This window comes from Mus musculus, chromosome 15 (genome assembly GCF_000001635.26).
Source record: "Mus musculus strain C57BL/6J chromosome 15, GRCm38.p6 C57BL/6J".
Lineage (NCBI taxonomy): Eukaryota > Metazoa > Chordata > Mammalia > Rodentia > Muridae > Mus > Mus musculus.
The window spans coordinates 40,028,432-40,152,450 of record NC_000081.6 but is presented as its reverse complement, the minus strand read 5'-3'; the positions used below and the strand labels follow the sequence as shown (position 1 = coordinate 40,152,450).

Below are 124,019 nucleotides of genomic sequence, written 5' to 3'. Positions count from 1 at the left end.
GCAAATAACCATGGGTACATGGCAGAGGACTGGAACCCCTACCAGGAAGATTTCCTGGAGGTGAAAATATCTTCCCTAAACCAGGAAAGCAGAGTCATGGAGGAATATTATCTGTCCAGAGAAATCAATAAACAGGGTGAGCAAAGGAAAGCAAAAGTGTGGTATATCTGCAGAGTGTGGTATCTGCAGAGTGTGGTATATCTGCAAAGTGTGGTATATCTGCAAAGTATGGTATATCTGCAAAGTGTGGTATATCTGCAAAGAATGGTATAACTGCAAAATGTGGTATATCTGCAAAGTGTGGTACATCTGCAAAGTGTAGTATATCTGCAAAGTGTGGTACATCTGCAAAATGTGGTATATCTGCAAAGTGTGGTATATCTGCAAAATGTGGTATATCTGCAAAAATGTGTATATCTGCAAAGTGTGGTATATCTGCAAAATGTGTATATCTGCAAAGTGTGGTATATCTGCAAAGTGTGGTACATCTGCAAAGTGTGGTACATCTGCAAAGTGTGGTATATCTGCAAAGTGTGGTATAACTGCAAAATGTGGTATATCTGCAAAAATGTGTATATCTGCAAAGTGTAGTATATCTGCAAAGTGTGGTACATCTGCAAAGTGTGGTACATCTGCAAAGTGTGGTATATCTGCAAAGTGTGGTATAACTGCAAAATGTGGTATATCTGCAAAAATGTGTATATCTGCAAAGTGTAGTATATCTGCAAAGTGTGGTACATCTGCAAAGTGTGGTATGTCTGCAAAGTGTAGTATATCTGCAAAATGTGTATATCTGCAAAGTGTGGTATATCTGCAAAGTGTGGTATATCTGCAAGAGCCCTAGAATATTAGTTTGACCATAATACGGTCACTTCCCCCTGCCCAAGGAACTGTTCTGTACACAGCCATTCCCTGGGCATGGGAATCTGGCCATCTGTGCACAGAAGCAGCTGGAAGTTTAGCAGAAGTGAGCATTCAACTCTAGGATCTATCTTCTAGATGGCAAAAGTAAAATCCATAGAGACAGTCTTCAATCCCACTTTTAACATGTTCTCAGAAGGATACCACATGGATGCTCACATGATCTCCAGGAACTTGCACTTAATTGTGTGTCACAATCACTAGCTCATTCCAAACCCTGTATCTACCTTCCTTGCGGTTATGCCTCACTATCCTGGTCTCCTCGAACTATCCCATAAGAACACCACTCTAGTGACCATCCAACCTCATCTAGGCTTCAGCCTGTGCTTTCTGGGTGTGAGATGAAAGGAAATGAGGTGGGGAGATGGAAAAGGAAAAGTTACAAAGGGACCTTCATTTGCTGCTTTGTACCCTTGAGAATAAACACCAGGAGACCAAACTTCATGATCTCTTATATTCATTTACTCAAAAGAATGGGGTTGTTTTCTATGTGCAAAGTTAGAACAGATATCAATTTAGTCGTATAGTGCCCATATGGTGGTAGAATCAACACAACACAAAACTGTGTGCACAAACAAGTAATCCTTGAGCTACATTTGAAAGGGAAAGGGAACAACTATATGTGACACTGTAGGGAGGAAAACACTTCACCTACGACCTTAAATGCAGCAAGTGGATCTCCCCCTACCACCTTAAATGCAGCAAGTGGATCTCCCCCTACCACCTTAAACATAGCAAGTACATATTCCCCTACCACCTTAAATGCAGCAAGTAGATTTCCCCCTACCACCTTAAATGCAGCAAGTGGATCTCCCCCTACCACCTTAAATGCAGCAAGTAGATTTCCCCCTACCACCTTAAATGCAGCAAGTGGATCTCCCCTACCACCTTAAATGCAGCAAGTGGATCTCTCTTACCTCCTTAAATGCAGCAAGTGGAGGCCTGTGAGTTAGCCTAATAATGAGAAAGATCCGCAAGAGGAAAAAATCAAAAGGGACTTAATTATAAATGTATGCCCAGAGCTTCAAAATGTGATTCAACTAAGCAGCTAGAATTGGGGTAGAGGTCATAGCATGCATGGTATCACATACCTGTAACCCCTTCATTATCTGATTATAGGTTCAAAATCTGCCTGGGCTATATAGTAATACTTTGTCTGAGGAAAAGAAAAAAAAGTAAAAGTAAAAGAAAAAGAAAGAGAAAGAAAAAGAAAAAGAAAAAAGAAAAAAGAGAAAGAAAAAGAAAAAGAAAGAGGAAGAGAAAAAGAAAAAGAAAGGTGCTTCTGAAAATGATATCTCAGAAGTGGGAAGAAAGCAAGGTCAGAGTGCAAAGTGAGCCAGACTCAAGACTCATGTTCTCTCCTATGTGTTTCCCATATGGTAGATATGTATGTAAAACCATTCGTACATATGACAGGAAAACAGAGGGGAGCCTGGAAGAAGGAAAGAAACTAGCAGGAAAGGGAAGAAAAGGGAGGGGCAAATATACCAAAGAACATGATACACTGAAAGAAGCTGTTGTTACAGAACTTATCTTTATGTACAATAAATTTACAATGTGGTGGGTTGAATAAAATGGCCTCCATGGAAGTGCCACTATTAGGAGGTGTGGCCTTGCTGGAGTAGGTGCTAGGGCTTTGGTGTCTCAGATACTCAAGCCATGCCCAGTGTAGAACTCTCTTTTCCTGCTTCCTACAGATCCAAATGTAGAACTCTCAGCTATCCAGCACCATGTCTCCCTGCATACCATCTTGCTTCCTGTCATGATGATAACGGACTAAACCTTTGAACTGCAATCCAGCCCCAATTAAATGTTTTCTTCTATAAGAGCTGCTGAGGTCATGGTGTCTCTTCACGGCAATTGAAACCTCTCTAAGACATACACCAATTAAAAGAAAATAATCTAGCAAAAATAAAAGAAATGGAAGGAAATGTTGGAGTTGGTAGAATACAGAAAGAGGAAGGATACATTCTTAGATTGATGGACAATTGTAAAACACATTTGTAACATATGGCTCTCTGCCTAGTGCACTGTCTTAGAACTGTTACTTGGGAAACTGTCCTGAAATATCCTACTCTGAAAAAAGAAAACAACACTCTGGTACCTCTAGTTCAAAGGACTGACAAGGCATACGTGTGAGTTAGGTGCACACAGACAGAGCTTTGATCATTTACAGGACACATTTCTGCACTTGTGAGAATTCGATGTTCTTTCCCAGAGTTCATTCTCTCTTCCCTCCCCTCCTGAAGTTCCTCTCCTCATCTCCTCACTCCTCTCTCTCTATTTTTCCCTCCCCAACCCCATATTCTGGGGTTCCCAAAAGTATGTACTTGTTAACTGGGAGCATGGCTAAATCTTCCCTTTAAAGGACAAGACCACTTGTCTATTCTGCCTTCCGCCCCCTACAAAGAGTTACCAAAAGTGTGGCAACACTTAGTATAACATTTAGAAGAACATCCATTCGCATCCATGTAGACGTATAACTGAAGAATGTAGTTAGGCACTTGCAAAGTCACCGCAGGTCCATTCTTAACCAATGTCTGAACTTCTTTTATTTCCTTTTGGAAGAGGAAGAGTGAGTTGTACTCTCAATTACAGAGGTTTCATTCCATAGTTCTATTGATTCTGGACCCATGGTCAGGCAGAGCATCTTGCTGGTGGAGTGTATAGCAGAGTCCACTCACTTTACAGCAGACAAGACACAAAGTGGGAATTCAGGAAGAGCCCTGGGCACATGCAGCCCCCAAGTGTACACTCCATCGGCTTACTTCTTCTTACTGTGATGCGTGTCCTACTTCTCACCATCTCCCAACAAGGCCATTGGCTGATTAACTCATTGGTTACATCAGACTTCTTAGGATCCAATCACTTCTGAAAAACCCCTGAAGCTGCCAGCTAAAGCACCAATACCTGAGTCTGTGGGAACATGCCCTGGTCAACCATAATATCCCATAACATCCCAAAGACTCCTCGTGAAGCAAATGCATTGAGTCCATCTCCAGGAGTCTCCATCGTCTTAACAGTTCTAGAACAGCAAAAAAAATAAGTAAATAAATAAATAACATCCAAGCTTGCAAGTGGCATGACATAAACAAGTCTACTCCAACTGGGAGGAATCAGGGTTACTAGCAAACCAGGCTTCCCTTTGGTAGAAACTTTGTCCAATTCATAAAATAACTTTAAAAAACAGTTTCAGGAGCAAGCAGGAGGACCATTTTACTCAAATTTGCTAAAGAAGTCCTGGGACAGGCAATGTATAAATCTAGGCAGCTCCAGAAGGAAGAAGAAGAGGAAAATCATGCTTTCTGAATTAGCATCTAAGAAAGTTGGTCTGTTCAGTAGAGAGGCAAAAAGCTGCATAGATTGGAGGTGGTCTTCAGAGACAGTGAGAATGGCCAGGGTCAGGGCAGTGCTTTGGGCCAATATCCAAAGAGGAGACAGAAAAAGAGAAAGGGGAAATGGTTCATGTTTAAGATAGAACTCAAAAACCTAGGCAAGGTTAGCAGTGAAGATGTTTCTTATTCCTGGCATCTCTAAACCTTCTAGGAGTCCACACTAAATATTCAAACTCACTCTCACACTGGACATACTACTCGTTCCAGAACTTCCTGAGTTTGGAGGGTGGGATTTCTGGGCCTTGTTATACATGACCTGGTTTCCTAGGCTTTTGAAGCCTGTGTGGCAGGGCCTCTATAACCCCATAGCCCCTACATTCTACATGCCTGAAAAATCTCTATCACAGGGACATTGCCAAGGCCTGGTGCCCATGTGAGGGGAACTCATCCCCTTTGGATCGCAGCTACACTAGTCCCTGAATGTTTGGCTGATAGGAATGGAACAAATCCTTGGGGAAGCAACTGTTGTAGAAGCATTAAAGCCCCGTTAAGGGAAAATGTCCCTCCAGTCAAAAGAATAGAATCTCTGGCCTGGGTAGAGTCAAAACATTCTATTTAGGCAGGTCTATTTCCTGGCTAAGGGACTATCCCTCAGGAAATCAAGATCCACTTTAAATTGTACTGAAGAGATAAGAGGCATAAAATTATCCTATTAGTGAGATAATATATTTTTCTTTCCCAGGAATCTCTAGATGTGCCGATCTCTCTGAGTCTTGACTCAGAAAAGTGGAATTTTCCATTTTCTTCTTTCTTGTCTTGTTCTTTCAGGTGCTAGCCAGAGCCTAAGAGTGCTCGCTCTGGTACTCTGTGCCTTTTCACTCTTCTTTTCAATCCCCCTCCCTGGAATATGGCTGATCTCTAGCTGGCTTCATCTAAGTAACATGGCTCCTTCTCTTCTGTTCTCCGTCTTCCTTCTCCAGACAGCTGCCCAGATTTACAGCTTTCCTGTCCTGGGACTTTTCTTTTAGCTAGTAAAATAGTCCTTAAACTTCTTTTTTGAATTTGTTCTTAAATTCTTTCACTAATACGACTAAGAATTTCCTGGTTCCCTGGTAGCACAACTTCTAATTAACCCCATGTAGGCAGGGTTAATTTATAGGCATCTTCTTCTCAAGGGAGACTCTTGTAAGTGATTTGCCTCTTTATCCTCCTCAGGCTGACATGGGTATAGTGTTTCTGGTTCTGAGCTGCCACAGCCACCTTTCCTACTGTCCTGGTGCAGAGAATATGGCTTCTTTTACAGTGGCTCTAATCTCTTTAAATGCCATGACATTCTTCAAACAGGTTCCTTGCTACTCCTAAATGAATGTTGGTTAGATCCTTCTGCTCTGTGTTGTGAGTTTCCACATCTCATTATAAACCAGGAAAAAAATAGGAAAGCAGCCAGAAGTACCCGGAATGCTGAACTGCCTAGAAACCTCTCTGCCAGATAAAATGTTCCAAAATGTTTAAATTCAGCTCTATAAAAATCTCAGAAAAAAAAAAGAGAGAAAGAAAAGAAAATGTTTATAAGATCTTTGGAAGAATAGAACATGTAATTTGACATGTAATATGCATTCCCTGTTAAGTGTGTGCTTCCAATGGAAACCTCATAGGCACAGCGTTTCGTGGTCACATTTCTATTGGCATTCTAAGATCCAAATGTAATTGTTCATTAAGGCAAATTTACAGCACCTTTCTCTTCTTCTAGCTTGCTTCTCCCAACTTTTTCAATTTGCTCCCACAAACCAGTTCTGGTGAGTTAAGAAATGCATAGTCAGGTTTTGTGACAGAAGAAAAAAACAAACCAACTCAAGTTTCTATGTCAGTCAGACCTTTCGGTCTACGACAAAATACCTAAGAAGCAGCCTTGGGAGCGGTGTGTTAGCTCGTTTTTTCCAGACCATAATCCTGTGCTGGTTCCAAGGGTTGAGGCAGAACAGAATGGCAGTGGGGACATGTGACAGACACTGCTTGCCTTATGAGAATCAGAAAGGAAAGAAAATGATCCCTGCTTTAATAGGAAGAAAGTGTCTTCTGATTCCCACACTTCGCTTCCACCTGACTAAGTTCTAAACCAGGGACTCCACTTTCCTTGTGTTTCGGCCTTTCCAGAAACCTAACACAGCCCCATACCATTGTGTTAGCAGACATTTGTGAAGGAATGGGTGGGGAGAAATGGCTTTTAACAAAATTTCAATCATTCGATTTTTACCAACCAAGATGCTGGGGTGAAGCCTGCTAGCTCAAAGAGGCAGAGAAAGCACCCAGCTGACCTTCCTCCTCATTGGATGAGCCAGAAGAAATGCACCACTCTCCCACCATCTCCAAGAAAACTCCTTCAAATTGAATATCCCTCCCTTGTACTTCCTGTGTGTCTCTCCATCCAGACTCCTGATTCCCTCTTACTCGCTGTGTTTTTTTTCCTATGTTCACTTCCTGTCAACTGGTTGCTTGTTCTGCCTCTTGACGTATGGTTGACTTTATTTGATCCTGTTTACAACATTCAAGCAAAAATCTCTTAGATTAAAGATGTGTGCGAAGACAGAGCAACACCACAACTAAAAACATGTTTTCCAGAAAATTACACAATCTTGGGGTTCAGAGTAAGATAAAATATCCTGAAACAGGGAAATACCAATTTATCATTCACACATTATATTTATTCAAAAATAATATTATATACAGATATATAGGAGGATTTGTTTTCTCCATCCTTGAATATGCTGTGAGACTTTCAAATCTAAGTATTATATTATCAAGCTATGCTCTTATAGCACCCAACCACACATGATAGACAGTAGAGGCATAACTCAGGTGGGACTAAGATATAACGTTTAGTTGTCTACTTTCTACCAGTGAATTTGACTTTAGTTTGCATAAATGCAACTTGTAAACCAGCATTTGTGAGTTTCCTCGATCTAGCTGGCCCTGGTAGAAAATGGCTATAGCTCACAGTGTAAGGACCACAAAACAATAGTGCACACTCAGGAACAAGTCTACATCACAAACCCAGTGGTCAGTGTTGCAGACCATGTTGAAATGTAGGCTTGCAAACAAGGGTCTGTGAAGACCCAAGGACAGAAACTATTCACATATTCTGATTCTTCTACTGACCTCTACAACATGAGTCACCATGTTTTAAATTCTTTGACTCTCAGATTATATGTGTGTATCTCTACTCACCATATGAGAGGATCCTGTCTGTGTTGCTTGGTCTCATATCCTTGGGCAGAACATCATGGTGACAGGAATAATGTATAATGGAGAGGGGTTTCTTTACTTCATGGTAAGCACACAGGGTAGACATTCTAGCAGTCAGGAGGCAGTGAAGACACTATTGGGGGGGGGGACAAAGGCAAGATATTGCTCCAAAGAAGAAACCCCTCTGATCTATTTCCTCAAACTAGTGTTCAGCCTCTACTTACCCAGTCCTAATAGTCTAGATCCGTCTTTAATTCATCAGTAGACTAAAGCACCCATTACATTAAAGCCTTCACTATGTAATCATCTCTCAAAATGACCTCACAGACACAACCAGCAGTGTGCATCACTAATCCCCTAGACACATCGTAATCTGATCGAGTTGACAATGAACACTAAACCACCACACTGTGCATTCAATGTAGTACATCCGGAAGAATGACAGCGTTGCAAACGCAAACATCCTCGTAGCCTCTGCTCACCAGAGACCTGAGGCAGGAAGAGCACCATGAGGACACATGAGAAGAATCTCCCTCTGAGCCCTCACCCATAGCACCCTGCCACATTCATGCTGTTCTGAATATCTCCAGAGACCTTTGTCTTTTTACCTGCAGTTTGCAGTGTGTACCACCAGATGGCACAATTCGAATCCCTACACCAAGCAATTAACATCTCTTATTTAGACTATCCCCCAAAAAAGACAGTGGCTGAACATCTATCCTTTGAAAATTAAATATTCTTTTTGCCACACAACATTAATATAAGCTGAAATAACAAGACAAATTTCTCAATATGTAATAAATATATAAATAACAGTGAGAACTCAGCTATTGTAGCCCATGTTCTTTGAGTGAACTTTTACTCTCCTGGTCCTCTGTGTTTTTCCCAACTGGCACAAGTCTTTCAGCTTTATGCTTACTGATATATGACCCTAGACAGGAGTCACACACTGCTTTCCTGTCCCTGTTACTGACCTCTGACCTCTTAAGCTGCTTCATGCTTTTAACCTCTGTCTGTCAATCATACCTACTCAATTTCTAGTGTGTGTGTATGTGTGTGTGTGTGTGTGTGTGTGTGTGTGTGTGTGTGAGAGAGAGAGAGAGAGAGAGAGAGAGAGAGTTGGCATGTGTATGTGTGAGAGTTTATGTGTGTATGTATGTGTATATGAGAGTTTGTATGTGTGAGAAAGAGATTTTGTGTGTGTATGTGAGAGAGTTTGTGTGTGTAAGAGAGGGAATTTGTTTGTGTGTGTGTGTGTGTGTGTGTGTGTGTGTCTTTATTGAAAACATAAAACATGAAAACGTCAGCTCTAAAATCAACCGGAGACAGTCATGGCTTCCAGGAAGCACTTGGCAATGCTCAGTTGTCACAACTTAGAGAACGGGCAGGTGCTACTGACAGAAGAAATAGTACAGGCACAGAATGGATTTAGCCATATCTGCAGGGTACAAGACAGACCACCTTGACAAGATCACAACAGAATGAGAAAGCCCCACTTAGAAGTGACTCCAGGGGGATCCGCAGTCATATTATGGGACACTTACGGAAGCAGGCCCAGGTGTGTAAGAAAATGCACCTTTCTCCCCTCTATGATAGAGGCTGTACAGGTGAGCACCATCATCAGGGTTTGCCTGGTAATATCACTGTTAAAATTAGTCTTGTTCCTTTCAAACGTGAAAGTGAAGTCCCGGCCTCCCATCTGTGTGTGAATCAGAACCTCAGATTTTCATATTTGACACCAGCTGTGTCAAAAGAGAATTTTAACAGCAGAGGTGGGAAGGGGGCATGCACAGTTCTTCTTTATAGCTTCTGTGTGACATGGTGGCACTTTATCAGACCCAGAGTTCTTGGAAAGCAGCTATAGTTAAGTGAAGCCCTTCCTAACCCTTTTGTGTCCCAAGAAAGGGCAGACTTCAAAGGACCACCCTGCATATTCCTCATAACTAACAAAACTGTGCTCACCGCCAACCCTACTCCTATAATAAACTCCAGGGTGTCTCTCCTTTTAGTTTGAGATGTCCTTATTAACAAATGTTTGCCATTGTAGTGGGCTGAACAAACCCAGCTGCTCAGTGGCCTTTCACTACCCCCCATCTACCTCTCTTCTTCCTTCACTATATTTTATACGACTGCACTGCTGCTTAAGGGAAGTCTCTCACTTCCATGTCTCTCCAGGCTTTCCAAACCCTGATGAGAAGAAAGGGGATGCATTTCACATTTCCCAGGCCATTCTTGATGTTCTGACAATGACTTATTGTTGAACTGTTCCCAAGGGAGAGAAATACAAAGTTCAGGCATCCAGAGTTGTTCTTCCACATCACCACTCTACTGCTAGGTTAAGAACCTCCCACCTTCCCACTTCTGAAGGGGCTAAGATGCATGGTGCTTAGGAAGGGATCCCACAGGACAGCCCATGGGCGAGAGAACTGATTGGAGGAACAACCAACCTCCACCAAATGGGAGTTATACAGTTGGCAGGATGTATGGCAGGGGAGGGGTTCTGACTCAGTGGCTTCATGCCACCCGCTGTCTGACGACCATCCTCAGAACAGTCTTCCAGTTGACTGTTGGACCGCCTGCCTTGCTCACCTTCCTAGATCAACTGTCCATAAAGCCAGGTGACCTTGATCCAGAATTCTGTTTCTGAAGGTGCTTTTCACAGGTTAGGAAACCTTACCTGTCTGGCTTTCTCTGTAAATTCTGGAGAGTATAATTTGGGAGGTCCAAACAACCGGAAAGTAACTCCCCCATTTCTCTGATACATTTATCTTTATAGTTTACTGCAGCTGTTGCACTTTCCTGGAAGCCTCGTTTCCCATCAGGTGATGTAGATTCAGTTAGACAAACGAGAGCCTGGGCTGGAAAGTACTGGCAGACAGAAGACACAGGGTACAGAGGAAGAAGGAAGCTAATTAGAAAAGCTTGACTCAAAGTGACTGGAAGGAGGGCCTGGGAAAGAAAAAGAGCCAGGCTCACGCTTGGGTTAGTTGGGGCAGACATGATCGGAAGACAGCCCCATGAATGTTAATATTCAATACAGTTGCTCTATTTCACTTTTACCACAACACCAGATTCTGCAAACTACTCAACACGCAATTTTCACAGTAAATTTAGTCAATATAGTCTAGAAATAGGAATAGTGAAAATTTTATTCCAAATTCTAAGAACTTCAAGTCTCCTAGGTTTAGAATAACAGAGGAAAAGCTTAAGATAGTGTGCAGCCCCTTGACACATGGAGTATGTATAGTTACATCCATGGGAACATGTGTCTATTTCTGAACAGGCTTCGTGATGCTGCCATTGGGTACATAGCTTAGCTATGGTATACTATCTACAGTGTGAGGTAGCATTCCTGGGAACCCCTAAACATTCAGCAAGGCTTCTTGTAGCAAGGGTTACCCTCAGGTTCTGATGTGTGCCTTCCACCTTTCTCTTATGAACATGTGATGTATGACTTCATAGTGAGCGTGCCCAGAAATGTTTCCTCCTCTTCACATGCATTCCTACATGAGTATGTTATATACAGGTTCTATGGACAAACACCTATCCCTCCTTCCTTCTGGCAGGACATAGCCTTGAACACGCCAATGTTTGCCTCACAGCTACAGTAATAGCTCTCTCCACTCTCATCTCCTAAGGTCATGTTATAGGGCTTTGTACTCACCAAGATGTAAGCCCCTTGTATTCATGTGTTTTTGTTTTGGTTTGTTTTGGTTTGTTTTGGTTTGTTTTGGTTTGGTTTGGTTTTTATTAACAGAGAGTGTATTAGTTGATTTTCTCTTGGTATGATCTAACACTATGACCAAAGCTGCTTCTAGAAGTACAGAGACCTGCACCTGCTGACTCCCAGAGCCTGGCTAGGGGAGGTGAGGGAATGAAGAAGAGACAAACACACAGACAGGGACCACACAGAGACAGCTGGGATCAGATTGAGTTCTCTAAAGCTACCAGCGCAATCCATATCATCCTCAAGTTTATTAAGTATTGTTGGCATCAGGAACTGGCTTTACAATTGAAGGTCACCTCCGAATCCAGCGATAACAGTGATGTCATCCATAGGGAACAGGGATCAGCTCACCTGTTGCCATGACAATCGCTATACATTCCCAGCATCCACCTGACCCACCTGCCCACCTGTCCACCTTTACCTGTGCGTGGTTATGTCACAGCCCAAACAAAAGGCAGACCCTTCCTGACCTTCGCTTTCTTTTCCTCTTCATCTTCCTCACCCCCTTTTGTCCTTCCCCTCCCCCAATAAACCTCTCGTGGAACTGTGCTGGTCTGGTGTGATCTGTCTGGACAAGCCACCATTCTAACACAACATTAGTGCTGAGACCAAGGGATCGCTAGACCCAGGAGTGCTGTGGAGACTGGGTGACAACCTCCAGCTGCAAACATGGTAACCGTGACTGACCGACCACCAACTGACTGCTGCCATCGCTGCCTGCCACCACCACTGCACCTCGCTGATTTCAACCACAGACACAGTCGCCCCACCCCCACCCCCACAGCCGTGTGCCACCACAGCCAGTGACACCGCCATGTGGACTTCTGCCACCACAGCTACAGACTACTGCCACCCGAAGCTGTGGACACAGATTTCTACCACATGAGTTGCTGCCACCTCCGCAGTCTACCATGTGGGCTAGCTTCAGCCCCATGGGCTGAACCTCATTCTGATGAGCCGACCAACCACACAGTTCCATTTTTCCTGCAACCAGACTGCTGAAATTCTCGCACAAGCATCGGCATATTGATAAGGTTTTGCCTCCAGTCAGCAGGAAGGGCCCTGATTTCCCAGAAAAGGCCTGGCCAACCTCTATGGGCTAAGGGGTTAGCATTTCATGCCCACGGTCTCTATGACCAACCTCCTAGATGATGTACAAAATAGAACATCAACCCTTGGGTGATTTCCTTCTTGAGATTGAGTTTCTGACCCCTGCCACCCCCTCCCACACATATTCTTGCAGCCATTCAGAAAACCCTAAGCTTGGGTAGAAGTGTTTTCTGATGAGTCAGGGACTCACGGTAGCTTCTAGATGGTCCACGTGAAGACCTGGACATCTAGCCTGGCTTATATGCGTTGTTGGACTTTCTCTGGATGCTGATACAAATAATTCACCCAATAGGATCCTCATCATCTTCAACCGTGCCTCCAGGATCCCCACTGGGATGTCTCCTGGAAAATCTCAAATCTCTAAAGTTAATGTCCAACATGAGGATATCAAAACTAGTACACCTCTGCAGGAAGGTCTGGATTCAGTACCCATTAGACAACGGCTCTAAATGGGCACTTAATGGCACAGTAGATCCAATTATTACGGCATCTTCATACGTACTACCAATGGTCTGGTAAATGGAAACAGGTCCCCTATGCCCAAGTGTTTACCTATCTTTGCTCCAACCCCTCTCTGTGTTCTTCTTGTTCCCCAACCCAACTTCTCCTAGCCATGAAATCTCCACCAGATACTGCTACAACCCTCAATCCAGCTAACGAACCTCCCCCTTTCCACCACAGACCTATTTCTCTGCCTTCATAAACCCAAACACTGCCTCACTTTCTTTTTCTCATCAGGCTACCCCAGCGCCTCTTTGCTTGACCTCTCCAGAGCCCTGCACCCCCCCACCCCCGTGGCCAGCTGAGGTCACTCCAATTGCCCTGCATTGGCACCGCCCTTCACCCCTCCCACCACAGTCAAACACACAAGTCCTTCTCCCCCTGGGACACCAAAGGCATCCGTCCTTCCTTTAATGGAAGTTGCTAGGGTAATGGCCTTGTTAGAGTACACGTTCCTTTCTCACTAAGTGAACTTTCTCAAATAAAGAGCAGTCTGGGTTCCTATACCTCTAACTCCTCCACCTTTATTAAAGAGTTTCAGTACATTACTCAATCTTATAGCTTGACTTTTCATGATGTATATACAACCCTCACTAATAATTTACTTCCCGACGAACGCAGGTGAGTTTGGGAGCAGGCGAGAATACATGCAGGCGAGACTCATCAAACATATCCAGTCGGATCTGAGGCACTACCTGACCAAGATCCTCGATGGAATTATAATTCTCCAGGTGGTATTTTAGCCAGAGATAGATTCATAACCTGCCTCCTGACCAGTCTCTATAGGGCTGCCTTAAAACCAGTAAATTTTGAAAAACTCCAAGAGGTCATCCAGGACAAACAAGAAAACCCATCTCAGTTTTTAGAACACCTTATTACAATATAGTAATCTAGACCCTGAAAACCCAGAAGGTAAGCAACTTCTGATGACCTACTTTTTTTCCCAGAGCTACCCCGACATAAAATCTAAACTTAGGCGGTTGAAGAAGGGGCTCCTAACTCCATAGGCAGAAGTTTTGGTGCTGGCCTTCAAAGTGTACCATGAGAGAGATGAAAAGGTTCACAGACAAAAATACCATATGCCGGCAATGGCTGTGTGACCAGCCCCAGCCACTGCCCCAGACTCCTGGTCTTCTAAAACTCAGAGACCACAAGAATCCTGCTACAAGTGTAGTCAACAAGGTCATTGGGCAAAAGCCTACCCTAACTTCCAAAAGCCAAAGGGGCCATGTCCTAGGTGCCATCAGGAGGGACATTGGGCTGTCAATTGCCCTCATGCTATGCAGAACAGAGGGACATTACTCCCAGGTAACCCTCCAGGCTTGTCTATGGATGACTGAAGAGGCCTGAGCTCCCATGACCTGACCACTGCCATCACTAGCAGGGAGCCCCAGGCATGTGGGTGGCCCATCTCCTTCTTCTTGGACACTGGGGCCATTTTACTTGGTCCTGACAGAGTTTTGGGGACCCACTTTCCCTTCTCATTTTCTATTGTCGGAGTAGAAGGACAACCTTACCTTCCTCACCAGACCCCACCACTTAGTTGCATTTTAGGGGTGTACCTCTCACCCATCCCTTTTTGGTAGTGCTGACATGTCCTGCACCCTTATTGGGAAGGGATCTTCTAGCTAAGTTGGGAGCCTCTGTTTCCTGGCCACCAGCCCCTCTGCTCCCTCTTTTAGCCAGTCAACCTACTAACATGTTGTTTCCTTTACCAGCTTCTCAGGTAGATCCCCAAGTCTTGGATGTCCAGAACCCTTCCGTTGCTAAGCATCATTCTCCTGCTGTCATCCAATTACTGGACTCTACCAGGTACATCACCCAAGCTCAATACTTTCTCTCTCTCTCTCTCTCTCTCTCTCTCTCTCTCTCTCTCTCACTCCTCCGAGGTCCTTCCCTCCTTGACATCCCCCCTCATAAATGGCACTAACTTGTCACTTTGCCTTTTGCTTCAGACCTTGACCTCCACCTACCAACTCCTGAATGTCACCCGGCCTGGACACTTTAAAGATTGCTGGCTATACGTACCCCCTGGAACTAATTCACCATTCTCTCTCTCTCTCTCTCTCTCTCTCTCTCTCTCTCTCTCTCTCTCTCTCTCTCCTCTCTCTCTCTTCTCACTCCCTCTTTCTCTCTCTTCTCTCTCTCTCCAGAGCCTCAGGGGACATAAACCTATCATTTCTGACCTCTTAAGGAAAACACTTCTTCATCCTATCTCTTCTCCCTTTAATACCTCTATACTAGCAGTTAAGAAACCTAATGGAACCTATTGCTTGGTTCAAGACCCCAGGCACATTAAATCTGCAGTAGTACCTCTCCATCCTGTTGTGGCTAACCCTTACACACTTCTTCCCGCTATCCCCTCAGGGACTCCCCATTTCTCAGTCCTAGATCTTGTAACCCCTACAGCTACTAAACTAAAGGAACTCTCTTATTGGTTCTACCTGTCTCACTTCAAACCTTTCATCCCTCCATCTAAAAATTTTTCCTACATGCCAACCATAACAGGACTGTGCTCTGTTATGCTCCAGAAGACACTGAGACCACCCACCTTGTCCCCAATCCCAGAAAATGAGACTCCATTCCAGCAGCTGCACTCGACCCCACAGGATTAGACAAGGGTTTCTCATCCTTCCCCTGCTGTTCGTTTCCACCAGGGCAGCCCTTACATCTGGAAATTTGACATTTAGAAACCCCCACAGATAACAAACAGTCTTTCCAAATAGGGTTAAGAAACTGCTCCATATGCCAGGAACCAATCTAAATTGCTGTCATCCCTGTATCGCTTATCTCATCTAATTATTATGATCTCTATACTTGCTTTCTCTTTGACCAGACAAAAAATTATTGCAGAAAATGGCCAGACGAATATGGGGGTTGCCCACGTTGGTCTTGTCGGATACATATGCAAGGATCACAGACCAATCATTTCTTCTATCAATACCACAAGACACTTTTTTTCTACATATAAGACCCATGGAATCCCAGGTGGGAGACAGGAGTTGTTGGTAAGCTCTACCATAAAAACCAAGCTGTGTCCCCAGTAAGTACTATCTGCAGGCAGAGGAAATATGTCTCAATTGCCGAACCTCTAGATATTGGAAAAGTATATGAAGTAATCAAACACTCCTCCGAGGTCCTTCCCTCCTTGACATCCCCCCTCATAAATGCCACTAATTTGTCACTTTGCCTTTTGCTTCAGACCTTGACCTCCACCTACCAACTCCTTAATGTCACCCGGCCTGGACACTTTAAAGATTGCTGGCTATACGTACCCCCTGGAACTAATTCACCATTGTCACTTACAGCATCTCCAGTGATACTGCCAAGTAACCTCACCTCATCCTTTGTCAGCTGCCCTGACTCCAGTGTTGCCATGACTCCATACCTTACCTCTATCTCTCTTTTTTGACATGGCAAACTGTTTTAAGACTTCCAGGACTCATTCTGTAGGAACACTAAGTTTCCTAGACTGCAATAGAACCCTAACCCTCAATATATCATCTCTGCCACAATGCCCTGCTGTCTAAAACACAGTCAATTCTCTGTGGCACTCAGGTATATCACTGCCTACCCACCAGCTGGTCAGGACTCTGCACGTTGGTACTCCTTTTCCCTGAACTGGGAGTAATCCAGGGAACTGAGCCCCTGCCAATTCCAGTTGTGGATATGATAGCTGCCCAACATAAGACGGCAGTTCAGGTCGTGCCACTCTTGGTTGCTACGGGAATAGCCATAGGTGCTGGAACTGGAGTTGCAGGGATAACGACTTCTATGACCCAATATGATAAGTTTACTTCCAAGCTTAGCACAAGTTTTCAAAAACTGTCTGAAACCATGATTACCAGGCAGAAACAGATCAACACTTTTGCAGCAGTGGGGCTAGATGTTTTGACAGCCAAAGAAGGTGGTCTTTGCCTATTTCTTCAAGAAGAATGCTGTTTCTACGTTAACCAACTGGGATAGTGAGAAATAAAATTCAGGAGCTGCAATCAGACATACGTGAGACCTCTAGTTCTGGGATTTTTGAAAACCCTATATGGAAGTAGATAGTCCCTTTCATAACGCCTTTCCTAGTCAACCTCCTGGTGTTATTATTTGCTCCCTGCCTCATTAATCTTGTTTCTACATTCCTTCAATGACAAAAACAAAAAATGTCTAACCAAAGTATTAATCAGTTCCTGTTACAGGATTACCAGCTCCTGTCCACAGAGGAGCCTGATGCTAACATCTACCAAGTGGACCCCAATGATGAAAGTCAACTATAACCCAAAATTGTCGACACCCCTAGACAGCGGGAAGGAATTTAAGAGATCTGTTGCCCCTATTCCCCTTTTACCATAGGCTTCTCCCTCCTCTCTTTTTTTCTTCTCTTTATGATAAGCGAAGGGAGGTATTTTGGCATCAGAAACTGGATTTACAGTAGAAGGTCACCTCTGAATCCAGCAACATAGGCGACAGGGACCAGTACATCTGTTGCCATGGCAATCACCATACATGCCCAGCATCCACCTGGCCCACCTGCCCACATTTACCTGTGCGTGGTTACATCACAGCCCAAATAAAAGGCAGGCCCCTCCTAACCTTCACTCTCTTTCCTTCTTCATCATCGTTGTCCCCCTTTGCCACCATCCTCCACCCCCCACCCCCGCACACACACACACAATAAACCTCTAGAGTCCTGTGGAACTGTGCTGGCCTAGTGTGATCTGTCTGGACAAACTGCCATTCTAACATAACAAGTACAGTGGGGCTGGGTGTTCTGTAGCTAGTCTCTGTAGGGAGACCAGTCCTAGGCTGTAAACACTTTCGAGAAGGAAGTCAGAGGTGCTAGTCTTTGCACAAGTTAATCAAGCCTCCAGAAAGACTCAGACTCCCAAGCAAAGCTTTGCATTTCTCTTAAGCCCCAACCACATGGCGGTTTTGCCAATTGTTTTGTGGGTCTAAGGCCTTGGCCGTTCTAGACACAGTCGTGCCCATGTCATAATACACATACACTCAGGGCTTCCTCCTTGACCTACAAAAAGAGTCTGTTTACACTCACAGTTCAGTTTCCTCAAGGGTAAGAGTCCATTGTGGCAGAGAACACAGCAGCAAATGACAGGTTGGCAGTGCTGTGTTCTCAGGAAGCTGAGAGCTCAGGTGCAGAGCTGGGAGCACAAAGTCCTGACTGAAAACCGAAGAAGGTCTTTTACTCCCAAAGCCATTTATCTCCCCATGACTTACTTCCTCCAGCAAGGCAAGGCTTCACCACATGAAGAGCCACCGACAGCGCCACCAACTGTCCAAATACCTGAGACTCTGGGAGATAGTTTTTTTTTTTTTTTTCATTTAACCCCAGGAAGCAATAAAGTACTGTATGGCACGGAAGGTGAATGTGTTAATGCTCGAGATGAAGCCCAGGATGCTGACCTATGAATCGCTGCTCACTATATACGGTAATTCAGCTCCAGATCAGTGGCAGTTGTTTTGAACTCTTACCTACAGCCACCTGGGTTTCCCTGGGAAGCTGAAGCAGCTTTGTGCCTCACTCTCTTCCTGCCTGGTGGGTATACTATTTCAAAGACTCTCTGTTCTGCCCCACCCTGGCACCCAGGATTGCTATCAAGCTCTAGCTAAAGGCTCCACATCTCATACCTTACTGTTAATGTCTTGCCAGTAATTGTGAATTTTGACCAGTCCTTTTGTGTGTGTATTTTCACGTCTGTCTCATTCTCTCTCGACTGTTTTAGGACACGAGATGCATGTGCCTAGCCCTCGTGAGACCCCTCAGCAATGACTACGCGTGAGCCCTTCATGCACTAGAGGCTTCATCAAACAGAGCCACGCAAAGACTGCAGAGGGTTTAACAAGTTGCATTTTAAAGTACTTAGGAAAACGGGTTATTTAGTCTGAAATCACAAGCCGCAGGGCCAGAACTGAAAGCAATCTTCTGGAGATGTTTCTGTTCAACAATTGTTCTACCTGGGTTTCTGTTGCTGGGATAGACATAATGACACAAAGCAATTAGGTGAGAAAAGGGATTTATTCAGCTTGCACTTCTGGGTCTCGGCGCACCATTAAGGGAAATCAGTGCAGTCAAGCAGGAACTGAAGTAGAAGCCACAGTGTAAGGCTGTGTCTTGGCTTGCTCTCTGGTTTGCTCCTACACATGTTTTTTTAAGGATAAAACTTTTTTCTCTGCCATTTTTTGAGGTTATAATTATATTATTTCTCCCTTTCTTCCCTCCAACACTTCCCATATACCTTTCCTAGCTCTCTTTCAAACTCATGGCTTCTCTTTTTCCATTAATTGTTGTTACCTACATATAAGCATATGTGTGTGCTATATATATATTTTATATGCATATACACATATACACATACACACACATATGGCCTATCTAGTCTGCATGCTTTTACATTTACATATGTATACACATACACATATATACATACATATATATCCATATATACATATGTGTGTGTGTATATATATATGTATATATATATACATATATATATATATATCAGCTTTTTTCATGCAGCAGAGAACCACAAGCTCAAAGAATAGTCCTACCCACAGTAGGCTGAGCCCTTCCACATCAGTCAACTATCAAGAGATTCTCCATAGATAGAGATAGTTCTTCAGTTGAGGTTTTCTCCTCTCAGGTGACTCTAGGTGTGTGTCAAGGTGACTGTCTGTCTGTCAGAACTAACCAGCACAGATTTTTTTTTTTGAAAATATTTATAGAGTACCTACTATGTGCTAGTCACTGTCTGATGTCAGGTGCATGTTGTACATATAAAGTCAAGCACACCAGTAGGCTAGCTGTCAGGCCATAAGCACAGGGAGGAGGGAGGAGAAACTCAGGTGTAGTGTTAGCAACGTGTTTGAGGCAAATGAAAACGGAGAAACCAAAGGACAATGGAAACATCCAGAGAAGAGTTTCGGGGTCACGCTCCACTATTTTCTCTTATAGTTTGGATTTTAACTGCCCCCTAAAGGCCATGTTCTAAACATTTGGACCTTTGCTGGTGCCTGGGAGTTGACAGAAACTTAATGAGGTGTAATGTTTTGTAAAATGCAGTCTGGTGACTCAGTGGGTCCATGCTGAGGCATCCCCCTGCCCCCACCCCTGAGGTACCAGTTACAAGACAGGCCTAATATAGAATGAAGTTTATTTGGGGGGCATGAGAAGGGGTGGTTGAGAAGAGAGTAGAGGCAGAGAAAGAGAGGGGTCAGAGAAAGAGGCCATCCTGGAACTCGTGGCGAGAGAGGAGGAGAGGGTGGAGAAAAAGGGAGCAAGGGATCAGAGAGGAAAGAGAGGCCAGTCCCTTTTATAGCAAGCCCGACCTTCCTGGCTGTTGCTAGGTAGCTGCTGGGCGGAGCCTAGAAGGACCATCCTAACTGGATAGGGAGGGTCATTGGATAAAGGTCCCTGAAAGGGACATTAGAAACACATCCTCTCCTTTTACTTCCTGGTCACCATGAGAAGAGTAAATCTTTTCTGCCCATGGCTGCCACCACAATGTGTCACCTCATCACTGACCCAAAGTACTGAGGCCAAAGGACCACGGCCTGAAACCATGAACCCATGATCTTTTACCTTCGTGGATTGAAGATCTCCAGCACTTTTGTCACTGTAACTGACATAAAACTCCTTTTCTTCAGATACTTCTCTTTTGTTTTGATCAGCTCATTTTACATGCGAAGAAGAAAATGTGCCTCGAAGACCACTTAAGCCCGGGTATCGGAGGAGCCAAATAATGGGACGAGTATTTGGTTGAAAATCTATTTAACACGTCTCAGTAGGCGAGAACAAGGCCTGATGTAGCCTTATTAAGATAAGAATATGTTTCTTCTTTATTATCTTGTTAGCCATAGACTTGAATTTTGATAGGGCAATTTTCAGGGCTTAAACACTTGATTGCTACTAATAGTGGAAATAACAGCAAGACAGTGTTTAGGTTTAATTTATAGTCATTTAACACAACTTTAAGTATGGATTTCTCCAAATGCCCTGTTATTTCGTTGGAGCTTGTCTATGCAGACCTGAAGTCCTGCTGCAGTAATTGTGAGCCATGCAAAAGGTCCCATATACTTATCTCACAGACCCCTCCAACAGCATGATGACCAGCGATTGCTATTAACGGGTTTTACTGTTTTGTTTTGTTTTTTACCCTAGAAACCCTGTTTTAGTAAACCTGCGTCAGTAGTTGCAAGCTAAATGTCTTAAAACTTATTTTGGTTTGTAAAAGGGAACCTTCTTTCCACTATTTGCCCCCTCAAGGTCGGCTTGGCGTTCCTCCTTGAGCCAGAACAGTTCACTTTTGTGCCACCAGGGGCCGCTGTTCTCCAAGCAGTGAGATCTCCAAAGGCGATCCACCTTCCAATTCCATATAGGCCAGCAGCAACAAATACTTCTTTTGAATTTATGTTTTGAGACCTTGAAAACACTATGCTGAGTGAAAGAAGCCAGACGCAAAGGCCACATGCTACAAGGTTCTCTTTACATAAAATCTGTGCGGAGATCATAAATGTCTTAGATAAGAAACCACAACCGTTGGTCTGTGATTCCTGCGTCTACAGAATGCAGGCTGCCTGTTTGCCCCTTGCAACCACATGCTTGCAGTGCGCCCAACTCGTTCACTGCGACCTATTTATTGTTAGCACCGCGTTCCTTGATGGCTTCTTTATTATCTTGTTAGCTGTAGACTGGAATTCTGAGTACGAGAGGGAGTAACACTTTGGAGGAGGGGCGAGGTAAGGACTGATAGACAGGGCCGCCTTTCGCTGTTCTCACCCGGAAAGTCCTGACGCACATCCCTCATATTCTTCAAAAGATGACAGGGAAGCTGAACCTCAACATCAGAGGCTACGTCAAGATCACCCTTATAAGGATCCATTTTCCCATCCTTTCACAATTCTGCCCCACTCTATGATTCCAGGGTAATTTCCCCTAATAAACACAGAGTACTGCCCAGTGTCTGCTTTGCAAAAACAATCATATGCTTGTCAGGGAAGTTACTGTTGACGATAAAGAAACCAAATAGAAGGGGGACCATGCCGGAGTCACTGTGCTCCATTCCTGTATCAGAACCTGCATGCACACGCACACACACACACACACACACACACACACACGCACACACGCGCACGCACGCGCACGCACGCGCACGCACAGGTACACACCATCTCTAGACTGCTGTGGTCACATATGTGAGAGGAAATCATGGATTCAAGACTGAAAGCTGCCCTCCTGCTCCTACCTGTTCTAAGAGGCTCTAGACTGCAGGCGATTCACAGCTTCCCATGCACATTAGGCTATTATATTTCAAGCCAGATATGAACAGAATGGACAGTGTCCATTAACTTCCTTCTCTGCTGCCTGCACTGACATTAGTATCGGTTTACAGAACACAAGTTTTGACAGCAAATGGGTCTGATTTTGAGCCCAGTGTCCCCATTATTGGCAATAAAGCCTCAGGCAAATTCTTTATAATTTTCTTTCGGTTCCCTTGCATATGTGTTTGTGTGTGTGTGTGTGTGTGTGTGTGTGTGTGTGTGTGTAAGCACTCCTAGACTTGTTTTGCGTGGGGTTTAAGCTACATACCCGCCCACCACCTATATATACTCAAGAGAGATCCATTTCCTTTTTTAGCAGACTACACTAATCCACAGCTGATTCTAGTTTTCTCTAAAGGTTCATGGTCAGAGCTGCCTTCTGTACAAAGTCATGTTTTTCAACTTCTCAATATTGAGAAATACTACAGAAGTAATATTTAGCTTCCAGTCTGCCTTAAACAGCTCCACGGTGTCCCTGATGCCTGCCTCACTCCTTCACCATACATGACTGATTTTAAGTGCCTTGAGATAAGAGCACTGTTTCATCCAACTGTGTGGCACGGGCTGTTTGTCTTGCCTCTCTGCACAGCCCCAGGGCAGTGTTTTACTGAACGTCACTGGAGCTGTACCCCTGGAGCTTGTGCTGTGTGCCGTCCTTCCTGAGGAGTGTCCGCACCAATTCCCATTATGTGTCTGTCAGAGGATGCCTGTGCCCCTCACCTTACTGGCCTGTGGATCAGGGATTTCCAGACACAGTTAAGGGGTAAAAGGCTAGACTTATCTCAATGAGGAATGCGTTTCTTTGAGCTTTCTTTTCAAGGCATCTTTTTGACAATAGTTTTGGCTTATTCTTTGACAGCTTCATGCATGTAGACAATGTGTATTGATCATATCCACCCTCCTCCACTTCCCCACCCCCTCAGACCTCCTGGGCTCTTTTAAATCTATTTTCCTCACTTGCTTGCTTGCTTACTTTCTCTTACTAACTTACTGAGTCTGATTAGTGCTGCCCATATGGCCACGGGTGTGGGGTCATCCACTGGGACATGGACAATCTACCAGGGACTCTTCTCTCCCACCCCAAAGCCATCAGTTGCCAATAGCTCCTCAGGTACAGGTAAGGATTCAGAAGGCCCACTGCCTTCCATGTTGGAATTTTTAATTGGCCCGATCTTGTGCAGGCTGTTGTGGGTTCATGTGTGTGAAAGTCGTGTTATGTCCAGAGGACAGCATTGCACACCGTTCCATCCCATCTTAGACAGGGTTTCTATTGCTGTGATAAAACACCATGACCAAAGCAACTTGGAAAGGAAAGGGTTTATTTGGCTTGCACTTGCATATCACCATTCAACATCAAAGAAAGACAGGACAGAAACACTAACTGGAGAGGAACATGGAGGCAGGAGCTGAAGCAGAGGTCATGGAAGGTGCTGCCAACTGGCTTGCTCTCCAATGGCTTCCTCAGTCTACTTTCTTAGAGCACCCAAGACCACCAGTCCAGAGATGGCACCACCCACAATGGGCTGGGCCCTCCCCCATCAATCACTATTTAAGAAAATGACCTTCAGCCAGGTATTATGGAGGCATTTTCTCAGTTGAGGTTCCCTCCTTTCCAGTGACTGTATCTTGTGTCACATTGGCATAAAACTCACCATCACACTCTCTATCCTCTGACTCTTACGTTCTTTCTGCCCCTCTTCCCAGATGTTCCCTGAGCCCTGGAAGGGTGAGAGTGGTAGAGATGTCCCATCCAGGATGAACTCTCACTTCTTTTCAGCACTTTGAGAAGCAGTGAGCCTCTACGGGAACCACCCACAGCAATAAGAAGTATCAGGGGAGATGGGATTTAAACCTAGATCTCGGACCCACATGTCCAGGGTTCTGTTGCCCTAGCTTCCCTGGTGACATAACTCCAGAGCTCCAGACCTGTCCCACTTTCAGAGTCTCAGTGCCTCCTGTCAGTGCAAATATACTCAGGCTTGATTCAGCATCAATATTTGGTTCAGGAAAAGTGGTTAGCCTTGATTACACATCAGATCACGCTGACCACATGGAGTCCTCGGGTGATGTTCCGTAACAAAGACGATAAGTAGGCATAGGGCTGTGGATATAAACATAAATATTTAGAATGCAATTGTTAACTGCAGACCATTTAGAAAAACAGCATCAGTAGAGTCTCCCCTAGCTCTAAAGACTTTCCCTAGCCATGAAGTCTGGCCGTGCTTATATAGGACCAGATGAATTCCCTCCTGTGGAGCAAGACTAAATTCAGTCAGGAGGATAGCGGGTTAGCCCAGAAGCTGTTCCGTTATTGCACCACTGGGCATGTCTCGCCTGACAGGTCAGTATTTTAGGTCCAGTGCTGGGAAAGGCCACTGATGTCTTTTCTCCCCAAGTAGTCTGCAAAGCACCTTGCAGCTTTACAAAGGCTAGCCAATGGGGAAGGCTTCCTGGAAAATTCAAGACTGGCTTCTCCGCATCCTGCAAGCAAGCAGACAGTGTCTTTAGCAAGAGGCTCTTGCCATTTAGGAAACCAAGAATGACAACATCTTGTGTTGGTTTGGGTGCCTCTGGAGCTCCCTGGTCAATAACCTGGAGAGAGGTAACCTCCCCCATGCCTGACACTAAGGTTTTTCATGTAATAACCCATGACCTTAGTTACCATACAACTTAACACTAAAACTATTTAAGAGTCCATCTCTGACCCAGTCAGAATGGCCATAATCAGGAATACAAATAGCAGTAACTGCAGCCAAGGGTGGCGGGGGAGGGAATCTTTAGACACAGTTGGTAGGAGTGTAAACTGGAGCAGACACTTTGGAAATCTTTCTGGAGGTCTCCCATAAGCTAGAAATCAGGGACTAAAGAGCTGGCTCATGGACTGAGAGCACTTGCTGTCCTTGTAGAGGGCTAGCACTCCCATGGCGATTTACAGCTGCCTGTAAACTACAGTTCCAGGGGATACAGTGTCCTCTACTGGCCTCCACGGGCATCATGCAGGTGTATGGTGCAATGCATATGATGCAAAAGCACTCATGCCCATGCAATAAATGAATAAGTGTCATTTTTAAAATTCAAGGAAAAATAGATGTTCCATATGACCCAACAGTACCACTCCTGGACATATCCCAAAGGCCTTTATATTTACTGCAGAGACACTTGCACATCTTCTCGGGCCCTCGCATCAAATCTTTTGTTTGTGTTTTAGCCTGGAGCACAATGCAAAAGCTGAAATAGAAGTGGAACATTGGCAAGTGGTTGCATTAAGGAGGAGGGATGGGAGGATATAGGTGAGATGAAAGTAAAGAAGAATATTGGAGGCAAAGGCTGCTCATGGATTTAAGTGGGGATGGGGGAAAGGGACCAGGGAAAGCTTAGCCAAATAACATGCGCATGTGTGAAGAAGCCACGTGGGAATCTGTGACCTTGCAACCTGAGTAAGAAGTATACTTTGACAAATGTTGTATATTCTGTCTTGGGCCCTAGGTTACATCTTTTATTTGTGTGTTTAACGTGGAATACTTACAGAAGCTAGGGTAGTAGACATGAGGCATTGGCAGATGGCTGCATTTCAGGATAGGGGAGAGCAGACTATAGGTACAATGAAGGTAGGGAGGTAGAATACTGATGATTGTGGTGTGAACAGGGCAGGGAGGAATTCTTGGAGTTAAAGGGTTAAGTGGGTGTGGGTGCAGTTCTATGGGGAACATGAGGGGCGGGAGTTAACATAAGCTATGGATGTGTAAGCCCATTAGGCTTTGAAAGGTGCTTAAAATATATTTTTAAAATGGAATTTGAAGTGGGGCACCCCATAGCATTCTATTCCCCTCGTTACATACAGCTTTGGGTTCTTATCTCTGTCACTTTCTGCCACCATTTTGACATCATAACTGTGTTCAATGTAAAAGTAAGGAGAGCTGGTGTTCCTTTGGTATCCCCTTTTTGCTAAAAGAGCTGAGATATCTGTGAAGCCCCTGGATGCTCATTCCTCTCTCCTGCCTTCTGCATAACCCAAGCACATTTTTTCTAATATTCCCAAAAAGCCACATCATCGACAAATCCCACAGGAACTGTGATAACCAATCTCTCTGTGTGTCTCGTGGGCCCCTCTTCCTTTCCTTCAATCAATATTTATAGCATGTCTGGCACATAAAATAGTCCAGCAGCGCTGCCCAGTAAGAACCTAAAGCAATTTACATTTCTCAAGACTTTCTGTCCGATAGGTAAGTCATGAGTGAATTATAGTACCTTCCCAGTGCTTTCTACCTGAAATGGCTCTCCTCCTGACAATGACACATTCTGTTGGAAGTGAAGGCTGGTTGGGGGATTTATTTTACTGAAAATAAAACCTGAAAAAAAATTAAATTTCTGTTTATCAAAACTGAGTGGAAATATCCCTAATCAGGACTATGGATTTCTATATAATAATTGTACTTATACAAATAACTTTTGGACTGTATTCTTTTGGGGGATGGGGAAGGGGCAGAAAATGTAACCAATCTCCCTATGTGTTTGTTTGCTTGTTTTGTGTGTTTGACAGGATCTCTCAACTCTGGCTAGGCAGGGTTTCTCATGTTTCTGCCACTCCCCCATCCCCCAGCTATGGAATGACAACACATAGCTCCCCAGCTAGGGAACAACACACAGCTCAATTCTGTTACAGGTGTGCTGGAGATCCCAATTCCAGTCTTACAGAGCCAGCGCTCTGCCGTGTGAGCTACTTTTCTAAGGACACTCTCACCCCAAGGATCAGCCGATTAGCATGGCTTCTCCTTGACATAGATGCTATAAGTGGACAAAGCAGCCCCTGGGATCTTGGAGTGCCCGAACACTGACTACTGTTGGGTACATTTCAACATAGAAAGCTGAACCTTATTTTATACACACACCTGAAAGGGTCAATGTCATTGTTTAATTAATGCCCTGCGTTACATTATTGTCTGAGCTGCAACCTGGTGGCTCAGGCCTGTAATCCCAGCTACTCAGAAAGCTAAAGCAGGAGAGCAGTCAGGTTTGCCTCAGCTGCACAGGAGGTTCAAGGACAACCTGGGTAACTGAGACCATCACAAAAAAAAATAAAAAGGAAAGAGAGAGATAGCGGTGTAACTTCGTGTTAGCGGGCTAGCCTAGCCTAACATATCCAAAGCCCTAGCTTCGGTCCTTAATAACTTCACCGCCACCTCCCAAAATGGTGGCTAGCTGCATTAGCAATGACAAAGCATTTGCTTTATTATAATAATTATTTAAATTATTCACTTCCGTATATTTTGATTATATTCTTTGCAGCCCCCCCCCAACTCTTCAAGGTCCTTCCCCTCTCTAACAACCCAATTTCATAATATTTTTCGCTTTTAAAAACAGTAACAATAAAACATTAAGCCTTTGCCAATCAATCAGGGTATCTCTAATCTATTTTCCAAATGAAGGTGCTGAGGCTCAAGAATACCTTGGCACTGGGCAGACAGTCATCAGTGGAGATGGAATTTGAACCTAGATCTCATACGCACATGTCCAGGGTTCTGTTGTCCTAGCTTCCCTGGTGACATAACACCAGAGCTCCAGACCTGTCCCACTTTCAGAGTCTCAGTGCCTCCTGCCAGTGCAAATATACTCAGGCTTGATTCAGCATCAATATTTGGTTCAGGAAAAATGGTTAGCCTTGATTACACATCAGATCACGCTGACCACAAAGAGTCCTCGGGTGATGTTCCGTAACAAAGAGGATAAATGGCAGCCAGCTGCCAGACACAGGCCACCATCCCTCATCAACTGTGTAGAGGAAAAGAAGAGGCAGAAGGATTCCATGGGCCATCTGCTCTGCTGGCTGACCCAGGCTGTTTGTGGTCCCCTGAGAACCCTTTAAATGTTCTGCCTGGTGAACCCGGGTTACACTTCCAAAGGGAAAGACAGCCTCTCCATTCTGCCTCTTCCTTCCTCCCTCCAGCTTTATTCCAGCTGTGTTTTCTTCGATGCCAGATTTCTCAACACCACTACAGTGATTCCTCATGGAGGGGCTGCCCTGCAGACTATAGAATAGTTAGTGCTGACCTTCTACTCACCGGATTCCGGAAGGACCCTTACAGTTGTTGACAACCAAAAGTGTCTCCGGACATTACCAATGTCCTCTTGGAAGGCAAAAATGTCCTCTGGTCCATATGACTAGACTAGAAGTTATGGAAACACAAATAATGCCATCTTAGGGAAGGAAATTGTTCCTCCCATTCCCCAGAATGAATAAGATAATGAAAGAGCAGAGACTCTCTTCTGGCACTGAAAGTATTTCTTGTTTTTAACGCCCTTCCTGCCAAGACCATGTATTCAGTCCTGTGTTTAAAACTGAGAGGAGGGGCTGGGGAGATGGCTTCTTTGGTGTACTGTTCGGCATATAAGCATGAAGACTTCCTGCACCCATTTGGAAATTCAGGTGTGCCTTATGAACTTGTAATCCCTGTGCTTGCCAACCAGCCTAGACTGATTGATAACTCCTAGGTGAGACACAGGTGAGAGACTCTGTCTCTAAAACAAAAAAATGTGGAGATCCCTCCAGCCTCCTCAGCAGGTGCAGGAGCTTGCCGCCAAGCCTGACAGACAACCAGAGTTCAATCCCCAAAACCTGCAAAAAGAAAGGAAAGAACTCTCACTTCCAAGACTCGTCCTGTGGCCCTCAGGTAGATAAAGCACACGTGTGCATAAACAAACAGACCAAGTCCAGCCTTTGGACTATACACACACATGCTCTGCATGTGCACACACACACACACACACACACACACACACACACTCACACACACATACTGGAGGGGCAACAGAACACATATACACCAAAAAGTGACGGGTCAAAAGAAAAGAATGTGAATGAAACTTAAATATCCCACTCCAAAGTCACTGGAAATTGGTCTGAGTTCTCTGTTCTAAATCCCTGTACTGTGTGGCTCCATTCAGCTGATTGGCTTATTCTCAACAACTAAATAAGCAAGGACCTCAAACTCACTACTAGTCTTCTAAAAATGGACTTATGCTCAGATGTGGCTAAGGTCAGCACACTATGCAGATAGTGACCCTTTTGACGGATCCAACCCAGAGAAAGTTGATGTCACTCTGGGGTGTGAGCTTTCCAAGTACACTGTAGAAGATGGTAAGAGAAACAACTGGGCTATAGAAACGGCCTAAAGACATGAGAAAGTAAAAGTGCTCACGGCCAACATTGCACCATTCACTCAAGAGAGGACCAGAACGCTAATGGTTCACTAAGGGAAGGATGATCTGTAGAGGGGAGAGCCTTCTGGAGAATGTGGAGAGAAGGACTCCAACATACAGAATGTGGTCAGAAACCAGAATGGGGTACCTCAGGGGGTTGGCAGACAACAGATGCTTGAATCTTGGTTCTCACGATATGAGTTAATAGCATAGATGAACATGGGAGAGCCATTGTCTTCAGGAACATGTTTTGAAAAGTTTAGGAATAGCCCAGACCCTGGATCAGACAGACCTAAATCAAATCCCATCTCTGGCACTTGCCACGTGATTAAACTTGGACCATACCCTCTCTGTCTTGGTTCTCTCACATATGAGGAAGAATAATAGTCTGCATTGCATTAAAAAGTGGCTGAGCTGATTGAACAAGGCAGTGTCATCTGGGCTTGTTGCAATGGTCACATATAGGAAGAGTTAAAAATTCTAAGTTCTTAATAATAGAATTTAGCCAATATGCCTCTCTTAAGTGACTCAGGATTGTCTGTGGAGGTTAGCAAGCTTCTCAAAAGCCCTTTACTCTGTCCACCAAGTGCTCAAACATAGCTACTTAGTTTCCCACTCCTCTCTATTGATTAAGCTAGTCTTTGTCGTTAGCTTCGCAAGGTACATCAAGACCCTGTGAAATAGTTTCTCCTCTATACAAATCAGGCATACAGACCTTTAGCAATCATGTAGAGGTCACTGCTTTGCAAGATACCTCTTTTCTACAAGACTAGATGCAATCTAAGCACTGCCTAGGCTCTGACAGCTACTGAGTTCCTTCTTGGCTCCCCTAAATCTCTACCCTGGTCTTTGCCCACAGACTTCACCAGCAGGCGTGGAAACAGTGAAATGTGCCTCCTAGCTGAATTTACAAAACTGTGTAAGTTCATGGCATCACCACTGACCCCATTCATTTAAGCATGTACTGACCACCTACTATGTGCTAGGAACTGTTCTCAATATGGAGATAACTCCATAAATGCAGCCTAGATTCTGGCTAGATTCCTCGAGTTCCTTCCAATCCAATTGGTCTCCCATCCTGCACATTGTTTTAAAATATTTTTGTCAGAAAATATATTCTAAATTCTGCACCTCCTCTCTATAACAACACCCCCGTTCTTATGACCCCCTTTTCTTTTGATATACAGTTCCAATATGTAGCCTAGGCTACATATAAAGGATAGCCTCGAGCCTCACTACAGGGATGCTGGGGTTGCAGACCTCTGTCACTGTGTCTAGCATTCTGTCATCTCTAAGAGCATCTTTCTTTCTGAAGACCTTTATCCTCCACTTTATTCTCCCAGGGATGCCAATGTTCCACTGAACAAAAAGAAAGTTGTTTATTTTCATTGCCTTGCTTTCAAAATCCCTGCTGGTACACCATCCCTGGGTGGTAACATTTAAACTCCCTAATTAGGCACACACAGTTCTACACAATCTGGTCAGCGTCTGACTCTTTACGTGTTTCTCCTCCCATTACCATCCCTCCACGTGCCACACCCCAGCTCCACCAAGCCTCTCTCACTTCTTGACATGGGAGAGTATTTCCTTCTCTTTGCCTTCACATATGCTGAGCTCTTGATTATAAATGCCTTTGCCTGATTCCTCTCCTCCCTTCTGATCGGTCTCATGACCTCCCACTAGCGCTTGTGACTCCATAAAACGTCTCCACACTGAAGCCACCCCCAGCTTTCAGAGTAGGTGCTATTTATTCCATCCTTCCATTCCAGAAAGCACTTTAATGACAACATATGGCTCTGTGATCATTTTAATAGATATCCACATTCAAATGTGTTTCCTCCATAAAACATTAAGCTCCACAAAGACAGGGACTATGCCCTGGTCCCTCCTGATGTTCCTAGAATCTAGTCCAATGTCAGTGTTTATGAGAATCTACTGAGAAGGACCTGTGGTTGTTTATTGGGTTTTGTTTCAGTTGTGCTTTTAGATAGGAACTAACATTGTGAATTTATGCATAGAGTGATTTATAGCAGATATTGGATGTTTTGCAAGATTGGTGGATATACTGAAAGAACAAGCTTTCAACTAAGCTTCCAGAATGAGCATTGGCCTCCAAAATTGCACAATCTTTGTCACAGTACAATACAATACAGCAGTAGATGCGGCTACAGAAAGCCACTTTCTCGGGCAGCTGATGACAGCACTCACATTGTGTCCACTGTAGCTGTGTCTGCAAATGGTCTCTTTGCTCAGTGCCAATAGCTCTCCCCTCTTAACACTGGTCCACAGTCATTTCACTTGAGCACATCCACTTGATGGAACCTACATAATATCCAGAAGCTACACTGCAAGAGAGTTTGATAAATGCTCCTTTTTAGCTTTCTAACCTCTGCAGTCAGGAGGTTAGACACACAGAGCTTGGAAGAGATGTTAAATAGACTAATCTAGAGTATCCACGAGTGTCTCCCAAGTAGCAGGCATTTTGACAGCTGAGTAGGATAAGTAGTCTTACTGTCCCCACTTCATTAATGAGTAGACAAGCTTACACAGAGAGAAAACCTTGTCCTGGCTTATATAAATGGCTTGAATGGACTCTAACAAAAAAATCAAGTCTGCCTGATTCTGAGATTGCGTTCTTTTGACCCATTTGCTAGGTGTGAGCGCTTTAGTTGAAGTATCTCACACAGATCTAAATGGGGAAAAAATCAGAAGTTTAACAAAGTCTATTCTCCTCATTACCATCTCTGTTACTGTTGCTCTAAATTGTGGAATGTATGTGTTTGTGATAAAAGTCTTCGTCTCTTTAATACGTCCAAATATATTGATTACCAGTTCGATAAATGTAAAATCGTAGAGATCGTGGTCTGGAATACAAAAATGTAGATGAAGTGATGAGGGTTCCTGATCATAGCCTCCCTCATCTCTCGGTTCCTTGGGAATGTTCTAAATAACAGGAAAACCCTTATCTGACCCAAGTGATGCAAAATGAACTCATATCAGCTTCAACATCAGACATGTACCAAGTCTCCGACTTTGACACTGAATGTCCCCACTCTAGTGTTCTGAGTCAATTAACAATCCTGCCTAAGATCAGGAAAGTCACCATCAGCTGCCTCCAAACAGCAGCATCAAGATAAAATTCTCAGAAAGACATTGGATAAATCCAGGAAGATGCAAACTAACAGAAAAGATATAAAGACAATCATCTTACTCATGCTGGATCATCCCCACTCGGCCTGAGCTACTTGAAGCCATGCCTCAAAAACATAAACAATAAAAGAAAAAAACATAAGGGGCTGGAGAGACGGCTCAGCAGTTAAGAGCACTGGCTTCTCGTCCAGAGGTACTGAGTTCAATTCTCAGCAACAACATGGAGGCTCACAACCATCTATAAAGGGGTCTGATGCTGTCTTCTGATTTGTAGGTATACATGTAGTCAGAGCACTCCTACATTAAAAAAAAAAAGAAAGAAAGAAGAAAGAGAGAGGAAGGGAGGGAGGGAGGGAGGGAGGGAGGGAGGGAGGGAGGGAGAATAAGGAAAATAAAAAAGAAATGATCAGAGATTTTTTTTTTTCCCAAGGCTCCCAGATTGGGTAACTCCTATAGGCACAATAATTTCTCAGCGGAAGGGAAGTGGCTTATTCTTCTTAGCAATAGTTGAAATTGAGTTTGTCCCCAGACAATGTCTGAGCCAACCAGGTGTCATATGATTTAATAAGTGTGCTTGTTGCACATGAGTGCTATGTAGAGAGTCACATGGCCGTGTCTGTGCAGAGCCCCACATCCAACATCTGACTGTGTATGCAAAGCTCCATAGCCCATATCTGACTCTTCGCAAATGTCTAGTACATGCTAGATTCATCTTAGGGCATTTCTTCCTCTAGTTCGACAGTGGTCAGTGTTGTCAACTTTCTCCTTCCTCTCTTTTCCTCTGTCTGGAAACCTGGCTCATGAGATGGTGCCAGTCACCGTCAGAGGGAATTTTCCCTCGGTTAAATCTCTCTCTGCAAGATGTGTGCCTTCTAGGTAACTTTAAATCCAGGCAAGTTGACAATGAAGATTAGCCATCACAAGGCCAAGGAATTGGCCTCTTGTTCCCAAAGAAAGAAAGGCATTCAAGCCCCATTGTTAACTCTCCTTTTTAACAGTCCTGCAGTGGTCCACTTTTCCCCAAAGACTGCTATAAATCCTACATTAGTCTGTCTCCCTGGAGCTCACACATCCGGTTCCTATTCCTCTAAAGTCTTCTCATTCTCCACGTAACAGCCTGCCATTTTTAACCCTACACAAATACTTCCAAGTACTTAGCCTATACAACACAAAATACACTGTTCCCAGTTCATCTACACTGTTCCCAGTTCATCAAGGCTGCTTTGGTTCACTCATGTTCCTTGTTCACATATCCATGCATTCATTTAACAGGTGTTTGAACATCTAAGTCTACTATATTCCATGTTTCATAAATGCCAAGAATTTTTGACAACTGTGTTCACTACTGTGCTGCTAGTGCTTATGAATTACCTACTGTTTTAATAGGTAACAGGATTTGTTGAACGTGAATGAATGAATGAAAAATGAAAGTTGGCTTTACAGAATGAGACAAAGAAACATTATTCGTGCTGTTTTCTTCTTGAGATAAGATTACATTTTTTCTTCCCTAGGTCTCATAAATAATACCACAGTCCATCTGGACGCCTGCTTGCCCTGCTCCTAGTCCAGAGTCACTATCTCCTACCCATGCAGCCTTACCTTACACTTTGATGGAAATCGATTTTTTTTCTGATTAAGAACTAAATGTTCTTTCTGGAGAGGTGTAAAGCCAATCTTAATTTATGTTGCACGTGTAAATCTAACTCAGAGAAGCACATTTCAGAGTTAAGTGTCTGTAAAAACTGGAGGTCACTTCCTAGTCTCCTCAGACACAGAATGGAGGGGAAGAGAAGAAAAGCAGCTCTGAAGACAAAGAAAATTTAGGATTGCTTCCCCTCTCTCAGAATGGACTCAACCCCTGCTGGCAGAATGAGAGCTTCCCTGTGTGGTTCCAGATAGGTAGGCAAGAAAGATCCCCTGATAGCCACAGCCATGAGGTCTAGCCAGAGGAGAAAATTCACTTCCATTAGCAGATCCCAGCAGTCCAATAGCAACCTGGTTGAGCATTCTATTCATACTAACTTGGTTAAGAAAGAATCCCAAAACAATGCCAGCTTACAGATGTAGAAACCAAGGCACAGAGAACCTCAGTAACATCTCCAGTGTTAACAAAGGGTGAAATTGGGCCCAACGAGAACCAAAGTGAGCCTTTTAACCATCAAACCAGAGGATGCTAAGATGTACAAACTGGTACTTAAGTGGGATATAATGTCCCCAGGCTTGGCTCTGTCTTAGGCATGTTCCATAAAGACAGTCATCAGGAAAGACATTTAACTGGCACATTTATCCCAAATCATCTGCAGACTGTATTATTATTTTGTCTGACATGTCAGTTTCTCCTCCTATATCTCTCAGGCCTATTAATGGTATCCCTACTGCTTCAGTTACACTGTCTGGAAATGTTCATATCTGGGTTCACCCCCCACTTCTCCTCTGAGGCCCAAATTAGTTTCCACGTGCTCTATGGCCCTCAGCACTGACTTCTGCTCTGCAGTTACAGTATGTCTCCTCTTCAGTTACTACAGCTTCCTTTTGTTTTTGTTTTTTTGTTTGTTTGTTGGGTTTTGTTTTGTTTTTAAGATTTATTTATTTCATGTATGTGACTATAGTGGTGCTGTCTTCAGACACACCAGAAGAGGGCATCGGATCCCATTACAGATGGTTGTGAGCCACCATGTGGTTGCTAGGAATTGAACTCAGGGCCTCTAGAAGAGCAGTCAGTGCCCTTAACCACTGAGCCATCTCTCCAGCTCCTCATGGACTCTTCTATTTGGGCGTCTTCCTTGAGTTTTCTTTTTCATGATGACAAAATCATTGATGGGGGTTGGGGGGGTGAACGGTTTGCTTTTCACCATTCCTTTCAGAGGTGTTTGGACAATCAGCACCAGCACCACGTTTGGAAAGTCCAGTGGCTCCCCCTAGGAAATACTGCTGTTTCCACTCTTGGCTGGTGCCTCAGCTGGTTCACACTCTCCCTTACTTCCTACCTTCTGCCAGGCTTCTCTGCAATCGCTATGACCTTTCCTCGTATCTGAAATGACCTAGGTCTCAACCCTCTTATGCCACATATGACTTTGCCCTTTAATATTGTAACAAACATATAACCCATTTTAAATTGTAATTTTTCTTTTCCCACTTGACTATCCGTCCCACCACCACAACCAGCAATGTCACCAGCACTGTCACCTCTCTATTGTTTCTGTTTCTTGGGGCAGAAGATTAAGTCATGCTTCACATTAACCAGTTTGGAACCCTATTCTCATCTATCTCAATGCTGTGTCTCTCCACTACAGACTCCCTGACAGACTCAAACCCCACCCTCTTCTAAAAGGTAGTCCAGAGCAGCGCAGCAGGGGGTGGGAAAGCCTGTCTGCTGAATGCTTCCTTCCCCTGCACAGCAAACAGCTCTGTAGGTAAGCCAGAGAGGCTGTACCAGCTCCTGATCTTGCTGAAGTTACAAAACTTAAGAGCACCATCAGACCCTTGGAGTCAGGAGGAAGTAGTCTCCTGACCCTCTCCACTCATTGAGCTCCTAGCGGCCATACTCTCTTGTAAGCCAGGAGATAGATGGGCTGTTGTCAACTGCACTTGTGACTTCAAATAATGATGTCATCTCAGGTGTCACACTAACCTCCTCAAAATGATTGTCCTCTTGCATGCTCCATCTATATACAGCTGTCTTCACTCACAGACATGTTAGCCTGCTCTACCTGCTGTAGAGAGATTGAGCCTTCCAGGCTCGCATCCCTTCCATCCCTCTGAGCTCTCTTCTGCTCACTGTCTAAAGCTTGCCATCACCAAAATGGAACCTAACTTTTTTTTCTTCATTTTTTCTTTACAAAATACAGTAACTAGTATCATCCCAAGTAAATCAGAGGCCCTATATACTCAGGAACTAGATGCTATCAGTAACTGATTAAGGACAGACTTTCTCAGTTTAAAGTTGCCTTGAGTAACATTCATTATACATGTAGTCCTTCAATGACTTCTCAGACAATTGATCCCAAATGAATCAATGACTATAAATCAGTTTCCCTTCCCTTTGTCATATCTTTCTACATACTAGCCCTCTGAAATTTCTTTTATATTTCAGTATTATATATTATGGTATTTACAGATATAAAAGTATATTGTCATCTCACATTGAACTTGGCGGTATTGGCTGTATGTGACATAAAAAGACAATTTGAAATCCAGGTAACAGAATTTATGCTTACTTTTTTTAAATGATAGGGAACTTAGGCACTTGAATCCAAAGTAATGAAACACCAATTCCGAGCTTTATCAAGACTACAAGTTCAGCATATTATAGACTAAGCCGCTTTGGAGCAAGGGATGGCTTTGTTAATTTTCTTTTTCCTTTACCTTGCTGCTGCTAAGCCTTTTATGGCTTCAAGGGAGGAACATAAACTCCATATGAAATCAGTTCCAGGCTGGAGAATTTTCAAATGCTCCTAATTTTTCACAAGTCACATTTCAAAATGAGAGAACATTTGCATATTCAACGTGAAATCCCATGGAAAGCCGCCTCCTTGCCCAGTTTTAGAGAGTAATTATTTCTACACTTCTGAACTGGCAACACCTTCAGAATGTCAGCTCGGATGCACAATAGACATAGGTATTAATTAGCCACTCTAATTGCGGGACTTGTTTAGACTGATCGAGTGATGCAACAAACAGCTTCAATCTGTTGGTTGGATTTTTCACGAACAACTTAAGAGTCAAACAGGAACTTGTTATGACTAGTATACTGCACAAACACAACTTGCAATTGAGAAAGCCCTTCTGTGTTCCCTGAATAGAGGCCCTCGCTCACAAAGCTGGCTCTACAGCCAAGTCTGCCTCCAAAGGTACTTAGAAGAAAGGCCTTTCTGTATCACGGTGGAAAATCAATACCGCATGCTGGAGGGGGAAGGTGGAGAGTTAAATCGTCCTCTTCACACCACACAGGCGAGTAAACACCACCGTGGGCTTGGGTGCTTAGGACGCGCAGCACAGACCACCACGAACAGAGGCGTCCCCAGCTCAGAACAGAGTCGACCTGAACAGCTAGGCAAAGGGGTGCCCTCAGCCCTGACGCTGGCACTGCCTAGCCCCGTGCCTCATCTAATTTGATTTCAGTGCAACTGCGGGTCTGTGTGCGCCTGCAAAATTGCATAATTTGCCATTTCCCCAGCTGTTATCCAGCAAAGCTATTCTTTGCACACCGATTTGCCTGGCTGCTAATAAGCCCACAGGCAGAGGCGGAGGGAAGTTTGCGTATCACTAGGTGTCCTCAGCTTTTCCTATCCTCGAGATACCCACCCCGCCCACGTGTAGAGACAAGCAAGGCCCTTCTTCATCTAGCCATCTACACTTTCTGAGAAAGACATCGTTTTTTATGGCCCTTTTGCCTAAGCTGACTATGCCTCTTGCTGCCCCCACCCACCCACCCCGCTCCGAATCACAGGCTTCCCCTCTCCCCCCCCCCCCCCCGCCTCTCCCGGGCTGTTCTGTTATTTTCCTGAGACACCCTGGTATTTCTGGCTTCGCCCCACGTTGAGTCAGATCTCAGTAGGGTTGAGGAGAGGTTCTAGAGTCATTATCAAAGCCAAAGGTAGACAGGCTCTGACAGCTTTTCACGGCCCACTTCCTCGGGTTAGTATTTTTCCGTTACACTGAGGATAAAAGATAAGGAGTCTCTCAGATGTCCCTTTTCGGAGAACAGTCTGAAAATGGGACCTTGGGAATATAACGAACTGCTCATTCTCGGGGGAAGGAGACATTCATAGCTTCCTTTGTTCTACCACAAAGCTCCCCGTACCCTTGAGGTAGATGGAAGGCCATGCTACCCAAGGCACACTCCAGATGCCTGAAAAGCACAGCAGGCGGGCACACACTGGGGACCCAGCGGTGGCCTGGGCTGAAGTCAGGAGCAGGCCCCCTCCTGCGGTTTCCATCAAACTCTGTGAGCTCAGCGGGAGCCAAAGCCTCTCCACTGATCTGTTCAGCTATTAATCAGTCAGTGTAAAATAAGATGTAATATGCCTTGATATTAAACTATGCATAAGTGCTGTTGGGTTGTAGCATAGGAAAAAAAGGGGAAATCTGTTCTCAGGTTTATGCCACGAACATACTTTTATTACTTTTTAGTTTTTTTCAACACAAACTAATTGTATCCCCCACTACACCCCCACCAGAACACACACACACACACACACACACACACACACACACACACATCCTCTATTACCTAGCTACATCCCCAGCCTGAATTCCACTGTAAAAACCAAATCACTCTAATAGCTTCATGATTGCAAGACACTTATGATGTTTATGCAACACACCGCATTTCTACCTACTACTATGCATTTTTTCAAGACTGTTTTTTCTCACTTTAAAATGGGTATGCATTCACATATTTCTGCAGAGAGAATATTCTGAAAATGATTCTCAACCAGTCTATTTCATTGCTTCTTAAGCCCAGATTTTGAATATTTGTACCAAAAACTCTGGGATACCCCAGTGTATAACTATTGAATCCCTTACAAGACCTTTCACCTTTCGATTAGTCATGAAAATTGGTCTGCTTTACTTTACATGAGCGCAATGGCCAGCCTTTGCATATCTGTCCTTGTGAGATCATTTCCCCTTGCTTGAAGCTATACCACTTCTTAAGGCAAGAAATTCTGTGGGGGAGGATACCCAGTTCATCTTGATTCCTGGGGAAGCCATCCCTCTCCCCATAGGTAGACAGAGACATTTTAATATGTTTAGTACATTTTAGTACTGAGTCGTCAGCGGTTGTTGATTTTTATAAATGAAGTGAGCTTATTTTTAATATGACATTTCCCCCTTGAAAAAATATTCACATATAGCTCAAGTGATTCCTTGGCTTGGCTGAAGAAGCTGCTGAGAGATTAAGTTTGTATTCACCAACATATACAATGACCATTTCAGTTTGTGTGTATAAATGTGCTTTTTGTATTCTAGCAAAATGTCTCCTAGCATCCATTAAGACTGACCCCGTCTCCTTACTCCACCCTTGCCTCCGGTTCTGTTTCCGTGGGTTTGCCTATTAGGGATATTGCAGGGCTGTCTCTCCTACATCTGATTTCTCTCGTGTGACATCTGTATACCTCCAGGCAGCTTCAAAGACTGGCTTTCATTTCTCTCCTCTGTCTTCCCTGGCCTGCCATGTGTTGTCTACACTGTATCCAGTGTGAAATTGCTGTACAGGGGCTGCCTCCTCACAGAGCCTCCACAGGCCTGACTGACAGCCTCAGTCACTATGTTTCAAGCTCAGGGACAGAGCAGCAAAAGGACCCTCAAACTTTTCCAAGGTCCTCAGATTCTAAAATAAAATGTGAGGGACAAATTTAGGTGATCATCGACAAGTAGCAGAAATGTCCCCTAAGGTTAGTCAGTGGGTTTATCTTAGTGGGGTTATCTGTCAGGTTCATTCCAAGATGAATGTTTGCCTTGGACCAAAGGAGATGGCCATGCTCAATCATCCAAGTGTTCAGACATCTGCCATCCACACTGCATTTCCTTCTCGTTAGCAGAAGCAGCAGAATAAGAACACTCTGTGGCGCGCTGCGGTGTACAAGAAATAGCACTGGACGCCCAATGAGAAAATACTGCTGCTGTTTATTTGCTAGTGAACATAACCACGGGCAAGGAATGAAATAATCTAAGCCTGAGATTCAAAAGACGGTTTGTTCGAAATGTCAGCTCGCATTACCAAGTTGTTGCCAAGATTGAAGCCAAGGCGAAATTCAATAGAGAGGAAATTCAATATCTGACATTCTGTGCAAGCTGGACCACAGTCCCCAAATATGAACTAACATGTGAACATGGTGTGGTGGATCTAATTGTGTCTCCTTAAATGTGTGTGCTGAAGCATCTGTGTGATTTAGAGGCAGGATCTACAGGGTCTATAAAGTTTAAGTTGAATGTCTAAGTGTGGGCCTTCCTGTGATCCGGTATGCACATAAGAGATGGTAAAGTACCAGGCACCTCTATCTCCGCACATTGCTATGCCAGAAAGAGCGGTCCAACAAGAAATGGATTCTGTCAGGAACTTGAACTTGTATTTCTAATTCAGTGAGGAAATAGAATTCCACTGTGGAATCTTGCTTGGCAGCCTCAGCAGACTAATAAACAAGTTGAATTAAGAACTTTGTTATAACCTGTCCTTATAGCCCTCATACAAACTCAGGACCTAGCAGGCACTTGTAAGATCTTGATGAACTAATCTATGAAAAATGATATTTTTTTTCTTTTAAATGCTATTAGATTTAGAGAAATAAAAAAGAAAATTGGTCTGCTGATGTGAAAAGGAAGAAAGAAAATGGAACTTCAATATGCATTTCAAATGTTATTATCATTTAAATGTTACTGTAAGCCTAGAAATTGTGTACAGAATCCCACATCTCTCAGGCTTCATCTTGTGTGATCTCTATGTACCCAGGTGAAAATACGTTTTATCTCGTGACTCCATCCCTCAGGGGCAATCACTATAAGCATTGTGCTGTCTAGAAGCTCCTCCTCCACTGACTCCTCCTCTCTTTCCATCTTCCTTCATCCTTACCTTCCCTAGTAATCGAAAGTGCTTGTTCTTACCTCAGCTCTGTAAAGTATACACGCAGAACTTTAACAGAAGCCCCTGACTGACACTGGATTACGCATTTAAAATTTTAAGTTATTTTTTTTTCTTACTTTCTCACACAATCTCAATGACATTATTAAACCTTACAAAATGTGTTCTCTTTTTGTCTAGCACTTGGCTCATTCAAATTTCTCTAAAAGATATGGAAAGGTCTTTTTTTATTAGATATTTTCTTTATTTACATTTCAAATGTTATCCCCTTTTCTAGTTTCTCCTCTGAAGACCCCCTGGCTTATCCCCCTCCCACCTCCCCCTCTTCCACAACCCACCCACTCCCATTCCTGGTCCTGGCATTCCCTATACTGGGGCATAGAACCTCAACAGGACCTAGGGCCTCTACTCCCATTGATGACCAATTAGGCCATCCTCTGCTACATATACAGCTAGAACCACAAGTTCCACCATGTGCTTTCTTTGATTGGTGGTTTAGTTCCAAGGAGCTCTGAGGGTACTGGTTAGTCATATTGTTGTTCCTCCTAAAGGGCTGCAAACCCCTTCAGCTCCTTGGGTACTTTCTCTAGCTCCTTCATTGGGGACCCTGTGCTCCTTCCAATGGATGATTATGAGCATCCACTTCGGTATTTGCCAGACACTGGCAGAGCCCCTCAGGAGACAGCTATATCAGACTCCTGTCAGCAGGCTCTTGTTGGCATCTGCAATAGTGTCTGGATTTGATGGTTGTTTATGGGATGGATCCCCAGGTGGGGCAGTCTCTGGGTGGTCATTACTTGAGTCTTTGCTCCACACTTTGTCTCTGTAACTCCTTCCATGGGTATTTTGTTCCCCCTTCTAAGAAGGATACTGAGTTTCTGAGCTAATATCTACTTATCAGTAAGTGCATATCATGTGTGTTCTTTTGTGACTGCGTTAACACACTTAGGATGATATCCTCCAGATCCATCCATTTGTCTAAGAATTTCATAAATTCGTTGTTTTAAATAGCTGCGTAGTACTCGATTGTGTAAATGTACCACATTTTCTGTATCCATTCCTCTGTTGAGGGATATATGGGTTCTTTTCAGCTTCTGGCTATTATAAATAAGGTTGCTATGAACAATAGTGGAGCATGTGTCCTTATGACACGTTAGAGCATCTTCAGGGTATATGTCCAGTAGTGGTATTGCTGGATCTTCTGGTAGAACCATGTCCAATTTTCTGAGGAACCACCAGACTGATTTCCAGAGTGGTTGTACTAGCTTGCAGTCCCACCAGTAATGGAGGAGTGTTCCTCTGGAAAGATCTTTTTATGGTTAACTTATGTAGGCAAAGTCAATTGGCAGGTGCTGCTATGTTAGGGCAGGAATTCCAGCTTGGTTAATCCACAGCCTTAATGTAAGTGATACATGGGACTCAGTGGGTACTTAGAGAACGTTCTTCACACTCTTCACATTTCTCAAGCCGATAGAACTATGACAATCACTGTCATAGTTCTTAGCAATAAAAATATAAACAAGATACACCTTCACCTTCAAAAGCCAAATCTTCAAAGTTTGGATGAATTACAGTGAAATCTTAAGGTCCTGGGATAATGCTACCAATCTCAATCATATAATCATCATATCTATTGACCTTTCCTAGACATGCAATGGCTATCCTTGGTTGTCAGCCTGACTACATCTGGAATCAGCTAAAATCCAAGCAACTGAGAAGACTTGTGAGGGATCTCTCTTGATGAGAAATCCCACCCTAAATCTCAATCATTTAAGGTCATAAAATAACACCTAAATCTGGGCCACACCTTTCTGGTGGCAGTGTACTTAAAAGGTCATGGAAGAAGGAAGCTTTTGTTTTTTGCCTGCTTGCCCTCCTTCTCATTGGCAAGTTCATCTATCTTGTTGATGAAGTGTTCCATTGTTGGTATTAGAACCTACTTATTCATGGCTTCAAAGTAAAATAAAGACCAGCACAGACATCAGCCTCATGGGTGAATTGAGCAACTATCAAATTCTTGGCCTTTTCATCAAAAGACAGCCATGGTTGGACTACAAGAACCACAGACCCATAAACCCCTCTAATAAGTGCTGGGGGCCATTCTATCAGTTCTGTTTCTTTAGAGAACTATAACTAATACAAGAAGCATCGAGTATTTTTTAGGTAGACAAAAGTGCAGATATAAATTCTATTATTTTAGTGCTATTTTAGGAAAATTGCTGAACACATAGCAATATATTTTTATATTGTTATTATAGATGCATTAGAATCGCAGGTCGCATCTCAACAGCATACTAGGTCAAGACAGTTCCATGTGGAAGAGGTATTATTGGTAGGGAGAGACAAGGTGGTGGCAGAAAAGAGAAGAGGGGGAGAAGAGAGGGAGAGGGAGGGGCATTCTCCTTATTTATATGGAAAATGGAGTAACTCAGGTAAAGGTGGGAGGTGAGCCAAGCGGATTCTGGGAATATGCTGCAGGTCACGCTGTTGCCTGTGTGATGTCATAGGTTTGGGAGATCCTGATGCCAACAATTATTATTATTGCTATTTCAGGATGGCTATTGGTATTATATTTAGAGAAGGAAACTGGATTTCTAAGTTACTCTGTTCAATGAACAATCCATTACTTGATAGCAGCCTTCTGTTATCTCAAATGTTCAGGGTCTCCTTGCTAGACAGCCTACATGGTCCTCTCAGTCTTATTTCAGACTCTTTTCACCAGCTCACAATTTAGGCTCTATCTAAGCTGAACATTTAGAACTCCTGATGTCTCCCTATATCCATAATGGACTTCTCTCCTTACCTTCCCACCAGCCTCTCCTCAAGCCCTTACAAGGTAAGAGATGTTCCACCCGCTCCTTTCATACATCCCTTCTTTGCTCATCAGCTACCGGTACACCAGTAAACATCCAGAGCTACAGCTAAATTTGGTGGAACAGGCTATAATCCCAGGATTCAGGAGGCTGAGTCAGGTAGATCAGGAATTCAAGGCCAGACCATTACTACATAATGAGACTGTACAAGGGAGGAACAAAGGAAGGAAGGAAGGAAGGAAGGAAGGAAGGAAGGAAGGAAGGAAGGAAGGAAGGAAGGAAGGAAGGAAAGAAGGAAAGAAGGAAAGAAGGAAAGAAGGAAAGAAGGAAAGAAGGAAAGAAGGAAAGAAGGAAAGAAGGAAAGAAGGAAAGAAGGAAGGAAGTAGGGGAGGGAAACACAGTACCAAGTTCAGGCTTTATCCTCCAGGAAGACCTCCATGATACCTGTGGACTTTGTTGGTGGCCCTCTTGGGGTTGCTAGGACATCAGGACTCAATACATAGTACAATATGCTTTAATAATCTTTTAATAGACCAGTATTTTCTTTCATAACTTCTCTTAAGCCAGACATGAGCCTCTCTAACCTCTGGGGTAGAGATTGTTTGACTCATGATGCAGTTTTCCTGAGGAGACAAGGTTTAGCAATAGGAGACTTGAAGAATTCCTTGACAGAATTCCTAGCTTAAATGGGATTTAAGTTCATTGAGAGCTTTGAAATTTTAAGGAGAAAAGATCACGATGTTTCGATCGACTTTAGACAGATTCTGTCAGATGCTCTTCATGTAATGAAGTCAGAGCTGGAATAAAATGTTGAAGATGTCTAATGCAGCCATTTCATTTTGTGGCAGGAGAAATCAAAGCCTAGAGCATAAGGCACTCACAAACAATCCAATGATGGTTGGCAGCTTGCTTGGTGTGATCATGCTGAGAGGGCTTCTTTGTTTGTTTGTTTGTTTGTTTGTTTGTTTGTATAACAAAAGGATATCTAGAAAAATAGAGTGTAGTCTATAGGAGCAGGGATGGTTTTGTGAGACCAGAAACAGCTGATGGCTGTTCCGGGTCTAGGACAGTAAACCTAAACCATTTTTTTTCCTAGAACTTAACAGTTTTAAAACTCCAAGTCCCAAGTCCTAAGAAGTTCTACACTCCCTCAGCATCTGAAAGTCAAGAGAACAGATGATCCCTCTCCTTAGAGCCAGGAAGGAAGACAATGGTTCTTAAAACTGAAAAGAAAGGCGTTCCCCTTGAAAGGAAGCAGCAATTTGAAGGCAAGGCCACATTTCATGCAAAGTAACCAAACAGGGAGAATAATTAGGGGCTTGAAAGCCCTGACCTCACTTTTCTCCTTTTAACCCTAGCTGTGGCTCAGCCAAAGCTACATTCAATCATGCTCCCCAGAGGACCAAGAGCCAAAACCAAGATCTCTGACTCTTTGTCCAATCTAGATTTCACAAGCCCTCTTCCAAGAAAGAAGATAGCATTTCTCACATTCTCAAGCCAGCTTCCTCATCCTTTTCAAATATCATCACCAAAGATAGACAGGGACAAGAGAGTATGTTCCTGTTTCTCTGCTACCAGACTTGCTACCACTGCTTCAGCCTGCTTATCCCCTGGTTATCTGTGGATAACATCTCTAATCTGCCATACTCCGGTCCAAACGTATATACTGTTGCTTCCTTAATTGCTACCGAAGGATTCCACTCAGACACACACACAAAAAGCATATATTGTGTGTGCATTTCAGATTCCATGAGACATTTGAACAGAGAGGCTGTAGAAAGCTTGCATAGCCCCAAAGCTCAAATTGAGCAAGAAAGTTGTCTTTATGCTTAAACACTATAATGGTTTGAATGTGTCCTCTATAGGCTCACAGTTTGAATGTATAGCCCATAGCTGGTGGCACTACTTTGGAAGCTTTTAGAAACTAAAAGTGAGCCTAGCCAATAGGTCACTAAAAGCAGGTCTTTGAAGTTTACACTAATCCCCTGAGTCCTGCCTTACTCTCTACTTCCTAGTCTGCATGATGTTGAACAGTCTCTGACACATGTGCCACCACCATGACATAAGTCAGTTCAGTCCACCTCTCCCTCTCCACTGTGACAGGCTGGGCTCTCTGAAACTATGAGAACAAATAAATTCTTTCTCTTCTATGTTGATTCTTTCTGGCGTGGTGGCCAGTTACACAACTCTAATTAGTACAGATGCTGTCAGCCCCTTTTCCACAAAGTATCTCATGGGCTCTACATGCCCTGTAGTTCCATGCCTCATGCCAGGTTGTCAGAGCCCAGTTTTCTTTCTCTCCTTCCCTCACAGCAGAGAAGTATCTCTTGACATGAGCTAAGCAGTTTTCCCTTTATCTCCAAGCCTCTGCGGTGCTAGTAAGCACCCAACCTTGGTGTTGCTCCTTTCCCCCTAAAGAACTCAATCCCTTGGAGTAGTTCCTCCCTGTGATGGGGTCTGCTGCCTGGTTGGGAAGGTTCCACCTCTTGGTGAGAAAGCAGTTGATGTAGGTGAAATCATTTAATAAGTTTATTAATAGACTTGCATAAGAGCCAGCATCCCTGGTTCTCCTGTCTCATGGAATTCAGTTCTTCCTCTGAGCATGTCACAGTGCATTACCCTGCCAGAGTTAGCACATTTGAACATCTTGTCACCGCGCGAATGTCACAACCGTGGCATAACTGAGCTCATCTTTTTCATTCAGAGGTTGATTCTGGCAGCTATGATCCTGACTTTAAAATTACATTGCAATAAATCTTACTTCATACATACTGTCTGTCTAAAAGTAATTTGATTCATGAGTCCTATAAGATGTTCTATCTTTAAGAGTTATGTTCAGACTAGCTAATGCACATCTAAGCCTTTTTCCAATTTTATATTTGCCTTTAATTTATGCACAATTGTGAACAAATGGCCAAGTCCCTGTAAGCATGCTCAGAGTGCCTGGATATTTTAAGCCCTTCTCATTCCAGTGTAGACAGGCAAAAGTAAAAGGAGGGACTTAGCCCAGAGAGCTAGGAACTAGATCCTTGTTTGTACAATTTCCTTTTTAGACAGGAGAAGACTGGCTTCTACAACACCCACAATCAGTGACACAGAACATAAGAAACTACAAAATCAAAGGATTTGGGAACTTTGGCATTGTGTTGAGTCATTTATGTCACATATTATGGGATTTTAGAGTTTCTACTTGATTTTGCCTTAATCTAAACTTTAATGTCATACAGCTGAGCATGTTACTCATAATCCTGATTTTACTATTTTTTCTCAATTTAATCTATTTTCAAGATTGTTGTGAATCAGCCAACTGTGGTACTCAGGACTCAAGAGCATCAGGACAACCACAAGCTCTAGATTCTAAGATGATGTACATAATAAGTTCTAGGTCTGGCAGAGCTACACAGCAAGACCATTTCTCAAAACAAAACAAAGCAAAAGATTGTTATAATTAAACATCATTTGAAACTATTTCTCTTTGATCCTGTTATCCAGTCTTCTTTTATTTGTTTGCTGGAAAACTTTGCATTTCTTTAATTATATAGATCACACATACAGAGTTAAAAAGGCCTAAAGAAAGAGGCCTGCTACAAGTCAAAAGAAAAGAATGTGACTTTAAGCATTAAGTGTGTGTGTGTGTGTATATGTTTTATGTATGTGTGTGTATGTGTATATATGTGAGTGTGTGTGTGTATGTGTGTGTATGTGTATATGTGTGTGTGTGTGTGTGTGTACATACCAAGAAGGAAACAGTAAATATCCTGTGGATAAATCACATCTTCAGCTGGAATGTTCTACTCTGATGGATCTTGAATCTCTGTCATTCTTTTGAGCAAAGAGATCTTTCCCTCACTGTCACAAGACAACTGCCATAGCTACAGCCATTCTGCACAGCCATAGTCAAAGGCAGGAAACAGGTGGGTAGTGAGAACAGTTAGTGAGAACTCAGTCCTTTTTATCTCTGAACACCTTTCCTAGAGCCCCCTGCCCCAATGTCTGCCTGTGTATTCCCTCTATTGTGTCACTGCCTTGACCAAGGTAACCTTTAAATATGTAGTTTTCAGAAAAGCTGGAAAGTAGGCAGCTTTGCCTGTCCCTGGAGTGTGGACAAATAGGAAAGAAGGTTTTTAGGCATGGGTAGAGTGGTGGCTGTTTCTGAAAGCTTCATCAAAGAAGCCATCTCACAAGAAAATCCTTCAGGACTGCTCTACTCAAACCTGCTCCTGAACCTGGCAGCTCTCTAAAATACATGTGTGTTTGTGATTGTGTGTGTGTGTGTGTGTGTGTGTGTGTGTGTGCGCGCGCGCGTGCACGCGCGCGTGTGTGTGAAGGCCAAGCTGGGTCCTGCCTGATTTAGATATGGCTGAAGAAAACTTTTCTATAAGAAAATAATGTAAAAGAAGAAGAAGAAGAAGAAGAAGAAGAAGAAGAAGAAGAAGAAGAAGAAGAAGAAGAAGAAGAAGAAGAAGAAGAAGAAGAAAAAGAAAGAGAGAGAGAGAGGGAGGGAGGGAGGGAGGGAGGGAGGAAGGAAGGAAGGAAGGAAGGAAGGAAGGAAGGAAGGAAGGAAGGAAGGAAGGAAGGAAGAGGAGAAGAAAAGAAAGAAAAAATTAAAAAAAATAAATCCAGGAAACTAAAAGTAGGAGGAGATTAAGGAGAGCTAAACTCTTAAATCAATGATATCCTAGGCCTTCCATCTCCCACAAGATCTTACTAATAAATCAAAACTGGAAGGGTGAGCAGAAAGCTTTCCACTAACTCATTGCATGCCCAGAATTAAGAATAGAGTGTCTTGATGAATTTAAATCAGAAAACAAATGGATGGAAGTCTTTTGTATCTCTCGTCCTAGATATCTCCTTGCCCTTCCAGGACCTACGGTGAGCTCCATTCCATGAGCATAACCTGCAGATGTTTCCATGAGCATAGCCTGTAAGTTTTGTAGCCTAAAACAGAATTAGTCAGTGAAGAAATTAAACCACAGCTTAACAATAAGCATTCAGTGATTCACAGAGACATGTGCCATGGGAGAAATGTCACAGACTTGGCAGATATAAATGTCTGCAAGAAAACATTCCAGTAGAATGTACTGAAACACAGAATCAAAGCAACAAGCCAAGCTTTGCAAAGCAACTGCAGCACAATCAGGGGCTGCCGAGAATATATATGATAGTGAAAATAAAATTCCAAAGATGTGTCTTTTCACCTATGTGTATAAACAATGCATGTGTTGTTAAAGCTATTATGTAAAGCAAATTCAAGGGAGATAGGTATTAACTGATTTCTGATTAATTGGAGTTGGAAAGGTTTTCTCAAAGAAAGAATATCAATCAGCTTATCTACTTGCTTATCCTATTTGGAGATGAAGCCGGTAAGATCTAATGTGTTATAATTCCTTTGCAGTTTCCACAGTGCATCTGCTTGCTGTCCATTATGCAAATGCATGTGGAACCAGAGACTCATGGTCAATGTGTCCTTTGCTTTCCTCTCTGAGTGAAAGAAATTTGATAGAATGTGGGAAGAAAAATGGTAAACTGAGGCAAAGAAATCAAGAGTAGGCGAAGGAGAAGCTCTGAGCAAGAGTTGAGGGGACTTATGGAACTAGAAGTGCCACAGTGTGGTAGGTAACCCAGGGACCCCAGGAGCCTCTATATGGAGTGAATGCTACCCAGGACCCTCAGATACCCTGAACTCTGTCCCACTGTGAATCTGGTAAGGGTCCATCCCCAGCTTCAAGTAGAATGCTCTGAGTCAGGAATATTCTCCTCCCTCAACAGACATTTGTCAATTGCTAGGGTCAATTTTTTATTGCTACCCTGAGGAGTGCAGAGTGGCTAGTGTCTCTCATAAGTGGAATGAAAATAACAGTAAGCACTGTGCTAATCATCTATCCCCAGTGTGCCAACAGCCCCAGGGTTGCGCAGACATGCCCCACACCACAAAAGAGAGACTCGTGCCATCATCATCGTTATACTTAACATAGTAATTAAAACCCCCTGGTTTAGGGGACACCAGGAAATCAGGAAGTCGGGCAAGTCCAGAGCTGCAACCCTTTGGAAACCATTGAGTCCATTTTGGGGAATCAACTCCTTCTGAAGTCAAGATAAATCCAGAAGTTTCTTGCATGATAAGGCCTGAGTCCATTTGTTCTTGTAGAATAATGCCTTGGAGAATCTGGTCTGAATCTTGTAAGTTGGAAGCCAAGGATGGTCATTGAAGAGATTGTTTTTCTCTACCTTAGTATCAAGGTTTGCTCCTAATTTTGGAGTGGAATGAAAAACTGCTATTAGGAAATGAAAACACTGAGAACAGATGGTTATAAACATGAGAAATGTTAGTACTCCTTGAAACATAGTATGTAGCAATGGGGGAACTGTATTTTCTACTCAGTGGTTAATACTGAGAATGGACACACCGTCTGATGGGTGAGCCAGACCACCTTGTACCTGGAATACATCATGCACACAGAGGGTCTGAGACACAGAGATGTTATCCTCAAGCCAGAGTTGAACTAAAGAGAATGAGGGAAGAAAAGGCAGAAACTCTAGTCCCTCAGAGCTGGTTTTTAGGAGTTGAGAGCAAAGAGTCTTAAGGATGGTTTATCTTCACTCTCAAAGAAGCAGGTGGACATGGTTCCTTGTCTCCACCTAGTTCCTGCCTTATACTCACATCATTGGCAGCATGGGAGAGCAGGAGTCATTCACGTTGTTGGTAGCATAGGAGAACAAGGGTCACTCATGGGGTTAGTAGTATGGGAGGATTCTCGTTAGGTTGAGTTGGGGAAACCTGCATCTATACAGCTTGTTGGTCTTCCTGGGAACACCTGATCTCCCCCATTGCTACCCAAATTCCCCAGTATGGCTACAGGTGAGTCATAGAGGCATCCCCCTGCATCTTCTCCTATGGCCCAATATAGAGTTACCACAGTAAGATATGTCCATTAGAGGCAACCCCAAAAGTCAAGATTGGAAAGAGAAAACAAGTTCCCAGCTGGTTCCTTCTTCACTCTACCAGACACTCCATGCTGCCATTGTCCCTGAGCACATCTATAAGAAGAAGAATTTTTTATGGTCATTAATCTACTTTACAGCTTCGTTTCTTTTTTCTTTTTTTTTCCATTTTTTATTAGGTATTTAGCTCATTTACATTTCCAATGCTATACCAAAAGTCCCCCATACACACCCACCCCCAATCCCCTACCCACCCACTCCCCCTTTTTGGCCCTGGCGTTCCCCTGTACAGGGGCATATAAAGTTTGCGTGTCCAATGGGCCTCTCTTTCCAGTGATGGCCGACTAGACCATCTTTTGATACATATGTAGCTAGAGTCAAGAGCTCCAGGGTACTGGTTAGTTCATAATGTTGTTCCGCCTATAGGGTTGCAGATCCCTTTAGCTCTTTGGCCACTTTCTCTAGCTCCTCCATTGGGAGCCCTGTGATCCATCCATTAGCTGACTGTGAGCATCCACTTCTGTGTTTGCTAGGCACCGGCATAGTCTCACAAGAGACAGCTACATCTGGGTCCTTTCAATAAAATCTTGCTAGTGTATGCAATGGTGTCAGCGTTTGGATGCTGATTATGGGGTGGATCCCTGGATATAGAAGTCTCTACATGGACCATCCTTTCATCTCAGCTCCAAACTTTGTCTCTGTAACTCCTTCCAAGGGTGTTTTGTTCCCACTTCTAAGGAGGGGCATAGTGTCCACACTTCAGTCTTCATTTTTCTTGAGTTTCATGTGTTTAGGAAATTGTATCTTATATCTTGGGTATCCTAGGTTTTGGGCTAATATCCACTTATCAGTGAGTACATATTGTGTGAGTTCCTTTGTGAATGTGTTACCTCACTCAGGATGATGCCCTCCAGGTCCATCCATTTGGCTAGGAATTTCATAAATTCATTCTTTTTAATAGCTGAGTAGTACTCCATTGTGTAGATGTACCACATTTTCTGTATCCATTCCTCTGGTGAGGGGCATCTGGGTTCTTTCCAGCTTCTGGCTATTATAAATAAGGCTGCTATGAAGATAGTGGAGCATGTGTCCTTCTTACCAGTTGGGGCATCTTCTGGATATATGCCCAGGAGAGGTATTGCTGGATCCTCCGGTAGTACTATGTCCAATTTCCTGAGGAACCGCCAGACTGATTTCCAGAGTGGTTGTACAAGCCTGCAATCCCACCAACAATGGAGGAGTGTTCCTCTTTCTCCACATCCACACCAGCATCTGCTATCACCTGAATTTTTTATCTTAGCCATTCTGACTGGTGTGAGGTGGAATCTCAGGGTTGTTTTGATTTGCATTTCCCTGATGATTAAGGATGTTGAACATTTTTTCAGGTGCTTCTCTGCCATTCGGTATTCCTCAGGTGAGAATTCTTTGTTCAGTTCTGAGCCCCATTTTTTAATGGGGTTATTTGATTTTCTGAAGTCCACCTTCTTGAGTTCTTTATATATGTTGGATATTAGTCCCCTATCTGATTTAGGATAGGTAAAGATCCTTTCCCAATCTGTTGGTGGTCTTTTTGTCTTATTGACGGTGTCTTTTGCCTTTGGAGTTTCATTAGGTCCCATTTGTCAATTCTCGATCTTACAGCACAAGCCATTGCTGTTCTGTTCAGGAATTTTTCCCCTGTGCCCATATCTTCAAGGCTTTTCCCCACTTTCTCCTCTATAAGTTTCAGTGTCTCTGGTTTTATGTGAAGTTCCTCGATCCACTTAGATTTGACCTTAGTACAAGGAGATAAGTATGGATCGATTCGCATTCTTCTACATGATAACAACCAGTTGTGCCAGCACCAATTGTTGAAAATGCTGTCTTTCTTCCACTGGATGGTTTTAGCTCCCTTGTCGAAGATCAAGTGACCATAGGTGTGTGGGTTCATTTCTGGGTCTTCAATTCTATTCCATTGGTCTCCTGGTCTGTCTCTATACCAGTACCATGCAGTTTTTATCACAATTGCTCTGTAGTAAAGCTTTAGGTCAGGCATGGTGATTCCACCAGAGGTTCTTTTATCCTTGAGAAGACTTTTTGCTATCCTAGGTTTTTTGTTATTCCAGATGAATTTGCAAATTTCTCCTTCTAATTCGTTGAAGAATTGAGTTGGAATTTTGATGGGGATTGCATTGAATCTGTAGATTGCTTTTGGCAAGATAGCCATTTTTACAATGTTGATCCTGCCAATCCATGAGCATGGGAGATCTTTCCATCTTCTGAGATCTTCTTTAATTTCTTTCTTCAGAGATTTGAAGTTTTTATCATATAGATCTTTCACTTCCTTAGTTAGAGTCACGCCAAGATATTTTATATTATTTGTGACTATTGAGAAGGGTGTTGTTTCCCTAATTTCTTTCTCAGCCTGTTTATTCTTTGTATAGAGAAAGGCCATTGACTTGTTTGAGTTTATTTTATATCCAGCTACTTCACCGAAGCTGTTTATCAGGTTTAGGAGTTCTCTGGTAGAATTTTTAGGGTCACTTATATATACTATCATATCATCTGCAAAAAGTGATATTTTGACTTCCTCTTTTCCAATTTGTATCCCCTTGATCTCCTTTTGTTGTCGAATTGCTCTGGCTAATACTTCAAGTACTATGTTGAAAAGGTAGGGAGAAAGTGGGCAGCCTTGTCTAGTCCCTGATTTTAGTGGGATTGCTTCCAGCTTCTCTCCATTTACTTTGATGTTGGCTACTGGTTTGCTGTAGATTGCTTTTATCATGTTTAGGTATGGGCCTTGAATTCCTGATCTTTCCAACACTTTTATCATGAATGGGTGTTGGATCTTGTCAAATGATTTTTCTGCATCTAACGAGATGATCATGTGGTTTTTGTTTTTGAGTTTGTTTATATAGTGGAGTACATTGATGGATTTTCGTATATTAAACCATCCCTGCATCCCTGGAATAAAACCTACTTGGTCAGGATGGATGATTGCTTTAATGTGTTCTTGGATTCGGTTAGCGAGAATTTTATTGAGGATTTTTGCATCGATATTCATAAGAGAAATTGGTCTGAAGTTCTCTATCTTTGTTGGGTCTTTCTGTGGTTTAGGTATCAGAGTAATAGTGGCTTCATAAAATGAGTTGGGTAGAGTACCTTCTACTTCTATTTTGTGAAATAGTTTGTGCAGAACTGGAATTAGATCTTCTTTGAAGGTCTGATAGAACTCTGCACTAAACCCGTCTGGTCCTGGGCTTTTTTTTGGCTGGGAGACTATTGATAACTGCTTCTATTTCTTTAGGTGATATGGGACTGTTTAGATGGTCAACTTGATCCTGATTCAACTTTGGTACCTGGTATCTGTCCAGAAATTTGTCCATTTCGTCCAGGTTTTCCAGTTTTGTTGAGTATAGCCTTTTGTAGAAGGATCTGATGGTGTTTTGGATTTCTTCAGGATCTGTTGTTATGTCTCCCTTTTCAGTTCTGATTTTGTTAATTAGGATTTTGTCTCTGTGCCCTTTAGTGAGTCTAGCTAAGGGTTTATCTATCTTGTTGATTTTCTCAAAGAACCAACTCCTCGTTTGGTTAATTCTTTGAATAGTTCTTCTTGTTTCCACTTGGTTGATTTCACCCCTGAGTTTGATTATTTCCTGCCGTCTACTCCTCTTGGGTGAATTTGCTTCCTTTTTTTCTAGAGCTTTTAGATGTGTTGTCAAGCTGCTAGTATGTGCTCTCTCCCGTTTCTTCTTGGAGGCACTCAGAGCTATGAGTTTCCCTCTTAGAAATGCTTTCATTGTGTCCCATAGGTTTGGGTATGTTGTGGCTTCATTTTCATTAAACTCTAAAAAGTCTTTAATTTCTTTCTTTATTCCTTCCTTGACCAAGGTATCATTGAGAAGAGTGTTGTTAAGTTTCCACGTGAATGTTGGCTTTCCATTATTTATGTTGTTATTGAAGATCAGTCTTAGGCCATGGTGGTCTGATAGGATACATGGGACAATTTCAATATTTTTGTATCTGTTGAGGCCTGTTTTGTGACCAATTATATGGTCAATTTTGGAGAAGGTCCCGCGAGGTGCTGAGAAGAAGGTATATCCTTTTGTTTTAGGATAAAATGTTCTGTAGATATCTGTCAGGTCCATTTGTTTCATAACTTCTGTTAGTTTCACTGTGTCCCGGTTTACTTTCTGTTTCTACGATCTGTCCATTGATGAAAGTGGTGTGTTGAAGTCTCCCACTATTATTGTGTGAGGTGCAACGTGTGCTTTGAGCTTTACAAAAATGTCTTTAATGAATGTGGCTGCCCTTGCATTTGGAGCGTAGATATTCAGAATTGAGAGTTCCTCTTGGAGGATTTTACCTTTGATGAGTATGAAGTGTCCCTCCTTGTCTTTTTTAACAACTTTGGGTTGGAAGTCGATTTTATCCGATATTAAAATGGCTACTCCAGCTTGTTTCTTCAGACCATTTGCTTGGAAAATTGTTTTCCAGCCTTTCACTCTGAGGTAGTGTCTGTCTTTTTCCCTGAGATGGGTTTCCTGTAAGCAGCAGAATGTTGGGTCCTGTTTGTGTAGCCAGTCTGTTAGTCTATGTCTTTTTATTGGGGAGTTGAGACCATTGATATTAAGAGATATTAAGGAAAAGTAATTGTTGCTTCCTGTTATTTTTGTTGTTAAAGTTGGCATTCTGTTCTTGTGGCTGTCTTCTTTTAGTTTTGTTGAGGGATTATCTTCTTGTTTTTTCTAGGGCGTGGTTCCCGCCCTTGTATTGGTTTTTTTCTGTTATTATCCTTTGAAGGACTGGATTCGTGGAGAGATAATGGGTGAATTTAGTTTTGTCGTGGAATACTTTGGTTTCTCCATCTATGGTAATTGAGAGTTTGGCTGGGTATAGTAGCCTGGGCTGGAATTTGTGTTCTCTTAGTGTCTGTATAACATCTGTCTAGGCTCTTCTGTCTTTCATAGTCTCTGGTGAAAAATCTGGTGTAATTCTGATAGGCTTGCCTTTATATGTTACTTGACCTTTTTCCCTTACTGCTTTTAGTATTCTATCTTTATTTAGTGCATTTGTTGTTCTGATTATTATGTGTCGGGAGGAATTTCTTTTCTGGTCCAGTCTATTTGGAGTTCTGTAGGCTTCTTGTATGTTCATGGGTATCTCTTTCTTTAGATTTGGGAAGTTTTCTTCAATAATCTTGTTGAAGATGTTTGCTGGTCCTTTGAGTTGAAAATCTTCATTCTCATCCACTCCTATTATCCGTAGGTTCGGTCTTCTCATTGTGTCCTGGATTTCCTGGATGTTTTGAGTTAGGATCTTTTTGCATTTTCCATTTTCTTTGATTGTTGTGCCGATGTTCTCTATGGAATCTTCTGCACCTGAGATTCTCTCTTCCATTTCTTGTATTCTGTTGCTGATGCTCGCATCTATGGTTCCAGATTTCTTTCCTCGTGTTTCTATCTCCACTGTTGCCTCACTTTGGGTTTTCTTTATTGTGTCTACTTCCCTTTTTAGGTCTTGGATGGTTTTATTCAATTCCATCACCTGTTTGGTTGTGTTTTCCTGCAATTCTTTAAGGGATTTTTGTGTTTCCTCTTTAATGTCTTCTACCTGTTTGGTTATGTTTTCCTGTAATTCTTTAAGGGATTTTTGTGTTTCCTCTTTAATGTCTTCTACTTGTTTAGCAGTGTTCCTCTGTATTTCTTTAAGTGAGTTATTTAAGTCCTTCTTGATGTCCTCTACCATCATCATGAGATATGCTTTTAAATCCAGGTCTAGCTTTTCAGGTGTGTTGGGGTGCCCTGGACTGGGCAAAGTGGGAGTGCTGGGTTCTGATGATGGTGAGTAGTCCTGGTTTCTGTTAGTAAGATTCTTACGTTTACCTTTTGCCATCTGGTAATCTCTGGAGTTAGTTGTTATAGTTGTTTCTGTTGAGAGATTGTTCCTCTGGTGATTTTGTTACTCTATATCAGCAGACCAGGGAGACTAGCTCTCTTCCCTGACTTTCAGTTGTCAGAGCAGTCTCTGCAGGTAAGCTCTCCTCTTTCAGGGAGGTGCACAGTTATCTGGTGTTTGGACCTCCTCCTGGCCGAAGATGAAGGCCCAAAACAGGATTTTTCCCAGAAGCTGTGTTGCTTTGGCCTGCAGACTGCCCGCTGCGGAGTCCCAGAATCAAGGTGGCCCCCGCGGAACGTGAGGCAGAAGCCTCACGGGCTGTGGGGACACCTGTGCTCTGACGAGGAAGGTGGCCGGTTGTCTGGAGCCGAAAATGGCGCCGCCTCAGAGGCTCTGTGGCTCTCGCCCGGTTCAGAAGCTGCTGGCCTCTGTGTTCCACACTCTCACCCGCAGACTGCCCGCCACGGAGTCCCGGAACCAAGGTGGCCCCCACGGAACGTGAGGCAGAAGCCTCTCGGGCTGGGTGGACCCCTGTGCTCTCACCAGGAAGGTGGCCGGTTGTCTGGAGCCGGAAATGGCGCCGCCTCAGAGGCTCTGTGGCTCTCGCCCGGTCCAGAAGCTGCTGGCCTCTGTGTTCCACACTCTCACCCACAGACCGCCGGCCGTGGGGTCTCGGAACCAAGGTGACCCCCGCGGAACATGAGGCAGAAGCCTCCCGGGCTGTGCGGACACCTGTGCTCTGACCAGGAAGGTGGCAGGTTGTCTGTAGCCGAAAATGGCGCCGCCTCAGAGGCTCTGTGGCTCACGCCCATTCCAGAAGCTCACAGCTTCTTTTCAATGTCTTCTCTCCTTTACAGCCCCATCACGCCTTTCTGATGTGTTGTCTACAATACTTATACCATGCCGTTCACTCAGGGTGTTCCTTCTGGGAATGTAAGACTGAGGCCAGGGATACAGTTACTACCTTACCATGAACACGAGCTCTCTCTCTCTCTCTCTCTCTCTCTCTCTATATATATATATATATATATATATATATATATATATATATATATATCTGTGTGTGTGTGTGTGTGTTTATGAAAGAGTTTAATGGGAGAATTAAATACAAGTAGAAAAAAATAACAATGAAACAAACATACTAAATTACTAAATCTAAACCCAATAGTAGGTGGGCCCAATGATGTAGACCTGTAACTCAGGCCATTAGGAGGCTAAGACATTGAGGAACTGAATTTCAAGGCCTGCTTGAAGAACAGACCAAGTTCAACGACAGCATGAGCAACTTAGTGATACCCTGTCTCAACACAAAAATTAAATCGTGCTCGGGAGGCATGTGGGCTGAGAATGTAATACCTACCTGGCAAACCCAAGGCTCTGGGTTCAATCCCCAGTAGTACAAAATAAAATAAATAAAACCTAATGCAAGGGCTGGAGAGATGGCTCAGCCATTAAGACTGTTCTTCCAGAAGCCCTGAGTTCAATTCTCAGCAACCACATGAGTGCTTACAACCATCAGTAATGGGATGAGATGGCCTCTTCTGATGTGTTTGAAGACAGCAACAGTGTATTCATATAAATAAAATAAATAAATAAATCTAAAAAAAAAAAACTAATGCAAAATAGCCCATGCAAATATCTTGCCGCATGGTGGTACAATATCTCTTAATCTTCCCTTAGACTCTCCTCACACTTTTCATCTCTTCACTTTCTCCAGGAAAGAATCACTATAGACTACGCGTATGTGCTTCTCCATAGTCTGAATGTTAAACCCCTGATCCCAAGTGGGACACAGTGTGGAGGTGAGGAATTTGGGAAGTAATAAAGGTTTAAGTATCCCGGCCATGTTGGCACCCTGATCTTATTCCAGCCTCTAAACCTAAGACCAGTCAGTATTTGTTGGTTAAGCCATCTAGTCTGTGACAGTGACAGAGCAGCTCAATATGCCATCTAGTCTTCTATGACAGTGTTAGAGGAGCTTAAAGCCAACGGAGACAGATAAGACCTTTCAATCTGCGATCTGCTCACTAGGAGTCTGTTTCAGTTTGGAAAACCTTACAGCTGCTAGATTTCATTATACTCTGTCTTCTCCCACTGAAGAAGCTTCTCACAGTTCAAGTTACTCAGACTAAGGAAACTTGGAGCAGAGACTCTGTAGAAGACAGGCTGGGTGGCAGGGACTCTTTAATGTTGAGGCAGGTTGTCTTCGAAAGCTGGTCTTTTCCAGATTTCTTGTCATTTGTCCCATGCCATTATCGCTTGAACATACTCCAAGGAGCCTTTCACTTCACATTTCACCAGAGCTCCTGATATCACAGACTCTGAGTGTCTCCTCTATAGCAGGCCCAAGGGCCAAGTTCTAGTCTTGACTAATTTCATCTGTCAGCAGTATCTGACCTGACTCATCACTGTCTCCGCATTTCTTCTCTGCGTTTCAGATATTGCCACTACCACTTTTGCACCAGTCAATGATGTCTCCATGCCAATTCTTGGTTCTTCCTTGTCAATCTGGCCTCTCAACTGTAAAGTTCCTGGGGCCTGAAGCTGACACCAACCCCACAGCTTACCTCCATTTCTACACATATGAAACAGTCTCAAGATTTGAATACCAGGGTCGCCATCTTGGTTCCGGGACTCAGCAGAACGTAGGAAATTAGTCTGAACAGGTTAGAGGGTGCACCAGAGAACCGGACAGCTTCTGGGACGGGCAGAAGCACAGAGCCGCTGAGGCAGCAGCCTGGGCGGGCCGCAGACAACCGGCCACCATCCGGACCAGAGGACAGGTGTCCGCCTGGCTTGGGAGGCGGCCTCAGCCTCAGCAGCAGCGGTCGCCATCTGGGTTCCGGGACTCTGCGGGACCTAGGAAATTAGTCTGAACAGGTTAGAGGGTGCGCCAGAGAACCGGACAGATTCTGGGACGGGCGGAAGCACAGAGCCGCTGAGGCAGCAGCCTGGGCGGGCCGCAGACAACCAGCCACCATCCGGACCAGAGGACAGGTGTCCGCCCGGCTCGGGAGACAGCCTCAGCCTCAGGAGCAGCGGTCACCATCTTGGTTCCAGGACTCCCTGGAACTTAGGATTTTAGTCTGCACAGGTGAGAGTTTGCACCACAGAAGCTGACAGCTTCTGGGAACTGCCAAAGCAACACAGCTTCTGAGAGAGGCCCTGTTTTGGGCCTTCTTCTTCGACCAGGAGGAGGTCCAAAAACAAGATATCTGCGCACCTTCCCTGTAAGAGAGCTTGCCAGCAGAGAGTGCTCTGAGCACTGAAACTCAGAGGAGAGAATCTGTCTCCCAGGTCTGCTGAGAGACGGTAACAGAATCACCAGAAGAACAATTTCTAAACAGAGTCAACTATAACTACTAACTCCAGAGATTACCAGATGGCGAAAGGTAAACGTAGGAATCCTACTAACAGGAACCAAGACCACTCACCATCATCAGAACCCAGCACTCCCACTTCGCCCAGTCCAGGGCACCCCAACACACCCGAAAACCTAGACCTAGATTTAAAAGCATATCTCATGATGATGGTAGAGGACATCAAGAAGGACTTTAATAAATCACTTAAAGAAATACAGGAGAACACTGCTAAAGAGTTACAAGTCCTTAAAGAAAAACAGGAAAACACAATCAAACAGGTAGAAGTCCTTACAGAAAAAGAGGAAAAAACATACAAACAGGTGATGGAAATGAACAAAACCATACTAGACCTAAAAAGGGAAGTAGAAACAATAAAGAAAACTCAAAGTGAGGCAACACTGGAGATAGAAACCCTAGGAAAGAAATCTGGAACCATAGATTTGAGCATCAGCAACAGAATACAAGAAATGGAAGAGAGAATCTCAGGTGCAGAAGATTCCATAGAGAACATCGGCACAACAATCAAAGAAAATGGAAAATGCAAAAAGAACCTAACTCAAAATATCCAGGAAATCCAGGACACAATGAGAAGACCAAACCTACGGATAATAGGAGTGGATGAGAATGAAGATTTTCAACTCAAAGGACCAGCAAACATCTTCAACAAAATTATTGAAGAAAACTTCCCAAATATAAAGAAAGAGATACCTATGAACATACAAGAAGCCTACAGAACTCCAAATAGACTGGACCAGAAAAGAAATTCCTCCCGACACATAATAATCAGAACAACAAATGCACTAAATAAAGATAGAATACTAAAAGCGGTAAGGGAAAAAGGTCAAGTAACATACAAAGGCAAGCCTATCAGAATTACACCAGATTTTTCACCAGAGACTATGAAAGACAGAAGAGCCTGGACAGATGTTATACAGACACTAAGAGAACACAAATTCCAGCCCAGGCTACTATACCCAGCCAAACTCTCAATTACCATAGATGGAGAAACCAAAGTATTCCACGACAAAACCAAATTCACACATTATCTCTCCACGAATCCAGCCCTTCAAAGGTTAATAACAGAAAAAAACCAATACAAGAACGGGAACAATGCCCTAGAAAAAACAAGAAGGTAATCCCTCAACAAACCTAAAAGAAGACAGCCACAAGAACAGAATGCCAACTTTAACAACAAAAATAACAGGAAGCAACAATTACTTTTCCTTAATATCTCTTAACATCAATGGTCTCAATTCCCCAATAAAAAGACATAGACTAACAAACTGGCTACACAAACAAGACCCAACATTTTGCTGTTTACAGGAGACACATCTCAGAGAAAAAGATAGACACTACCTCAGAATAAAAGGCTGGAAAACAATTTTCCAAGCAAATGGTATGAAGAAACAAGCTGGAGTAGCCATCCTAATATCTGATAAGATTGACTTCCAACCCAAAGTCATCAAAAAAGACAAGGAGGGGCACTTTGTTCTCATCAAAGGTAAAATCCTCCAAGAGGAACTCTCAATTCTGAATATCTATGCGCCAAATACAAGGGCAGCCACATTCATTAAAGAAACTTTAGTAAAGCTCAAAGCACACATTGCACCTCACACAATAATAGTGGGAGACTTCAACAAACCACTTTCACCAATGGACAGATCATGGAAACAGAAACTAAACAGGGACACACTGAAACTAACAGAAATGATGAAACAAATGGATCTGACAGATATCTACAGAACATTTTATCCTAAAACAAAAGGATATACCTTCTTCTCAGCACCTCATGGTACCTTCTCCAAAATTGACCACATAATAGGTCACAAAACAGGCTTCAACAGATTCAAAAATATTGAAATTGTCCCATGTATCCTATCAGATCACCATGCACTAAGGCTGATCTTCAATAACAAAAAAAATAACAGAAAGCCAACACTCACGTGGAAACTGAACAACACTCTTCTCAATGATACCTTGGTCAAGGAAGGAATAAAGAAAGAAATTAAAGACTTTTTAGAGTTTAATGAAAATGAAGCCACAACGTACCCAAACCTTTGGGACACAATGAAAGCATTTCTAAGAGGGAAACTCATAGCTCTGAGTGCCTCCATGAAGAAACGGGAGAGAGCACATACTAGCAGCTTGACAACACATCTAAAAGTTCTAGAAAAAAAGGAAGCAAATTCACCCAAGAGGAGTAGACGGCAGGAAATAATCAAACTCAGGGGTGAAATCAACCAAGTGGAAACAAGAAGAACTATTCAAAGAATTAACCAAACGAGGAGTTGGTTTTTTTAGAAAATCAACAAGATAGATAAACCCTTAGCTAGACTCACTAAAGGGCACAGAGACAAAATCCTAATTAACAAAATCAGAACTGAAAAGGGAGACATAACAACAGATCCTGAAGAAATCCAAAACACCATCAGATCCTTCTACAAAAGGCTATACTCAACAAAACTGGAAAACCTGGACGAAATGGACAAATTTCTGGACAGATACCAGGTACCAAAGTTGAATCAGGATCAAGTTGACCTTCTAAACAGTCCCATATCCCCTAAAGAAATAGAAGCAGTTATAAATAGTCTCCCAGCCAAAAAAAGCCCAAGACCAGACGGGTTTAGTGCAGAGTTCTATCAGACCTTCAAAGAAGATCTAATTCCAGTTCTGCACAAACTTTTTCACAAGATAGAAGTAGAAAGTACTCTACCCAACTCATTTTATGAAGCCACTATTACTCTGATACCTAAACCACAGAAAGATCCAACAAAGATAGAGAACTTCAGACCAATTTCTCTTATGAATATCAATGCAAAAATCCTCAATAAAATTCTCGCTAACCGAATCCAAGAACACATTAAAGCAATCATCCATCCTGACCAAGTAGGTTTTATTCCAGGAATGCAGGGATGGTTTAATATACGAAAATCCATCAATGTAATCCACTATATAAACAAACTCAAAGACAAAAACCACATGATCATCTCGTTAGATGCAGAAAAATCATTTGACAAGATCCAACACCCATTCATGATAAAAGTGTTGGAAAGATCAGGAATTCAAGGCCCATACCTAAACATGATAAAAGCAATCTACAGCAAACCAGTAGCCAACATCAAAGTAAATGGAGAGAAGCTGGAAGCAATCCCACTAAAATCAGGGACTAGACAAGGCTGCCCACTTTCTCCCTACCTTTTCAACATAGTACTTGAAGTATTAGCCAGAGCAATTCGACAACAAAAGGAGATCAAGGGGATACAAATTGGAAAGGAGGAAGTCAAAATATCACTTTTTGCAGATGATATGATAGTATATATAAGTGACCCTAAAAATTCCACCAGAGAACTCCTAAACCTGATAAACAGCTTCGGTGAAGTAGCTGGATATAAAATTAACTCAAACAAGTCAATGGCCTTTCTCTACACAAAGAATAAACAGGCTGAGAAAGAAATTAGGGAAACAACACCCTTCTCAATAGTCACAAATAATATAAAATATCTCGGCGTGACTCTAACTAAGGAAGTGAAAGATCTGTATGATAAAAACTTCAAGTCTCTGAAGAAAGAAATTAAAGAAGATCTCAGAAGATGGAAAGATCTCCCATGCTCATGGATTGGCAGGATCAATATTGTAAAAATGGCTATCTTGCCAAAAGCAATCTACAGATTCAATGCAATCCCCATCAAAATTCCAACTCAATTCTTCAACGAATTAGAAGGAGCAATTTGCAAATTCATCTGGAATAACAAAAAACCTAGGATAGCAAAAACTCTTCTCAAGGATAAAAGAACCTCTGGTGGAATCACCATGCCTGACCTAAAGCTTTACTACAGAGCAATTGTGGTAAAAACTGCATGGTACTGGTATAGAGACAGACAAGTAAACCAATGGAATAGAATTGAAGACCCAGAAATGAACCCACACACCTATGGTCACTTGATCTTCGACAAGGGAGCTAAAACCATCCAGTGGAAGAAAGACAGCATTTTCAACAAATGGTGCTGGCACAACTGGTTGTTATCATGTAGAAGAATGCGAATCGATCCATACTTATCTCCTTGTACTAAGGTCAAATCTAAATGGATCAAAGAACTTCACATAAAACCAGAGACACTGAAACTTATAGAGGAGAAAGTGGGGAAAAGCCTTGAAGATATGGGCACAGGGGAAAAATTCCTGAACAGAACAGCAATGGCTTGTGCTGTAAGATCGAGAATTGACAAATGGGACCTAATGAAACTCCAAAGTTTCTGCAAGGCAAAAGACACCGTCAATAAGACAAAGAGACCACCAACAGATTGGGAAAGGATCTTTACCTATCCTAAATCAGATAGGGGACTAATATCCAACATATATAAAGAACTCAAGAAGGTGGACTTCAGAAAATCAAACAACCCCATTAAAAAATGGGGCTCAGAACTGAACAAAGAATTCTCACCTGAGGAATACCGAATGGCAGAGAAGCACCTGAAAAAATGTTCAACATCCTTAATCATCAGGGAAATGCAAATCAAAACAACCCTGAGATTCCACCTCACACCAGTCAGAATATCTAAGATCAAAAATTCAGGTGACAGCAGATGCTGGCGAGGATGTGGAGAAAGAGGAACACTCCTCCATTGTTGGTGGGATTGCAGGCTTGTACAACCACTCTGGAAATCCGTCTGGCGGTTTCTCAGAAAATTGGACATAGTACTACCGGAGGATCCAGCAATACCTCTCCTGGGCATATATCCAGAAGATGCCCCAACTGGTAAGAAGGACACATGCTCCACTATGTTCATAGCAGCCTTATTTATAGTAGCCAGAAGCTGGAAAGAACCCAGATGCCCCTCAACAGAGGAATGGATACAGAAAATGTGGTACATCTACACAATGGAGTACTACACAGCTATTAAAAAGAATGAATTTATGAAGTTCCTAGCCAAATGGATGGACCTTGAGGGCATCATCCTGAGTGAGGTAACACATTCACAAAGGAACTCACACAATATGTACTCACTGATAAGTGGATATTAGCCCAAAACCTAGGATACCCAAGATATAAGATACAATTTCCTAAACACATGAAACTCAAGAAAAATGAAGACTGAAGTGTGGACACTATGCCCCTCCTTAGAAGTGGGAACAAAACACCCTTGGAAGGAGTTACAGAGACAAAGTTTGGAGCTGAGATGAAAGGATGGACCATGTAGAGATTGCCTTATCCAGGGATCCACCCCATAATCAGCATCCAAACGCTGACACCATTGCATACACTAGCAAGATTTTATCGAAAGGACCCAGATGTAGCTGTCTCTTGTGAGACTATGCCGGGGCCCAGCAAACACAGAAGTGGATGCCCACAGTCAGCTAATGGATGGATCACAGGGCTCCCAATGGAGGAGCTAGAGAAAGTACCCAAGGAGCTAAAGGGATCTGCAACCCTATAGGCGGAACAACATTATGAACTAACCAGTAACCCGGAGCTCTTGACTCTAGCTGCATATGTATCAAAAGATGGTCTAGTCGGCCATCACTGGAAAGAGAGGCCCATTGGACACACAAACTTTATATGTCCCAGAACAGGGGAACGCCAGGGCCAAAAAGGGGGAGTGGGCGGGTAGGGGAGTGGGGGTGGGTGGGTATGGGGGACTTTTGGTATAGCATTGGAAATGTAAATGAGCTAAATACCTAATAAAAAATGGAAAGAAAAAAAATTTGAATACCAGCCAGTCATGGTGGTTCATACTTGTACTGTCAGTATAAGCGAGTCTAAGGCAAGAGTACTGCTGTGAGTTCAGCCAATCTGGGCTACCCCAACCTGTGTGATAGAGAGTCTGTATCAGCATTCCTCCTAGGCTCCGCCCCACAGTTACCTGGTGGCAATAGCCAGGCATTCCTGACTCACTAAAAAAGAGGCTGTTTGCCCCCTCCTTACTCTCCTACTCTTCTACATTTCTACTCTCCTACTCTCTTACTCTTTTACTATTACTCTCTTACTCTCCTACTCTCTTAATCTCTTACTCTCCGACTTTTCTACTTCTCTATTCTCTTACTCTTTTACTCTCTTACTTTCCTACTCTCCTACCCTATTACCCTCCTAATCTCTTGCTCTCCTACTTGCTCATCCTCCATCCCTTCTGCCCCCATTTCCCCCACCTCCCAGTGTTTCTGGCCAACCTCTCCTCTCCTCTCCTCTCCTCTCCTCTCCTCTCCTCTCCTCTCCTCTCCTCTCCTCTCCTCTCCTCTCCTCTCCTCTCCTCTCCTCTTCTCTCTCTCTCTCTCTCTCTCTCTCTCTCTCTCTCTCTCTCTCTCTCTCTCTCTCTCTCTCTCTTTTCTTCCCTCCCTCCCTCCTCCCTCCTGCCCCCCACTCTCTCTTTCTTTCTCTGTCTCTACTACCTTCTCAACTCCTCTCCCCATGCCTTAAATAAACTCTATTCCATACTGTGTGGCTGGTACCTCAGGAGGAAGGGATATCTCAGAATGGACACACAGAGGCATCCCCTTCTACCTCATCATACCAGGCCTCTACCAAACATTTCTTTTTTATAAACCACAACAGTGTGAATACAGACAGACATATAGACAGACAGACAGACAAATGTAAATGTACTTGAATACCACTGTGCACCTCCTCAAATTTTATCTCTAGTCCTTGTTTCTTCCCTGAATTGCAGACTTATACTTTGCTATTTAAGTATAACTGATATTTCATAATTAAGTTTACATTTCAACTCCTGGGCAAAAAAATAAGATTGGCTCCATAGCTCAAGTCACTTAGCCCCAAGCCTGATCATTTGAGTTTAATCCCTGAGCCCACAAGGTACAGGAAATGACTCTTGTCCACAGATCTCCACATACATACAAATATGCATGTGCCAACCAACCAATCTATGTAATTTTAAAAATTAAAAGTAAAATAAAACTAAACTCCAGATTACTGATAAATATTAATTCCAAAATACTCCAACTTTTCAAACCAAAAATGTAGCAGTCATTGTTACTTCTGTCTTTTTCTCACATTCCACACTTAATAGCTCAGAAACACACCCAGAGCAAATCACTTCTTGATCATTCTATCAAATATATCCTGATCCTTTTTTTTTTATTACTTTGATTTTCCCTTTAGGAAATGGCTTTATCAGTGGCTCTTCACTGACCTCCATATAGCTGATTTCCAATGAATCCACCAGAGTAGTTCCATGACAGTAGAAGTCAGATTGTTCCATGCCTCTGCTGGCACTCCCACAATGTTCCTGTCCCACTTAGTGTAAAACTCCAGTCCTTATTTTCCGAAGTTGCCTTCCTGCATTTTCTATTTGGTCTCATATCTTCTTTCTCATCCCAGCTTGACTCTTCTACAGTCCCTCTGGCCTTTTTGCCTTTCTAGGAAACCCTCAAACGTGCCTCCCTCCTTTATCCAAAAGGCTCTGGTTCCAAGTGCCCCCACCTCGCTGTTTGAAATTGCAACCATCCCTCCACCCAACAACAAAGTTGCCTTCAGTGCTTTGCTTGTCTCCAAAGGAATGCACTGAAGCAGATGCTCTACTAATGCTTAACTCTTGCTCTAAGTCTTCCCTTCCTTCGGTATAATAAGAAGCAAACAAAGCCCCTCCATGATGCTGGATATTTCTTCTTTTCATCTTGATTCTCACTGATACTACATATGCTACATAATATGCTCAAAACGTATACAACAAATGGAAGGCCTATGAGGATACATGAACATCTTTTAGTGGTGAATGATGGACATTGAAGAAGAAACAGTTTGTCTTTATGTTAAAGAAGGAAAACTGTTCACCAATGTAACCACACTTTTCCCATCTGAGAAAGGAAGTGCTATATAATGCTGTTTCACAGAACAAATAGAACAATTTCAGTTTACCTTTCTAGTGCATGCATTTTCAAAAAACTAAAAACCAACCAAACAAACAAAACAAAACAAACAAACAAAAAAAACCCCAGCAATAACAGTAACAGCCCATTTAAATTATTCTGTTTCTTTGGACAGATCATATTCATGAACATGGTGTTTTCTTCAATGTTCTCCAACCAGTCTGTAAGCCAAAGAGTTATAGAATAAGAATTTATCTTAGGCAATGTGTTTGACACAGTGGGATGGAAGGAGAGTTTTCTGTGCAGTGGAATAAGGGGTGCTAAGAGTTAAGCAGCCTCACAAGATCAGCATTTTGATTCCAGCAGGTAATCCATGTGTCCTAGCAAGCTGGAGGGCAGATTCTTTAATCTCTTTAAACAGTTTGTTCATCTGTAAAAGCTAAACAGTAGTACTCTTGTGATCTCTGCCAGGCTTAGATGTGACTCCATCTCTAGGCTGAGTCAGAATTTTATTTCCTTGAACTGATAGAGAAGAACTTTGTCGAACTCTAGAAATAAGAGACCACTCCAGTTTTCTCTCCTATCCCCCATCCAACTTTGTTACACAAAACTCAGAGAGTCCTCTTCTTGCCCCCAGCTCTCTGCTAACATTTTCACAGAGCTTTTCTGCTGAGCTTTTGAAATGGAATGGTTCACTTGGTCAGAAAGTAGGGCCCTGGGGAGTCTGTCTGCAACTCTCAGGCAGCACAGAAACTAACTAGCAGCTCTAAGATGGGTAAGAGTCTTGCCCTTTAGTAGGAATCCCACTAGGAACAGTGGGCCAATGGAGACAACCCAGCCTGACATCCCATCCATCCTTCTTCATCTGGAGTATGTGTTCCATCATTTCATAGAAAAAAAATTTTTAGAAAAGTTTGTGGATCAAACTAGTATAGCTTTAGACTGAGAGATGTTCCCAGGACATTTGCAAACATAGAATGTTCTTTCCCCCATTTTAAATATGCATGATCTATTTCTGAAATAAGGAAACACAGACCTTCATAATATCTTTTCCAAGAAAAGAAGCAAAACAACAACCAAACCAGAAAAATAAGCCTGTTAACTCTGCTTTCTACAAAAAGAAAACAAGTTACATGGTGAGCAGGAGAAGTGGCTTGGAGGCAGGAGGTGTGCGTTTGACTCCCAGGAGGACGCTACAGTGGAGGGAAACAATAGCTACTTATTTTTTTAGGAGTACTACACAGCTTCGGCAAAATCAACCTTGAAATGTGTACATGATGTTTTTACAACTTCTAAACATTGTTCACTTAAAAAACTACTGGTTCCCTTCTGTCTCTTGCATTCATATCAAAGTGAAGGCTAGTGAAATGATTGTTTAAACAACTTCTGAGAGCCCATTGCTGCCCCCGACAGGAAGCAGACATCATAAGGCACCCTACAAAACTAGAGTGAGTGGGCAGGATTTGTTCTCTCAGTACACAACCTCCAGCATAAGGTCGTGTGGGCACTCCAGAAGAGTAACTGGTGTACATCCAGCCTTGAAGATATTTGTGAGCCATGGAAATGACTAACCTGTGTTTAATCAGCAAGAAAGCAAGTAACTAAACTGCAATGGATTCATGCCCTGAAATCACCGAGAATGAGTTATATCTCTCTGTAGACAGAGAGATATATCCTATGCAGTGAAGAGTGGGCTTTGTAAGCAAACTGCAAGGAGGTTGTACACATCTTGATCTGTGTGAGGTGCTGTGTTAGTTACTTTCACACCACTGGCACTTTAAAGGAAGAAGGGTTCATTTAGATCATGGCTACAGAGAGCTTTTTTCATTGTGTTGAGGATGGGAGTGCCAAGTAGTTCATGCTGGTGGACCAGGAAGCCAGAGAATCCCATCATTCAGCCAGATTTCACCCTTTACCCTTTTATTCATTCTGAGCCCCAAACCCACAAAATGATGTCACACATAGAAAGAGTAGGTTTCTCCTCCTTATTTAACTCCCTGAAAAATCTCACAGAAGCATATGCAGTTGTAGTCCAGTTCTTGTAAATGTGTTGAAATTCTATGTCCACGGTAGCAAATGACCAAGATGACGTACCAAAGCCTGTTGGTCACTCTTTAGCATCCTGTCTTCCTCCACAGTTACAAAGTAGGACCATCACACATCTGCCAAACAAAGACTATACTGTCTACCCTCCACAGCTTGAATGGGATGTGACCAAGAGGTGGACAATGACAAGAATTAGAAGTCTGTTTGAAGAAAGAGGAACAACAAGGAAATGTGCTTTTACCTGGTTCCAAGCCAAATCCATCGCTGGCATTTTTCTCTTCATGTTAACCTAGGGGAAGGCATTATTTTCTGTTTTATAACCTAAGAAACTAACCTTGGCTGTGAAGAGAATGACAGCCTGTTCCCTTTAGTCTCTGTGGCTGTGTCTCAGGATATTGCTGTCATCTCTCCCCACTCAACGTGTCCTTAGAGCATTTTCCTATTTTCTAGACATGTCTACAACTGTCAAAGTTGTTCACTTAGTGGGAAGCCACAAAATCTTAGCTCCTCAAAGCAAAAGAGTTGGGACTGAGTACTTGTTTGCCCACAGAGGTTTTTCTGTTACTGAATCAGGGTTATTCCTAGGGGAGGAAGAGGATGAAAGTAATTGACGGGGTGCTTGGGAAGGGGGTGAAATGCTCTACAGCCAGATACTGGGAGCAAGTAAAATTATGCCAGGTCTTTTTCATCTCAACTGTCAGGCATCTTCCACAAACCCCCAAGCTAGCATCCCAGTGCCACAGGAGGGGCATACCCTGTGGAAAGTAACATACGAGAATCATACTTTTCTGTTCCAAATGAGTGAATTTATTAAGCATGTACCAAGCAAAAGTAAAATAAAACAAAAAACATAAGGCACTTAAAATGTCAATCAGAAAAGACTGGAAAGCCCTACTGAGTTCTGGATGGAGTTCTTGGCTAAGAGATTCCTAGACAAAATGTTTTCTCCGTGGATGGGCTTCTGGGCTCTCACTGTGATTGCAGGTGTTTTATACAATGGGATAAACAAATGTAAACTTATTGGGAAATAGTTTATCTTTATCTGCTCTCAAGGACATGAAGTTGGCTACTCAACTAAAATTTTGGAAGATGTTCCCTATCTTTTCCATATCATAGAGACCCCACAAAAGACAAGTAATATGACAGGTGTCTTAGTTAGGGTTTTACTGCTGTGAACAGATACCATGACCAAGGCAACTCATATAAGGAAAACATTTAATTGGGGCTGGCTTACAGGTTCAGAGGTTCAGTTCATTATCATCAAGGCAGGAGCATGGCAGCATCCAGGCACACATGGTGCAGGAGGAGTTGAGAGTTCTACATCATCATCTGAAGGCCACTAGGAGAAGACTGGCTTACAGGTAGCCAGAATAAGGGTTTTAAAAGCGCATGCCCACAATGACACACTTCCTCCAACAAGGCCACACCTCCTAATAATGCCACTTCCTGAGCCAAGCATATTCAAACTACCACATTAGGCAAGTAATAAAATTATACATGCTGCCTCTACTCAAAATAGCCCATTACTCTCTTGTTCTTAAATGCACAGCTTGGAAATGATTCATTTTATCCCTGCTCCAATCATTTTTTTTTTGTCATAGGAAAGATGTTTTTTAATTTGCTACAATTTTAACCTACTGAAAGGTCTCTTGAGCATTTCTTCAAGGAAAGGAATAACTTTCTTTCCCATTTCCTAGGTGTTAATTGCACAGAGCAGCAGCCTCTGAAGTGAAAATACAAAATGAGGCAGACAGCAGTCCCTTTCCACAGTCTTCCAACGGGTTCCCCAAGCTTAGGAGTGACTGCCCTGTAGTAATTACCTCTCGATCTGCTCAAGGGTGCTACTGCACTGCCGCCTCTGCTCACCTTCATCTTCACCATAGCTCCTCAAGATTCAGAGATAACAAGACTAGTGGGACACTGTATGTAGGATCTGTCAGCCTGCCTCCCCAGCGGGGTCTGAGTGATCTTACAGGCTTACCACTAGCTTCGGGTGTCTACCTTTCTTGGTGAAACTGAAAATGGAATAAAGGGAGAAAATGAGTATAATTAAATAATGAACATCTTTAAGAAGTAAGGATGAAAAGAAATTCAAGAGGTTGCCTCTATCTTTGGAATAAGACTCTAAGAAACCAAACTCAGAGATATCTTTAGTGAGGAAAAAAAAAACTTAGAATGCAAAAAGACATTGATAGGAAAGAAAACTTAGGAGAGAAAAAATGAGAACAAGTAAAACAGGGCCTTTGGGGAGAAAACATTGATGTTGATTTCAACTTTCTGAGTGAGGCGCAGTCATCAAATTCCATGCCATTTTGCAGGGGAGGGGATTGACCATCTGTATTCGTTTTAAAAGCTAGGTAAGGTTCAAGTGAGTCTAACAGCATGGTAAAGTTGGCGAGTGGCTGTAAATCGTGTTTAATAGTTGCCGTTTGTCAAATAATGGGTCCTGCGGGAAGATGCTGAGGACTTTCACCACAGCTGGGTAGTCCCCATAATTTCCCTCAATTTTCCTCTGAAAACCCCACATCAGCAATGTAATTGTCTGCCTGGCTGTTTCCTTTTCCACCCCAGCTGGAAGACAGAGAGCACAGAAGAGAATAACAAAGTGGAATTCAATAAGTGCTCTCAGTATAGCCCTGAGCTGGGAAGTAGGGTTCAGAGATAAAGGACCACAGCACCACTTCCAAACACCGCCAGCCTCTTGCCTGGCCACAGCGAGGAGCAGAAGGGTCCAGAATACTCCACTTTTCCGCCATCTTTCTCTCAGGGCATTGGGATCCTGTTGACTTCATGTTGGCTTCCATTCTGGTTTCATTTGAATGAGTTTACAAAGGGAGGGGACGGAACACTTTCTTTCAAAGATACTCTTATGGGGTCCGCTTTAACAACTGCCACTAGTACTTTTTTTTTCTTTTAAGGATTAGAGTTTTTCAGGCACAAAAAGGGAGAAAAAAATTTAAATGGTGCAATTTAAAACAAACAAACAAACAAACAAACAAACAAACAAATGGCCCATAGGTCCTAAGGGAAGACAAGGAAAGTAACTGATGTGAGATTTCTGGATCTGACATCCTCAGGTCTTCTAGACTTAGAGCTCAGTGACCTATCAGTGAGGACCAAAGGTGGCTCTGTGTAACAGATGCTCTAGACTAGCAGTGGCCGTCACACAGAGACTTTCCAAGTCACTTGCACCTTTCAGTTCACTGGGACACTAATCCTAGGATCTAGCCTTGATATTCCTCATTACACATGCCCTGGCACTTCAGGATCGAGTCTGGCTTTTCAGATACCAAAGAAGAAAAGTATGAGCTCACACTAAGATTTTTCCCAACCAAGAGACTACCAATTATAAGCCAAGCATTACCCGTAAACCATTAGCAAGGCAGGAAAAATGCTGGTGTTCAAACATATTCATTTTACATATTTATCAAAAAGTATACAATTGATAAATTTCCTCAGCTTTCATTTAAGCATATCCATGCAAATAGCACCCTGGTCACAAATTAGACCCAGGGACTCTTAAGCCTGATCTCAGGTGCTATAGCCCTTCGAAGGTAACAATTAGTGTGCTTTCAAGAAAATTCTAACTATTACTATTTTGGGATTATATACAAATGTAATTATATATTATATATCCTTTTTTAAGTCTGGGTAAGTCTAGCATTGTGCTAATAGTTACCCAGGTCATTACATACATGACCATTAGCTTGCAATAGTGTTACATTCATATAAGCCCACCCTGAGTTGAAAATGTCATAAGCAAAAATATATTGAATGCTCCTAAAATATTGACCATCATCATAGCATAGCAACACAGTGCATAGGAGAGTATAGAGTTTTTTCTCCTTATGCTCATATGACTATCATGGAGCTATGGCTTGCTGGTATATCATTAAGGACTATCAGAATCTGCTATACTCATAGATCAGTGCCTTATTCAGCCATCGTCAAAGAACCTGCCTTCTGCAGCAGGTGAGTAAAAATAGTCAGACATTATGCAGAGAGGCAGGAGGGAGACCTTGATACACACAGCTCTAAATGGGATGTCTCTATCAAATCCATCCCCTCAGTGCTCAGGGAAAGAGGCGATGTAAGAGCCAGAGGAAATGGAGGAACCAGGAGAATGAGGCCCTCTAAAGCAATTAAGCAAAGGTCCTATGAACTCCCAGAGAGGGGAGCAACAAGCACGGGTCATCACAGTTCTGCACCAGGTCTGCTATGTGTGCATCGCAGCTCTCAGTTTTGTCTTTTCATGGCACGCCTGTGTGTGTGAATGAGTGAGACTCTGGTTCTTGCGCCTTCTCTTAGGGTTCTTTCCCTTTCGTCGATTTGCTTTGTCCAACTTTGATATGACAGTTTCTGCTTTGTGTCATTATGCTTTATTTTGTTATGTTTTGCTGTTACCTCTTAGAAGTCTCTTCTTTTCTAATGCGAGATAAAGAACAGATCCAGAAGGGAGAGCAAGTGGAGTGGAAATTCAGAGGAGTGGAGGAGGGGAAAACAGTAATCAGGATATATAGTATGAGTCAAGAATCTATGTTTAATGAAAGAAGGCAAAAAGAAAAAAAGAAGGAAAGTATATCAGGCAAATATCATTAGTCTGAAAAATAATAGAATTTAAAAATTTGAAATGTGGTTTTTATCAAAGATATATTGTTTTTATATGATCTTAAAATGAAAAGGAACTTGTCCACCATCACATCTTAAGTAAAATCTGTCCTTGAGGTGTATTTGCCATGATTGCTAATAAGACAGCGAGTCCTCCAAACGCCACGTTCTGCATCTGCAGACTTAAGCATGTGTACATACTGAACAGGTAGTTTCCTTCATATAGTTCTTCCCTTGTCAAAGCAGAATAAAAACTGTTTACATGGCATTTACATCAGATAAGTAATCTAGAGATGAGTTAAAGCCTTAGAATGAAGTGCAAATAAGTCACTTTAAGTAAGGGACAGGAGAACCTGCAGATTCTCATATCCTGGGTTCCTGAGACCCATCTCCGGCAGGTACCCAGGGTGCCTCATTTCATTGTATTAATATGCACAGTGCAGTGATCCATTGCATTACTTATGGCACTTTGCTATTCATAGTTTGGGTAGGGGAGCTGCTGCAAATAGCGCTGCTATAACAATTCTTGCATTTCTGTTTTGATGAACATTTATATACATTTCTCTTGGGTATATATCTCGAAGGAGAACCGCCGGGCCAGAGTAGATATTTAAATGAGCAGGAGCCCTCTTGACAGCCCCACCAATGGCAGTCAAAAGCTGTAGTTACTTGGGAAGCTAGCCTCCTAACATTATCCAGCCATTCCTAGCTCCACAGTGGTCCAAAATGTGGTTTCATTTTGTATTTTCCTGATGAGTAATGAAGTCAAGCACCTTCATATATTTTTTGACCATGTGATGCCCTCATTTGTGTTATTTCTGTCCATATGATGCTGCCCTCTATTCCATCATGATACACATGTTCTTATTATGGTTTGGTAGATATTTATATGGTAAAGAATACAGCCTCCTGTTAGATATAAATCTTAAAAATACTTTCTTCTACTCCTTCACTGGCTTTATCATCCTTCTAATGCTGGGTTTTAATGAAGAACAGTCCTTAAATTAACATGATTCAATGTACTGCTTCTTTTTTTTTTTCAACTGAAGTCTTTGGGGCCTTGCACAATAAGCCTGTGTCCTCATAAATATGAGACTTGTGAAGATGGTTTTGTGTGTTTTCTTGCAGCTAAATTCATTGGTCTACTCTCACATCTGTGTCTACAGTCCATCTGGAGTTGATTTTGACTTGGGAGACAATTAGAAGGATGGATATTTTTCTTCTCTAGTTTGGTCACCCAAAATACCATTCTTTTTCTCACCACATACAGTTTCACATCTGTTACAATCACCGCACTGAATTTGTTTGTAATTTTTAACCTGTGTATTTTTATAGATGCACACATCTATAATACCAGCATTTTGTGATATGAACACAGAGAATAGGGCATTTAAGGCCAACTAAGGCTGCATAAGTGCAGGGACTGAACTAAAAAGTAAGATTCTGTGTCCCTAAGATAAAAATAAATAAATAAAAATAAAAGATGAATTTGTAAGAGCTCTTGTAATATTATGCTTATAAAGCTTATTGTATGAGCAGTGTTTGCATGCATTGCAAGAAAAATAAAAGCAAAATGTGGAGCCTAAAACAAGTCAAACCTTTTCCCATTCAGTATGGCTCTTCGGTACTTCAATGACTCAACTTAGAGTCATTAATGATTGTTTATCCATAAATTCAGTCCCCTGTGCCTTCAAGAATATTGATGATCCAGTAAAGAAACAATAAAGAAATGTCCTGCTATTAACTTATGATTTTCTTCAAGTGTTGACCCTTATTCTGTATGCAGAAACACACACACACACACACACACACACACACACACACACACACACAATTCAACTTAGCAAACGTGATTGACATGCAAGCAGATTTCAGAATTGTTAAATGACTAGAGTACATGTGCCTTAAATCAAAGAAACATGCTTCCTGTGTTAGGTCTTGTTTCTAGAAGCCTGTGACAGATTTATGTGTGTGTCATCCAGGGAGGAAATGCTTTTTAGGGAGAAAAACATTCTTCTAATAGAGGGAAGAAAATAAGATGGAAGAAAGACAGAAGCTGATCAAGGATGGGACCTCGGGAAGTCTAGCTCTAGCTTGCTCTGTCCTGAAGTGAGAGAGAGGCCTGGGACCTTTTGTAATAGTCAATCAGTCAGTCCTTGGCTGCCAGCCATGATTGCAGAGTGGGTGGCACACCCTTGTGATGCAGCAAGTTCTCAAAGAAGGGATTAGCTGAGTTATTTTAGCATGAGCTTTCAGAGCAACTGGAAGGCAGGCACTGAGTAATGGGATCAGGGGCTTGGCTCCCTCTTTCCTTTGGAAGTGAGGATGTTGGAGTCTGGAGAGGTCAATGGAGTTATTCAGGGTTACACAGCTGGCCAGTGGCAGAGTTTGAATATATGTTCTCTGACTCCAGAACCATAGTATTATAATTTGGATCTCAAGTGACACTTCCCAAACAGGTTCAGGTGTTGAAGCCTTAGTCCCAAGCTTGCTGATAACATGTGAACGTGTTAAGAGATCTTAGTGTTCTGAGTCTTGCAAGTTGATCGAAAAAGGGAGACACTGCATGATGCATTGTGGCCTTGCTGGCAGCAGGGCGTCCTCTGTGGACTGAATCTGGAACAGACTCACAAAAGCATATTTATAGACTGTTACACAAAAGCTGCTGTACTGACTGGTTTTGTGTGTCAACTTGACACAAACTGGTGTTAATACAGAGAAAAGAGCCTCCCTTGGGAAAAAATGCCTCCATGAAATCCAGCTATAAGGCGTTTTTCTCAGTTAGCAATCAAGGGGGAGGGCCCAGTCCATTGTTGGTGGTGCCATCCCTGGGCTGGTAGTCCTGAGTTCTATAAGAAAGCAAGCTGAGCAAGTCAGGGAAAGCAAGGCAGTAAGCAGCACCCTCCATGGCCTCTGCGTCAGCTCCTGCCTTCAAGTTCCTGCCCTGTGTGAGTTCCTGTCCTGACTTCTTTTGGTGATGAACAGCAATGTAGAAGTGTAAGCTGAATAAACCCGTTCCTGCCCAACTTGCTTCTTTGTCATGATGTTTTGTGGACATGATGTTTTGTGGAGGGAGGGATACAAACCCTAAGACAATTGCTTTTTGTGTAAAACAAGTTCCTTATACCAAAGTCCCTGCTCAAATCTATATGTTTTGTGAAGGAAAACATCACACCTCTACAGCTTTAGTCCTTATGCACTGTTTGCAGTACCCAATCATGCAAGACATTCCAGGTGTGTCAGGGCTGCCTTGTGACAAGAGCCAAGCTAAAGGCTGTAAAGCTACTTCAGAAGAACAACTCTATAAATCACAAAAAACAATCACTGTTTTCCACAAAGATTTCTTCAAGGTTGAAGTACTTCTAGAAAACAACTATTCATTCCAATATCTATCCTAGATACAATTAAAAAAAAACTATTTCATTCCAATGTTTACCCTGGATACAGTGATTCTACTAGAATTCCACTGTAAGAGGTAGAGCTCAGAAGTGGGTATTCAAGTCATCGAGGGATGTGCCTTTAAGGGATATAGGACTATAGCCCTTCTGTACATCTCTCTTAGCAGTAGATGAAGGGTTGTTATCTATACATTCCCATCATGATGTGGTCCCCACAGCCAAAACCCTAAAAGCAGTGAGTCTGTCCCCATCTGGGCCTTCAAGAGTAAGTCAAATGTACCTTTTCTCTTTATGAGTAGACTTATCTCAGGTATATGTTATAGTGATGGGCAGCTGGCCAACGTACATTGCCTTGTATCACACTATTTCATGCTAGTTCTACATAAATTAAGCAAACAATAATGAGGCTGTGTGCATTGCACGTATATCTGTGCATTTGAATCTGAATAAACAAGCAAGGTAGAGAAATGATACTCAGCTTTAAAATGTTGGTGACTTTCCCAAACCCACATTTTATTTGTATGTTTAATTCAGCTCTCCTAGCTCATCTTTGGAGACAAAGGAAATTGCCAAAATCAACTAGTAGGCCTTCTCTATATCATTCTCTTCCACTCCCACCCCCATCCTCTTAGCTAGCAGGAACCAAGTCTGTGACTTAGGATCATGAAGGAGTTTAGTAATAGTGATTCCTTTGATTCTTGTGATCTCAGCTTCCACTTTCTACCTCCTTTGATGTACAAAACAGTTACTTTTTTCTACATTTCTTCTACAGTTTTGTATTGCATTTTTATAAACAGCAGAAAGTTTAGGATTGCTTTTGATTTCTTTGTAGTTGATCAAGCCCCACAAATTGGGCCTTTGTAAAATTCTTTAATCTTATATAAAATTCTCCTACTTTCCTTATTTATATCAAAAGAAGAGCTATACTAAAGAGAGGAGCATCTAGAGATTACCTCTGGGAAGGAGATTTCACACAGTGCTGACAATTTGTCAGGCCACCTTGCAACAGAGACTGGGAACAATGCTTGTGGCAGAACCACACCCAGACCTGGACTGCTAAATTGTGCTTATCTCTAGCCTTCCATTTAAACTTCATGTCACATTCCCCAAGATGGACTGGAGGGTAGCTGTCAGTCACTAGGCCTGTTTGTTTCACTTTCCAATGTGGCTACATTGAATGAATCTCCTTTTCCTTCTTCTTGATATTATTTGCTCATTTAATTGTCCTATGAAGGAAGGGTAATGAGCCTGGCTTATTAGCGCTGCCATAATTTTCAGGAACAAAAATATCTGAGGCTACTATTTGAAGGTGTGTAGGCTTAGGCTGTCAGTCTGGCTCATTATTTGTTTGACAAACTCTCTAACAGAGAGCCGCTGTTCCTTCACTGACAATCTTCGTAGCAAATGTTTTTCATTAATTTATTTGCTTTACATCATGATCAAATCCCCTCTCCTCCTAGTCTCCCTCCAACACACAATACCTCCCACTTCCCCCTTCCTGGGTATTAACTGGCAAGTCAAGTCACTGCAGGACTAGTTTTGCAGCAAATGCTATTGGAATTCTTGATTCTTCACTGGTGAGAAGTTTCTATCAGACTTTCTTCCCACAGCCCATGTAATTTTTCCTGTCTTCCCATCCTATCTCAAGCTGATGGCTGGATTTCCCAATTGATGAGCTATAACACATAAAAATAAAAGAACCACTTCCTCTGGTGTGGGTTCAGGTTTGTTGCTGTTCTTTTTCATGGGAGTTCAAATGCATTTCAGTGGCTTATCAACATATCGTTTGAGTCCTGGAATTTTAAGTGATTCCAATATCTACAAAATACAAAACAAACCTCTTTCCTAAAGAATCTTCTCTTCTATCTTCCTACAACTCTGTGAAAGTGGATGGCTTGGGTATCATTATTCTTACTCTAGAGACTGACTGATCCAGATCTACACAAAACGTGGTGAGTTTCTGTTTCTAAGCTGCAAACCCTATCTATGGTCCTTCTGCTATGCAGATGTGGTTTATAGAGAAGCATCAGGACTCAGAAATCAGTGTGTTTGCCTGTGATTTTGAGATTTGAACACATATTAAGATCTGTGATGAAAGTTACCACAACCTCTGTGTTTATGAGCCTGATGATGCTGGTTGGCTTTGTCAACAATGCTGTTCAAACTAAGTTCGTGCATCTTATCCCTCCTTCCTGGTTCTGTTTGTGTTTGAACCCTAGGTGGGTTCACTTGATCCCTCTTCCTCCTTTTGTGGTGGTAAAATATACAGTAGGATTGTCTCCTTCAGCTGAGAAGGGAATAAGGCGAGACACTGAAATTCAAATAAAATAGAACAAGAGTAAAATGAGGCAGAAACCCTTTTTCCTATTACCTACACTTGAACAAAGACTGCTTTTGTGATTAAAAAAATTAATTAATTAATTAAAAACAAAACAAAAAAACAACAACAAAAAAACCAACCTCTAAATACTTCTAAATAGCTTCCTTAATTCCTGGTAAATAGTAGTGGGAGATCATTTGAGTGAAAGGACCACTTTGAAGATTTCAAGAGCTGATGTGTGATGTGGGAGTCACATACAAGGAACAATATGGCTGTTATGGGAAATGAGTTTGATGGGCCATCTTTTATCCTTGCAAATACTGTCTAAGCTTATGGCAGGTACTGAAAACAAGGACAAGCCATATCTTAACAGCACACTGAGTGCTTAGCATAAATCAGTGGACAATGAAAAAGAAAAATTCCACCCTAAGAGAACCATGGTGAACTATAGTAGAAGAATCCGTGTTAGAGAGCTACTGCTATCCAGAAAGCAGAGTAGGACACAGGAATTGGGTACACTAGAATTTACAGTCCTGTTTTAAATGGGATGGTGGGTGGGCCTCAATAAGAAAGTGATGGGTACTTAAGCAAAGAGCTAAAGGGGGTGAGGTGACTAACCAGAGCAGAGACGATGAAAGCCTTAGGCAAGTGTGTGTTGACAGACTTGGAGACTAATAAATAAGGAGGTTACTGTGAGGAGGGTAAGGGGGAAAATGAGAACCGCTTCTGTCAGAAATTAGAAGCCAGTGTGTGGTTTGGGGCTTTAACCCTCAGTGGGAGCCATGTTCCTTGAGAGGTGATGAGTCCTTGATAGGACGGACTGCAATCACTCTGGAGGCCTTGGCAAGTAAGCACACCAGCAAGAACATAGAAGAAGAGTGCAGCACAGGCCCCTTTCAGTAGACTACTTCAGTTAATGGGTTCTTAATCTTTTCTATGGTAGTCTAGATACTGCTGTTAAAATGTATTTATTCTCACTGTGTAAATTCTATACAGATAGTCAAACACCAGCTTTAAAATGTGGAGATACTTAGAATTCACTGTTTTCAGCATTGAGGTTCCAAAGGAAACACTAAGACAAGAAAAGGGTGGTTTGTTTGTTTGTGTTATTATATAATCCTGATCCAGAAAATATGCTCCTCCTATCCTGCCTGTCCCAAGGGTGCCACTGCGTGTGGTGTGTGTCCACCACAGGAACAACTGGGTAGTAACTGGTAACAGCAAACGTAACTCTCTACAGACCTTAATAATCAAACCCTGGTAGTATCTGATCCATTGCCTATGGGGTGCACAGTATCTGTAAAAACATCCTCAACATCCCTAACAAAATCCCTTGATCTTAAAGAGCTTAGAGGCTAGCAATAGAAGACAGAGCTAGAAATTACTGTTATCAGTACCGTAAAAAGCATGCTGAGCACAGAAGTGTCTGAAGTGCATAGTGCAGAAGTTCTGCTCTACAAAACCAAGGTAAAAGGAGGCATTAGATGAGATGGCATCAGAGTTCCGCTGTAGGTAAGTGGAGTTTGGGGAAGCAGAGATGGGAAAGTATGATGTAAGATGTGGTGGTTTAAATAAGAAATGTCCCCATTGGCTCAGATAACTGAATATTTGATCTATAGAAGGTGGTGATATTTGGGGAGGCTGTGGGAGATACAGACTTGCTAGAAGAAGTATGTTGGGGTTTCTGTCCTTCCTCACCTAACTAAGGCACTCTTTGATTGACTTTAATAAAAAGTCTGATGACAGATTAGCTGGGCAGGAAGTAGAAGGTGGGACTTCCTGGGACTGAGAAAGGAACTCTGGGAAGAAGGAGGAAAGCTTTTAGCCAGGAGATAGGAGAGGAGATGGATGGCCCTGGAAGGTTCAGCCAGCCTTGTGGCTGGATGAGGCTAGGTGTTTGGGTTGACTTAGATGAACTATTTGAGAGTCTGCCCAGCTAAGGCCTAAGGCTTTGAAGTATTAAAAGGTCTCTGTGGGGTTATTTGTGAAAATGTTCGTTAAGGAATAATTGCCACCATATTCATTTCAGCATTAATATATACAGAAAGTAATAATTTAGTCTACAGAAGTAACTCTCTGTGAGTGGGCCTCACCCCATTTCCAGTTTGCTCTTTCTGTGATCTCTCAGCTTCCTGCTCCTCTAAACATGCCTGCCCTTGCTGCTGCGTACTCTTCTACTACCAGGACGGACTCTTATCCCTCTGTAACTATAAACCCCGGTAAACTCTTCCATAAATTGCTTTTGGTTGTGGTGTTTCACTAAAGAACAGAAAAGTAACTAATATTGACATAAAGGAAATAGTTTGATCCCAAGCATAAATGCTGGCAATTTAAAGCAGGTTCAAGGGTTGAAGAGGGTTTTAGAGGAGCTATCCCATCAACAAAGCAGATTGGTCTGTGGAGAGAATAAGGTAGCCTAGGAAGGGGAATGAGGCTAGAAAGCCATGTAGGTTACAGTGATGGGACTCTTCAATATTGTGCAACCGTGAGCAGCAAACAGTAACATGTAGGATGGAGAATCATAAAAATTGTATTTCAGAATTTCAGGAATTATCAGAAGAATGAAAGATGAACTAAAAAACAGAACCACTAAACTCTGTCCTTTTCTATAAGAATAATTACTAAGACAATCAATCCCTTAAAACAAGTAAAGTAGGAGACAAAGTCCGGGGAACCTTGCAGGGAGAATATATGCAGAGTGCAATCATCATGCAAATGGGAGGAAAGAGGGTATTCAAGAGCATGCAAGGGAATTCTAGAACACTGATGCCACTAGTAAGCTAATGACCAGGGCAGGTAGACCAGACTGTGGGGAGGGGGCTGGTAATGGTCAGGGTTTTCTCACGAACATATACTGTAGTGCTTGAGAGTAGATCATCGGTAAGTCCGTGACCAGCAAGAAAAGGCAAAAGTGGGAAAGGCCTGTGAAAAGAAAAGAAATCCATCAAATGTAGCAGTGTATTTATAAGGAAGGATTGAGGAACTGGGCGGTTTTCATTATGAGACCTCCCGAGAGTCCCCGGCGGCAGAGAGCCCCCGGCGGCAGAGAGCCCAACAGGAGCTTCTCCAGGATGGAAACAGAAGGAAAGTGGAAGCCTCATCTAAGTGACTGCAGGGAGCTGTTTGCCTCATTTTGAACACAGAAAAGATGTGAGATTTGCCTTCTTGAGGCTTTGATCTGTTATGTGAATGTAATTGGTTGAAACTTGTCTGTTGTAACATGAGCTAGTTGGACCCTACATTACGGTAAATCCCTGACCATCTAATTAAAATGCAAGGTAAAATCCTGACCATCTAATCAAAATGCAAGACAATCTTGAGTTCAATGGATTTCTGATTATTTGGTTCAATAGTGAAGATATGTAAGAGGCTACACCTATCCATAAATTAATCTCCAGTGCCACTAGAAATGTCCTAGGCAGAAAGGCAGAAGTCCAGAGTCCACAAGGCCAGCCCTGGAGTGTTCAATGCTTACCCAAAGTGCTGAAACAGTAGGTGCATCTTCCCTGACCTGATTTGTGCTGCCCACCTCAGTGAAGAGCCCTGGGGAGCAGACATTTGTGGAAGCTCAGAATTCCACCTACCTCTGACACATAACTTCTTGGTTCTTTCTAAAGCCACTTTCTGCCAGACTTTTTCTTTATACAGACCACATTTTGTCATTTATTAAAAGTATAATCTTTATTTTTGACTATTTTAAAGCATACTGTCATCTGTAGGAAATGAAAATAAAAACAGAATAATGATGTTCCCAATAACAATAAGAGGCACTGGAGAATACGGAGAATCAGGTATCCAAACTGCAACTTCCTTGCAGCCTATTTTTTCCCCTTTCATCATTGAAGAGAGAGGTGAAATGATCAGAGAAGGTGAAGTACTTATGTGAGTAGGTTACAGGCAGATGGGAAGGCAAATCAGAGAAGAAGGGGGCGGGGTCAGAGGAGCAGGCAGAGCCAAGTGTGCCAATCAAAGAGCAAAGAGCAAATTCATAGGAAGCTGTGGAGGAAGAAGGCTGAAGGAGAAGGAATAGGGGAGATTCTCATTATTAAAGATAAGCAAGTGACAGGGACACTTCTTCAACAACAGACTCCATTTATGTGCATCTACTCTGCAAACCTGGAGTTTGGTGACGGTTGGGACCTGTGGTTCTTTTTAAATGGCACCTGAGTTTAGACAAGGTGTATCTTTGGTTACACCTCCAGACCTTTCTACTAGAAAAGTCCTAGCCCTTCTTGTGGGGGAAGTAGGTTGCCTGGACACCCATCTGCTCCTCCTTTTCTGTCTTCTTTAATTTCACCAGGCTATGGAATGTGAGCTGCAGTTTCTGAACACATGAAAGGAAGTGGTGACCAAAAGAGGGATAGCTTGATTGTTACTCTGATGAGAGTGCAATTTTTATAATGCAAAGAGCTGCAATAGGCATTTGAAAGCGTCGTGTGACCTTCTCTCTGACGCATAGGACAATATAATTAACTTGCTTAGCAGCCTGGCTTCCCCTGGAAAAGATTTAGAACTCTGGTCTAGGGGCATATTTTTAGTCCTTGGAATAGACAGTTGTTATTTTCCATGAGAATTGCAAGCATCTTTATGTTTATTTTAAGCTGTCTATTCTATGAATCCATAATTCTTTAAGTATTAGTTATGGCTTATCTGGGACTTAAGAGGAGGAAAGAGGCTAGTACTCCAAAGTGTGTTAAATAATGTAAGGTGCAAGCTCCAGCCGGGGAAAGAAATTGTAAAGCTAAAGAATTCAATTTAGTTTTCAACTCCCTCTGGGCTATGTAACCTTCCAGGGCCTTTGAGGAATGCTTTCGAACTCCTGCAGGGTTCAACCAAAATAATTTTTTCAACACTGTATGAATTAAGTGGAGATGGGGTCCTCAGGATTCCATAGACTGTTCATGGCTATGCAGTAGTTCCCCCCAGGAAATATCATCTTGTTCCTCCTTGAAATGAATGCTCTCAACCTGCCAGAGAATTCCCAAAGAAGCCACTTTACCTCAGCCTAGTCCCTTAATAGAGTCCCACTGAGCCATTGTCCATTATCATGGGAGCTTAAAATCTTAAGCTCTTTTAAATTTTTCTGTGCAGACTTCCTCCAAGATGCCTTAAATGACCTAGATGCTAATGCCACATTCTGACTTCAGTTGGTTATCTGGGGAAATCCCAGCACAGCAAACTGAGGACAAATAAGAAATTCATTCAGACAGTGGTCTGGAAAGTGAGGAGAAACTGTTCCGCCCGTGGGGTTGGCACAGCAGTTTGGCATCTGCACTCTGAGCCCAGCTAAATTGCTCTGCCGCTAAAAGATGCCTAATGGCATGCCCAGAAGTGGAACAAACACAGTCCTGTGCTCCTGTGTTTTGGATGCAGCTGTAAACATCACTCTGTAGAAGAACTAAAAATATTTTCAAAGTAATGGTAACTCCTTGCTCGCAAGCACAAACCCGTGACCCATAATAAATAACCTATATTACTGTCATAATTCTGCCACAGCTGTGTGCAACATACCAACTATGTTCATGATCGTTACCTTACTCAGGCCTGAGAAGCAGCCCATGAGGGCAGGTGCTTGGCCTCTGCTTCACAATGGAGGTATCCAAAGTCGGTATCAGAAGGTAACGCTGGGTTTGATACCAACGGCTTCCTATTCTGACTTTCTAGTCTATGCTACTTATTAGTCTTCATTGCTACCCAGCCTTTGAAATAATCCTTAAGGAAGCTGGAGTCAGGGGATGGAACGCTTTGCCACATCCCCCTGCACAGAGTTAGCTAAAGGCAGGAAGAACGTGGGCTGCTGGGAATTATAATTCTAGATGCTCAGAGAGACGTTTTGACTCAATGAGTAAGTAAGCCAATGCACACTGGTGCCAGGGATTCAACCCAAGTTAGATGCCAGCACAGCGCTACAAACGTCATGACCAATCAAAACACGATCAGTAGCTTAGCCCTCATTGGGGTTTTCCTGGAGACTTCATGGTTAGAAAGACCATCCACTTTGTGCAGCAGAACAGGGACCAGAGACAGAAGCATCAAAATGAACAATTTAATGTAAAAGAAACCAGTGGGCAGAAAATGAAATCCTCCCCAATTGGGCTACATGTAAGGAACAGCGTGCACCAGCAATGCCACCGACAAGCACACTTGGGCAGGACAGGTGCTGTGTAAATGACATATAAACATTCGTAGCCTCGTGCACGGCCCACAGACTTTTGAGCCTTCCCTCAGCTCCTAGCCCACCCCTATTCTCAGAAGTGCGCTCCTTTTTCTTCATAAAGAAGATACTTCTATTTATAGCCACGTGGCCCTGGTGTAATGCATTGTCCTGGGACATGAGACCCCAGAAACTTCAGCAGGTACCTTCAGGATTCAGATCCACAGCTTAACAGTAGGACCAGTCACAATGAAGTAGGCAATGAGAATTCTATTTCCTTCTGATTGTATCTTTCTGTGTGCGATAACTGAGAACTTTCCACTAAGCTAATAACCTATAATTTTACTGTTTAAAATCTTCAGATTATTTCTGGTAATGGTAATATCAACTGATAGCATGCAGGCAATTGCCTTAAAAATATTAAATTTTGTAAAGTGTAGTATGCACACAGCAAAGAACAATAATATACAGCCAAATTTTCATGCATCTGTACTTGGCACTCAGGTCAAGACCATTCTGGACACTGGGCCTCACCTCATCTATCCATTTTTTTTTAATATCTTTCCAGTAGGGCCATCTCTCTCTCTTAACATAAATTTGTGCTCTCTTTCTCAAATAAACTCTTGTTAAAATAATTCATTCCTAATCACTTCTCATCTGTGTGAAAAAGGAAGGTTACAAACTTAGAAAGGGCAGCCGAATATCAACTCAGCAACAAGATCTGAAACACATAGGGCCCATTCTCTAGGAGACCCATGGCCAGACACCCGAATCTTCAACTTCTCAGAAAGAATTCTTTTTCCCAAGATGATAAGAAATGGTGAATACTTCAGATGGCTTCAGGAAGTGCTTTTAAATTCTCCCCCAGAAGCTGAGTAGAGCTCTCCCTCCATTTCATCTTCCTTCATTCTTGCTGTTGAAATATTGATCTATTGTTCAGCGGAAGGATTATTCCTCTGTCAAAGCCAGAGCTACATATTTGTTGGGAGAAAAGTAGTTAGTATTCAACACACTGGGAGAAGCCCTTTCTAAATTAAATGAAATTTCAGTATGGCTATATAATACCAAATCTGATTGCCTGATTTTTAACAGAGATTTGGTTAAACTCAATTTTATATGTAATTTTCTATTTGTAGGAACTAATAGAAGGAAATTGTAATCGACATGAAAGAGAACAAGAACCTTACAGTTTGTCATACTCTGTTATGCATTAAAATGATAACGCTGATTTCATGCTTCACGATTTCATTAAGTTTCCTGCTGTCATTAATGCTTTTATAACTAAAATAACCTTAACTTTAACTCAAAACCAAGTACATATTTACATACTTGCAGTCAGATTTTAGAGGGTTTCCCCCTTAAATGTATGGTGTGATTAACCTTTCCACCAGAGTTTGCATTTGATTTTGGCAGACAGGCAAAAGAGGAGGAGGAGGATGAGGAGGAGGAAGAGGAGGAGGAGGAGGAGGAGGAGGAGGAGGAGGAGGAGAAGAAGGAGAAGAAGAAGAAGAAGAAGAAGAAGAAGAAGAAGAAGAAGAAGAAGAAGAAGAAGAAGAAGAAGAAGAAGAAGAAGAAGAAGAAGAAGAAGCAGCTTAGTCAGTGGAAATTCTAAAGAAAATACTTCCTAATGAGTAGGGTTACAGATCAAATAAGGGTTGTGTGCTCTTTGCTGTTTCTTTTAAATTAGTCTGTTATTGGTAGTTGTCTTTCCATCTTCATCAAATACAGTACTAAATTTTGATCTTTTGAAGTTGACACTATTACGTATATATGTTTTATTATGGTTTATGTATAGACATATATAAATAATGTGTATTTTTCTTCCTTAGTGATCCCTTTAGTATGTGTATATAAATGTCTATTGCATATGTGTGAAAATATCTATACATATATACTTGCATAAATGGTTGCAGATATAGCCCCTATATCTATCTGTGATGTATTCCTTTGTTATAAATATAAACAGGTGTAGATATGTAAGTCACAGACAGTAGTTTCTGATCCAGTTATCTAAATTTTATGCCTTTCAAAAACTAGCTTTGTAAGTAATTTTGTTATCAATTAAAACTAATAATAACTAACGTTTATTGAATGATAAGTGCTAAGCATGTTGCTAGGTGCCTCAGTCTGTACAAACACAAAATAGTTGCTTTTATTACAAGCCCCATTACACATACAAGAACACAAAGACCTAGGAAATATAAGGACTTTCGCCAAGTCCCACAGTTACACATGGCAGAGTCAAGGCTCAAAATCAATGTTCCTAAAGACAAATGCTTATAATTATCTGCTCAGCTAGCTTGCCAAGCTCCAGGTGGTTCAGAGCTACCCTCTGGTCTCATTAGCAACTCCTTGGAAAGGTCTTCCTCATTCACTTTAGAATTAAGAAATAGCATCTTCAAGTATCATAAGTGTATTTTGATTGAAGTTTTATTTGACCTACAGGAATATTGGGGAATAATAGGTTTTTTTCATAAATATTTCTACATGCTCTGTTTAAATCTCATTTTAAAATATCAATAAAATATTGTAATTTTCACAAATAGGTTAGAAGTTGTTTCTCCACAAATAATCTTATCTAATCTATATTTTCTATTGACAGAATGATCACACTATATTTTAGATGCCACCCAGAATCCATGTGTTGGAAACATAATCTCCAAAGTTAAATGTTGATGTTATTTGGAGGCAAGAACCTTTGAAAGGTATCTGACCACAAACGACCAACAGGCAGATGGATTTGTGGGTTAGTGACTTTGTTATAAAAGCAAACTCTGTCTAAATAGTTCCTCCATCTCATAGATGAAGCTCTCCACCACACTGTATTTATCAATAAGGCTCTTACCAGATGCCAAGTAAGGGCCATCAACATCCTTTTAGGGCTGACTGATCAGGCCCCAGAACTAAGAGTTAGACAAAAGTCTTTATTATCTATCTACCCAGCCTACAGCACTCAGTAACAGCAATCAGAAAAACAAGAGGAGTGATGGATATTAAGTATGTATTATAATTATTCTCAAGCATCATACAAACCTGAGGTCCTACACTAATGGCAAGCTAATAAGCCATCCTATAACTGGATCATGAATGTTGGAAATAAGAGGCTCTTGAATGGGAGAATGAATGTCATTGTTTACAGCAAAGACTGTAAGAGTGCCAGTGGGCTATGCTTGTGAGTGCCCCAGTCTCCTGTGGGCTGAAGTCAAAAGACCGTTATGGATGCTTCCATAAGCAATAGGCTGAGAGGAAGCCCTGATCTTGGGGGACTCTGCTTATATAGGGAACAGAAGCACATAAGTGCTTCACATGAGTGGATATTAGCTCATCCTTCAAAAACAACTTTACAAGCAGAACCCAAGAGATGACTAGAGTAAGCAAATGATTAAGGTAAGGTCTTGTATTCTTGTCATATCCAGTGAAAACATGAATGGCCACTTAGGGAAGAAGACAAAGGCTCATATTTACTAGCTCCGTCTGTTACAGGGACATGTATCCGTTTATCATTTTCCCTTCCTTCCTTCCTTCCTTCCTTCCTTCCTTCCTTCCTTCCTTCCTTCCCTCAGCAAAGATACATGTGAATGACATTGGATTTTATACATTTGCTCTGTATTCAGAAAATTTATTGAAATCATTATTTGGCAGGAAGGAAGGAAGGAAGGAAGGAAGGAAGGAAGGAAGGAAGGAAGGAAGGAAGGAAGGGAGGGAGGGAGGGAGAGAAGGGAGGGAGGGAGGGAGGAAGGAAGGAAGGAAGGAAGGAAGGAAGGAAGGAAGGAAGGAAGGAAGGAAAGAAGGGAAAAATGATAAATGGATGCATGTTAAATGGTTATTTGACTATATACATATATATATATATGTATATTCTACAAAGTCAGTATTTCTGAGAAGTATCTCTTTCTTTACCAAACATATTCCCCAAAATAAATCCTGTAAAATTTGAAATTTGGGGCAAACCAGAATTCTCTGCCTTGGGCTTCTAAATGCCAAGGCAAAAGTCAATTTGTTTGCTCAATTTTTATGTCTGTAACAGACAGAGCAGTAAATATGAATCTTTACATTTATTTTACTTAGTTTTTAAAAAGCCAATATGAACCAATGCTAGCCTGTGTTTAAGTGTCAACACATCTAGCTTTTATGTCCCAAGCACATACGGCATTTATGTACATGAAAATGATAAAGGCCCACCCATCCAGCACTTTGCAATTGTCCTTAGCTTACTACTGATATACACTGCCTTGGTGAGTTCTCCAAAGCACAGTGACCTGATCCTGTCACCTTTTCTCTTTAAGGAGAGGGAAACATTTCACGCGCACAAGCACACAACCGTGCACACACTTGTGCACGATGCACTCAAAGGGTGCCTCCCTTTACCTTCAACATGAAACTGAGTGGCTTGTGATCTGTGTGCCTCTTAAGCTTTGCTGCTGGCATGGCATTCTGCTGAACCAAAACTCTAGGGAATAACACAAAGATTACAGCTCCCCAAGCAAGACCAAACTTTTGGGGCCTTTGTGTACCCTGCTCCTTCTGTTTGGAACACTTGTCCCTAGCACCATTTTCTCTTGCCAACATTTTATTGTCTTTAATTCATTTTGAATTTTGCATTTCAGCAAAGCCTTTTCCTGAATGCCCCTCCCAGGGAACAGACTTCTCTGTGATGTGTTTGTGAGTACTAACCTGTCTTCTGTCCTTGTCCTTCCTTTACCTCTGGACAAAGTCTCATTGCCAATAAGGGGTTTTGTGGGCTCTTAACCTTGAGACCCAACTCCTGCAAAACCAGGCAAAGAACTGACATCAAAAAATGCTCAATTGACTGTTAACGCTCCATCAAAACAGGAAAATTGAAGAAAGAGCTAGTGTCCCCTGTGTAGAAGAACACAGACTTGGAGGAAAGACCAAGTTTCTCCATGTTTCTGAGAAGCTAGACTGTATGTAGGTGGCTGCACGAGAAGGCCAGCCTTCAGTGGCTGCGGTAGTGCATCTCCAGATATGCGCATCTGTGGGAGCGGGTGCTCAGGCTCACTTGCATCCTTTTCTATAAGTTGCTACCATTCTGATAAATCATCTCAGCCCCTGATTTGCATTTTTAAAAAGCCTGCTAGGGAAAGGCAATGTTAATTCAAAGGAGTACATCAAAGCTGTAAGTGAAGAAGATATTTTAGGACAAATGGAAAACCCATGTACCTATCTAATCAAACCTTACAGAAATCAGCTACTTCATCAGCTTTTTGAAGTTCATCGATATAATTTGAAAATTCTCTCTCTCCCTCTCTCTCTCTCTCTCTCTCTCTCTCTCTCTCTCTCACACACACACACACACACACACACACACTTAACCATGCATGCATGCACAAGTTAGTCTTTTTTTGAAAAACAAAACACAATGCTATAATTTTTAAAGGAATTCTTCAAGAACAAAATTTAGTAGTGGGAAAAAAAAAAAAACTGAATGCCCAAAGACAGACAACCTAAAGTGGCCCTGGTCATGCAGCACTGAAGAAGGAAGTGACAACTGCTTCCCCTAATGACTGACACCAAATTAATGCTCTGTGTTCTAAAATGGCTCTGTGCTTCTAACTGCCCACACTCTGATGAAAGCCAACAACACAGGGTTTAGTACCAGTTGTTAAAAATAAACTGTGAGTGCTCGCAGAAGAGACATTATTAAATAGAAAACACATCATTGCACGGAAAAGCTCTGGATCCCCAGCAATGGGAACCCCCTACAGAGAACACAATTGCCCCCAGACATTCAGCTGACCCCCAAGATACAAACCCTGCCAGAGATTACAGCTTCCCAACCTGGGGAGGGGTAAATCAGGGACTAAAGCTTTGGTTCCCAGTGGGACGTCCTGTTAACCTGGGATAACTCAGAAGCAGCAGCACCAGCCTGCATGGGGCTTAGTAATCAAGCACCTAGCAATTTCTTGTATTTGACACGGGGTCTCAAAAAAAAATCTACACAATTTTCCAAGGGTATTTTTTCCTTTGCCTCTTGAGCTCATGGGTAGTTTAAGTGAAGATTAATCCAAGGGCTTTCTATGTTATACTTATGTCGTTTAAATATTGCATTGGAAGACTCGTTTAATACCCAAGAAGAATCCCACTGATCCTCTTTATTAAGCTCTTTAAAGGAACTCTTTAGACAGTGAACAGAGCTGAATATTAGAGTCTTCATTTAAGCTCAAGCTTTACTCTGCTACAGGGTACTTATATTCAAATTAGATGGTCCCCTAGGTCATTTTAGCATAGGCTCTGTGGTATATCCATACACACACATACACACAAACACACACACACACACACACACACACACACACACACACACACACACACACACATTCCTGAACCTTTCAAAGCACAGAGAAAATTAACATCTTTTACCAACCACTCTGTTCATACAAGATAGAAAGCAGAAGAGTGGGCTGGAGAGATGGCTCAGTAGTTAAAAAGCACTCATTGCTCTTTCAAACGTCCTGAGTTCGATTCCTAGAACCAACATGGTAGCTCACAAAACTCTGATGTCATCTGTCTACTTGTGTGTAGATGTACTTGCAGAAAACTACCCATATCTAGATAAATACATAAATAGATCCTTTAAAAATCAAATAAAAAGTTTTTAAAAGACAGAAATGCACATTTTATTCAGTAAGGAGTTTATCTTATTGGAACTGTGGAAGTTGAGAAGGAAATGCTATTGAGAACTCACAGACAAGGGTAGCAACTTGCCCTAGGGCTCACCTATCTATCATGAGGTTATCCTTGTTGTAACCAACTCTAACACAGAAAGGCTCTTCAGTACACTTACAGCTCCCCCGTGGTTCCTCCTCTCTCTTAAAGCTATGAGTTATCGAGCGGAGCTAGAAAATAAAAGCACAGAAAACTGACTGCTTGGCTTCCGAAGACTCAACTTCTTTCCCATCTGGAGCACTTTTCAGCTTTAGGTAATGGTTATTATAAGATTCATATACTAAAAATAAAACTGTAGCTGGTAATGTGTTAACTGATATTAGTCATAACTACCAATAGAATACGTGAAGCACTCAGTAGTAATGAAAGAAAAAGATCTGATATGTCTATGGGTATGGTAGGAAAGGAACACTGAGCATGAAATCTGCAGTGGAGAGAGTGATTTAGACAGTGCTCCCCAAGGGGCTGCTATAGAACCCTGAGAAAGACCAAGGACCAGACTGTTTTAGTTAGAATGTTTGCAGCTACCAATAAGATACGGTTTAACCAACTCAAGAATTCATAATCTTGCATAATAAATAAATATCTGACTTACAACAGGCTCTGTAGGAGTGTATGGAGATACTATTAGTACTAATGTTTTTGCTATCATTTTATACATAATGTATACATGATATTATTATACATACATTATGTTTATCTATACATGATGTATATCTATTACTGCTGTATAAGGATTCAAGGCAGGATGTTTTCAAGGTTTTTAAGATGGCACTTATATTCAGGTGATTTTCCTTTTTGTGTTTTAGCATGCATACCATGACATTGCTTCTTCCTCTTGTAAGCTCAAAAGGCTGCAGCAATTTCACAGGCCATTTTCAGAAAAAAAAATCACACCCCAAAATGAAAACAGCAATGCTTTAGAGAGGGCTGTCTCCAAAGCCCTTAGCAGCCATCCCTTAGCATTACACGAGTCAATACTGAGTCACTTGTCATGTCTGCACTAGCTGCAAGGAAGGCTTGGGAAAATGTAGCTGACATTTTTTGTATTACATGGATCTATTCAACAAAGACAAGATAGAGCAGCTCCTGAGAAGCCAACTCAAAGTGCCAGTCAGCCATGCAATGAGGCTGTTTCCCCCAGCAGACACTGCTCAAGGTATATAGGAGCTCCCAGAGCTTTCTGAGGTGATGAGGCACTCTTAGGATGCTACGGGATGATGTGATATCATCATAAAGAAAATTATAATTTAAGATTAGCCCTTTTACCTCTGGTCACATAATAAATATATATTAGGGTCTTGAAAAAGGGAATCTGTGCTCTCCAGCAAGAAATCAAAGTAATATGAGGATCAGGATTTCTTGAAGAAATGGTATCCTTTTTTAATTATGGAGGCCCTCAAATGCACCACAAATTTTAGTATAGCATCATGGACAGCCATGGAGCTGGGACAGGGCAGCTAGATGCCACAGAATATGGATAAGCAGAAAGTCATGCCCACTGAACAACAGATGTGGCCACCACCTGTCAGCCAAGGGAGTGGCCTATGAAGGGGATAGCTATCCCTGCAGTGCTCTCACTGCCCCACTGCTTGCAGAATTTTGCTTTCTGGAGGGCAAGAACAGAACTGTACATTGGCAAATAAGGAAAGTGGATCACTCCCTTGGAAGAAATGGTATTCAGAGATTCAAGTCCACCTACAGAGGAAATCTAGTCTAGACTGAATATTTTTGAAGAAACAGACATCACAAACAGGATTGTATAGCATCAAAGTAAAGTACTATTCACACTAATCTTCACAAATCTTCATCCCACAAGGATGTTTATTAGACATCTGTTGACAGGGATGCTGAAAACACAAATGAAGAAGGGTCCAGGTAAACAGTCATTTGGAGCTTGCCTCAGTAACAACCATAAGAAGACATGGAAAAGTTGGCCACAGAGATGAAGGATATCAGAGAGAATTGTCCCTATTAGGTCTACAGCTCTAATATCAAGCAGATTTCAATTCAAATAAAACTTAATAGCTGCATGTCAACAATATGATGTCTCAAGCTTTAGTGTCCCCTACAAAACAAGGATGATTTGTTTAGATAGTCTGTTGTGAAGACGAAGTGAATTAGTATATGTAAATGTCATAGAACATTACCTCTGCTTATTATAAATACTAGTGACTCCTGAGAAGAGAAGGCTAATAGGAGACCACAGTCCTAACCTTGGTGATGTAGGGGTGGTACTGATGCCAAGGTCCTGTTCCCCAGGTGGTTCTTGATCTATCAGTAAAGATGCCATGGGCTAATTGCTGGGTGGAAGGAATAGATGGGACTTCTGGGTCCCCACAAGCAAGCTAGCAGACATAAGGAGAGGAGGATGTAGTTTTCACCCTGCTTCAGAGGGAGAAAAGCAAGCCAGCCATGTCAGATCTTGGTCAAAGTGAACATAGGTTGCTTCTTCAGGCAGGAGGTTGGGGGTGTTGAGCTGGGAGTTAAGGTGGCTAAGCAACTGGAGTTGGGTGCAGATTTAGGGTGCTGAGCTGGGAGTACTAGGAAGGGCATGCTAGCCAAGGTAGATTAGTAGTGACCAGCAATTGAGCCAAGAAGGCAAGTTGAAATTGAGCTACTGTGTGTGTCTGTGTTTTTTATCTGTTGATCCAATATTCTCTGAGCAGGGGTGGTAGCACAGTACACCCAGAGCTTAGTGGGGGGGGGGAGCTAAAGCTACATGCAACAGATGACATCAAACAGAATCACAAACTTTGTGTGAAACCAGTTAAAGGGAGAGCTCAGTGGAAGAGGCAAGGAGTTGATAAGAGAAATGTTTTGCACATGGGATACATTTACCTTTAATATAGCCTTTGTTGCATTAATTAGCTGTTTTATTAAACAACTCTGAATGCTGAAGGTGAAGGCAAAACTTCTATGAGACAGTTTTTAGAACTTCCCTGTGGTGTATAAACCAACAAAGCTGAGTAGGCAGAGCTAAGTCATTTGCATCTCACAACTTTTGCTAACTTAAGTGGACACAAAGCAGGCATTCTATTTAAGTTCTTTTACATCAATTTAAAAGATAAGATGTATAATTTAAAGATAGACATGAAGAAATATCTACAGAACTTGGAAATACCTGAAGTCTTGAGCCTTCTATGAAGTGGCATTGCTCAGGAACTGGTGTGAAGCTTGGATTCCAAAGCAGTTCTCTAGGTCCATCATCTTGTCATTCGCTCCTCCCCAGAGGTCCACAGAACTCTTCTGGAATCACAAATCACATTGTCTCACCTTCTACATCTCCTACTTCTTTTTTTTTTTTTCCATTTTTTATTAGGTATTTAACTCATTTACATTTCCAATGCTATACCAAAAGTCCCCCATATCCACCCACCCCCACTCCCCTGCCCACCCACTCCCCCTTTTTGGCCCTGGTGTTCCCCTGTACTGGGGCATATAAAGTTTGCAAGTCCAATGGGCCTCTCTTTCCAGTGATGGCCGACTAGGCCATCTTTTGATATATATGCAGCTAGAGTCAAGAGCTCCGGGGTACTGGTTAGTTCATAATGTTGTTCCACCTATAGGGTTGCAGATCCCTTTAGCTCCTTGGCTACTTTCTCTAGCTCCTCCATTGGGAGCCCTATGATCCATCCATTAGCTGACTGTGAGCATCCACTTCTGTGTTTGCTAGGCCCCGGCATAGTCTCACAAGAGACAGCTACATCTGGGTCCTTTCAATAAAATCTTGCTAGTGTATGCAATGGTGTCAGCGTTTGGATGCTGATTATGGGGTGGATCCCTGGATATGGCAGTCTCTACATGGTCCATCCTTTCATCTCAGCTCCAAACTTTGGCTCTGTAACTCCTTCCATGGGTGTTTTGTTCCCAAATCTAAGGAGGGGCATAGTGTCCACACTTCAGTCTTCATTCTTCTTGAGTTTCATGTGTTTAACAAATTATATCTTATATCTTGGGTATCCTAAGTTTGGGGCTAATATCCACTTATCAGTGAATACATATTGTGTGAGTTTCTTTGTGAATGTGTTACCTCACTCAGGATGATGCCCTCCAGGTCCATCCATTTGGCTAGGAACTTCATAAATTCATTCTTTTTAATAGCTGAGTAGTACTCCATTGTGTAGATGTACCACATTTTCTGTATCCATTCCTCTGTTGAGGGGCATCTAGGTTCTTTCCAGCTTCTGGCTATTATAAATAAGGCTGCTATGAACATAGTGGAGCATGTGTCCTTCTTACCTGTTGGGGCATCTTCTGGATATATGCCCAGGAGAGGTATTGCTGGATCCTCCGGTAGTACTATGTCCAGTTTTCTGAGGAACCGCCAGACTGATTTCCAGAGTGGTTGTACAAGCCTGCACTCCCACCAACAATGGAGGAGTGTTCCTCTTTCTCCACATCCACGCCAGCATTTGCTGTCACCTGAATTTTTGATCTTAGCCATTCTGACTGGTGTGAGGTGGAATCTCAGGGTTGTTTTGATTTGCATTTCCCTGATGATTAAGGATGTTGAACATTTTTTCAAGTGCTTCTCTGCCATTCGGTATTCCTCAGGTGAGAATTCTTTGTTCAGTTCTGAGCCCCATTTTTTAATGGGGTTATTTGATTTTCTGAAGTCCACCTTCTTGAGTTCTTTATATATGTTGGATATTAGTCCCCTATCTGATTTAGGATAGGTAAAGATCCTTTCCCAATCTGTTGGTGGTCTTTTTGTCTTATTGACGGTGTCTTTTGCCTTGCAGAAACTTTGGAGTTTCATTAGGTCCCATTTGTCAATTCTCGATCTTACAGCACAAGCCATTGCTGTTCTGTTCAGGAATTTTTCCCCTGTGCCCATATCTTCAAGGCTTTTCCCCACTTTCTCCTCTATAAGTTTCAGTGTCTCTGGTTTTATGTGAAGTTCCTTGATCCACTTAGATTTGACCTTAGTACAAGGAGATAAGTATGGATCGATTCGCATTCTTCTACACGATAACAACCAGTTGTGCCAGCACCAATTGTTGAAAATGCTGTCTTTCTTCCACTGGATGGTTTTAGCTCCCTTGTCGAAGATCAAGTAACCATAGGTGTGTGGGTTCATTTCTGGGTCTTCAATTCTATTCCAATGGTCTACTTGTCTGTCTCTATACCAGTACCATGCAGTTTTTATCACAATTGCTCTGTAGTAAAGCTTTAGGTCTGGCATGGTGATTCCGCCAGAAGTTCTTTTATCCTTGAGAAGACTTTTTGCTATCCTAGGTTTTTTGTTATTCCAGACAAATTTGCAAATTGCTCATTCCAATTCGTTGAAGAATTGAGTTGGAATTTTGATGGGGATTGCATTGAATCTGTAGATTGCTTTTGGCAAGATAGCCATTTTTACAATGTTGATCCTGCCAATCCATGAGCATGGGAGATCTTTCCATCTTCTGAGATCTTCCTTAATTTCTTTCTTCAGAGATTTGAAATTTTTATCATACAGATCTTTCACTTCCTTAGTTAGAGTCACGCCGAGATATTTTATATTATTTGTGACTATTGAGAAGGGTGTTGTTTCCCTAATTTCTTTCTCAGCCTGTTTATTCTTTGTATAGAGAAAGGCCATTGACTTGTTTGAGTTTATTTTATATCCAGCTACTTCACCGAAGCTGTTTATCAGGTTTAGGAGTTCTCTGGTAGAATTTTTAGGGTCACTTATATATACTATCATATCATCTGCAAAAAGTGATATTTTGACTTCCTCTTTTCCAATTTGTATCCCCTTGATCTCCTTTTGTTGTCGAATTGCTCTGGCTAATACTTCAAGTACTATGTTGAAAAGGTAGGGAGAAAGTGGGCAGCCTTGTCTAGTCCCTGATTTTAGTGGGATTGCTTCCAGCTTCTCTCCATTTACTTTGATGTTGGCTACTGGTTTGCTGTAGATTGCTTTTATCATGTTTAGGTATGGGCCTTGAATTCCTGATCTTTCCAAAACTTTTATCATGAATGGGTGTTGGATCTTGTCAAATGCTTTTTCTGCATCTAACGAGATGATCATGTGGTTTTTGTCTTTGTTTATATAATGGATTACATTGATGGATTTTCGTATATTAAACCATCCCTGCATCCCTGGAATAAAACCTACTTGGTCAGGATGGATGATTGCTTTAATGTGTTCTTGGATTCGGTTAGCGAGAATTTTATTGAGGATTTTTGCATCGATATTCATAAGAGAAATTGGTCTGAAGTTCTCTATCTTTGTTGGATCTTTCTGTGGTTTAGGTATCAGAGTAATAGTGGCTTCATAAAATGAGTTGGGTAGAGTACCTTCTACTTCTATTTTGTGAAATAGTTTGTGCAGAATTGGAATTAGATCTTCTTTGAAGGTCTGATAGAACTCTGCACTAAACCCATCTGGTCCTGGGCTTTTTTTGGTTGGGAGACTATTAATAACTGCTTCTATTTCTTTAGGTGATATGGGACTTTTAGATGGTCAACTTGATCCTGATTCAACTTTGGTACCTGGTATCTGTCCAGAAATTTGTCCATTTCATCCAGGTTTTCCAGTTTTGTTGAGTATAGCCTTTTGTAGAAGGATCTGATGGTGTTTTGGATTTCTTCAGGATCTGTTGTTATGTCTCCCTTTCCATTTCTGATTTTGTTAATTAGGATTTTGTCCCTGTGCCCTTTAGTGAGTCTAGCTAAGGGTTTATCTATCTTGTTGATTTTCTCAAAGAACCAACTCCTCGTTTGGTTAATTCTTTGAATAGTTCTTCTTGTTTCCACTTGGTTGATTTCACCCCTGAGTTTGATTATTTCCTGCCGTCTACTCCTCTTGGGTGAATTTGCTTCCTTTTTTTCTAGGGCTTTTAGATGTGTTGTCAAGCTGCTAGTATGTGCTGTCTCCCGTTTCTTCTTGGAGGCACTCAGAGCTATGAGTTTCCCTCTTAGAAATGCTTTCATTGTGTCCCATAGGTTTGGGTACGTTGTGGCTTCATTTTCATTAAACTCTAAAAAGTCTTTAATTTCTTTCTTTATTCCTTCCTTGACCAAGGTATCATTGAGAAGAGTGTTATTCAGTTTCCACGTGAATGTTGGCTTTCCATTATTTATGTTGTTATTGAAGATCAGTCTTAGGCCATGGTGGTCTGATAGGATACATGGGACAATTTCAATATTTTTGTATCTATTGAGGCCTGTTTTGTGACCAATTATATGGTCAATTTTGGAGAAGGTCCCGTGAGGTGCTGAGAAGAAGGTATATCCTTTTGTTTTAGGATAAAATGTTCTGTAGATATCTGTCAGGTCCATTTGTTTCATAACTTCTGTTAGTTTCACTGTGTCCCTGTTTAGTTTCTGTTTCCACGATCTGTCCTTTGAAGAAAGTGGTGTGTTGAAGTCTCCCACTATTATTGTGTGAGGTGCAATGTATGCTTTGAGCTTTACTAAAGTGTCTCTAATGAATGTGGCTGCCCTTGCATTTGGTGCGTAGATATTCAGAATTGAGAGTTCCTCTTGGAGGATTTTACCTTTGATGAGTATGAAGTGTCCCTCCTTGTCTTTTTTGATAACTTTGGGTTGGAAGTCGATTTTATCCGATATTAAAATGGCTACTCCAGCTTGTTTCTTCAGTCCATTTGCTTGGAAAATTGTTTTCCAGCCTTTCACTCTGAGGTAGTGTCTGTCTTTTTCCCTGAGATGGGTTTCCTGTAAGCAGCAGAATGTTGGGTCCTGTTTGTGTAGCCAGTCTGTTAGTCTATGTCTTTTTATTGGGGAATTGAGTCCATTGATATTAAGAGATATTAAGGAAAAGTAATTGTTGCTTCCTTTTATTTTTGTTGTTAGAGTTGGCATTCTGTTCTTGTGGCTGTCTTCTTTTTGGTTTGTTGAATGATTACTTTCTTAGTTGTTCTAGGGCGTGATTTCCATCCTTGTATTGCTTCTTTTCTGTTTTTATCCTTTGAAGGGCTGGATTCGTGGAAAGATATTGTGTGAATTTGGTTTTGTCGTGGAATACTTTGGTTTCTCCATCTATGGTAATTGAGAGTTTGGCCAGGTATAGTAGCCTGGGCTGGCATTTGTGTTCTCTTAGTGTCTGTATAACATCTGTCCAGGCTCTTCTGGCTTTCACAGTCTCTGGTGAAAAGTCTGGTGTAATTCTGATAGGCCTTCCTTTATATGTTACTTGACCTTTCTCCCTTACTGCTTTTAATATTCTCTCTTTATTTAGTGCATTTGTTGTTCTGATTATTATGTGTCGGGAGGAATTTCTTTTCTGGTCCAGTCTATTTGGAGTTCTGTAGGCTTCTTGTATGATCATGGGCATCTCTTTTTTTATGTTTGGGAAGTTTTCTTCTATTATTTTGTTGAAGATATTAGCTGGCCCTTTAAGTTGAAAATCTTCATTCTCATCAATTCCTATTATCCGTAGGTTTGGTCTTCTCATTGTGTCCTGGATTACCTGGATGTTTTGAGTTAGGATCCTTTTGCATTTTGTATTTTCTTTGACTGTTGTTTCGATGTTCTCTATGTAATCTTCTGCACCTGAGATTCTCTCTTCCATTTCTTGTATTCTGTTGCTGATGCTCGCATCTATGGTTCCAGATCTCTTTCCTAGGGTTTCTATCTCCAGCGTTGCCTTTCTTTGGGTTTTCTTTATTGTGTCTACTTCCCCTTTTAGTTCTAGTATGGTTTTGTTCATTTCCATCACCTGTTTGGATGTGTTTTCCTGTTTTTCTTTAATGATTTCTACCTGTTTGGCTGTGTTTTCCTGCTTTTCTTTAAGGGCCTGTAACTCTTTAGCAGTGCTCTCCTGTAATTCTTTAAGTGACTTATGAAAGTCCTTCTTGATGTCCTCCATCATCATCATGAGAAATGTTTTTAAATCTGGGTCTAGATTTTCGGTTGTGTTGGGGTGCCCAGGACTAGGTGGGGTGGGAGTGCTGCGTTCTGATGATGGTGAGTGGTCTTGATTTCTGTTAGTAGGATTCTTACGTTTGCCTTTCGCCATCTGGTAATCTCTGAAGCTAGCTGTTTTAGTTGTCACTGTTAAGAGCTTGTTCTTCAGGTGACTCTGTTAGCCTCTATGAGCAGACCTGGAGGGTAGCACTCTCCTTAGTTTCAGTGGGCAGAGTATTCTCTGCAGGCAAGCTCTCTTCTTGCAAGGCAGGTACCCAGATATCTGGTGTTCGAACCAGACTCCTGGCAGAAGTTGTGTTCCACTCACTAGAGGTCTTAGGATCACGTGTGGAATCCTGTGTGGGCCCTTGCGGGTGTCAGGCGACTCAGCTGGCAAGGTAGCCCGGGGCTCGAGTGGAGTGGAAGGGGTTTGTGCCCCAGATCAGGCCCGGGTAGCCTGCTTCCCTATGTACTGCAGTCTCAAGTTCCGCGCGATTGGATTGGGGCAGGCGCTGTGTTCCACTCACCAGAGGTCTCAGGGTCCCGTGGGGAGTCCCGTGTGGGCCCTTGCGGGTGTTGGGCAAGACTCTGCTGGCATGGAAGCCCGGGGCTCGAGTCTCGAGTCGAGCGGAAGGGACTTGTGCCCCAGATCAGGCCCGGGTAGCCTGCTTCCCTATGTACCGCAGTCTCAGGTTCCGCGCGATTGGATTGAGGCAGGCGCTGTGTTCCACTCACCAGAGGTCTTAGGGTCCCATGGGGAGTCCCGTGTGGGCCCTTGCGGGTGTTGGGCAAGACTCTGCTGGCAAGGTAGCCCGGGGCTCGAGTCTCGAGTCGAGCGGAAGGCCATCTCCTACTTCTGCGAATAATTGTACCACTTGCCTTCTGCACACTCATTTTGACTTACTCATAATTTCTGTTTCCTCACAATCTCTGTCCCTCACAACCAATCTACCTGATAGTTTCACTGCCTTTGTTCACTAGGTTTCTTCTCAGAAATCCTGATTCATGCCATTTTAATCTCCATTGCTCTGCTTGAGCTAGTTATCACCTCCTAGCTTATAGATTGTCTTCAGCCAGATGTTCAGATCTGGTCTAATCATTCATGCTGAGGACAACGTTCTTTAGTGCTAACATGGAGACATATTTGCTAAACAACTGCCTTGTGATTCCTTAGCAGGTAAGAGAAGTACCAGTCGTCTAGAAGAAAGCATTCTGAAGTTTGATCTGTATATCTTAGCAAGTGCTTCAAGCTAGACTCAGGAAACTGGAATTGACTAGAAATAAATCACATAAACACTTAAAATTCAGAAAAGGTTCGAGTTTTACAGAGAAAAAACTTCAAAACTTGATTGGACATAAAAGAAATGTCAGGGGCCAGCAACATAGATGGTAACTATAGAAGATAGCCAAGTCACCTGGGAGGGAGAAAAGCTACACTAACTTTGTAATAGAGTAAAGACACTAGGAGATTAATCAAACATGCTAAATCTTTCGCTGATATTATAGATACTAATGCCATAATTCAGGAAATTTATATTTTTCTGAATTATAGCCCAGATGTATTTATGGTGTTAAAAGGCAACTAGGAGCTTATTAGGGAAAAAATGTTAGTATCCTAATTTGTTTTTTTTTTTAATTTCATTTTTTTAAATTAGGTATTTTCCTCATTTACATTTCCAATGCTATCCCAAAAGTCCCCCATACCCTGCCCCCCCCCACTCCCCTACCCACCCACTCCCACTTTTTGGCCCTGGCGTTCCCCTGTACTGGGGCATATAAAGTTTGTGTGTCCAATGGGCCTCTCTTTCCAGTGATGGCCAACTAGGCCATCTTTTGATACATATGCAGCTAGAGTCAAGAGCTCTGGGGTACTGGTTAGTTCATAATGTTGTTCCACCTATAGGGTTGCAGATCCCTTTAGATCCTTGGGTATTTTCTCTAGCTCCTCCATTGGGGGCCCTGTGATCCATCCAATAGCTGACTGTGAGCATCCACTTATGCGTTTTCTAGGCCCCGGCATAGTCTCACTAGAGACAGCTATGTCTGGGTCCTATTAGCACAATCTTGCTAGTGTATACAATGGTGTCAGCGTTTAGAGGCTGATTATGGAATGGATCCCTGGATATGGCAGTCTCTAGATGGTCCATCCTTTTGTCTCAGCTCCAAACTTTGTCTCTGTAACTCCTTCCATGGGTGTTTTGTTCCCAATTCTAAGAAGGGGCAAAGTGTCCACACTTTGGTCTTCATTCTTCTTGAGATTCATATGTTTTGCAAATGTTAGTATCCTAATTTGTTGAGCCACTATGTGACCTTGTCAGTAATCAAGTAGGCAGTCTGGTATCTTTGGTCCTCAAAATACACTTACAGTTCCCTCCCAGAAGACCAAGGGGAGCTAAATGCAAATGTCATCACTCTAAACTTCAAATCAGAACATGATAGGTTGCTCGACTTGAAAATGAAGAAGGAATAGAAACTACCAAATGGGCCGCGTGACAAAGGCAAGAGCAGAACAGCCAGTTCTCTGTAAGGAGAGAGCTAACAAGAGTCACCGCAGAGAGTCCGCTCTAGAGAGGAACCCAGCAGAACAGAATGGACACTAATTCAATTTATAGTATTACATTGATGATGCATTTACATAGTCCCTTTTCCGCCAAGGTTGTCAAGCACATTAGGCAAAGTTCTGCACAACAGAACTCAGAATACTGAGTTGGAGAGCTGCATTGTAAAATTCCTCACCTTGAAGCGTCTTTACAGAAATCCACAAAACTACAGTTGAAGGTAGGTATGAGTCAGGAGTTTCATTTGCTTTGGAGAAACATTTCCTTTCTCTCATTTTGTTCTACCAGTTCCTAAATGGGAATTTCCATCCACAGTTCTCTGTGTCCAGTGTGTCTTCTGTTCTGGCTTGAGTGTTTCTGTCTCCCCAAAATTCACACTGATACTTAATCTCCAGGATAAGAGTAACAGGAAGCAGTTGGGCCATGAGGACTCCACTATCACAGATGGCCTTAGTGTCCACATAGAAGGAGTTTTGGAAGAAAATGTATCCCTTTCCCTTCTGCTTTCTACCATGTGAAGATATGCAACAACAAGTGCCATCTTGAGAGTATTATAGAAACTCTTCCCAGCATTGGGTAACAGACTCAGGTCATGAGGTATTGAGCCAGGCTGTATTGGGCAATAGCCTCTAACCATAAAGAATTGCTTGGCTCCAGGCTGCCCAGTCTACTCCACCAGCAGAAACAACGTGCCAGGGCATCAAAACAATGCTGCTTCTATTTAAACCACAACAGAATAGTTATAACTCCCTGTTATAGCTCTGTGTGTGTGTGTGTGTGTGTGTGTGTGTGTGTGTGTGTAAACATGCCCCCCAGTCCCTCTAAATGGGCTCAACTTTCATCCCAAGGAAAGTTTAGGGCCCCTCACAGTTCCAATAAAGCAATCTCAGCCTATTGAGATCAAGTTTGTCTTCCTTTCTGTTTCATTTTCCTTGCATTGGGTACCTTATCATCTGCACCATGACTTTTTTTACTTCCCAGCCTCCAGAACTGTAAGAAATACATTTTTATTATTCATAAATTACCTAATCTAAGGTAGTTTCTAGTCACCACAGGACGAGACTAAGAAAATACTGGACAACCTGGAGGCTGAGGGCAGTGGGGAGCTCCTGGCAGTATTCACGCAGTCCATTCCTGCAGCCCCACCCTACAGATTCTTTCTGGGTGTATACCAGTCACTGAGAAAGCTCTCTGCAAACAGAAACACTTCAATCTGCTGTGAAAATAAAGTTCAATTTTATAGACGTTCTAAAAGCTGCAAATGAAATAAGGCTGGGAGGAGGAGTTGAAGGTGTGCAGTAAAGAGGCTGTGCCTTCTGTCCCTCAGTCCTCCTCAGTCTCCCTTAGCCATTCTGCTCCTGAGAATTCGCCTTTGCGCACCCCACCCCCTCCTCCCTTCCCAGCATGCTCTGAGCCTCTACTCTCCAGACTTCAGTAGCAGGAGGGCTTTGAGTTATCATGGTGCCAATTCCAGGCCCTGCTCCACATGACCTCTCAGTTCAACCATTCATCATCCTGCCCTGCCTGTCAGTGCCCCAATTCCGGATTCCCAGGAGAAAGGACTGGGACAGGGGAGGTCCTCTGATTCATAGTGCGCTCAGCACCTTCAGGAGCGGAGGACCAGTAAGTGTGAGGACTCTGAGAATGGAAGGTTAAAAAGAAAAAAATCACTTGTCAATATCCCCAATCTCCCCTCCAAATATTAGATCAATTTATATTATTAGCGTAATAACATTCCTTAATAAAAAAAAGAACAAAATACCAAGATAAACAGATATATTTTCATAGACCAGTAATCTGGCCAATTAGTTATAATTACTACGAACATTTTTTAGTACAACTTTTCAGAATTTTTTAAACCATAAGTACGTATCTGTGCACTAATATTTTAACAAGATTATTTAACAAAATTATTTCCTACACAGTACTTTAAAAACTGTATTTTTCATTAAAAGTGTGTATGAAAATGTTATGCAAAGTTCAGTGACTATAAATCAATATGACTTTAATTACTTTGTAATGTTCATGTTAACAACATTCTGTAATTTAACTAGGCAGTTCTTAATAATATTAAAGCCTTTTATATCAGTTTCTTTCTTAGAATGAAAAAAAAAAAAAACAGCAAGGCCAGATCCACCTCCCTGTACACCTCCATCTGCAAACTCCTGGAGACTTTTCCTAGCATAGGTTCTTCCAGGGGATGCTCCTGTAGGAGGCAAGAGCTGTGAGCAGCACACACTGTACAAATGTGCTTCTGAAGCGCATCTCCATGATCTATCTGATGGACAGTTTTCCTCATTTCCTGGGTATTATCATTCTCCTTAAACTACCTCAGTTTCCTCTTAACTGCCTTATTTCCCCCTTGCTTGCCATCTGTGTGGCAAGTTGGGCTAAAGTCGTCTGGGTTATAGCTCCCGTTAGACCAGCAATACCTCATCTGTGACTCCCCCTGAACACATGTTTCATCTGACAAAGCAATCTTTTCAGTCTGACCTTTTCCTTCCTTGCTGTCTCTGTAACTTGCTAAAATATTTGTACTGATCATCTGCCTTTCCTTACCGGCTGGGATGAATCCAGGAGTTCTGCTTTCTGCTCTATTTAAAGCTGTCAGACGTACCATTTCCAGGATGCGTCCAGAATGCCTACAGAATATTCATCTTTGGTCAAAATGTGCAGTCCTGGCAATCTGGTCAGTTATCCCAGGGCCTTATTTTGAGTCTGGATTTGTCATATGTGTTTTCTACTTCCTTTTATTGGTGTATATTAACAGGATCTATGTAGTATTTCAACACAAGCATACAGTGCATACTGGTCGAATCCAGCCTCCTCTTGTCCACCCAACCTCTAGCACTCAGAATTCTAAGTTCATTTCTAGTTTGAAAATCTTCCTCATGTGAGAGAAGACAGTCTTTTTTGTGTTCAATTCATTTCACCTAAGATATCCTCTGGTTCTATTTTGCTGCAGTAAGGCAGGCTGCTTTTTAAAATATTTTTATTAATTCCTTGAGAATTTCATACAATGTACTTTGATTGTATCCACACCTGTCTTCTTCCCCGAACTCCTCCTAGACCCACTCCCCGTCACCTCTATATACCTCTGGGTCTGGGATAATGCACTAGAGTGTAACGACTTGCCAAGAGTCACATCCTTAAAGGAAACAGACTCTCACGCCCAGGAGAAACCATCCATGTATTATGAGGAGCTCACCAGAGATGACCACTCAGACATAGTCTTTAGCCAATTGAAAATTTTTATTCCAACTGTCTGGGATGACACCCAAGTGTTTCAGGACTTGGATGTGCCTCCCTTCCAGTCCAGAACCACCAGGGTTTTTAAAGGCAGGAACCACATCCTGGCATCTCACTAGGCAGATAGCTGCAGGGGGCTTTGCTGAAGTAAGCAGTTTGAAACAAGTGATTTTAACAGAAGCTAAGATAAGTTAGCTAGGACATCCTGACCTTTGGTTCTTAGAATAGAGTTGAGTAATTTCCCATGGGATTCTCTATGAAGGAGATCAGATTCTGGTTAAACCTGAGGTGGCCTCAGCAAGAATACAAGATGGAGGACCCTCTGCAGTGCCTTGTCCTGTCACTGTCCTCAGTTCTCAGTTAATGATGAGGGCTCATGAATTCCTTCCCATGCTAGAGTGCCAACTGGTTTTCTCCTGTGTAGGTCTTACATAGGCAGCCACATCTGCTGGGAGTGCATGAGTTCAGAGGTCATGTCATGTCCAATGACACTTCTTCACTCTGCTCTTCCCCAATCTCTGGCTCTTAAAAATCTTTCCACCTGCTTTTCTGCAATGGCACCTGAATCCTGTGGGGAAGGTGGGATATGCACAGCCAGTTTGCAGCTGACCACTCCGCAGACACTTATTTTCTGTACTTTGATGTTGTGAGAAATATTAGAAACTAATCCGCCAACTCTCCTGCTTCTCTCAACCCGCCAACTCTCCGGCCTCACTGGGGCCACAGGGATCCCAACGGGTGCTTTCGGCTGTCTCTCATCCTACCAACCCTCCAGCAACCACCCCCTCCCAGTTCCTCTGCTACCACACAATGCCTCACACACCCCACAGTCAGCCATCACAACACCCAATTAACCGGTAGAATTAAAACTCTTAAAGCTTATAGTTAACCAATCAAATTTAAGTATCAATACAATCGCAATTTACAAGATGCCAATACAATAATTTCAGAGCCAATTGATAATGATAAAAGCTTTATCCAATTATTCTAATCTTATGATATCATAACTGTGGCTGATTCCAGCCACACTAGTTCACATCCGTCTCCATTCTCCTCCTCCTTCTCCCCTGAGGCACTCTTTGTCTCCATCACTCTTAGCTCTGCCTCCCTTTTCCCTGTCCAATCACAGGCCTCTTGTTGCCCTAATGTGATTGAACAGGGAAAAGTCCGCAACACTTTGACAAGTCGTGATGCAAAGGCAGGGAAGAGAATAGTGTGGTTGAGGGGTGTTGAGGTTTGGCCTTGCTGTCTACTGTAATGCTAAGTGCCGACCCCCAAGACCTGGAATCTGCATGTAGACCTGTGCCCCTTCTCCCAAGTTATTTCTGATTGGTAAATAAAGATGCCAACAGCCAATATCTTGGCCAAAAGGTGGGGCTTAGGTTTCTCAGGCTTGGGGTCGGAGGAGAATGATGCTGAGGAAGAAGGTGCAGGAGGAGGAAGAGAAGCCGCCAAGGGTTAGGTGAGCCATAATACCATGACCGTAGGGCTGACCAATTGGGCTTAAGAGCAGCCCAGATAAAACATAGTAAGAAATACTAGATTACAGAGCAGCGAAAGGCTGATCAGAAAGCTGTGGACTCGCAGATTTTGCCAAAGATTAAAGCTGTTCCTCAGCTCCAGGGCTACCTGCGATTTCAGTTTTCCCTGACAAGCAGGATGTATCCTCACAAACTGGCCTTCTAAATTATTAACCTAATTAAACAGCTTCATATGTTCAAAAAAAAAAAAGAAATAACTTATGGTTATCAATAGGAAAGTAGATTCTAATACCATAAAGGGTAGGTATCTGCCTAACTCTCATGCTGTTTAAGGCTTTTTGTAAATATAAAGGTTTTATGTATGTGTTATACAAGAACTAAAAGGTTAAAGACAGGGTGGAGACCCTGAGTTAAAATTAAATAATTTCTACGCGCATGGGGGGGGGGGGGGATTGAGTTGTTAAGGATGGAAAGAAGAGGGATTCAGGGAAAAGATAACTAGCATTATGGATGTTTGAAACCATATAGAAAACATATGAAAGCATATAGAAGCCTACTGTCTTATAAGCTTCTTAAATATATATGCATATATTCATGTAAAAGAGTTTCATTGGGGTTACCTTACATGTGGATTATGTTCATCCAAGAAGCCATAGTTTACCAAATAAAAATCACAGTACTGGGTGTAGAACACCTCTCCTTGAATTAATGGTCAGAGCAGTCTCTCAGATTTCAAAAACAATATAAGCTATTATCACAGCTCCTGGTTACCCACAAGAACGTGATGGTAAGACGGACTCTATTGCTATGGTCACATGACATGGAAAAATCAAGTTAGCACTGATGATGTGTATGTAGATGTGTTGGTTTTCATTTCTAATATACAATAGAGCTAGGCAAGTTTCTATAGATAATCATTGTTTGGTGGAAACTTGTTCATTTACCTATCTATATTATATATGTTCTATTTGCACATATCATAAACAAGGCATGATTCTCTTGCTCCCTTTTTGGTAAATTCATCCTTAAACAATTCTCTTAATATTGAGTAGTTTCTCAACAATGACAAATGAGAACAAGTAGGTGGCAGATTTAGACTGTCAGTTACAATATTTTAATGGTTTTTTAAAGAGGGAAAATTACATTTATAAAAGTAATTTCTGGGGCTTGAGAAATTACTCCAGAGTTAGGAGCAATGGATGTTCCTCTAGAGGGCCCAGGTTCAATTCCCAGCACCCACATGGCAGCTTACAACTGTAACTCCAGTTCCAGGGGATCCATGGTACCAGGCATATAAAGACAAAAGACCTATACGCATAAAATAAATAAATCTTTTTTTAAAAAGTAATTTTTTTCAAACATGGAGGAAGCAAACAAAACTAAAATTGCCTGTAATTATATAACATACATGTACTCAACAGAAACCACATTGTCTTTAGTGTAAGTCCAAATAATAGCTGATAAAGAACACTTCCATAAAAGCCTGCAGTGTCCTTACAGATAAAGTAGTCCCCTGCATGGAATGAGTGATGACTAACTATTGGGAAGGAAGGACAGCAGCCACCTTGGCAGTTTGTGTGTGTGTGTGTGTGTGTTATTGGGGTGTATCTTAGAGTTTCTAGTTCTGTGATGAAACACCACAACCAAAACTCAAGTAGGGGGGATGCTGTGTTTATGTGCCTTATACTTCCACATTACTGTTCATCACTGAAGAATTCATCAAAAGAACTCAAACTGGTCAGGAACTTGAGGGCAAAAACTGGTACAGAAGCCAAGGAGAGGTGCTGCTTACTGGCTTGCTCTCCATGGTTTGCTCAGCCTGTTTTATTATAGAAACCAGGACTACCAGCCCAGGGATGACACCACCATGGGCTAAGCCCTCCCCCATTGATCCCTAATTGAGAAAATGACTTTGAGATGGATCTCGTGGAGGTCTTTCCTCCAATGAGGTTCCTTTCTCTCTGATGACTCTAGCTCATGTCAAGTTGACACGAAAAACCAACCAGTACAAGGTGGGAGGGAGAACTTGGAGGAAGTACAGAGAAATTGAAGAAAGAAAGAAAGAAAGAAAGAAAGAGAGAGAGAGAGAGAGAGAGAGAGAGAGAAAGAAAAGAAAGCAAGCAAGCAAGCAAGCAAGCAAGCAAGAAAGAAAGAAAGAAAGAAAGAAAGAAAGAAAGAAAGAAAGAAAGGGACTGGAGACTTAGCACAGCTGCTAAAGTGCTTGCCTGGCATGTGTAAGGTCCTGCATTCAGTCCCCAGCACCACACTGAACCTGGACACAAGCTTATAACTCTAGGATTCAGGGTGGAGTCAAAGACCAGATTTTAAAGGTTATTCTGAACTATATAGCAAGTTTGAAGCCAGTCTGGGTTACAGGAGACCCTGTCTCTAAAATGGTAGTGGAGGGAAGAAAGAACACAGAATATAGAAAAAGTATAATAATGGTTTCGATACCAAAACCAGATCCTTTTACCAGAATCTCTCAGTATAAAGTTGAATATACATAAACAGACACATACATATATACATAAACACACACATATGCAGAGAGAGAGAGAGACAGACAGACAGACAGACAGAGACAGAGACAGACAGAGACGGAGACAGAGAGACAGACAGACAGAGAAAGGAATATTCTTTGGAATCATTCTGGAGTGATCCTAGTTAACAGAACTAACCTATGTATAGTTGAACTTGTACTTTCAAGCAACAGAAGTGATAAGGCCAAGCAGCACTAAGCCTCCTGCCATGCGGCTCCTGCCTTTGTTCTTCTCTGCCTGTCTTACTCATCACACTGCACTGTAGACCAGCTGACATCCTGTGTTAGAAACCATTACTGCCAAGGACTAGAAAGATTTCCACCCCAGGATGCTCCTAGCCTATGTAGGACATCCTTTCTGGCCTCAGATTTCTCAGGTTTCCTAGGGGAGCCCTTGAATTTCTTGATTTGCCCACTTTGGATGGCTAGTGCACTCTGGAACCCCTTACCTGCGGCGAGATGGGCTCTGACAAGGATGAATAAGGCAGCTGACCCTACAGGAGCATGGCTAGGGAAGCAGAGGCTCTTCTCAAGAGACAGAGCGATTGCTTCCAGAAGGTTACTGAGAGGACTGATATGTTCTCTCCTCTCAAAAGAACATCATAACCAAACATGGTGATCCCAGTACTTGGAAGGTAGAGGCAAGAGGATCTGGGGTTCAAACCCAGTCTTGGCCACTAGATAGAATCCCACAGTCAAAAACTCTGACCCAGAATTGATCCCGGCTGAAAGAACTGCAGGAACAAAAAAATGGAGAAGAGCCTGAGGAAAAAGAGGTCCAGTGACAGGTCCAAATTGAGATTCAGCTCAGGGGGAAGCCCCAAGGCTTAACACTATTATTGGTGCTATGGTGTGTTTACAAACAGGGGCCTATCATGACTGCTCTCCGGAAGATCCAACAAGCAGCTGAAAGAGTCAGATGCAGATATTTACACTCAACCAATCAACAGAAGCTGGTGACCCCTGTGGTTGAATTAGGGAAAAGCTGGAAGAAGCTGAGGAGGAGGGCAATCCTATAGGAAGACCAGCAGTCTCAACTAACCTGGACCCCTGGGATCTCTCAGACACTGAGTCACCAACCAGGCAGCATACACCAGCTGATATGAGGCAGCCAACAATTATACAGCAGAGAACTGCCGGGTCTAGACTCAGTCAGAGAAGATGCACCTAACCCTCAAGAGATTTGAGGCCCCAGTGAGTGAGGAGGTCTGGTGGGGTGGGGGCTGGAGGTGGGGACGTCCGCTGGGAGAAGGGGAGAGGGAGGAGGTGTGGGATATGGAACAGTTGGATGGTGGACCAGGAGAGAAATAAAGTCTGGACTTTAAAAAGAAGATTAAAATAGTAAATTTAAAAAGAAAAAGAACAAACAAGGCCGGGCGTGGTGGCGCACACCTTTAATCCCAGCACTCGGGAGGCAGAGGCAGGCAGATTTCTGAGTTCAAGGCCAGCCTGGTCTACAAAGTGAGTTCCAGGACAGCCAGGGCTATACAGAGAGACCCTGTCTCGAAAAACCAAAAAAAAAAAAAAAAAAAAACCACCAAAATAAGTAAAATCAAAATGGCATGATTGTAAACCTTTTGGGAAGAGTCTGAGAGATAACAGATGATTATAGCTTCTTGTCGCCTGAAAACCATAAAACAGGCCAAGTCCTGATTGTCAACCTCCCCAGTGGCTGTTAGGTTTGGAGGTTCCATTTAACTATTGACTCTGGAACCCATACTTCTTCTGCATTCCCAAGAATCATTAACTGTCCAGACAAACAGACTCCTCCAAGGCCAACCCATGTGCTTTCTTAGAAAGTCCAGTACAAATATTTCTTATGACATCGAGCCCCACGAGCTGGCCCAAGCAGCAGGCTTCTGTGAAACATGGAGGACATGAGAGCACTGCCTTTGTTGGACAATTCTCAAAGTCCAGCAAAGGAACTCAGCAAGAGGTGGGCAGACAAGTATTGAGTCAGGATAACCCAGGGAAATGAACAGAACAGCCTCCCTGTGGGAGGAGTTACAGCCCCAGAACAGCCTCCCTGTGGGAGGAGTTACAGCCCCAGAACAGCCTCCCTGTGGGAGGAGTTACAGCCCCAGAACAGCCTCCCTGTGGGAGGAGTTACAACCCCAGAACAGCCTCCCCGTGGGAGGAGTTACAGCCCCAGAACAGCCTCCCCGTGGGAGGAGTTACAGCCCCAGAACAGCCTCCCTGTGGGAGGAGTTACAGCCCCAGAACAGCCTCCCTGTGGGAGGAGTTACAGCCCCAGAACAGCCTCCCTGTGGGAGGAGTTACAGCCCCAGAGATGCTCCTCTGTCTTCAGAAAACACTATGCCCAATCCTGGTTTTCTTTTATATTATATTTTATGTTAGTTATTTTGCATGTAGTTTTTGAGGCAGGATATTGCTAAGGAGCCCAGGCTGTTCTTGAACTCTTTACTCTTCCTGCCTTAGCCTCCCGAATTCTGAGGTTCTAGGTATATGCTGCTATGCTTGGTCTCCATTTTCCTTCCTCTTACGCTTGTTTGCTTGCCTGCTTACTTTCTTTCTTTCCTTCAGCTTCCTCAGACCACAGGCTCTGATCTTATTTTTCCTGCATTTGTCTAATACTCTGAGTTTATAAAACAGAACTGTGTTTAAGGACATCCCAACTATTTCTATGCAACCCCTTAAAGCAGAACGTTATTCTGGTCCACCTAACACTGTTGACTGTAAGTTCTATGCAAGTAAGGGCTCTGTTTGATATAATTTTATACAGAGTCTTTCCTCCCTCTCCAAGCTTTTAATCAAATGTGATGGTAAACATTTGTTAAATGGATTTTGTATATAATCCATTTTGTCCAATCACTTGGACATAACAACTATGCCTAGACTTAAAAAGGCTCAGAATACTTTCTATCACTAAGAAATGCTGATGAACCCTTTCTGTTACTTTTCACACCATATTTAGTTCACATCAAACAATATTTTACAGAGTGGTCGACTCAGTATATCACATTGTTCTGGGCACCAACATCAGCTCTATAAAACTATCACGTCTGAAAGGACAGGAGTCCCTTAAGAAAAGTTAGTCTGCTACAGAAATAGAGTAGGCAAAGTTTAAGCACTGTTTGCTGATGAGATGTGGGGGTGCCTCTGACAGCGTCAAGCCAGCTTCCCACGTGAGGAGTCTGCAGCAGCTCTGTGTGTCTACACCCAGCATCTCCCTGCCGTGGTGGCTGTTGCTGTTTTAAGATAATCAGGGTGACTCAGAAGGGCTACTTTTCTCTTCACCATCACGTTCTCCAGAGCAAGGCATGCAGGGTGACGCTCTTTGAAAAGTCCCAGTAAATAGGGGCTATTGATATGGAGCATCTAAATTACTCAGGAGCTGTTTACAGACCACGTATGCATCCACTGGACGTCACTGAACATTTGGACAATTAGCAGCATGGTCTATATTTATCCATCACCACCTCCACTTACTTGCTCTTCCGTTTTCTGACAATTTAAGAGTTTTTTTCCCCCCAATGTGGTAAGTGTAACATGGTTTGTGTGCTTACAAGTCACCCTGAGAAAGGCTTGGGGCTACACTGGAATCTTGAACACCCAGTTTAGTCTCTGACTGGCCAAGAGAGATTTTTCTATTGGCTTAAACTCATGTCTGAGCAGTTTCTCTGGTGAATACCCTACCCTGTTTCTGGAGGTTCCAAGGAGATCCCCAGAGACCTGACTTGGAGACACAGGGGGTCTCATAGCTTCTCAGAGCTGGGAAGAGGGCAATGGTCAAGGAACTTCTAGGGGGTCTCAGCCTGAGATTTGGTCCTCAGGATTCCCTTTGATCGGTTGCAGCCTAACATTTCAGAGCAACCAGACACCTTCACCCCACATAGAAACAAATTAGGTCTGTCAACTCCAAGGTAAGTCTGATAAGATGCCTTCGATTTGAACACATAGAAAAGGTTTGACTAGGTTGCTGATCCAGTGTACAGGATCCATATGAGATGCCATAGATCGTTCTGTCTGTTCAGGTATATAAATATGTGGAAGCCACCCCTGGTTGTTTCTACTGTGTGTGTGTTTCTATCACTTTTGTTTCACTGTATTAACCAGTGGCTTACTCTGGTATGAGACCCTCTCTTCCCCCACTTAGTTTAAGACCTGTGCTCCCTCTTGCTGGAGACCTGAATCCTTTTGGTTCTCCCAAGTTACGCAGAGAAACCCAAGAACCCTGCACTTGTTTCCAGCCTGGAGCAGGAGTGTTTGCATGCTTTGTTGCTTGGCTCCTGCTCAAGGTCAGGGTTGGTCCCTGGGTGGAGGTGGGAGGGGTTGGCTTCTCCTCTAAGGCCCCTTCATCTAAGTTGAATTCACACAGGGAGTGGGGAAATAGTTTCTCCCAGGTGAGCATTCCCTCCTTTCTGCATCTGCTCTAAGAAGCTCAGAGGAAGGGGAAAAGTTCCCTGGGCTGGCTCCAAAGAAAACAAGGACATTCCATTCCTTCTTCTATCATGATTTATGTCTCCTTATTCACCAACAATCTGTATAATGGGAGAACCCCACCATTCTCTAAAAACAAAAAACAAAAAAAAAAAAAAAAAGGGGGGGGGGACATAGAAAAACTTCCCCTTGGCCCGGCAGGGATTTGCTGGCAGCAACACTACCTTGACATAATGAATTTTCTGACCAACACTGATCAAGAAGACTTTAAACAATTTTTACTAGGTCATTTTAAAAAGGTTTAAAGATAGCTGCTAAAAATATGTTAACAAGTCAGCCCCAAATATTAAAGAGAAAGTTATAAAAATTTTAAAATATGTAAAGGTATAAGTAGGTCCCAGTTCCTGGAGGTAGCTTAGAGTGTTTAACAACAGAGAACTGACTGGGACAAGACCTTTTGCATAAACTGAAAGCCACCATCACCCTCTGTGATAAGACACTGTTAAACTCATGGATAGCCAGCAAAATTTTGGTATCTTCCTCTTTGTCAGAAGAAACCAGCCCCCGTCCCACCCCCCACCCCCACCCCCGCCCCAAGGCCTGGCCTAACACCAAGCTCCTATAATTGTTCAACTAACCAATTTAGCTACTGTGGATCCTGAGATTTGCCAGAGAAAAACAATTCCACCATTTTGGGCCAAATTTAAAGCAAGCTTTATTAAATAGTAAATATTGACCAAAAGATGGATTTGGTCAGGACCATTCCCTGGTATTTCCCAGCTAGAATGGCTCCCAAGCCACATGTTGCAAGGGTTTATAAGGACAAACCTATAGGCAACTGTACTTTCCCATGAGGCTTTATTATTTTCTAAAAACTACAATTCCCAGCATTCCAGGAAGTTACCTTGTCCATGGGCAGGTGGGGCTTACAGGTTAATTTTGGGTATTTTAAACTACCACATTCCAAATTAAACAATACCCAGTGATCCTGTATACAAAAGAGGAATTGCAGACTACATTGCCTGGTTTGAAGAGACAAGCATCCGAAGGCCCTGCCAGTCATTCTGTGATAAGCCTTTTCTATGGAGATTCTTCCAGAGAAACAGCTGTTCATGGTCTTGGACCCAAAAGATGCATCCTTCAGCCTCCCATTGGCAGAGGTGAGTCAACCCATCTTTTCATTTTAACTGAAAGACCCATCTGGAGATTATAGTGGACAATTTACACAGACTGAGTTCTCACAAAGATTTACAAATTTACCAACCCTGTGTGATGAGACACTAAGTGCCCACCTCCTGTCCCAGCTTTTTGAAAAAACAGATTACAAAAGGACCGCTGAGCGACTTCTGTAAAAGTCACATACCTTGGCCTACTGAATGTTGGCTAAGAAAGTCCAGCTTTGTATATCAGAGGTTACCTATCTTGGCTACCAGCTGAAGGGAGGCAAAAGTGTTCCTGTCTCAGAGTAAGATTGTTGCCATCCTTCAGATTCCAAACCCATAGACTAAGAAAGAGGTTTGAGTGTCCCTAGGTGTAACTAGGTATTGCAGCCTCTGGATACCAGAGTTTGTGGAAATAAGGCGGTGTCAGCATGTGGGAGAGGGGACACTGAGCCCTAATCTGGACTAAAACTCAACAAAAGATATTACAAATGAGTCTTAACCCAAACTTTGGGGCCATGGAAATGCTCTGTCCAAATGATTGGACCCTGTAGCCACAGGATGGCCCCCCACCTGTCTAAGAGCTAGAAAGCTACTGGTAGTTCAATTAAAGAAAACAAACAGGTTATCTCTGAGTCAAGATCTATGCTTACAGCATCCCACAATGCAGCTGAAGCCATCCTCTGAGGATCACCAGAACACTGGCTGTCTAATGTCACTCAGTCAGTACCAAGTCCTACTCTTGGTGCACCCTTAAGTCTGGTTTGAGAAACACACCACTGTCAATTCTGCTACCTGTTTGCCTGATGATACAGGTGCTCATTCGTGACTGTCACCGGATGAAAGATAAAAACCAAGTCCATGAGAACTGCAGTAGTTACTTTAACAGGACCAATCTGGGCCCAAGCCAGGTCCCTCAGCCCAGAGAGCAGAATTGAATGACCTGACCCAGGCACTTAGATGGGGGAAAGGTAAGTCTGTCAATATAGACTCAGACTGTCAGCCAGCATGCTTTTACTACTGGGCATGTCCATGGCATGATCTATAGAAAAGAGGGCTTCTCACCACTAGGAAAAAACATCTTGGCCCTCCTAGAGGCTATATAGCTTCCCCTACAAATTGCTGTTCCCCTATGCTTGGGCTGCCAAATTAGCTGCCCAACAAACAGCCCTAAGACCAGTGGTGTATTATTGTTCAGAGTACATATTAACGTTCTGATGGCATAGCAGGTCCCCAGCACTGCCTGAGACCCCATGCTAAAGAAGAAATAGACAGTTCAAACCCACAGATTGATGAAGGATACCAGAGGAAAATATCATTCTCCCAGAGACAACTGGCAGGACTCTAACAAGCCTTCAACAGGCTACTCATCTGGGGTCCATAAAACTTTCTGAGCTGCTCAGACCAAGGTATGTGATACCTAGACGTGATAGCCTAGCACAGGGTGACTCAGCCAGATGCCAGGTTTGCATTCAGGTGAATCCAAAACAGAGAGCCTTTCTCCAAGAAGGGGTCCAAATGAGAGGCCAATACCCTGGCAAACTCTGGTAAAAACTGATTTCACCAAGAACTGGGAAAGGATAAAATTACTTGCTACTTCATCCAGGTAAACAGAAGCATTCCCCTCCAGAAACGAAGCTGCTCAAACTGTAGCACAAAAAGCTCCTCCAGACACTGGTACTTTGATTTGGCCTTCCCAAAGAAATGGGGTCTAGCAATGGCCTGGCTTTTGTAGCCAAAACCTCTCCATTAATAGCTAAAGCTTTAAAACTTCATTGTTTATATAGACTTCAGAGTTCTGGCTGGGTTAAAAAATAAGTAAACAAACAGGACATTAAAATCACAACAAAAACGCTAACAAAACCCTCAATAGATAGGCCTCCTTCCTTGGCTTGCTCCAGCCTGCTATCCTCCTTATAGGGAAGGACTTGCCTTTTGAGATTATCTTTGAAAGACTTCCCCCACTGCTCCCCGGGCTCAGAGACCAGCAGTTGGCAGAACTCTCCAACTATCTCTTTCTTAACTCAACATAGGCCCTCCAGTCCTCCATAAAGGCTATGCATTGGCCTATCTGAGAGACCCAGCCAACCTCTGAGCCCACCATCCCCTTGTTCACTTCCAGTGACTCTGTCTGAGTTAAGCAAGTAGCCAAAGGAATACTGGAAAGGACTTGGCCCTGCACTGTGATCTTCTCCACTCCTTCAGCTGTGAAAGTAGCTAGAATTCCACCATGGATCCACCACACCCAGGGCCAAAAGGAAGAGGCCACAGAGGCTACAGGTGCCATCACCAAAAGGACTGTCTTCCAGACTAAGGCCCAATTAGAATTAAGGTTCCATTGGGCCTCAGGGCTCTTCCACTCCCTGCCCCTTTACCCCCTCCTGAGTTTTATGTTTGGCATGAATACAGGAACATAGTCCAACCCCCACTGCTCTCAGGCCTAGACTGGAAAGTGAGGAAGACAGAAACAGAAAGGTATCAGCTATTGTGACTACAAACCAGCAACCCATGACACAAACCTACTTTAAGTGTCTGGTTCCATCTAGAAAAAGAAAGTTATGGGAATTTATCCTTTGAGATAAAAATACAAAGTTCACAATTCTATGCATACCCTGCAGCTGGGCCCCACTAGTTGTCAGAAACAAGGGAGTCTCTATTTGCAAAAACTGGGGTTGCAAAACTGAGACTTCCTGGAAAATTCCTTTTAAAACAATCTGGCCTTTGGGAAACAGGAAAAGCCTGAGGAATCAGACTCTATGCCACAGGAAGGGACCCTGAGCATAGAGCTATTCATTCCCAGCCAAAATCAACCAGGATTGCTGATCATGCTTAGACACTCAGCCCATGTTCTATATATGGGTAGGAACCAACCAGTTTGCCAGCCCATTGGCTAACAAATCTCATAATGACTGGGGGCAGCTCAGATTAACATTAGAGGATTTGTAAGGGACCAAAACTTGCCTAATATATAAAGCCTTTAACCTAGAATAAGGAACACCCCTACACACACACACACACACACACACACACACGCGCGCGCGCGTGCGCACGCTTTATTCTGATGCCTGCTATTCTGCCTTATCGGATAATTCATCTGAATAATGACAATATTACCAAGCCCCTGAGACAACTTGGTGGGCATGTACCAATGTTTTAACTAAATATGCCTGTTCTGATGCCTTCCAAACAAACTAGACAGGTTGGTCAGGACCTAGAAATATTAAAACCTTGCAAAAATGATCCTACCAAATTGGAGAGACTTAAACTTACTTCTCATGAAATAAAGAAAATTATTTCTGGCTGGAAAAACTTGTTGTTTCTATGCTAATTGATCAAGAATAATTAAAAAAAAAATCTTGCCATGATCCCACCTCTAAAAAAAAAAAAAAACCTCAAAAAGAAAAAGAGACAAAAACATAAATAATTGATATCAGTCTCTGTTCTTTTGATCGCTTTGACTAACTACTCTTACCATACTATGAGCATTGACTGGGCCTTTAATTCTCAATCTGACTGAATTAACAGCATCTTTTTTTTTTCTTTTTTTTAAAATATTTTTTTATTACGTATTTTCCTCAATTACATTTTCAATGCTATCCCAAAAGTTCCTCATACCCTCCCCCCCCCCCCCCCGACTCCCCTACCCACCCATTCCCACTTTTTGGCCCTGGCGTTCCCCTGTACTGGGGCAAATAAAGTTTGTGTGCCCAATGGGCCTCTCTTTCCAGTGATGGCCGACTAGGCCATCTTTTGATACATATGCAGCTAGAGTCAAGAGCTCCGGGGTACTGCTTAGTTCATAATGTTGTTCCACCTATAGGGTTGCAGTTCCCTTTAGCTCCTTGGGTACTTTCTCTAGCTCCTCCATTGGGGGCCCTGTGATCCATCCATTAGCTGACTGTGAGCATCCACTTCTGTGTTTGCTAGGCCCTGGCCTAGTCTCACAAGAGACAGTTATATCAGGGTCCTTTCAGCAAACGCTTGCTAGTGTATGCAATGGTGTCATCGGGATTAACAGCATCTTAAACTAAAAGAAAAGGAGCCCATTATTTGACTCATTCACGAAGACCAGTGGGGAATGTAACCAGGCTCCAAACTTTAATAGGTCCTCAGACTTAGCACAACTGACTCCATGATAGAGTCCCATTCAGGCATGTAGATTTCACCACCTGACAAAGTTAAGACAAAGACCGAATCAAGGCCTGTAGGTCTAGGAAAGTCTCTAAATTACTCTAAGACTTATTTTTTGCCTTCTGTAGTTCTGCTTCTGGATAACTGTTCTTGGTAACAGAAGTAAGCCCATCTAGGACATGTTTTATGTGCTTAAAAGATCACCCCAAGCAAGGCTCAGGGCTTTCCTGGGATCTCAAACACCCAGTGTACTCAATGGCCAGCTAGTAAGGGCTTTCAGTTGGCTTAAATCCATGTCTAAGCAGTTCTCTGCTGTGAACACCTACACAACAGTAAGTGCTCATCTTACTGGTATTATGTGCCCTGTCAAAAAGAAGTCTTCTCCACTCTCCCCATACGATTCTCTTTTTGTTGAAAAGAAAAAAATTGTACTACTTTTTCCTCAAATGTTTTGAAGTAATAAAACCAATCCAAACAAATCTAAATGTTATTATCCAACCCTGGAAGCACCAAACTTTGGTTTCATTATCCTGGGACTAAGTGGGTAGAGCACAGGTCAGGACTTTAAGACCACTGTTCACTACACCAACCACACACCTTCTGTCATTCCGGAAGCCATGAAGAACAAACACAGCCACTGCCTAACCATCCCCGAATGCACACTCTATCCCTCTCCTTTATGACACTCGTTTGCTTTAGTGGTGTGTGTGTGTGTGTGTGTGTGTGTGTGTGCATATATATGCAGATAGATAGATAGATAGATAGATAGATAGATAGATAGATAGATAGATAGATAGATAGATAGATAGATTACAATGTCTTCTCTTGCCCTTTTTAATATGTAAGGAAATGGTTTCTCCTGTTTTCCCAGCAGGGAAGAATACTAGGAAATCAATGACAACTAGACCATCATTGTGCACAGAATGTTTTCTCTGGTTAGACAGCAGGTGCCTGACCTCTTCATTCAGGCCCTTGACTACACAGGGATGCTTCGTCCCTGTACACAACATCTGCTGTCCTCAGTCTCAGCTGGATTTTTTTATTCTCCACCTTCCACATTTTGTTTTTCTTGTTCCTTCTTGTGATACCATCTCTTAACTCTTCTATTTAGAAAGACTCCTCTGATAATATCAGCCCCTCCAGATAACCCAGGCTAATTTCCCACCTCTAGCTTAACTGATTACCAACTTCAATTCCCTTTTGTCAAATGTTTAGATTCTGAGGATTAGGAAGCAAACATCGTTTAAATGTTTTGTGTGTGTGTGTGTGTGTGTGTGTGTGTGTGTGTGTGTGTGTGTGTGTGTGTGTTATGGGTAGACTGAATCTAGGGTCTTGTACATACAAAGCAAGAAGCACTCTATCACTAAGCCCTACTTTTTTATTATTAAATTTTGAGACAGGATCTTCCAAGTTGCCCAGGCTGTCTTTGAATTTGTTACATAGCCCAAGCAAGCATTGAACTTATAATCCTCCTGCCTCAGTCACACTGGCAGCTACAATTACAATGTCCCACCTCAGTGAAGTGAACATCTTTGATATCCATTAGTTTGTGTCCTATAATGGGGACACTCTTGGCTGCATGGGGCAGATGACATTCGGACAGGGTTGTAATCAAGAAGGGGAGATTCACTGTGAGAACCCAAGAGGCAGGGAGGCTCAGCGGCCAGTCTCTCTTTCTATAGAAGCTTCTCTGTGAGTATGAGGATAAGGGTTACCCAGGGTAAACTGAAAGAACGGCACTCACCCTCCAGAGCACACCTGCCCAAGGACCTAATGTCACTCTGCTAAGTCTCCTTTTTGTTAAATTATACCACTTCCCCTTCTTCCTGTCTTTCCAGCCCTTCCCAGGTCAGCCTCTTCATTACATTTATAAGGATTCCTCTGGTGTCAGCCCATCCACATAACCCAGGCTAATTTCCCATCTCAAATTGATTGCCTCTTTATTGTTCCTATTATTATGGACAAATATATAAATATAACCTGATGATCCCGGTTAATATGGTTTGCACCTATATCATTTCAGAGATGACCACCTTACCTTGACTAACCATCCCTGGTAGAGGCTAATTCTCTCTCTCAGCAGTTCATAGTTGCCTGCATTTCTTTGGCTAAGGGTGGGATCCTGTGACTTCCCTCTTTGGCCTTATTTTATCTGTTAGTGTTGTCATTGCTCAGTCTTGTTTTAGCAGCCATCTTGTTGAGGCATTATGGCCATGGCTTCTCTGACATTTCTAGTAGATACATTCTCCACCAAACTTCCTAATTCTTTGGCTTTTACAGTCTTTCTGTCCCATTCCAGTAGTTCCCTAGCCTTACTTGCAGGAGTTGTGTTACAGGGCTGGGCACCTCCCCATTTGCTGATCCCTGAAGGAGGACCTGTTGTGGTCTTCTACAATGCTCTCTCTCCATTTGCTGTAAAGAGAAGCTTCTTAGACTGGGGCTGAGGAGAAGTCCGAGGATGTATTCTACGGTCCATGACCTCACTAGGCTCAAGTACTTGGTTAGGTTTCTAGTACTGAAC

General features: G+C 42.5%; 1 protein-coding gene and 1 long non-coding RNA gene across 2 annotated transcripts; both read right to left on the bottom strand.

Annotated features, from left to right (window-relative positions):
- Window positions 1–2,440: 2,440 nt before the first annotated feature.
- 9330182O14Rik (RIKEN cDNA 9330182O14 gene) lies at window positions 2,441–18,086 on the bottom strand. The gene is made up of 4 exons (NM_001256056.1): window positions 17,882–18,086; window positions 10,177–10,367; window positions 7,482–7,632; window positions 2,441–3,946 (listed from the first exon to the last, which is right to left on the bottom strand). Exons 2-4 carry the CDS (start codon window positions 10,261–10,263, stop codon window positions 3,762–3,764), a joined length of 423 nt encoding a protein of 140 aa, NP_001242985.1. The 5' UTR covers window positions 10,264–10,367; window positions 17,882–18,086; the 3' UTR covers window positions 2,441–3,761.
- Window positions 18,087–23,468: 5,382 nt separating this feature from the next.
- On the bottom strand, window positions 23,469–107,263 carry Gm33251 (predicted gene, 33251). The gene is made up of 3 exons (NR_155348.1): window positions 107,097–107,263; window positions 96,245–96,369; window positions 23,469–24,265 (listed from the first exon to the last, which is right to left on the bottom strand). It is a non-coding gene; the product is annotated as a predicted gene, 33251 (long non-coding RNA).
- Between the last annotated feature and the right edge of the window lie 16,756 nt (window positions 107,264–124,019).

Excerpts from the sequence above, each read along its gene's own strand:
- 9330182O14Rik (NM_001256056.1), bottom strand. The coding sequence starts at position 10,263 with ATGTATCAGAGAAATGGGGGAGTTACTTTCCGGTTGTTTGGACCTCCC. Across the intron at positions 7,633-10,176 it reads TTACAGAGAAAGCCAGACAG|TGTCTTCACTGCCTCCTGAC; the intron begins GTAAGGTTTCCT and ends CCCCCCCAATAG. Across the intron at positions 3,947-7,481 it reads AGACAGGATCCTCTCATATG|AACTGTTAAGACGATGGAGA; the intron begins GTGAGTAGAGAT and ends TTGCTGTTCTAG.